The 106,532-nt window shown below is 43.4% G+C and overlaps 4 protein-coding genes and 9 non-coding genes across 15 annotated transcripts in view; all 13 read left to right on the forward strand.

Moving 5' to 3' along the window:
• Window positions 1-11,195, forward strand: part of LOC103352811 (protein sidekick-2) — a 332,816-nt gene extending 321,621 nt beyond the window's left edge. The window contains exons 44-46 of the mRNA XM_008275471.1: window positions 4,392-4,521; window positions 10,151-10,207; window positions 10,773-11,195. Coding sequence (XP_008273693.1) covers window positions 4,392-4,521; window positions 10,151-10,207; window positions 10,773-11,195 — 610 coding nt within the window. The remainder of the gene's footprint in view (window positions 1-4,391; window positions 4,522-10,150; window positions 10,208-10,772) is intronic.
• Window positions 11,196-18,891: 7,696 nt separating this feature from the next.
• On the forward strand, window positions 18,892-40,185 carry cdc42ep4b (CDC42 effector protein (Rho GTPase binding) 4b). Of its 3 annotated transcripts, XM_008275472.1 has the most exons (3): window positions 18,892-19,045; window positions 20,860-20,939; window positions 37,303-40,185. In XM_008275472.1, the coding sequence occupies exon 3, from the start codon at window positions 37,486-37,488 to the stop codon at window positions 38,488-38,490; it is 1,005 nt and encodes a 334-aa protein (XP_008273694.1). In that variant the 5' UTR covers window positions 18,892-19,045; window positions 20,860-20,939; window positions 37,303-37,485; the 3' UTR covers window positions 38,491-40,185. The 3 variants fall into 3 exon arrangements, with proteins under 3 accessions (XP_008273694.1, XP_008273696.1, XP_008273695.1); XM_008275474.1 differs by lacking the exons at window positions 18,892-19,045; window positions 20,860-20,939 and adding an exon at window positions 29,835-29,938; XM_008275473.1 differs by lacking the exons at window positions 18,892-19,045; window positions 20,860-20,939 and adding an exon at window positions 29,946-30,048.
• An 11,989-nt stretch (window positions 40,186-52,174) lies between these two features.
• On the forward strand, window positions 52,175-52,257 carry trnal-cag (transfer RNA leucine (anticodon CAG)). The gene has a single exon. It is a non-coding gene; the product is annotated as a tRNA-Leu (tRNA).
• A 637-nt stretch (window positions 52,258-52,894) lies between these two features.
• On the forward strand, window positions 52,895-52,966 carry trnaq-cug (transfer RNA glutamine (anticodon CUG)). The gene has a single exon. It is a non-coding gene; the product is annotated as a tRNA-Gln (tRNA).
• Window positions 52,967-53,267: 301 nt separating this feature from the next.
• Window positions 53,268-53,339, forward strand: trnaq-cug (transfer RNA glutamine (anticodon CUG)). The gene has a single exon. It is a non-coding gene; the product is annotated as a tRNA-Gln (tRNA).
• A 241-nt stretch (window positions 53,340-53,580) lies between these two features.
• Window positions 53,581-53,663, forward strand: trnal-cag (transfer RNA leucine (anticodon CAG)). Its single transcript has one exon. It is a non-coding gene; the product is annotated as a tRNA-Leu (tRNA).
• An 823-nt stretch (window positions 53,664-54,486) lies between these two features.
• Window positions 54,487-54,558, forward strand: trnaq-cug (transfer RNA glutamine (anticodon CUG)). Its single transcript has one exon. It is a non-coding gene; the product is annotated as a tRNA-Gln (tRNA).
• A 536-nt stretch (window positions 54,559-55,094) lies between these two features.
• On the forward strand, window positions 55,095-55,177 carry trnal-cag (transfer RNA leucine (anticodon CAG)). Its single transcript has one exon. It is a non-coding gene; the product is annotated as a tRNA-Leu (tRNA).
• Window positions 55,178-55,431: 254 nt separating this feature from the next.
• Window positions 55,432-55,514, forward strand: trnal-cag (transfer RNA leucine (anticodon CAG)). The gene has a single exon. It is a non-coding gene; the product is annotated as a tRNA-Leu (tRNA).
• Window positions 55,515-57,120: 1,606 nt separating this feature from the next.
• On the forward strand, window positions 57,121-66,982 carry ghdc (GH3 domain containing). Its single transcript, XM_008275475.1, has 11 exons — window positions 57,121-57,347; window positions 57,538-57,828; window positions 59,338-59,534; window positions 59,637-59,831; window positions 61,246-61,365; window positions 61,841-62,138; window positions 62,931-63,120; window positions 63,865-63,936; window positions 64,025-64,158; window positions 64,252-64,340; window positions 66,487-66,982. Exons 1-11 carry the CDS (start codon window positions 57,269-57,271, stop codon window positions 66,706-66,708), a joined length of 1,887 nt encoding a protein of 628 aa, XP_008273697.1. The 5' UTR covers window positions 57,121-57,268; the 3' UTR covers window positions 66,709-66,982.
• Window positions 58,594-58,676, forward strand: trnal-cag (transfer RNA leucine (anticodon CAG)). The gene has a single exon. It is a non-coding gene; the product is annotated as a tRNA-Leu (tRNA).
• Window positions 60,181-60,263, forward strand: trnal-cag (transfer RNA leucine (anticodon CAG)). Its single transcript has one exon. It is a non-coding gene; the product is annotated as a tRNA-Leu (tRNA).
• A 5,749-nt stretch (window positions 66,983-72,731) lies between the features above and the next one.
• On the forward strand, window positions 72,732-103,971 carry kcnh4b (potassium voltage-gated channel, subfamily H (eag-related), member 4b; the record flags this gene model as incomplete). Its single annotated transcript, XM_008275479.1, has 13 exons — window positions 72,732-72,807; window positions 81,475-81,708; window positions 83,699-83,830; window positions 84,322-84,455; window positions 93,331-93,571; window positions 95,759-95,916; window positions 96,163-96,364; window positions 98,733-98,927; window positions 99,423-99,622; window positions 99,918-100,167; window positions 100,249-100,463; window positions 103,530-103,573; window positions 103,780-103,971. Coding segments are annotated over exons 1-13 (2,273 nt in total), but the record flags the coding sequence as incomplete, so codon positions are not given.
• Window positions 103,972-106,532: the final 2,561 nt, after the last annotated feature.

Here is a 106,532-nt window from a genome sequence, read left to right on the forward strand (position 1 = left end):
TTGTGAGTTCGTTCACATTTCCAATTAAATGCGACTTGTATGTGATCTGCTGTGTGAACTTCATACGACCCAAACGTGTCCCGCATGCGCAGAAGAGGACACGACGACGTCACACGCAGTGAGCATGCTCAGTGTTTATGGAAGTAAACATGGATGGTAACGGTGGCGCGTATCTGTCACTCCCCTGCCGCCGTCACCGATTGTGGAAACAGAAGTATGACCGCTGTCCTAAACTAGCATCAGCAGCCAAGTACTGCTTGTGTGTTCTGGCCACTTCCACCCCATTGGACCGCTCCCCCAGGGTGGAAGTGTCCCCCGACCGCGTCAAATATTCAGATATTAATTATTAATTGGGCCTGAATATCCAGAGACCATAAAGTGCTATTGGGACCAGCCCTAGTTTGACGTGTAGGTCGGATCAGTGCGATCTAGCCGTTCAGACAGAAGTCACACGGCAAAAGATCAGATACCAGTCGGATTTAGGACCGCTTACCTTTGATGTCAACCCACGGGCCCATGAACAAGCTCACCAGTCAGTTAGGCGTGAAATCCAGCGATGCGTAGTGTTCTAACAATACACTAGTTATTATAACAACTACGAACAATAAATATTAACAACAAATGAGCCTTCAAGCATCAAGCCCTCCTTGTATCTCGACCTCCGTCTTGACAATCCGACAGCCTTGCTATCCAACATAAAAGAAGGTTTTACATTTAGTGTCAGATTATCGAGTCACGACTGTATTTTGCTCCCACCTGCACAGACACGATTTCAATTACCTGGATTCTGATGGTCATTGTTTCCACGTTTCTAATATGCTAAACCAGTTATTTCCACATCTGTATGCATGGGCTTTCCTTTAGCCTCCTGTTGTTTGTAATTATTTAATAATGACACTGAATAAGACACATGAAGAAAATTCAGATCTCGTACAAATGTCCATAACATATACTGATTATAAATGTGTTATTCTGTATGTATATAATGTACTTCTTATATTATAGTTCCCTTTTTAGCAGCAGTTAAAAATGTGTGGCAGGAATTTGCATCGATTTCTCCACATTCTCGGCAACGCTTTAATAATGCAGACAAATTGTATTTAGTATCTGTTGGGATAGTAAATAAATGAAACTTGCTGAAGCAGCTGTTTTAGGAGAACCAGTTTAAATGTCACGACCTATTTCCATTTTTATCCCGTTTGTGCTTCGCTACAGTTATTTTCAGGTTACGTTGCGTCATATAAGAACTTAATCGGAAATGATTGTGATATTTTCCCGCTTTTTAAAAGACTTTAAAGATTTAATAATCAAATAATGGATAAAAAAATAAGTAAAGGATTAAATAATGAAAGTTGGCTGCAGAACTAACGTGTTTATTATTGTGTTGTGTGCTTTCATTTTTGTGAGTATTCCATCATTTATTAGGCTGAACTATGGCTTCCTCCAGGATCTACTCTGTTTAATGAGCTTCATCCTCAGTGGGGACGACGACGACTCTCAAATTAAATTAAATTCTTAATCAAAATGAAATTCTTTATCAAAAAAAAAAAAGGAGTCATCAGCAAAGTAGGATAATACGTCTGCATAATGTGAGCTCGTTTCCAAAACCGCTGTACATTATATTGTGCACGTTTCGCTCCTGTGCTCATGTTGAGTGAATTAACTTTAATATAACTCATGGAACTTAATTAAATTACAGCTTGCTTTGTGATTTCCCTGTGGAGTTTTCCATTTCGTCCACTCAAAAAGTCACACCCCTCATAAAAAAAAAAAAAAAAGCTGCTGGAATTTACCCACAACATTTTTCAAGTGCTTTCCAAATATATTTATTTGGAAAAATGCTTATGCAAATGCAGTTTCGATGCATAAAGCAGCTGTGTGTGCAGCAGCAGCAGCAGCAGCTCCTCTGGCAGCGACTGCCGGCCGACACTGTGGCCTGGAAAGTCAACAGGAGTCAGTATGTCCCAGCAGTCTCCAGCCAAACCAGCACCAATCAGCAGAAACAGATGGGTGTTTGTTTAGCAGGACCAGGGACAGTGGAAAATATGGAGGAGCTCAGGCACCAGGATATACACTCTCATATTTGCTTAAAGAACCCCTGACAAGAGAACACACCATTTTCGGAGAGTTTCTTCCCCCTCCTTAACTATTTCATCTTCCTGCTTTACTGAACCCCTCTCCATGCTCCTACATTCACCTCTCCCCCACTTCAAAGATCCTCCCTTTGCACGTCACCGCTTTAGCTTACATCCGAGCGACGCGTTTGATCGGCGCAACACGCCACTAACACTTTAATCCGTGCCATCGTCAGCTGCGATAACATCCGTTCGAGTAAGAGCCTGAGGCTGCCATTTGTTTGATGACCCCTTGAGCACTGCGAGGCTGGGGTTTATAATTTAGTCATAAGAGCCTGGTGGTTTGACATTCCGCAGCCCACAGTGAGGACTGAATCGGGGATATTATTCATTCCAGGAGAAAGTAGCTGAAAGCAGCCATCTCATGAGTGTCCCATGATTCCCATCAAGTTGCACTCCCACGTACACGCTGGCGCAGGCAGCAAGAAGGAGATGAGCACATGTGAGCTTGAAAGGAAGCACTAAATGTCTCAGACATTAGCGAGAACGGAGGAGACTTTGAGACGCTGCGTTTGCTTGTTTATCGCCTCTGAATTCAAATGAAGCCTGAATGATTTTCAGCCGTTGCTTGTACCTGCTAACGCCGGCGAAGCGCTCATCAAAACAACCGCCGAGATCCAACATCAGTATGATCAGATGAGGAAAAAAGACGGCGGGTTGAAAGATCAAACAGGCTGTAAACAAGTCGAAATTATATTAAAGTGTGTTTTTCTGGCAGTTTGCCTCTCTGTTACAGTGATTTAAAACACCTAAACCACTTTATCTGGATGTGACGTTAACCGGAGATGTTTGTAATAAAACTGTACAAAGCTAAACAAGGAAGGCAAACCGTGATAGACTGTTTACCTCTGTGTCTACTACAGATGAGCTTCAGTCACTCTGGGCTTATTTCATCTGTATTCGATCAGTTTGTTTCGCTTCACTCACATGAAGAATACTGCTATTATCTTCAGCAATGCAGCAAAGAACTCAAGTTAAAACTGGTTTCAACCCTCCAGCGCGAAAATCCACCAGTGAGTTTAAAAGACAAAAAATCCAGTTAGAAATTCGACAAAATGACGCCATTTATCAGAGCTACGAACAGAGAAATCACCAGATTATCACATTTCCAGCAGTCCTTAAACTAATGATCTGATCATTCTCGTGGGGAAATTATCCAAACTTAGGCATAAAATTGTGATAGTTCACCAAAATCACGTTATTCTGCATGTCTCATTTAAAAAAAAAAAAACTGTCCAAGGCAAATTAGAGCACTTTGCTGATGAGCAGTGGGACAAAAATGTAGTTTTATTTAAATACTTCTGTTGAACCACAATTCAAAAGCAAATGTCATGATCCATCCATCCACCATCTCTACACCTTAATCCTCACCAGGGTTCACCTGGACAGGTAACCAGTCTATCACAGGGCTACACTTAGAGACAGACACCCAAGCACACTCACATTCACACCTACGGACAATTTAGAATCAACAATTAACCTCAACATGTTTCTGGACTGTGGGAGGAAGCCGGAGAACCAAGAGAGAACCCACGCTGCACGGGGAGAACATGGAGACTCAGAAAGATCCCGGGTGTCCTCACCGGGACGCGAACCGGCGACCTTATAGCTGTGGTGCTAACCAACGAGCCACCTGCAGCCCACCAATGTCATGATGTTCATTGAATTTTTATTTATTATTACTTTTGTCAAATTCAACCTATTTCAGTGACTGAAGCTGTTTTTTTCCTTCTTTAATGGGAGGATATGAACACATCTTAGGACGACTGTAAGACACTTTTGAGCTTCTTTATGCTTCTATCCATGCTTGTGCTGTTTCCATAGAGGTGCAGGACTTTATACTGCAGCGAAAAATGAGCCCACAGTGAGTAAAAATATGACAGACGCAAACAAAACACCCAGTAGGTCCTTGGTTCAGAGGGTTCAATGGTTATCAAACCAATGTAAGGGTCAGCTGCGTTCTTTAGTTAACCGTCCAAGTTAAACTAACTGTCTTCCTTCTTCCAGGTCCCCTCCCAGGCCCAGTCCAGGCAGCCTCCACTACTCGGACGAGGACGTCAGCACCAAGTACAACGATCTGATCCCTGCAGAGAGCAGCAGCCTGACCGAGAAACCCTCCGAAATCTCTGACTCNGCAAACAAAACACCCAGTAGGTCCTTGGTTCAGAGGGTTCAATGGTTATCAAACCAATGTAAGGGTCAGCTGAGTTCTTTAGTTAACCGTCTAAGTTAAACTAATTGTCTTCCTTCTTCCAGGTCCCCTCCCAGGCCCAGTCCAGGCAGCCTTCACTACTCGGACGAGGACGTCAGCACCAAGTACAACGATCTGATCCCTGCAGAGAGCAGCAGCCTGACCGAGAAACCCTCCGAAATCTCTGACTCACAGGTGCAGCAGCAGCAATACTCGTCTTTCTATCCCCTCTGATCTAACCGGCAGTGTTCATGTTTGTACTCGTCTGCGTGTGCACACCGTCATCCCCTTGAATTCGTCAGGAATTCAGCTTCGCATCGTCAGCTGTACTGTGTGTGTGTCTTTTTTTAATTTTTTTTATTTGTCTGTCCACCTGGTGTCCTCTCTGTGTCATTCACCTCGATGCATTTGGCCCCGCCGAGGTCATAAGATATAACCGCAGCGATGCACACGGACAGATGAGAGATTAATGACTCCGCACACTGGCGGGCAAGGCACTTTTCTCTTTTCTCCCCCGACCGGGCTGGAACCTGTGGAGAATGTCATTCAGTAAACATCCACCTGAGATCTAGGCCACTGCACTCAGCCACAGCACTTGTTATGTAAGACAGCGAAGGGAGGGCGCTCGCTGCAAAATTTATTTTAGAGCTCGTTACGTGTTGAAAGTTGCCACTCCAGCCAGACGGAATATCCAACTTTCCTTTTCAGTGAGTCAGGTCAGAGGCAGTAAAACTGATCTCTGTGGAAAACTAGAATAGTGCACTGGCTTTTTTTTTTTTTTACCCTGGCTCTTCTTCTGTGGCCTCATTATATAATCAGAAATCATAGTTTTACTTTTCTTTTGAACTTTTGAAGCCTTTAGCGTCAGGACGTGATTGATTACTGACAACTTAAGCTTCCGTGTCTGACTTGTGGTCTCCTCTATGTGCAGAGCCAAACTGCTTTTGCCTCAAAATCAATAAATAGTACCTTTTGTCTCCCTCTCTATCTTTCTATTGATCAGGCGGCGGGCCACCCTGACTTCTGTCTTTGTTTCATTGTGAGTTTTTCCCCCTCCCTCATTCTTTTATCCACATAGCTTCTTCCTGTATGTCTTCCGTGCATATATGTTGTTGCTGTTTCTGTTTATGTCGCCTCCCTCCCCGGCTCTCTGTGGTTTCGGGTGAACCGTCTCGCAGTCCGCAGTCTGGTTTTGATCCTCGTCAGATGAAAGCGTCATGGGGGGAGGCGGTGCCGAATCCCCCCTTTTTTTTTGCTTTCAAGCTTCTCTCAGTGTTTTCTTTCATCTAGGAATTCTTTACTCTCCACATTTCCCAAATTATCTTGGAGCATCTCTCAGATAAATACGTCTGGAGTGTGAATTCCGCGCAGCCAGATATCTCTCCCCACCTGGCCTTATCGGGGGGCCTAAGTCCTACTTCCAGATCAAATGAAAATCTCCCCACAATGAATCGCTACAGACAGGACCTTTTCGCAGCGCCGCAACATCCCCTCAAATGAAGCATTTCGACATTTCGCCACCTGCCTGACAGATCTACCGCTTCTGTATTGTGAGACGTGGCCCTCGTGCGGCGGCTGCGCCCTCAGCTTGAGTTTGCGGCGCGTTCGGAGAGGGTCAACGCCGGCTTTGATGGGCTGAAACAGTCCCGCCTGTAGCCCCCCGAGGCTACGCTGCCATACCCCCTGACAGGCCACCACATCAGCACCCAGATATCCAGGAATGCTCTTTGAAGTTTTATCGAGCGGATAACTCTGGGCTATCAGTGTGTCACCGTGTTGTCTGTCCTCTTTAATCCCCTGGTGCCTCCCCAGCAGGTATAAGTTGGCTATTGTCTTCCTCCTCGAGAGGGAGATTTGGAGGAAGCTAACGTTGAATTGGCAAGGTATCAAGGCCACCATTACTGCTCTGCTCTCCTGCAGGTAGAGACCTATTGACGTTTTCTTTCCTTTAGAATACAGGGCTCTCTCTCATTCCTCCAAGGTTGTATCTGTGGCGAAGTCTTTGTGTTTCACTTAAGGCCGAAACCAGCCGAAGACAGATGATCTCATCTCTGAGTCAGAGATGGATCGTAGATTATGCTCTCTCTCTCTGCAGAGTGGCATTCCGTGGGAGAGAAATGAAAATGTCTGCTTTCTCTCACATACTTTCTTGTTGTCTCTCTCTCTCTCTCTCTCTGCCTCTGTCGGTCTTTCTACACCCTCTCACTCGCTGCCTCTCCGGCTACTGTAGCTTCTTTGGCTGAGACTCAACAGAGAATGTAATGTTTGGATTGTCTCTACTGACAACGCACCGCTTTATTTGGACCGGCTCGGTTTGAAGTAGAGAGCCGTAACCCCCTGAATAGACACAAATAATGACCGCAGTTAAATTAGATTTTGCTTTAATACATTTTTGGCAAGTGAACAAAACCGATGGAGGAGGTGAGGCAGGATGTGATGGATCGCGTTTTAAAGGAAAAAAAGCTGAATAAATGCACGTGCTGCCCGTCTGGGCCAACGCTAATGCCCCACAAAATCTTAAATCCCTGTGATTATAATTGTTCTGCTGCAGCAGCATACATTACGGCGACCGGAGGAGGTTTCTGTACCTGCCTAGACGACGACGGTGAACAACTTGAGTTTGGTGCAGCAGGAATTTGCCCAAAGCATAACTTCATCGTTCCATTTTCCTACGTAGATGTTAAAAACATTGTGAATACCCCCCCTCCAGCCCCACACACATTGTTTTTTTGTCTTTGTCTCTGGGGACCCCTGCTGTGTTCACTTCATCAATGAGAGCAACATAGACAGCCCTCCCCTCGCCCCCTCCTCGTTGCCATAATCCATAACTAGAGGACAAAGGACTGACCCACTCTGTGGTATATGCATCAGTTCTGAGGGGGAAGGGGCCCCTGCTCGCCACGAGATTGTTTCAGGCTCATGTCTTTACATAAATCATAGTGAAGAATAACAACTTTATAGAAAAAAAAAAGAACAGTTAACCCTCTGAATCCCCAAACCTGCTGGTGGCTCTGCAAGATTATATTAAAAAACAAACAAACAAACAAACTGCCAGAAACTGTAAAAACTGAATGAATCCTCTGATTTTCTTTTTTTTTCTTCTTAAACTACTCATTCCATCTGAAAACTTCACCAAACTCACCTAAAAACTGTGCTATTTCATAAAATCTCTTTCTTCTAAAAGAAAAGAAAATCTCTCTCGGTTAAAAAATTGCTAAAAATCAAGAGTTTGCCTTAAACAGACGCTGTAAAAAACAAAAAATTCTGCACTCCTCGACACAACCACGAACCCATCAGTGACTCAGATGTGACCGACGTTCACCTGACAAAAAATCTTTTGTAATTCAGCTTAACCAGAGCCGATAGCAGCCTCTGTACAAATGCAAGTAGTAAACATCGTCAGTTTGAGTCGCCTTTTGGAAATGCATTACATGTTGATTCAGGTTTTTGGTGACATAAATAATCCAAAAACTTCTCTCTGCTTCGAGCCATGGTTTTGCTGTTTCAAGGTGCAGGACTGTGGAATACAAGCCGGCAGCGAGAAGAAATGTGACAGGAGCAGAGAAACACTCGGCTCGGGGTTCAGAGGGGTTAACGCTGGTAAATAAATAATGGACAGATAGACAGAAAACGGGAATAAACACAGACGCCATATGTCTGGGGTCAAAGGTGAAAGTCCTTAGAGGTCGATTTTCTCAACACCTGCCTTATTTGCTGATGTGGATCAGTTTATCTCCAACAAATACTGATTTTAACCTATACTCGATGCACATTCATCGTAATATTTTCCTCCTCTCCCCCGTCGTTCTCCCTCCTACGTTGTTACCGGTTGTAAAACAGGAACACAGGGCAGCTTTATTATACCGATGATAAAATAAACAACTGTCAAGAGGGTTCACCAGTTAATTGGATAGATTTCTTAATCTCCTTCTCTGCCTAATTTAACATCATAATGGTGAAGAAATGTTTAATAATTGACACTGGCAGGCTTGTATGTGTCTGTCTTACACTTAGCCTCGCATAAATAAGATGGCTTTTCCCTCGAGGGCCGAGATGCAATGCTGCATTTCACGCCGCAAGTCTGCTTCTTTCACAGCATTCTGCTCCAGTAATTAGCTCGTAATGACTCGAAAGAACTGAGGTGTATCACGGACCCCAGCTGCCCCAGAGGCAAACAGTCAAGCATCCTATCACCGTATAGGTTCCTCAGTTGGCTCCTTGAGTTATTTCTGCTCAAGATCGGGGACGAAACCAAGAGCGAGAGTCGGACAGATTGGAGACGCTTGTGCGCAGAATGTTTCAGGAGTCGGAACATCTGTTGCGCACACTCGGTGGCTGAGCTGGGGGTGGGCCGGAGTGGGATGCAACTCAGTGTGTCAACACTTGGTCTGGGCTCACTCTTTCCCCACTACCACACAAACACACACACACACACACACACAGCTGGAGTGATGTTTCATCTCTCAATGCAGCGTTAATTCTTTTCGAGTGAGGTAATACATCTTGAAGTGGCTCAGTGTGTCTTGTTGGTCCACCGTGAATGGATCTTGTTATTGTGTCGCCGCGTTGCTAAACACACTGGCACGACCGGAATGCTTTTCAAAAAAGAGAAACTGCTCGGCCTCAAGTGTTTACAACGGGGGTAAACCATATTACAGATGGACAACAAACACACACGACCGCTGATCCGGCTCGCACTCTGACTCCCTTTATTGAGAGGAAAAACAATATGAGGGAAAGTAAAGGAGGCTACGAGTGGCGTGGCTTGTGCAATGTCTGCCTTTGATTAATTTGCACCAGAGCGGGAGGGTAAAGCAGATCGCTTTCTTTTGCTTAGAAACAAAGAGGATCAAAAGTGTGGGGGGGGGGGGTTAATTCAACATTTTCTGTTTGGACGTTTATAAACTGCGCTGACGTCTAGAAGAGAAGGGCCTTTATGTTATATAGGGGTTTGACATAGGAGGCATGAAGCGTGTTGCGGCAGAGGGGAAATCCGAGACATGTGCCGCCATATGTATCACATATGTGCCGCGCAATATCCAGCTAGAGATCTGTGCTCTGGAGTGTGTCTTTGGGGTGCGTGCCAGCAGCCATGTTTCAGTACGAGAAAAGGGAACCTGATAATAAAAGACCTCCGAGAGCCAAGAACTTTGAAAAGGTCATGATTATCAGCGCCATCTCTGCAGCCTACTCTTATAAAAAAAAGAAAAAAAAGGCCTTTTTTTTTTAAAGCAATGAACCTAATGCACATCAAAAGCAGCCTCTTTGGGAAATTACCCAGCGACAATTTTGGCAAAGCCGACCGTGCACGAGTTCATTGTGGCCAGGTGATCAATCACATGCCGGCCGGCCAATTGGCAACTTCGCTTTCGTGGCAATTAGATGACCGCGAGCGATCCCCGCCGAGCGTTCGGTGGTCACGTTCTGCTTTGTCCGAGGCACCGAATGTGTCTCGACGTGAATACAATAGTGCTTCCAGCGCGACCTGCAGCAAGGTGGCGGGTCGGTGGCAAGAATGTGCCGAGAATTATTATTTCTTCTCCAGACGGCTTGGAATTCAAACTGAGTTAAAATAACATAATTTAAGGCCCGCTTCCGTCTCCTGAAAAAAAAAAATAAAAAATCAATTGTAGGATTTGAGAATGCACCGCACAATCAGTTTCTTTATCATCTTTTGTTAGCTTTTCTACACCATTCACACAGAATGGCACAAAGGGTCTATACATACATATGTATTATGCTATTATCATCATCATGACTCGGCCATTTTAATCATTCTGTTATGGTGATGTACTGTAAAACCCATTGTTTTGTTCACCCATAGGAGGCGCTGGTGTTTTCATATGGGACAGGTGGCCTACATACACTTCCACTGCATTTGGTGAGGTTCCTGTGGCTGCCTGCTTTGAATGTCTGTAGCCCCTTATAGGTGACTGGTTCCTACTGGTAGTCCCCATCCAATCCTTTCCCCTCCTCAGATCCACATCAGGTCTTTTTTTTCTCTTGATACACTGTACTACACAACACCAAACCCCGTCTTGCTGGCGTGGTGTGGAAGACCTTGAACATATAGTCTGACTGATTGGTTAAAGTCCCGAACATAAATTGACCTTTGCCATCTTGTGTTGATGGTCCATTTACTGTGCACGCTTCAGTAACAAAGTCATTCCTCCGTATTCATGCTTTGACCATCTTTGACCATTCTGTCCATGTGTACTCGTGCTGTGTCGTAAGTGTACATGTGTGTGTGTGTGTGCGTGTGCATGTATGTGAGTGTTGTTTCGACGGGGATGACTGTGAACTGATGACTTAGAATAACTCAATAACATCATGTTCATTTCCATTTATAGCCTCAGCATCTCTAACTGCTCCACATGGAAACACAACAGAGCCGCATTGTTCTAACTCCCTCAATCAGTGTGGCCTTCTTTATTTTTCTCTATCAGGGCAGCGACAGCGAGTACGAGGTGGATCCCAACCGGCAGAAGACCCACTCCTTCGTCAACCACTACATCAGCGACCCGACCTACTACAACTCCTGGCGTCGCCAACAGAAGGGCATATCCCGGGCGCAGGCCTACAGCTACACGGAGTCCGAGTCGGGCGACCCGGATCACTGCGCCCCGCCGCCGCTGCCTCCTCTACCTCCGCTGCCTCCCCAGCTCAGTTCACCCAGCCCCCAGCCTCAGCAGGCCCAGGGCCAGCCCCAGGGCCAGGGCAGCCTCTTTAGGCCCAAAGGTAGCCGGACTCCCACCCCTTCCCAGCAGAGCTCCAACCCCCCCAGCCAGCACAGCACCCTTTACAGGCCCCCGAGCAGTCTAGCCCCCGGCTCACGGGCTCCCATCGCTGGCTTCTCCTCCTTTGTGTGAAAAATGCTGAAAAAGGACATAGAAACTTCTGGAAATATCTACCCAACTCGTGCTGAAGGAGAACATAGCATTGCATAATGCACAGTCAGCCCAATCAAGTCGTCATCCGCATCTCTCTTTTATTTCATTACATTTCTTCCTCTTCTGTTTTTACCCGTGTTATATTCCTTTAGCCAGCCTGGATATATGCAGAACATCAGACTTTTTGGAGCACTTTTTTTTTTGTTTGTTTGTTTGTTTAACGTGTGGAAGTGTGCCAGTGTAGACTTTGATTTCTTTCTCCGGTTGATAAAGTGTTCTCCGCAACATCTATTCACTTTTTATTTTGCTTTTGAACTACGTGCATGACTTTTGCTTATCATTTATTTCCTCCTCTTTTTTTGTTTTTTTCTTTTTTTTTGATACTTGTTTCGGATCGCAGTCAGCGGTATTCTGTTTGATTCTGTACAAAGTCACAAGAATCTTTGAAAAACACACGCGCATATAAATATATACATATATATATAAATATATATATAGTAGACGTACCTAGAAGACAAAATCAATCAAATGAGTGCAGGCTCTGCACCGATGGAGACTGATATCACAATACGATGGAGCCATATAATGGAAATGAAAGGACAAGTATTCGTTCGGACTGGATGTAAAAAGAAAAACAAAAAAAAAACGAGAGGAAAAAAAAAAAGGGAAGTGATAAAAGATGGACGTGGAAGTGGAATTCATGCCAAATTGAAGAAATTTAAATGTGTTGGCCAGGAGAGGTTTTAGAAATGGACACTGGAGAAACAATCACGCATTTCCATGGAAACAACTCTCTGGCCTTCAGCACACGAATCCATAGAACAACATTTGGCCACGACGGGTCAGATGTCAGTGATTGTGCTGTGCCTGAGGGGATCCTGCAGATATATGGGATGAGTGTATATCTGTTCAAGTGAAAGTGTCTAAGTCTTTTATTTGTGAGTGTGTTACAGTGGATCAAAGATGCCTTGATAGAGAAACACTTATTTATGATATCTGGCACCGATTGTGACTGAACTGCTGATGGTGCCCTTGACTGTGGCATCGCGACGGCCCCGCAAACTACAAGAGCCTTCTTTTAAATCCCGACAGATGTGGGCTGTGAATCGATTTGCATACATAACCCATGTTTCATATTTCACCCTTTTGCTGGCTCGCATATAAACACATCAGTCTACTGAAACGCTTCGAAACCTAAGAGGTTAAACTGGCGGCGGCGGCGGCGGGAGGGGGGGGTTGTCACACGTGGGCACGGCTGCTGGTTCTGCCTAAATGTAAACGGTGTGATTTTGATAAGATTTTTTTTTCCTGTTCCCCTCTCCTGCTTGGATAACTCTTCCCTGCCACTGATCACTATCACCGGGCAGTGCTGAGCCTGCACCAAGAGATGATGTCATGGAATTGCCTCACCTCTCCCTCCCCTCTTCCTCCCCCTCCTTCTTTTGTGTAATCAACCACTCTGTACTATTCAGGTGTGACTGTCCCAGACGCCGACGCGTGCGTGCGTGCTTACACTTCTCGTGCGTAAGCTTTTACAGATCATTCACTGTGTGTCTGTTTATAAAGAGATTGTCCTGCAGCAAAAACTGTAAAACCTGCCTGGAGTAAACGCCACAGAGGGGCCCGGCGCCGTCCGGCCCACCTGCCAGGCGCGCTCATAACGCTAATAGTGAAGACTCAGTGGTGTGTTTCTAGTTTCCATAGTTCCAAAACAAAAAAAAACACAAAAAAAAAACTGCAAATGAAAAAAAAAAAAATGTCATCGACTTTTTTTTCTCTCTCTCTCTCTCTCTCTCTCTGTGGGGTGATTTCATTGTACGCAACAAAAGCTTATCATGCAGAATCTGAATGAATATATGATCACAGTACATTTCTGAAATAAATTATTTTTCAATGTTCGCGCTTCTGGTGCTCAATTGCAAGCTGTAAAAAGGGGGTCATCTGAGGAAAGGGAACACAGAATTTCATTTATATAGTGTGTAATCTGAGGGTATTATAGAGAGAAACCCAACAATTCCCCCTTAGGTGAGGATGTGGAGGACAGAATGTGGATAGAGAGACAAGGACAAAGGATAAACACTGGGCAGGTTGCTGCAGAAAGACACAAGGAGACAGAGGACGGAGAGGGAACACAAACTTAATGGCAAGTAATAGCGGCATATAAATGCATAGAGAGCGAACGAGTGGAGGAGTGCATCATGGGAGGTCCCCCAGCAGCCGGGGTGCATACGCAGCACAACTGAGGGATGCTTCAGGGTCACATGAGTCAGCTATAACCATATGCTTTATCAAAAAGAAAAGTTTTAAGTCTAATCTTGAAAGAGTTTCTTAAAACCCACAGCTAAAGATTCAGCCTCCCACTCTACGTTTAGAAAATCTAAAAAGCACAAGTAAGCCGGCGCTCTGAGAACGAAGAGTTCTGTCTGGATAATGACGGTACGATGAGGTCTTTAGGATAGGATGAGGACGGATTTTAAGTTCTGTTCTGGATTTTACAGGGAGCCAATTAAGAGGAGCGAATATGGAGGGGCGAAAGAAAATTATGCTTAAAAGAACTGGCTGGATGAAATCTCTCTCCTCGTTCGTTTCAGTGAGATTCTGCAAAATGAAAGCGGGCCCTGTCTCGACTTTTGCCACAACCCAGCGTCACATATCCACTGCCACAATAATTGTGAGTCCTCCTTTGTAAGGAGCACGCATCCAGCAAATCCATTCCCACTGCAAACCTCCTCCTGACACAATCTGCGCCGTCTCATTGCAGTAAACACACCAACATAAACACGGTGATTGCAGCAGTCTCCTGTTCGCTAATGAGACAAGGAGAAATGGAAGTTACCCAGATGTAACTCCACTTCTGTAAGTGTGTGCATAACCCAGCGCTGCTCTAATCACACAGTAAATAGAAGAATGTAAACACCATTAGCAGGAACATAGTTAAAGTGCGACTCGGCCCGATCGTGTACGATTCAGCTGCAGGTGAAGGCCGGCGCTGAGCGGGATCAAAACCTCATAGGTATGATGAACACGTGTATATAAATCTAGCTCTGGTTACCTCTCTGTGTTGGTGGTTTAAGTTCATTCTGTAAACTCAGCTTCCCTATGAAGGAGAAGACAAATTATTACCACAAAAGATGCATTTCAGAAGCTGCACAATCTTGCGTAATAACAGGATAACATCACATGATTTTACGTCATGTGATACGACGAGTCACGAAGCCTTCAGACGGGACTTTCTCATTACGTCCTCTCACTGGTTTGTGTACCAAAACACAAAAGCGATGCCCTGCAGTCTTCTGAAAAATGACTATTATGAGTCTAAACACGGCCTAAATGAGTGTTTCTGCGCCACAGTGAACATATCAAATGCTGACATGTCATGAAAACATCAAAAGAAGACATGAAACATACAGAAAAAGCGATCAGAGCCAGGAATGCTGTGTGTATAAATGATTTCTGTAGGCACATGGGAGCCTTCCATTGCTAATTATTTGATGAAATTCCACCTAACCTTAGTATTACTCAGGGCAGCAATAAATTGGATCAGTGCAGATGCTGTGAAATCCTGTTATCTGGTTACAGATGTCCCCTCCTGACTTCTTCATCTTCCTACGTGCTCCCAGATAACCACAATTCATTAGCTCATCAGTTGTTCCTCAGTTGACTGAACTGCCTGAGTTGCTCCTTTAAACTCCCTCTGACTGCACACGAAGCGATACCTAAAAATATATATATATATATTTAGGGCATAAGTAATGTGTCGGAAAATGTGTTTTTAAAAAGTAGCTCAACTGACGGAGGCATGCTTTTGAGACAGGAGCACATGTACTGTGTCAGATGGTGTTAGATGCTAATTGGATCACAGTCAGTCACTTGATCCAGCGCTAACCTACTAAACACATAGGCATGAGAAGAGAGGAGATTAGATGGGACGGGATAGAACAGGGAATTGGAATGAGGGAGTCCAGAGCGCTAATCCCTTTTTTTTCTCTCTCTCTCTCTCTCTTTTTTTTTTTTTGAGAACACATGGGAAATTTGCCTCCGACAGAAGAATCACAGACAAGAGGTATTTCACTTGCCGAAGTGTTCATTTCCCTCTGTCTCTCTTTCTTTTCCTCCCCTCAGGAAATGAATGACAGAGAAAAAAAGCGAGCTGGTGGTCCCTGTTAAAAAGGGAGCCCAAGGTACTAAATAGCCCTGATGAGCTTTGAGAACCCACAGTTGGAATATTAAAGGATTCAGACAGAAGGTGTAGTTCAAAGGAGTTTGAAACCCCTGAATTTAATTGCCTCATTTGTGAGCTTCACTGAGGGTGGTTTGGGGATTTGAAGGGGATATACTGGCAGTGGGAGAAAGGATACTAATTTGAGAAATAGGATGTCCCTTCAGTGCCGTTCATGAATGCTTTTCTAATGTACTGTTTGTTGGAAGCCTAAATTGGTTTCTGACTTAATGTGCATTATGGGAAAAGGCTCAAAAAAAAAAAAATGGCCACAGCCATTTTAATAAGTCCCTTTGCCCCAGTCAAGCTCACTCCCACTCTTTTCGCAGTTTTGACAGACGCTAGTTTCCACGAGCGAAACCTACTGAAGGATCTGAGGCAAGTGAAAAACACGGCATAAATTGCTGAAAATTCCGTATGAAGTCATATTTGGTCACAACTATTTTTATCCCAGTTGACAGGTTTCTATTTCAGAAGAGAGAAACTCTGTGTCCTCATTTATTGCTGTAGCCTCTCCAAGTCTGTGTGCAACATAAAAAAGCACAAAGCCACACGAGGAAGCAATAATTGAATAAGGGGCCCACTTCAAGGAAATGTACCATCAAAGTGTTGTGTTCCCGCCTCCTGTTAACTGAAGCAGCGATGGAGGCAGCGTATCCTATAAAACACTGCTGCACTGATTGGCTCGTCGCTCAGTGTTTATAAGGCCTAATGATATTTACAGGTGGGCGAATCGGGCTTTGACAGACAGGTGGGCGTCATCGGCGTAACAAGAGTTAAAGTTCACACCTGAGGACCAGATGACTGTCGCACAGGGCACATGCTCACAGGCTACATGGCCTCAGTGTGTTTCACATCAGAGACTGTAAATCTGCTTTGTGTGTGTGTGTGGGGAGATTAAAGGCCATTTTGAATCTGGAAATTGTCAAAAACTAACAAGAGTAAAGGGTGACATATCCACTCTAATTACCTTCATGGCGATTAGGAGCTGACGATAACATAAATCAGTATGACTGGATTTTTAGTTGTAGGAATGGGCTACTTTTCAGTGTATTTGTCCTCACGCGCCACATTATAAATGGGACAAACACTGAGCCCTGTTTAATTATATGGACCTGAACACACATTTCTGTATCCTTTAAATGTAACACCACTGTGTGTCCATGCTTACTGTGTTGTGACATAAATCAGAAGAGGCTGGTACCATAATAGTTTGACCTTTGGGGGGATATGTTTTTTTCCCTTTCTTGCCCAGCGTTAGATGATTAATTGATCTATATAGGGAAACCTTAAAGGTCGAGAGACAAACTAGCTTAGCTTAGCACAACACCTGGGAACATGGAGAAACAGCTCCTGGCTCTGTATAGATTCAACAAATCTGCCCACCAGCGCCTGTAAAGCTCCCTCGCTTAGCACGTCACTGAATCCAAACAAAATGCAAGTTGTGGTTTTATGGAGCCTGACTATTTGACTATTGGTTGCCCGGCAACCCAGCGAAGTACAAATCCTCATCCAGAAAGATGACTTGTTAAGATGTATAACAAGCTGTTTTAACATTTAATAACTGAGTTTGACTATCCAGAAATGAAACTACAGACATCAACGTCATTTTTCAAGTTGTAATGACTAGTCAGAATATTTACTCTAGATATCTACAGTCAAAATAAAAGTTGCAGATATCTCCAACATCATTATGACTTGTCTGAATCGTTGTGCACGTGGTCGCTCGTGCATGACTTCCCATTGGAAACTCACCCAGCAAAGCATTGGAACAGCGTTTGCAGAAGTAATGGCAGCTGCTCGCGGTGGACAAGAGTGTTAGAAAATGCCAATTTGTGGAGTTTGTGGAGAGCAAGAGCTTCATTCTTAAAAGACTTGTGGTCAAGACTTGCTAGAACTTTGGCCTCGGGCTGTTCTGCCATGGCAGTAACATGACCTGTCAGACAGCAAGCTGTTGTGGTTGCAGCACCATAATAGCTATGCTCGAAAAGCAAGCCGGCTCACTACCACTTTCTGTAACTCCTGATGCAACTGCAGATATGGGCGACGTCATTTTGCCGAGTCAAAACTAAATCCAAGATAAGACTGTCTGTGAATATTCTGTCTGGGCAGAATTCTAGCTCAAAGTTATTCTGACTGGTAAAAACTTAACGTAAGACAAAATAGATATCTTGAATTGAGGGGATCTGGAGTTAAGATACATCAGAATTAAACTACATAAATTTGAATCTGATACGGCTGCTCAATTTAAGATATGTAAAAAGGACAATATGGATATCTTGAATGGTGGGGGCCTAGAGTTAGGCTATGGCTAGTCAGAATTAAATTGTAAATATATGACACTGGAATTACAATTACTACTACATCGTGATTCAAGTGCAGATATCCATGATTCACATTGCAGATATTTCAAAACCTCATCCACATAAATGGTAAAAGTGACGTTATTTGTCATTGGAAGAATGACAAAGTGAAAATGTGAACTTATCTTTTTGACAGGAAGATTTTAAGTTATGGATATCAAGTCTAGCTATTAATTTTTATTTTTTTTAAAAAGACAGGTTTGTCACCAGTTCAAACTTAATTTAAGATTTCAAAAAAGGACAATGTAGATATCTAGTTGTTTTTTTTAAAAAGTAGAATTATGATTATTTAGAAATAAAATGCAGATATGTGAAACTGAAATTTCAAGTAGCCATAATTCAGCTGCAGATATCTGGAGCTGATTTGTAGTTATCTGTAATGAGAAACTCCATATACATGAATGATATAAGTGTCATTATTTGTTCCCAGTAGAAGGAATAATATTTGCTAAAATGGTTTGTAAACAGTTCAAACTTAATTCAAGATATATAAAAAAGACAAGGTGGATACGTAGCATTCCTAAGAAGTAAAGATTTCTTAAACTAGAATTACAACTAGACAGAATTAAACAGTAAATATCAGAAACTGGAATAATATTAGTAATAATTCAACTCATTAATTACCAAATATGTGTGTTTAGTCTGCCAGGAAGCAGATTTTGTTAGCATGTGGGAGCCATGTTAGCGGTTTCCTAATGCTAAGCTATGCTAAGCTAAGCTAAGCTAGCCAGCAGTTGGTGGAGGCTTTATATTTAATTTAGCCCACTGACTTAATAAATAGTAAAATAAATAAAATAATAATAATAACAATAGTAAAAGTGTTGAACTATATCTTTATTTATTTTTCTGGTGCCTGTTTGAAGCCGTTATTTCACAGCCATTACTCGGAGCTAGCTTGGAGCTCGGAGCTAACTTGGAAGCCCCCCTTGGCAGACCCGCACATAGAAGCCGGAGCCCCGCCAAGTTGAAGTTGCGTCCATTGTTAAGGAGCCGCGGATAATGGGGTCTGTCCCTTTAAACCGCAGCGGGAGGTGGTGCTCTCTCTCCGGCACATGAGAGGAGGGGGAGGGCCGCTTTGTGCGCCACACAGATGCAAAACTAAACGGACATCGAAGCACCAACACGGGGACCGTCCTGCCGCAACTCTCCTGGAGGACGCTGAAAGCTAAATCAGCCCGAGTGTTTACGGACAAAGTTGAGCGGAATACGAGCCTCTGAAACTTCTCCCGTCGACTAAAAGCACAAAGGTAACACTTCTGTCTGTTATATGTGACTGTTTCGTTGTTTTTCTGTGTGGAGAGTTAGCTGTAAATGTTGTATTTAAGCTAGTTCTCCTGACTTGTACACGTCCGGGCCGCCGCTCGGTGCGTTTAATGTAGTTTTCAAAGTGCAGGTTGAGTGAAAACAGACGCGTGGTTGAAGTTAAAGCCAACGGTGTGAAATCTGCATCTCATTTGAATGTCAAATGCGCCTGTGGACAATCACACCGAGCTGCCTGGCTCTCCCATATGGAGGCACAACAATGAGCCCTCTGGCGTCCTCTGTGTCCTCCATCAGTCCGGCCAGCAGCACAGAGGAAAAGGTTCACATGATCAAAGTCACCACTGAAGTTGAAAAAGGAGCATTTCTGGGGCCAAACACTGACTTGACCGTGAAATCTTTCTTACAAATACCTCTAAAAGTCTCTGCCTGACTCATGTGTGTGTCACTTGACTCTCAGAAATGACAGTTTTGAACTATTCACCATGAATCACGGCCGTGAAGTTGTGCAAAAACTCCTCCAACTTTTTTTTTTCTTTCTTTTCTTTAAATATCAAGGGATCTCCTAGTACATATACGTGTTAGATTACTGACCCGATTACATTTTTGGCAGAGAGCGCTCCTGCTTTTGTATAATTTAATATGGAGTTACATAATTATCTGTGTTTGAGGCAAGGCCAAGATCACAATAAGCAAGCGAAAGGGGGTCATTAAATGGGTTAAACAGCAGTGAAAGTTTCACATTAGGAGCTGCCAAGAGTCCACAAACCGCAAGACCTAGATATTTTAAGAAAACACACCTAATTTAGTCAGAACTAATGTTTGGATCTGGGTTGCAGAGTCCAAAATAAGTGTCCCAATAACTATTTTCAGCTGCAGGACAGGATATGATTTAATCATCGCGGGAGCAGATGGACTTGTGAGCATCGGTTCAGGGTTACGTAACATTATTACAGTAGAACGACGAGAAAACGCTGTAAAATCCTACAGAGAGCCTACAAGCATCCCTCAGCCGCAGGTTTGTCCACCGTCCCGCGTCATTAGCGAGTTTCTTCCCTTGTTTGTGTTTGCGGCCCCGGCGCTCGCCTCTCGCGGTCATCATGCCTGATGAACTGGGTAATTTACTCCAGAATTGCCACAGCGGCTGTATACCTGCCCGGCCTCATTCATCACGGCCTGCTCGAAGGCTTTAACTTTAACTGCGCCGACCATAAAGCGTGCAGGTCCGTTTTATCACGGCCGTTTCATTATTCCTCGCTCATCCTCAGTAATCAGCTCTTCATTCTTGTTAAACTGTCAGTCGGGACAAAAGCAGGAGGACATATTGAGTAATGAGCTTGGCTGTGGTGTTGTCTTTGTACAACTCCTGCCCTCTGACCCCCCTCTTACACACACAAATACACAACCACACCCGCAGTATTTCTCATTTTGCTTGACGAATCATTTACCCACAATTTATTGGCAACTTTGCGATAAAGAGAAATGAGGCAATTTGTGGGGGGGAGAAAAAAAACACACACTTTGCTTTATGAGTTAACTCGTCAGATCCGGGCAAAACAGGTCAGTCTGCCGTTCCACTTTTTATGGCGTCATCCTGCCTTTCTCAGTGACAGCACCAGTGCCTTGCTTGCACACACTTGAGGCCTTTCAGCTCCGCCGTCTACGGCTTCTCCAGAGCTGCCAGGCAGATATCGCTCCATCAAGATCCATTGTGTGTGCAAGCCGAGTCACAGGGGAGGGAGTGGATGCGAGCGAGTGTGTCATCTCTGACTGTGCTTTTTTTTTTTTTTTTTTTTCACAGCGCAGCCTATTTGAGTTTTGCTCTGGAGGATACTGCTGCTGCGTTGTGAGGAAGCTGGCTACTTTCCCGACTGCACCGAGGTCAGTACAGTTTTATGTCGGAAAGGAGGGTGGGGGGGCAGTCGGACTCACGTGCGCTCGTGAAAACATTAACTCGAGGCAGTTTCTCATGCAGTTAGTAAAAAGGAGCTCATTTCCTTGCGAGTTGGCGGTTTTATTTGCGTGTATGGATTCCATATCGTGGGGAGGTTTAATGTATAACTGGAGTCAGATGGGACGACTCGCAAGTATATTGCTGGTTCCTGTTGCTTCCCGTGCCTCGGGAAATGAGCGTGTAAATAGTTTGGCCGTTCACCTTCATCCCCAGCTCTGTAGGAGACCAACAGGTAATAATGGAAGAATGCCTTAACGTTTGGACATCTGTGGGACTTCGTTCCCAACTCAGTGCCAACATAGTGACATGGGGAAGCAAATGTGATTGATCTATTAGTTGACTGGCTGATTAAATGCCATTTTGAGGTCATCTGGAATTGCCAGTTACCGTTCGTCAGGGCTGCACTGGGTCGGTCTGGACAAGCTACTGGGGCCAAGCTAGCAGCCACAGCCAGGGGCGTGTTTCTACGGTGCATGTGATGTAAGACGAGTCCAGAAACAGCAAAAGAAGTTTGTTAGGAAAGGGAACTGAAACAATACCGCAATATGAGATGTTAATACTTGTACCAGACTAGATGCAGATGAATGCTGCTGCTAAGTGCACTCATTTATTTTTCATTTCATCAAAAGTTTATATTTTGCCAAGGTTGTTTTTTGTTGTTGTTGATTAGCTGTAGATGTTAATTTCGGTGTTTTTTTTTATTTCAACTGAGGGAGATCTACTTCAGCAGATGTTTATTAAGTTCAGCAATTCTGCATCTCGTTTGTTTTTGATTTTAAAAGGTTGTATTTCGTCTAATACAAACAAAACACAATGATAACATGATATTGGCTTTGAATATCGCCATCGGCATTGTGTTGAAAAACCCATATTGGTTGACCATAATAAAAAATGGATTGTGGTGTCTTCAGAATTGACACAGTGAGGGCAGTTTGCCTGGAGCAAAAGGTCATTTTTTTTAGTCATGACTATAAATAATTCATTATTAATCAGTATAAATAAACACTGGAGAGCTTGGCAACTGTGAAATCCTCCCAGTTCCTGTGAAGTATTAATCACATCACAAGTGAAGGATGTGTAGAAAAAAAAAAAAGTTCAGCTGTTGTTACTAGAAAACGCAGAGGCTGGTGTTGAACTCCCTGTGGAGAGTTGTTTTGTCTCAGACAATTACAGGATTCACCCCGCCTGCTACCAAAGCATTAAGGTCTTTGGACTTTCAAGAGAAGTCATGCTGAGGATGTTTTGAGTTCATCTTTGAACAGACTTTATATGGAAGCAAAAATCCAACATTACATCACTTTCCTCTGGTGTTTTTTTTTGCGGAATGCATTAAACTTTGAACCTCAAAAAAGAAAAACACATTAACTGGAGACCCATTAATCAGAATCTGCAAAACAGAAAGTCTGCGAGCAAAATGCAATCAATTAGACCCGTGGTTTCTGGCCTTTGCGGCTTGTGGCCTGCGAAAAAGATTTCTGCTTGAAGCCCCCCTCCTCTCGCTGTGTAAAGTATATGACCAGGTTAGCCGACGAGTGATGGGCTTTTCTTCACCTTGTGTTATTTTAAGAGGATTTAGAGCTACAAATATCCAGTAATCCGCAAGGAAAGAGCAAATATTTGCAGAAACCTGATAACAAAACAGAATTTGAAGTAGCATAAACATGTTTTACCTGAGTGGCGGAGAATAGATTTTTAAATTATTTAGACAGAAACCGGAGCTAATTCTGGCTCAGTGAAACCACAGGTCTTTTATAATCCCATTTCACAACAATACGTCGTGGCGGTTCCAGGAAAAAGAGGCCACTTTCTGTTTCTGCAGCAACCCGCATGCACCTGACGCTCGGTGGCTCAGCTTCGTACCTGTTTTGTTTACCGTCGGTGTAATGTGACCATGTGGAGGAAAATAACCAGCTCTACAGGAAACCTTTCCTGCGTTTTGTAGTAGAGCTTACCACTGACGTCGCTTCACTCCCGTCTGTAAAACATAAACACAAACGCGATAATACGTTTCCTAAACTTGTGATATAATACAATAAAAGCTTCATTGTGTGCTTGTAGCACAACGCTTCCCCTCCTGCATCACCTGCCATTGTTGATGTGCTGGACTGCATTGTCTAAAGCTGTAAAACCAGTTGGGATAACGATCATTGTCTGAGGTGAAGGCGGTTCCAGTGAAGCCGAGTGCGTCCGGCCCGGCGGGTTGATCCCACATTGCAAAACTTTCGGAACATCCTCTTCGGCTTTAAATCTGTGTATGAACACCACAGAACAACAGTATCTATCATCAGGTGGCACGCCTGGCCACCTCACATGCTCTGGAATCCGTTCTTACTGCGCTACGTGATCACACAAACATATTTTGGAACATGTGTCATAGTGTGGTTGCAGTGGTTTTGACGCCAGGACCTGGTGCTTTGCCAACACCAGTGAGTTCAGGAGAAATTCTAGTAAACCTGGAGCTTACTTTTTTCTATCTGTTTGTACTGTCTTTTGTTGAAAATTGACTTTTTAAGCCTCTCACACGTTAAATAAATAACTGGCAACACCAGCAACTGCAGGCTTCTCCAGGAGACTAGTTTCTGCTTCTTTGGTCAAACTCAAGGACAGATGTTCAAGGTGATTCCTGTGAAGTCCTTTGAAAAGCTGTAAGAAACCCGCACTTGATCAAAGTTGTTCTTTTGTGAGTCATTCTTCAAGGAGACCCAGTCTTCTGAAATCTCACCAGGGGTAATAATTATGCAAAACAACAATTTGGTTGACAAATATTGGGATTTCCCTTTTGGCATAACTAACCGCTGCTAGAAAATATTGAATCTTCACATGTAATAAAGCTCATCAGAAAGTGTCTTGCGCTGCTCTTTGTTGTGTTAAAATGCACATCAGTCACTCCAGCATCCTCATAGTCAGCTGCAGCAACACTAACACAGCCCTTTCCTGGAATACACACTTAATCATTAACCACGTATGATTGCAGCAGGTCCTCCTCCCTCCTCCCTCCACCCACAGTCACAGACACAATATTGCTTTAAACAACAGGATTTGGTTGTGTTGTGCAATATCTGTTGACTTGACTACGACCGGGTCATATATTGAAAACAGACGTAACCGGCGGTGTGCAGCTGGCAGCTCCGGTCCAGGCTTTGGCCTTTTTTACAGTCCAGTGAGCCCTCATTGTGTCGCGGCTCTGTGCAGGCTCAGAAACAGGTGGTTTCTCCCTCAAGCATACTGAAAAGACAAAGGAGCACTGTTGGCCTAACCGTGGTCACCTCTGTGCCCACTGGATGACAAATTCATGCCAGGAAAGTAGTTCAGGAGATGGGAGCAGTCACACAGACTACTGTGGGATCTTATCACGGTTGTCTTGTGAGAATTGCTGCTTTCCTCCCGAGTAAAGGGTCACACATCTTCCTGCCTCCAGAGGACGTTTTCAGGTCGGCAGCATTGTGCGGTGAAGTTACGATACCTTGATAGATTATGATCGAAGGCTTTGTCTCTTTGTATTAAATGAATCGCTATAAATAGTGGGTGTTGTTTATGTGGGTCACCTTTGAGCCTCATCTTTTGTGTGTGTGTGTGCGTGTGTGTGTGTGTGTGTGTACGTGCATTTGTCTGTTTTCCTTCATATGCATATGTGTGTGGTTTGGGTGTGCCACATGGGTTTGGTTAGCACCTTCCTCTGTACAGGTTTATTGTTCTTTCCCATCTATTGTACTTTGTGTGACACTGCAGGCCTCTCAGTTACTGAGAATTGTGTCTGCCGTTTGGGAGCCAACAGGGTGTGTGTAGTTATTTTTAAAGTGCGGGTTTGTGACTGGGCGGACAACAGAGGCCAGTTCTCCCTGATAACCCCTGAACCTATTTAGGACACTTCAAACAGACACTGTTGATGGACTTTAAACGTATTGGTCACACATATATACACACACACACTGAGTTCACAGCCACAGCAGGCCATGTGTGTTTGTGTGTGTGTGTGTGTGTGTGTGTGTGTGTTCTTCATTAATTAAAACCTCATGCTCGCAGTTTCCAGGAAATCAAAGTTGTTGCTTGATTGCCAAATCAAAGTGGCATGCCGAATGTCTTTAAGCAAACCAAATCAAAGAGCGACTGCTCGCAGTGAGATGACACTGATGGTACTTCAAAGACTCTCCCGACATCATCATAAGATGGTGATTCACAAAAGCTCTCAGGATTCGGAACTTTTCTTATCATTTATTATATAATTCAAAGATGTTCCCAAAACTCAAGGTGAAAAAAAAACAACAACAAATGCTCAACTTTGAAAAGTTAGACCCAGTGGATGTGTGGCAGTTTATCAGTCAGCAAATCAGCAGACTCCTGGTTTAAAGAGCCTGTATTGTGCATTTTGAGTTTTTCCGCTTGACTTGAGTGTTGCATAAAGTTTTGTGCATGTGAAACGTCTGCAGACTCACACAGCCCAAAGATCAGGCCAAAGGCAGCTGTAATTGACGGAATATCAATCAGCAGTCTCCTGGTTTAAAGAGCCCTTATTGTGCATTTTGGGTTTTTCCACTTTTCTTTATTGTTCTTCAGCTTTTTGGGCATTTAGAAGGTCTGCAAACTTGACAACCTCCAAAGTCCATGCCGGAAGGAGTTATGATCTCCCACAGAAAGCACTGCACCGTACCTGGCTACAAGTCCAGGCTGTCTTCCGTTTCTATCTCTGTCATCATGTGACACGTTGCATGGCTTTTTTTGGATCAGAATATGAGCGTTTAGGGGTTAATTATGTCTGTGTTTGTGTCTTACATTTGACCATTTGATAAATAAAAATGTTTATTATGCTTGAGTGAAATAAACATCACCAGTTCTTATTTTAATTTGAGCTAAAATCTCTTTACTTCAATATTTTCTTAACATTAAAGCATGTAAACATATTCGAAAAACCTGTAAACGTGCATGATACTGGCTCTTTACGCACTTACCTTACAGCTTATTTGCCCCTTAATGATGCGAACGAACTGCCGCGTCCATTTTTAGACCGTTACTGACTGACTTTTTCCTGAAGAGTCGCTTCAACAAGAACTCCAACACATGCTCCCTCACAGCGAGGCCTCCGTCCACACACACAACACAATCACAGTGGATGTAGGTAAATCAAGCAAGGATGCAATTACACTAACAATGTCCTTTTACGAGCGCAGGAGCTGTGTACGTGTTCCAGTCTTTATCTCCGTCCTGTTCTGGGATTTTTCAGCTTGTCAGCCGCTATTATCAGCTTGAAGTGGCCATGTTTGCGGGCCTGTGCGCTCTCTTTTGTCGGCGAGTGTTTTGTTGGCTGCCGTTGGTGTCATTAAAGTTAACACCATGGGGGTTTATTAACTCATCTTGTTAGTCAGGACTGTGTGCCTCAGGCCTTTATAGCCCGGGTTGTGTGCTTGACTTCAGCAGGGAGGCTGCTGATAAAAAAGAAAAAGAAAAAAGGCCAGGAGCCGTTGAGAAGTTGACACAGCGCAGAAAGCGGTCACTTATCTTCCAGCCACACTGAGAAACCTCCTGCTGGTTTTCCCAAAGTTTATGTGTGTTCATGTATTCCTTCTGTTTTCCCCACTAGCGCCGGGTTATCGTTTTAGTGATTTGGCTTATTTTTATATCCCCAAGGTGTCATTCTGAGCAACTTGTTCGTACTTCTGTCCCTCTTTTTGTTTTTTGGAGAAATCATGGCCAGTAAACTATTTGAACTTAGTAACTATAGTCCAAGCCAACTGTGACTCTGGCATCCTTGCTGCAACAGGGTATTATGTATTCCCTTTCTGTCTTTTTGTAGAACAATCCCCAGTAGAAATTCTGCTTTTGTTTCATCGACCAGCAGCTATTGGACGGTTAATTCAACCACTTGGCTCAGATCCTGACCTCTGCTACCGGGCGTGAATGCGGTCTATTTGTCAGAGACTGATGGGGAGGATTTTGGTGATTAATTAGACATGTACTCTCATGTGCGCACACGTACACACACATACAGGGTGCAGTACAATCCCTCCACTGTAGGCGTAATGAGGGTCTGGGTACATTTTATGCAGGACACGCTGAAAGAACGTCTGTCGCTGTGCTGGCATGACTGAGTGAATCCACTGTGGTCACACCCTCCACTGCCCCTTTGAGGATGCGTTTCTCTTCAGTGCCTCCATCTGGTGCTTTCCTTTTTAGAGTAAAGTCCCTGAGGTAATATTGCTTCACATGGGAAAGGTTGTGCCCCCCTCTCATTTTTACTCTGGATATTATTCATACACCGAAATGAGGAGCGTTTGCTTTCCCTCCCCCCCTCAAGCAAACTCTCAAGAGACCTGTTTTGGGCAAAGGCTTATTTTCTAATCAAGGAACATGTTCATTATCTGTTTGATTTTTCGCCAAGATGCTGCTCTTCCCCGCTCTCCCTCCCCCTGGCTGGAGAACAGCATGGCAGCCCACCCAGTTTTTGCCGCTTTGTCCGACCATGCAGGAGTAACAGCTTTATAAAAGGCCTGCTTGACTGGAAACACAGAGGAATTGCTTGGAAGCTTGTCCTCCGCTTGTGGGTATCAGGATTTGGAACGATTAAAAGACAATATCACTCAACGTAGTCACGCGGGGATCGAGGGTTTGCTGGGGTCGGAACGGGAGGCTCGCGCTACACACCGAAAGGAATATAAGATTTGTTTTTGGAGTTGTGCAGAGGGGCTGGCTGCTGGAGCTGTGGGAGGCTCGTGTTGTTTGGATGGATGGATGGATGGATGGATGGAGGTGTGGCGTTTGCTATCCCGACCTCCTGTCACACTGCCTAGAGGGCCGGCCCAGGCATGCTGATTTTATTTGCTCATGTCGAAAAACGCTGCTCTTAATCCTCCTGTGGTTTTGTTTTTGCCTGGTGGCAATGGGGCCCTGGAGGCAAATACGCTACAGTTTACACACCACACACAAAGCTTGTAGGACTTGGTCGCGCTGATGTCGGTGTATTTCCGTGGCTCAGCTGTTTGAACTCCCAGAGCTGTTTTACATGAACCTGAGCAGCGTTTGCCATATTGTCAGTCTGCTGCAGATGATCACAACAACCCGCCTCTGACCTCTTGGCATCATTGCTTTATTCGAATATTGACAACACCTTGATGTGCCGTCACACCAGTTTCTGCCTCTGTTGTTCCACTACAACCTGATTGTATGTTTGCAGGCCATAATGTGACATAACAGCGGCAGCCCCAACATTATATAAACTTCATTTTGCACCTTTTTTAATTGGTTTAAAAAATATATTTTGGATATTGTTGAGGGGAAAAACTGGTGCTTTGAAAACTTTGCTAACTTCAGAATGCTTTAGGGTGCGGAGCGTAATTTAAGAGTACGCATGTGTTGTGTGAGGACAAGCCTGTTGACATAGAACATTTTGCTAATTAATGTAATAAAGCAGGCCCCGAGGAGATTTTATTTTAATCAAACAGGGTTTTGTTTATACTCCGTGTTTTCCACCGAAACTGTTGTGTTCATCTTTGAGGTCAAACAAGCAGAATCTTGCAAAGAAAATGTTACCTTAAGATCCAGTTACTACCTTGCTTTGTTGGTGTGATGCCATAAAAACACATTTTAATAATATACTGTAGTTTGAGCAGTAAAGCTGCAATGATCGATCAGTTGCCATGTCTTCTCCCCTCTGTGACAATAAACGTATAATCTTTAGATTGTGGACAAAACAAGACATTGAAGGATATCATCTTGAATTTTTTGAAAAACATACATTTTTGTATTTAATTTAATTTATTTATTTTTAAATTTTCCGCCATTTTATAGGCCATACAACTATTCTAATAATCAAGAACATTATTTACAGATGAATTGATAATGAAAATAATCCTTAGCTGAAGCACAACTGATGAGAAACTGCTGTAGGCGGGACACCATGTTTGGAGCCTAAACTAGGATTAAAAAACTCCATAGCAAACTGTCTGTAAGTGGCTTAATTGATGATTAAACTCAATACAAAGCTTGTAATGGGGCCTTCGCAACTTCTTAGAAGAAGAGAAGCAACTGGCTAAAGTCTAAAACTTTCCTGTTAATTTTTACTGTTTTAATGTCTCCTTGCAAGTGAAAAGCCATCGTTGTGTTTTTAAGACCACCCTGTTCTTACAAAGTCAATATCTCTTGAACGCCAGGAGGGAGTTTCTTTAAATTTGGCACAAATCTTAACTTGAGGATGAACCGATTAGATTTGGGTGGACAAAGGTCACCGTGAACTCACTAAGCTCCTTTTTTGGCCATAACCCAAGAGTTTATATGCTGATTCCAGCAAATTTCGAACAAATGTTGAATTGGAAAAAACTGAATTGTTGACATTTTATATTGAAAAGGTCGAAGGTCAAATGCTAACACACACACAAACTGCAAGTTGGCTGGCGGAGACATAAAAACGGCGAGGAGCTGATTCTAGTTCTGTCAGAAATCTGCTGTGAGAGCGCTGAACATGGGAGGACAGCTCCCTCCGGCTGTGTTTACACTCGTCGGATCCGTTTACCTCGAGATCACACTTTGAAGACCCGTGTGTTAGTTATACCTGTGTGAAATGTGAAGTGTTCCTCGGCACATGGGTGGCAAAGCTTTCTCCTTCTCGACACTCGCAGCCTGTTTTTGTTCAAGAAATTTCTGCCATTTGTCATTCAGGGTTTTACCTCAGAGCGAGATATGAGGTCGAACAGGAAGAACTGGTTCCCTGTGCAGCAGCTTGGAATAAAGTACTACGAAGGAGCAGCACACTTGTTGATGACTGCATCAGTAGCTTTAGTTAGCATTTGTCACGCGTGAATCACGTCTTACGGTAGCAGTCACACGATTAAGACCTCTTTTTGATTCGATTTTTGAGGCGTTGCAGGTGCGTTGAGGGCATCGAGGCTGAGCTGGCGTGCTACGTAAACAGGGTATCTCTTCATCTATTATCTATGTGGTGAGTTAAGTAGATTTGCTCGGAGGAAACTTTGAAGCACCAGAGAAAGCGCGCTGAAGTCAGATGGAGGCTTTGCTAATGAGCTCACACCAAGGCTACGGCTACATGATGTGAGTTGGAATCAGATTCATACATAGTTGATGAGGCCTCCTAATTCCTTCAGTTTTAGCACGTTTTTAATATTTAATAACAATATTTTTGTATTCATTCTATTTATTTATATATTAGTTTTTATGATGGCCGTGGGAGTGATGAAAAAGTCTAATAATTGTAAAGTAAGACAAACATGAACCATTAGAAATAATTATGGCTTACAACTGTTTCAGCGCTCACGTTCTTCTTGCTCTTTTCAACATCCCTCCCTGTCTGTGGAGTGTTTCATAATCCTTTTCTGTTGTTTCACTGCTGTGACACCGGCAGACTCCTCTTCCCCCCGTGGGAATCAGATGTTTGAGCTGGAGGTTAGGGGGCCGACAAAATGAAACTTCCCCGTCGTCTTTTGTCAGAGTTAAGAACGTGCCATTGTTATGCGGCGCCATTGATTAATCGATTAGCAATGTCATAGATGGCGTTGGCGAACTTGTATATTCATTTGCATATCAATGCTGCCGACAATAGGACCGAACAATAGAGGAGATTGTGGGTTGTTCAAAGTTAGGCAAAAAGCAGAGATTTTCTTATTGCTCATACGGCAAAATATCTGTTGTGCTCTTTGTTGTTGCTGCTGCGTTAGAGCTTGACAAGGCAAGAGTTTGATGTACAAATGCAATTATTGTAGAGCTGAAAATGACAGTGTGACTACTACAGTTTCTTCTTGCGCCTAAACACGTTAAAATTTGCTGACTTCATGTGACGTGATTATTCTGACAATTCAAAATGTTGATTACGATTTGAGTTGGAACTCTTGTCTGGTAGCTCTGATGGTAATTTGAAGATGGGACATGCAGAGTTGGATGCTTAAACTCATCCATCGTCATTGCTAGAAAATGGAGAAGCATGTTTTTAATGATTTTCCCCTTTTGATATTCCATAGATGTGAACGCAGCCTGTCAGACGGTACTTGTGTTCCCATAGCTGTTGTGTAATTACCCTTTACCTGACTCGTCTTGACATTCGCATGGCAGCTTCCACCTTCTGAATAAATGATAAAGTATTTCTCTGTCTTGCCTTTTAAAAAATTTAAATGCAGCCAAAGATAAAAACAGAAAGCGTCGCAGTCAGTGTGCACCCATTGGTTTAACGTGACAGTAGCTTAGCTGCGATTGGCTGAGCAGCCAAAGCCTCTTTCAGCCTTCGCCGAGTGGAGAGAGAGAGAAAGTATAACAGGGACAGCTGAGGACTGTAGGGCGCTGGTGATCCTTGGGATTACAAGTGTGAGACTGAACGCTGATGAGCATGTTGGTTGTTGTGAGGTCATTCTGCCCACATCAGAGTCCGCCAGCGACACAAGATGCGCTTAATCATTCATGGCCCTGTCACCACTTGTGTCGGTTTGAGCTGGAGTCATGTGGCACTGTGAGCGCTCGGTTACATAAAGGCTTTGTCACTGGCTGGCACGGTGACTGATAAATCTGAAGTGAAACAAACTGCATAATGTTATCTCATCTTTTTTGCTCCAACGTGCTCCGCTCTATGTGTGTGGTAGCTGTGTAATGGTAGTATGGTTTGCTCTTTGGGCTGAGATAGGATTGTCCCCCCAGCTGGACTGGAGGCCATGGGCCATGCAGGTCAGACTGGATTCACTGGTCACCTTGTTGACTTCAGTACAATGTATGTGCAAATGCAGAGCTATGACAGTGCTTTTCCCTGCTCTTTAGATGCCTGCACATTGAGTAAAATAAAATAAAACACAAAACAAACATTATATCCTAAAAGAAACTGTGAAAACAATCCAGCAAGCAGCAGCCTCATTCCTTTCTCTACAAAAGCCTAAGGCTATATCCAAACTAATACATAAGTTTTGCAATGTTTACATGTAGCCTCCAGACTCGTCTTTTTTTGTTTTGAGATTCACTGTTGTGTTTTTACCACTTGTTAGTATTCAAGGAAATTGATAACCGATATTTGGAACTGATATGCGATTGTAATTAAAATGAAAATCCTGGTTTCAAAGTTTAGAATAACTCAAACTTCAAGACAACTTTGTTGCAATGCCTTTATTGAATAATTTTATACATACGTTTAATTAAAAGAAAACTTTTCAACATTTATCCCTCAGTGCTGATTGGTTATCAATCAGTCTGATAGTGCTGTGGGTGGGACGTTGGTTGAGGCCGCAGAGTGTTGATTACAGATAGAGACAGCATCAGAGACTAAGAAGCACATTTTGAAATGACTAAAATTTACTTTTTTGGTAAATAATTGGAAAAATGCTGAACATCTGATCTGATAACTGGTCAGGCTGACAATTGGTTGCCCCCTGGTTCATATTCTTTTCTCTGCACAAGTCTCAGGCTGCGTACACACTGATGTTTTTATGTATTCACAGAACTTCTGCTACGTTTACAGCCTAAGTTCATACTAGGACAGAGTGATACAGGCAAAAATATTTATCATGATATACTTGAGAAAATTATGATATAACTGACGATATAATTGACACTAGACAAAATACTTGTAAACTGCACAGCTTTATTGGTGCAATTTTATTTTATTTTTTAAAGAGCCAATATTTGGGTCTCTAAATTGCTATCCGGACTCCACCACAACGCCTGAAAATTCCCATACGGGCCAGCCTTAGTGTGTCGGTCGATGCACTGCCTTCACCCTCCTCCTCGGTCGCCGCCATGCTTCTTGCTCCATGTGCATTAGACCGGACGAGAACAACGGCACTGCACATGCACTCCAATTTTATCGCGATATTGCAATTTCATATCATCCCCTAACGTTACACCGGTGTTACCATACATGATACAGTTCATACTACTTTGCTGTTTTAGGACCCTTAAAACAGAGTGTTATGGAGTTTTGCTGTTTAATTTGGACAAGCAGAAGAGGACACTTGAAAAATAATGATGCAGACGCCCATGTTCACTTTCTGATTGGGTCTTAACCATCATACATGTTCACTGATTTGTGACGCTCGCCTTGCCTGTGATCCAATATAAACCCTCACAGATGTAACTGACCTCACCGCTGGAGTGCTTCAGTGTGAGATCGTGAGAGCCAGAAATAGTATAAAAGCAAGGAGCAGGACACACATTAGTGACGGCAGACGTTGTCGGAAACATCACTTTGCCATTTCCAAGTGTGTTTGGACTCGCTCGTCCTTTAACTGCTCAGTTGACCACCTTGTTTGTGCCGTTAGTGTTTGTACACGTCACCAGAAGTCAGGAAAACCATGAACATCTGTGAAACCTATGAAGACTTTAGACTGAACATACAAACAACTCGACAAACAAGCAATAAATAACTATAACAGAAAGTAAGCAGACGCTGTCACTTACTGATAAACTTCCTCGTGGGTTTTTCCCCCCTGCGCCATTCGTGCTTGGTTTGTGTACATTTTGTGAAGGGCAGAAAAGCCACGTTTCACCAGTTTCACTGTGCACTAGTCCCCCAGGACCGTCTGCAGACATACCAACTCTACTGAACTTGCTCTCTATGCAAGCAGATGTTGTGCAGCTAAGGAATTCCTCCGTAGTATTTTCTACAACTGAGCGACGGATCCCTTTGCTTCATGTTTACACTGGCACAAACATGCCCAGTGGACAGGAATGGTCATGTGATCGGCGTTTCCAGGCATGTCGGTCGGGATATTATTTCCGAAACGGCATTAAATGCTCGTCGGGGTGGAGGTAGTTGAAATGAAAACGTATGTAGCTTAGGAACAAAAACAAACACAACAGGAGTGAAATGCTAAGACATTAAAAAGGCTTGAGATATTAAATTATCATGTGGAAACTAAAAACCTTACAAAAACATATTCAAACTCACCCGTTCTGCAATAATATCTGCCCAGAAAATTCAACGTCCCCTCAACAGTCTACCACTGAATTTCCAAATAAGAAAGAAAAGGAGCAGCTATGATCATTGTTTTTTATAGTAATGAGAATTATGATGAACACAGGGGGACCCATTCTTTCCAGAATAACAGTAGTTTTGGTGATAGTGTGGACATATTTTTCAAAACAACAGAAGTCTTTCTTTATGTGAAAGAACATTTAACACAGAGGTTTATATGCAGAGCATTAGCGTCGTGTCTGGAAGGTTATTCTGAAACAGGAGAGTGCACGTATCACTGCCATTCTTCGTGATTTATCTTTTGTAAAGTACTGAAAAGCTAAAACTGAATATGACAGGACTGCAGGCAGGTCATACTTCATCTTTTGTCATGCCCACAATAACGGGTCTTGATGACCCTGGAGGGGGGCTGGAACTACTCCTCATCAAACACCGAGGGGCTCCCAGAGACATAAAATGGACCATTTCCTAGAATGACTTAAGGTGTGAGCTTCGCACCTTTTGATATTTGAGAACCCACTGACATCTTTTATGGCGAGGTTGAATGTCTTCTGGTGACATGGCACATCAAACGCATTCCCCTTCTGCTGCAGCGCTGTGGAGATTGTCTCAGCGGCCGGCATGTGGTCACCAGGAAGGGTTAATCCATCCCAATGAGCTGATCTCTCCATGTAGGGGATAAAACACTTTTCCTCTGTCTCCGGCCGGCTTAGGGACAGGAAGCCCACTCGGTAGCCGGCGCTCTGCGCTGATGTTGCCATAGAGAAATACAAAACTTTGGCCAGCGGGGAGGAACATGTTGCTTGATGAGTTGTCTTCAGTGGTCGCTCACACATTCAGCCGCCTTTTGTGCAGCAGATACTAATTGGCTCCTGCACAATGCATCGAGTTATACACGGTTTACCCCATGTTAGATCGTACTGTATGAGTTCCATCACTGTAGCTCTGCTCAGAGGAATTTGTTTGCTTAAAGCTGTCATCTTATAATTTGGCATCCAGTTAAAATAGTCTGTAAGCTCATTCCAGTTGTCACGTATAAGGGTGTGAACTTGAAAATAAGCTTTCCAAGGATGATTGTTAGTACATGTGCTCTTTGTTCGGCCTTATTTGAGGGGAGTACGTCTCCCCTATTAGCGCTGGAACTACTGGAGAAAACTTGAATGAAGTTGTTAGAGAAGATAAAACCATGGCAGTGGATAGAGTTCAGCTCTCTATGGGGATGATCTGTCTTTTGAAAGGGGGAGCGAACCAAAAAAGAGAACGGCACTAGCTTTTATCATCCATCAAACCCCCCTCTGTTCCTTCTGGTGCTACAGTTGCCTTTCCAGCTGAATGGGTTCTTGTCAGAGATGCAAATGTTTTCATGGGTGACGTTCTTTTGGAATATTGTTGAGTGAAGCTCCCATTCATTCATTGGGGGGGGATACGCACACAGGACCAGAGCGTGGGCTCCAGCTCCAGTTTGAAAACACTGACGATGATGGTATCACTGTCTGGATAAAACAATTGAAGCCCTTGTTAATGTCAGTAACACATGGAGCTTGCGGACTCTAGTTAGGACATAAGTGGGTGTTTAAACCTCTCTTCCACTTGATTCTATCCTGCCCGTTCTAAGGTTCTGAGCTGCTGGTGAATTAAAGGAGCGTTCCGGTTTATTTCAGCCCAGCGTGTTTCCCATTCATGTGACTAATGTGGCTCCAAGTGTCTGACTTTGCACTATTTGCCTTCATTATAGAGAATTGGGGAAATTGCTTTAATGTGGGGCCATTAGCCCGAGTTCTAAAGAAAGCTGATTTTTACATGAATCATTTTCAATATTTTGAGTCTGACTGAAAGTTGACATAGAAGTCAGCCGCCTGAAGCTGACATTTCTCTGACTGCACGAGCTTTTACTCTGAGCCTGAGCGTCTGGTCCAGTTGGTCTTGGTCGGGGAGGTGAAACATCATCTTCACAGCTGGAATTTCTCTCGTTAACGGGCACATGTAAACAAAACAGCGTGCGCAGATGACTATGCCGCCGATTAGGTCAGCCGGCAAGTATCCCCAGAGGGAGATCCCTGATGCAGTTAGCAAAAGGTCCGTTGCAGTCGGATAATTTGTGCGTTTAACTTTGGCCAGACTGAAAAACGTTTAAAATGATTCATGTAGTAATGGTCTTTCTTTGGAAAAGCTGCAGAGACCTCGGACTAATTGCCTCACTAAATTCCATTCACCAGCTATTCACGATCACTCCTTTCTTTTGGATCTCAACAAGAGGTAAGGAGTGCAAAGTTAGCCTGACCCGTGCAGCGGCAGTGGCCGCATTAATAGGGGAATTCAGCAGGTTGAAGCAAACCAGAATTCTCTTTTGAAGGACAGTTTCATTTGTGTTGTTCAAGTGTTGATTCGAGCTATTATCAGCGTAGCGAGTCAAAGGTAATCAGTGCCAGCACAGGATCAAACTTACCTGTATGAAAACATGACCAGTCTGCTCACCTCGGCATCGCCACATCACACAGAAAAATGTTCTGGAAGGTGCCCGTGGATGTGTGCGTTAATGAGACAGAACAAAATATTCAGTAGGAGGTGCTCAAATGTCAGGCTAAAGAGACAAACGGCAAAATAAAACCACAAAGAGCTGGTGGTGGAAGCAGTTCATCTATTGACGATAGGAGGGTGAGAACAGAATGCAGCCGGGCTGGACTCGGCGAGCTGTGCTGTAAGTCGATCCGTGCTGAAGAAATGCTGTCCCACTTCATTTCTTTTTTCCCTCGTTCTTTTATTCCTGCCAGCTTGAACTGCTTGGGCTCCCAGTATCCTGTGTCTTGCTGGTTATGTAACAGTCAGGGGCCTAAATGGGAACTAAAGCACAGCAGCAATAGCAGACACTGCAGCCCATGAAAAACTGAATGTGACAGAAGCCTATTAGAGACTTTTTTTTTCTCCCCCCCAGAAAAGAGCCCAAAAAATGTATCAGAAGAACTGAACGTGCCTGAATGGGGAACTTGCTTTACCATAGCAAACTTTACTGGGGGTAATAGTTCTGGTTTGAAGTTAGGTGCTGTGAACTTTGTACCAGAAAGGCTGTTTTCACCGTTACATAACCCCTCTTACAGACTTCTGCATTAAAAAAAAAAAAGCTTTTGCTCGTGTAGAACCACTCAAGTGAGCCTTCATTTTGAAGCCTTGGCAACAAAAGTTTCCGTACTTGATGGAGATCAGGACAGAGCCGGTTATTTGATAGTGGATGATGAGACGTGAATAGACACGGCTCTTTAGAGAAGCATTTAAAGTGGGATGTTACGTTTTCACCGGAATGAAACGGTGTCTGTTATTGATTGCATGTTTCCACGATTGTGCGGCTCGGTTCGATTTATAGAAGTACTGATATTGCTTTAATGCGCTCCATTTTTCTCTTTCAGAGGCCGATTCAACTGCAAGATGAAACCTGAGCAGAAGGACCAGAATGGCTGCACACATTAAACACCTGGAATTATACTTGCTTTGACAACATCTTTTAGAATCGCCAGAGAACTTTGGAAGGAACTCTCTGAACGCCCACACATCCAAGTTTTGATTTCTATCCGTGGAGCCTAACTACCATCATGCCTATTCTCAAGCAGCTGGTGAACAACTCTAACCAGTCAAAGCGGCGGTCTCGGGCTGACCTGACCGCAGAGATGATCAGCGCTCCGTTGGGGGATTTCCGGCACACCATGCACGTGGGCCGAGGGGGCGACGCCTTTGGGGACACTTCGTTTCTTAGCACCCGATCGGGGGAACCTCCGAAAGAGCCGGAGACGAAGCAGGGCTCACCGGGTCCCAAACCAGGACTCCTGTCTCGCACCTTCAGAAGCAGCAAGCGGTCTCAGTCGGTAAACCGGGGGGACAAGTACGACTACAACGTGGTGCCTTCTGCTGGCTCGTCTCAGTTTGTGAAAAACGCCATATCCCTGCCTTACCTAAACGACGAGAGTGCTCACAGGGGTCACCAACTGCCGAAGAGCGTTTCCTCGAGCCCCATGAAGAAGCTGACGGAGATCGAGAGCAAGCCGGCGAACGGAGCGGCAGCGATGGCAACGATCGACGCAGAGTTTGACGAGAGGAATTTCGGCGAGCTTACAGATTTGCCTCCGTCCATGCCCAAAGGAAGCGGGCTGAAGCACGCAGAGTCTATGATGTCCTTCCACATCGACCTGGGGCCCTCCATGCTCGGGGACATCCTGAGCGTGATGGAGAAGAAGGGCTGGGAGGACGACGACCTCGGCTACGAGGAAGGCAAAGGCAGCGAGGGCCACGGGTCGCCCTCCCTCATCCCCCACATAGATGACGACGATGCGGAGGAGCGGGCCCCCGCCAGGCCGCCCCGCAGCATGTACCAGCACAAAGCCGCGGTGGATCCCTACACCCCGGAGCTACACGCCAGGAACAACCACCACAACATGGACAGCTGCTCCGTGTCCAGCTCTGGCTCCGTCACAGAGGAGAAGCCTCAGTACCACATCCACGATGGCGACACGGACAGTGCAAAGTACAGCTCGCCACGCGGGGAGGACGACAGAGATTTCACCTTCATGGACGAGGACGACGACGACGAGATCCGGGTGTAGACTGAGATGGCATCACTGCCACGAAGGACACTAAAGGAGACGGCCAGGTTCTCGGGAGGCTTTTACAAGCAGGGGAAGGCAGGAGGGAGGTTTACAGGCAGGGCCGCATGTGGTTTAAGCTTCTGGTGGATCAATGTCATATCTGCACACTTTGTTCAGCACCATAAACAACCAATTAAGCCTTTTTCACTCTGCTGTAGCGAGGCCCGGTGAACTAAAGGCAGAGTGCAGACAGACTGGCTCCCTCCAAATGTGTGTTGATGCAGTTTTTGCAACATCAAACTCTGAGCTCATCATTATTGGTAAATTCTACACTTTCAAATATTACTGGCTCCCACGTATTGAGAAGTAAAACCAGCGCACTAGGAGTTAGGGGTGGGCGATCCGGTGAGCTTTACACAATGGACAAGAAAACCTGACTAAGTTCTGCTTAGCTTACAGACATTAAGGGTGCTGTATGCAGTTGAACTGATGGAGGCCGTCGGTTGAAGTGACGGCTTTTCTATCCACGATGTGATCACGAGTTCAGCTAATTCTGCGGGGAGAATTCAGATCAAAAGATAGTCGTGTCGTCTTTCGGCCAGATCGCCCACCCCCACCATTATCTACGATCATTACTCTCATTTTAAGAAGTAGTAAAGGCAGCAGTGGGATTAGAGATTGAATCATGTGGATGTGCAGTGCAGATTCTGAGAAAGGATGAAGGAAAGGACAAGAAGTGAAGCTCGGATAGCTGTGACACTCCAGTCAGTGGGAGCGACCACAGAGCCTAGTTGTGATATAGACACTAAGCAGATAAAGTAGGTCATACTTTTGATCATGTCTGAGTTTAAGTGGCGATTTATGCTTCTTCTTTTTTTTTTTACTCCATTGTATGTACAATATCTGGTCCACAGTAGGAGGTTGTATTTGAGCTGGGTAGTTTATTATTATTTTTGAATCTGTCTCTTTTGGGCGTTCTTTAAATTCACAGGCAGCAGTGATGTTTATTTATTCATTTTCATAAGGGATGGATTGTTCTTAATGTGCACTGCTTGGTCTTAAAAGTTTGATTTGGGATTTTTTTGTTTTATATATACATATATATATATTATCTTTCATTTCTTATGTTCTAATGGTACTACAGAGTGAATCCTCTGAGCGTACAGGTTGGCCAAATTGCACTTAAGTATTAGACTCAAGTAAACATGAAATTGGAGGAGTTTGGTGATTGGCTCATTCTATCAACTTCTTATTTTGTGTCAGAGATGGGATTTTTTAAAATTTTATTTCTGTTTCTTTGAGAATTCAACTCAGTAAATAAATAACCTGTAAATCGCAATTCAAACACTAATAGCATATCGTGCACATTCTTGTTTCTCTGGTTTGTCTTTCACAAAACGGGGAAGCGACCACCTGACAATTAAGCTGTTTTTGCTGTCCGACCGATAGGTGCTGAGAAGCAACATCAAATCAGAAATCACATTCGATAACTACACCTAAAAGTGCATGTGTGCCTTGATCACGTTATCAACACTCGTTTGTCCTATAAGCACATGATATAAGCACAGCGTCCACGAGGGAGCACTTCTCCTTTGACGGTGCACGATGTGGAGAACCAGCAAGTTCACAACTGCTCAGCACTTGTGGTCAGGTTCCCTTTGGTGACTTGAGAGGCTTGGACACCAGCTGATGTTTCCGTTCATGAGTGGATTGTTTCGTGCAGCTACTGACTGACAAACCAAATAACGTTGAACGCTGACTCCATTTTTCTGGTTTTTCTATCTCGTGTTGTTCAGCGAGTTCGGTAAAAATTCTAACTTGTAAATCTTGAAATATGTAGTTTTCTACTGTTTATAAAATAGAGCGATGTAGAGAGTGTCGGGACTGACTGACAGCATGACAGATGCTAGGTGGCTTATAGATCAGTAGTCCAAAGTAACTCACACTAATAAATATATTTACATTTATTTTTTGTTTACTTGTTATTTTGCATATTCAGATTAATAATACAAAATATAATCAGCAGCTGTAATATAGTTGTGTAGCCCAGCATGATGCCGTATTATTGTATTGCAATAAAACTTTATTGATAACTAAACTACCCAGCAATAAATACAGGCATTAACATGAGCTTTACATGTAGCAGCTGCATCGATAATGTGATGAACACATTAATGCTTCAACGATCCAGTAATCAGGGCTGGTCCGGATATTCGGCCCCAATTAATGACGAATATCCCGAATATTTACGGGTGCTGCACGGAGGTGGCAGCTGGGTATTGGTTCCAACGTGGGGGCAATATTCAGAGATCAAAATTGATATCCCGATTCCAGCACATCGCTTGAATAGTCAGCTATTCGGGTCCAGCTCTACCAATAATACACATTATTCTAACATGGGCTGCATAAGAACTAGTTTTCTTGGAGTATATTTTCATGCAAATGCTTCTGTATTTTTATTCGAGTAAAAGTGCGAGTGCAGGACTTTTATACATAGCAGAGTGTTTCTACACGGCGGTGCTGGTATTTTGAATACAAGGTATGAGTGCTTCTTGTCGGAGTAAAAGACCGAAGACTATCAAAGGAGCGGAGGCATCAGCCGCTGTCCTGCCTCCAACGCCTCAGAGTCAGCTGGTCAAGCGCAGAGTTGAAGCTTGTTGGACCACACTAGGATGGTTTTCTGCTCGTGGATGCTGTCTGTTTTTTTTTACGATGTTCTGAGACTAATCGAACGCCATCCAAGCGACATCCTCCTGTTTACTCACCTGTGCGAATATATCTGCAATCACTTGTTGCTGAAGCAGACTGTTCAATCTTAAGCCACATCATTCCTGCTTTCTGTTTTACAAAATTGTCTTCTTTTTTTTTTTTAATCTGAAAAACAATGTGAAATGTACGTGTTCTGTGTCTTGTAAGACAGAGGCGACAATTGTGGTGAAATATGTTTGTGTTCTTCATCACCGTCGAGGTCGGTGGGTGGGACTAGCAGGTCGGGTGGAAGGACGGAAGAAGAGTTTAGAGGAAGTGTGTCCATAACGCGTCTCCTCGTGCGTCCAGGCTCGTCCCCGAGGGCGGAGACCGGATGTACAAGGTGTTATTAGAGCTCCGCTACTTAATAGACGGGCATCAGGTATGTCTCGGAGAACTGAGGAATGGAATATTTCCCGAACTGGCCCCAAAGGTGATAATATTCACTTCCCCTCTACGCAACCCCAAATCACATAGTAGGAACGGATGATTAAATCAACCAATCGTATGGCCTTTCCCCAGTCTACTCATTAAACGTGTTAGATTACTGGCCCCCAGCCAGCTGGAAGTGCTCCAGGAACAGCAGGGTCAAGAACAGACAGGTGGGCTGTTGTTGTGTTTAGCTGGCTTTGCCGTACAGGTGCAAAAAAAAAAAAAAAACAGGTGTACTTTCCTTTCCTGTGTCTATGATTAATGTATTCTCACTATTATTTGGTGTTATAAAAACTAATTGCCACGTTGGATGTATGGGAAGGCGTTGGAGTCAGGATGCTGTGCTTCTGCCTCGGCTTGTTGGAATGGTTGTTGTTTTTATTCTACATAAACGGGAAGTTCTGACATTTTTAAAGGAGGGAAATTGCCAAGTAGGTGTTGACCGTCTCACCGGGTTGTCAGGATGTTTTCTACTTCACCAGTTTCATGTTTTCATGTGTATATGGGCCAAATTTGAAGACGTCGTCGGACACTCCCCTCTCACAGAAACACTCCTTATCAGCTGTTGTTTTAATCAAGCAGTGTAAATATCGTTAGTGCCATTGACGATTACCGCAAACAGTCCTCGTTATCGGCGGCGCGACTGCACGCCTCCAGCGTGGGAGCCGGAGGGAAGCTCCAAACGTTTTGTGGTCGAAATTTGCGAGTGTTCACATGTTCCCGCCGACCTGCCAACTGGGATTGGCGCAGTTTAGACGTTTAGGAGACGTAAATAGAGAATTATGGAAAAGTGTACTAAATGACGCTGAAATACTTTCTTGTAATTGTCTTAACTCTCTGGCGTTTGTTGTGTTTCTCTGTGGGAAACTCCTAAGTAGGCCAGAATAAACCATGTAAAGGAATTTGCTGTCTTCTGCCCCAGGTCTGCTTAAAAGTTTTCCCTGACAGCTGTGGTTTGGTGAGTGGCAAAAAAAGATAAGGACTGCGGAAAAAAACACAGAACAACTGGCTCAAAGTTCAGCTGTAGAATGTTTTCTCTCTCTTTTTTTTTCTATTCAGTGGCTGTAGTGTTATGCCAAGTATGTACTGTTTTCTTCCCCCTTCTTCCTTATTCTGGTTTTACAGTATATTAATATATTTACCTCCTTCACTTTCCTCTCTTTGAAATAACAGCTATATTTTTCAATAAAAGAGAAAGCTGGTAACTTTAACCACGGCTTAGCTGTGTTTTTTTTTCTCTTTTGTTTCATCTCTACGAGTCTGTCACTGCAGGCTGCCTCATTTCCAAACTGCATTTTTTGTTTTTTAATATTTACGAATTTATTCACATTCGACTTCCAAAACAGGCACGACGCTCATTGAAACCTGACCTTGAAGTCGGCCCGAGAATATTTACCGAAAGAGCCGCGTTCGGAGTTGAACAAACAGCCGCTCGCTCTGGATTATTCCACACAAGTAACCCTGAATGAGAGATAAAACCTCATTTTAGCAGATTTCACGTCGAGATGAGTCTTATGAGCTAATTAGAACCCTCCGGCCTGACGTTGATTTTAATACGATTTAGAGGTGGGTTGATTAAAAAAAAAAAAAAACCCTAAAAAAACTGGAACCTCCCTGGTTTTCCAAGAAAACCCCGGAAACCCCCAAAAAAGCCGCAAGAAGTGAAAAAAAACCAATTCAAGGGGACAAGATCAAAAGAAAGGGAACAATAACCTTCACTAGTGTGTTAATGAGTGACAGCGTTCTCTCCACCAGCCGCCTACCTGGCATGTGGCTGCCGAACCCCACCTGGTGTGTTCAGGCTTATGAAGAGGATCACGGTCTCAGGTCTGAAAACAGAAGATCAGCGGTAAAGTATCGGCTTTATTAAGGGAACAGTTTTCTTTGGATGATTTCTGAATAGTTTTCTCCACTTTGAGTCAGATTGAATAAACTTTGGTGTAACTCAGCACATTAACTCCAGTGTGGCACTTCAGGTATTTGTGCCTTACTAAAATGGACTATTTTCAATTCCTGACACTGATCAAGAATATTACCTCCCGACCTTTTGCTACACATCCTGTATGTGACTCAAGTTCAGCACTTTCCTTTCGACAGACATCCACTCAGCTAAACTACAGAGGCAAATTTGGTGCTTTCAACTTAACTACACTGATGATTTGAGTTACTTTTAGGAGTAGGACTCTCTATGTAATATCCATCCACTATCTATACACCGCTTAATCCTCACCAGGGTCGTGGGGGGCTGGAGTCTATCCCAGCTGACTCAGGGTGAAGGCAGGTTCACCTGGACAGGTAACCAGTCTATCACAGGGCTACACTTAGAGACAGACAACCAAGCACACTCACATTCACACCTACTTATCAGTTAACCTTTTTGGACTGTGTGGGAGGAAGCCGGAGAACCCGGAGGGAACCCACCCTGTACGGGGATACAAGCGAACTCCACGCAGAAAGATCCTGGGTGTCCTCACCAGGATGAGAACCGGCGACCTTCTTGCTGTGAGGTAACCGTGCTAACCACCGAGCCACCTTGCAGCCCCTTGACAGACATCCACTCGGCTAAAGTACAGAGGCAAATTTGGTGCTTTCAACTTAACTACACTGACGATTTGAGTTTCTTTTAGGAGTAGGACTTTCTATGTAAGAAGCTTTGAAAATTCAACACATTATTCAAGATTAAACCTGTGTTTTTGCACGTTTTTGGGATTTTTAAAAATCTTTAAAGTGAAGTAACTTTCTATTACTGCGTTGGAACTTTTACTTTTCTTCCACCACTGATTACTTCACACATTAAGATTTTAAAGATGATAAATTAACATAAAACATCCCACAGATGCAGCCAGCCAGCAGCATGTGTTGCGGTATTCCTCCTTGTAGCAGCAAATGATCTGAATGCTTCACTCGTCCGGTCCAGTCGCACACTTTGGTGTAAGTTAATTAAAACTGGCCGCTTTCTCTTTCTGCTTGGCAGCTCTCTGTAAAGCCGTCCTGTACAATGCAAAAAGAAAAAAAAAAGATTACCAAAGTTGTGCATTTCAATAGTTTGGAAGACAAAAAAAATACAACGAAACTTGTGGATGTTTACAGATGTGCTGCTACCGCCCTCTAGTGGCGAATTTAGGCTGATGCAAGTTAATCACGACCAACTTTTAAGTGATGATTTAGTCTTTAATTGATATCATGAATTCTGATTTGTTGGGTAACTTTTATTAACTGGCTGTAAATGAATGCACCTGCACTAGAAACTGAACTTTTTTTTTTTTCTGTGTAACCACTAGCCCAAGCTTCGTAGTTTAATATTTACTAAAAGATGCGGAGGAGTCACAGGTGAGAGTGAAACAGATTGTGAGTCTGTGGAAGTATTTGAGAGGCAGCCTTATGTAACCTTATCTCAGCTGGACAGACAAGTTTTTCTTTTTTTTTTATGAAACACTGCAGCCCAACGCACCGCTCTCTCCTCCTCTGTTCTTCAGATTGTCAGCAATCAGGGATGGAGGATTTTCAAAACCTGAGATGCCTGTATGGCTATATGTCTCCTAGCAACGCAAACAGGAGCGGCTCTGAGGCTCAGAGGCTAATTTATTATGCTTCAAACAGGAGCGCAAAGATCAAAAGGTAGGCGGCTATATCTGTAAATTAATGGCTGATCTTCTTCACTTGCGTTACCTGTGGCATTTGTTTGTATGAGCACGATAAAAACCCTTTTCATGTTGCAGATGATCACAAGGCCACGTGTAGAACTTCAGCTTCCTGCGATTGACGACAAACAGGTTGAGGTTCACCGCTCTGCAATCAGGAAGTGGCATCATATCTAAATCACGACTGGAGAAAGTGGAGTTTGTTGTTTAATTTCACACGATTAACTGGCTCATGTTCCATTACGGCTACGAGTGAAGTCGAGTCCGCTCGTCGGGGAAAGCGACAAATCCATTTCTGCAGTCGACACGCACACACGCCGGTAACTATTGTCTTTCACTGAGGTTTATATCAGGCCGCCCGCATGTTGTCGCTGGTGTTGGGGAGATGGCTGCTCTGCAAATACACACAGCTCAGAGTTATCTCTCAGACAGATCTGGAGGTAAAACTATTCATGGGTTTTCAATCCTCATCCCCACATATATATGGAAGAAAAAAAAACGCAGCCTCCGCAATCTGAAGGTGTTTCAGGAGATTTGAAAGGTTCTTTATTATGAATATGGCAGGAGTGTGAGGGAAATGTAAGCCAGCTCCATTTTCACTGCATCGTCTTAAGTTTTTCCCACTTTTCATGTGCACAGACTTAATATATCAGCAGAAACGTGCCTATTTTGTGTTAAACATCTTCCAAAAATAAAGCCACCAAAGGTTCCCTAATTGCCAATAAGGCTAATATCCCTTATGACTTGTCATTCACACAATGCAGCAAAAAAAACAAAAAAAGGTATTTGCATGCACAGCTTTAGAGGATTTCCAAAAAAACGGTGCCTTTCAGTAATGTATCTGCTTTGTTTCCGCCAGTGCCTGGAGGAGTACAAATAGCCGGATCAGAGCGGTGACTCACTGGAGCGACCACGTGGAACACACTGTTCCTGCCAGCCGCGTGAAACATCCTTCCACAAAGAAGTGTCCAAACGCTGCAGATATTTACTCTGCTGTTCCTCTGCTTTGATGGGGAGAGGCAGGCGAGACGCGCTTCTTTGTTGAGGTGTGTGTTAGTGCAGGGAGATGTTGGAAATTAGCCATAAATTGAGCTTCGACCTAAGCGGTTAGATTAGATCATCTCCCCTGAATTTTATTATTTTTCAGTTATTTAGAAATATTTTTGGAATTACTGATGATTGTGAGACATTTTTAGATTAATTTGAAACATAATCACTGTTAAATACTAGGGGGGAAACAGTGATAACGGTGTTTACCTGTAATTCATCCGTCCAATCAAAATTCACCAGTCCATCATGTGACCTATGCCTAAAATGTAATATAGAAATTTGTATCAATCAATCAATTGGACTTTTTGTGACACTTTTCATACAAACAAAATGTTTGATAGATGAAAGGAATAAAACTGCAATAAAACAACACAAACAACCCCCAACATCAAGACTCAGATGAGATAAAATGTAATAAAATAAGATAAATAAAAAAGCCTAAATAAGATAAAGATGATTAGAATACAGATAGATCGGTGAAAGGTAAAATAGAAAATTCCTAAAAAGAAAAAAAAAGAATTTAATAATTTTTTTTAAAAAAGTAATAAATGATACATTAAATAGACTAAAATATGTAAATAAGCAAATAGAAATAGCAATAAATAAAATAAGCGAATAAATAGAAACATCAAAAAATAAAATCAGTTCTAAGAAGAGTAATTAATAAATAACATCCATCAAATCAATCAAAAGCGTAAAAGACTAAAACGGTCGGTCTTGTCCTGTAGAAACATCAGTCTTGATGTGCGTCATAATAACAAGATTTTAGGTTTAATTAAAAAGCCAACAATAGAAGACCTGAGGATTCATTAAAAGATAAAAGAATAAAATATTTGCTGCACGTTGTATTGTGTGTTTATGACCAGTAGATGGAGCTGATGTTTTCTACTCGACTACAGTTTCATCAGTTCTATCAGCTGTGACTTAAACAATGACACCATCAACGTGTGATTATTCTTTATGCTACTTTCTGCAGCCGAAAGAGAGAAAATAGTAAAAACATGCAGTTTATAATCCGCCAGTATCCGGTCCTGTCTGAGGTCTCAGCCCAGAGTTCACCTCCCCGGCTGTTGATTAAGGCCCAGATGCTGATTTAAGCCCTCAGGACTCAGCAGTCCACCTGCATCTAAAGGACAAAGGACACGCATTCGAAGACAACAACATGCAGATGTTGGCCTGCAGGGAGGACAGATGGTTTGAGAGAGGAGTGAAAGAATCCATCTAACTGGAAAGAGCATCCCTCAACAGAGGTGGAGGTCTGAGGCATCACCTCTCACCTGTTTACAACTCAGTCCTAAGATCTCTCCCCAGGAAGATGAAACTACATCCACACCTAGCCACAAAAGATCCTAACGAACCTCTTTGTGGCAGGAGGAGCACTAACGACTCACATAACGAAGGGGAGGAGCAACAAACCCTCATTTGAAACCCAAACTCAGGTGTTAATGGCTCCTTTAGGATATAAGTATGTGGAACTCCCAACTAGTCAGTCAGAACTGATGAAGCCTCTTGGATGAGAAGTCCCCTCATCCAAAGAGCAGAGGAGCCACTGAGCTGGTGGCAGGCCGAGGCCTCAGTCTTCCCCCACCTGGTGGAGGTGATGGAGGGGAGACGACATCTGTTCCCTCTGAGAGAGTCTGCTCAGAAACAAGGAAGATAATAGCCGAGAGCCAAGCTGAGACATTTAATTGTTTTGAATGCAAACCTGCTCTAAGGACACACGGTTTGGTGTTTGAACTGAGTTTTGTTCTGGTTCTGTTCTGTGGGTTTGTTTGCAGTGTTTTCATGTTAAATTAGGATTAAAAGTTTGATTAAAATATTAGACAAAAGTAAGAATGCCTGCTATTGTAACATAAAAATACATAAAATTAGGTCATTAGGCTTCTCATAAAAACACTAAATTCAAAAGGGTTTATGAGCACACATTTATATTTGCCAAGTTAGGCTAAAATATGAGGCTACAGATGATGATAAATTAAGAGCCGTTTGGGAGCCGTGCCACAAGAGCCGGCTCTTAGAACAGAACCGAACTTCCCATCACCACTGTATTGTGAAGTACGGTCCTGCACTGCCACCTACTGTCACAAAGCTGCCACTGCAAGCCTCTGACTGACCCACAATCATGTTACTCTTAAACACAATAAGACGAAATTAGCATCCACTCAGATGTGACCACACATCAAGTGGGCATCACATAGGCCAGGGCTGTCCAATCCTGGTCCTCGAGGGCCACAATCCAGCATGTTTTAGATGTTTCCCTCTTCCAACACACCTGATTCAAATGATCAGCTCATCATCAAGCTCTGCAGAAGCCTGGTAACGAGGGAGACATCTNCTTAAACAATGACACCATCAACGTGTGATTATTCTTTATGCTACTTTCTGCAGCTGAAGGAGAGAAAATAGTAAAAACATGCAGTTTATAATCTGTCAGGATCTGGTCCTGTCTGAGGCCTCAGCCCAGAGTTCACCTCCCCGACTGCTGATTAAGGCCCAGATGCTGATTTAAGTCCTCAGGACTCAGCAGTCCACCTGCATCTAAAGGACAAAGAACACGCATTCAAAGACAACAGCGTACAGATGTTGGCCTGCAGGGAGGACAGATGGTTTGAGAGAGGGGTGGAAGAAGCCATCTAACTGGAAAGACCATCCCTCAACAGAGGTGGAGGTCTGAGGCATCACCTCTCACCTGTTTACAATTCAGTCCTAAGATCTCCCCCCAGGAAGATGAAACTACATCCACACCTACCCACAAAAGACCCTAACGAACCCCTTTGTGGTAGGAGGAGCACTAACGACTCACATAACGAAGGGGAGGAGCAACAAACCCCCAGTTGAAACCCAAACTCAGGTGTTAATGGCTCCTTTAGGATAAAAGTATGTGGAACTCCCAACGAGTCAGTCAGAGCTGATGAAGCCTCTTGGATGAGAAGTCCCCTCATCCAAAGAGCAGAGGAGCCACTGAGCTGGTGGCAGGCCAAGGCCTCAGTCTTCCCCCACCTGGTGAAGGTGATGGAGGGGAGACGACATCTGTTCCCTCTGAGAGAGTCTCTCAAAAACAAGGAAGATAAGAACCGAGAGCCAAGCTGAGACATTTAATTTTTTTGAATGCAAACCTGCGCTAAGGACACACGGTTTGGTGTTTGAACTGAGTTTTGTTCTGGTTCTGTTCTGTGGGTTTGTTTGCAGTGTTTTGATGTTGAATTAGGATTAAAAATTTGATTAAAATACAAAACAAAAGTAAGAATGCCTGCTGTTGTAACATAAAAATACATAAAATTAGGTCATTAGGCTTCTCATAAAACACTGAATTCAAAAGGGTTTATGAGCACACATTTATATTTGCCAAGTTAGGCTAAAATATGAGGCTACAGATGATAATAAATTAAGAGCCGTTTGGGAGCCGTGCCACAAGAGCCGGCTCTTTGAACAGAACCGAACTTCCCATCACTACTGTGGTGTGAAGTACGGTCCTGCACTGCCACCTACTGTCACAAAGCCGCCACTGCAAGCCTCTGACCCACAATCAGGTTACTCTGATACACAATAAGACGAAATTAGCATCCACACAAATGTCACCACACGTCAAGTGGGCATCACATAGGCCAGGTCCAATCCTGGTCCTCGAGGGCCACAGTCCTGCATGTTTAAGGTGTTTCCCTCTTCCAACACACCTGATTCAGATGATCAGCTCATCATCAAGCTCTGCAGAAGCCTGATAACGATCCTGATCATTTGAATCAGATGTGTTGGAAGAGGGAAACACCTTTAACATGCAGGATTGTGGCCCTCGAGGACCAGGATTGGAAGGCCTTGACATAGGCATAATGTAATAAATTCAACAATATAGTTCTGATGTTTTAAACACTGTTCTGGATTCTCATCGACAGCAGGCACATACAGGCAAGATGATAAGTTCATGTATGTACCATCATGGGGTCTCTGTTATCTATGTTTAGGAACAGTGAGCTCCGCCCCCATAGAGAAGACTGGGCACCAGCTTTTCTGCATAATTTTAAATGTATTTCTTTGTAAAAAGCAGTAAATAGTGATGACCAAATGAAGCTTTCTGAAGCTTGTATAGAGAAAGAGTTCATTACTGGAAGCTTTTCAACGCAGTCCTCTTTGGCGGCATCTGGTGGCCAAAAGTATGAAGAGCAGCTTGAATCTACAACTTGAAATGAATCGCTTCATGATGGTGGGACCTCTACAGAGCTGAGCTGACAGCTTCCGTTTATTATCATGTGACAGTTCTGTCTGAAATCAGGCAGTCGTTGTGGTGCTTTGAACATGTGTTTGTTTGGGTGAAGAAATAATGTGATGTTTATTTGATTAATAAACAATTTTGATCGTGTCTTGTTTAAACATGTCTCATGGTGTGGTTTCCCTTTGCTTGTGACTTCCTCACATTTGCAAACATAATAGATTTAAATAAAAAAACATATTAATGTACAACACAATCTTATCATAGCTTGCTTGTGCTGTGAGGTCCCTGCCTCCATGTGCTTATGAACTAGACAGTGAAAATGCTTATGAACTGGTAAAATAAACATATAATGCATATAAGGCTGTTTTATTAGGTTTTTATTCAGAAACAGGATTTGTTCTACAGTGCGAGGGCTGAGTCTGTTCCTCTTCTTGGGAGTAATTTCTCCTGCCTTTGAGAAAATCCTCTCACATAGTAATAAAGTTTTATTCTAATTCTTATTCTAATTCACTTGGGACAGAAGAGGCTGGAGTGCACAGAAACTGCAGTGCCAGGTTATACATGTGTGGGTAAACTGTCTTTCTTAGTTGCTCCAGAAGTGGAGCGGATCCTCCGTCCGGGGAATTAAAGGATTCACCATGTATCTCTGGACTTCAGCTGCAGCGTTCCTCACCTGCCTCTCCACCACATGGCTGTCCAGCAGATCCCACAGAGCATCGCCTAAAAAGAATGAACAAATACGGTTTTTAAAATAACATTTAAATGTGTGATGCCCCTGTGGGATCACCGGGGAGTGTCTTTACCGCTGTTGTCATCTTGGAGGTGTGTCCCAAACCTGTCTCTCATTCGCAGTGGCTTGATTGGAGTAACTCAGCACACCTGGGCCCAGTGTGATGAAGGTACTTGAGTCCTGCAGTTGCTCTAACTCTCTCTACCTCTACTCTGGCTCTCTCCACAGGTACACCAAGGTTGGATTTGGTTATTTAATTTGGTCATATTTGATTTAATAAAGAATTATTTGAACATTTTTCTTGTTGTGACCTCCTGAGCCAGGTCATGACAAATTTAACACATTTTAAAGACGTTTTAAGAACATGCTGGAACCCTGTCAATGTGTCATGTCACTTCTGGTCAACACAAACTGTACCTGACTGGGTTACAGGACCGGCCGCTGGCTCTGTCTGTGAGGAGGTGGATGGGACAGGAGGGACAGGCGTACTTTGGTCCGTTTCAACTCCGAGGATGGTTGCACATTCTGAGGTCAGACATTGCTTTTTATCTCCTCAGTGTTTGGTAAGAAAATCAAATTCAAAGTGTCATAATTTCTTGGACTCATTTATACAGGCTGAGACTAAAAATCTACTTTGATCAGTCAGTCAGTGGTTTTACGATTATCTTTCAAAGGTTTAGTGTCACTGTGGTATCTCCCACTATAGTCATGTCTGTGAATGCAACATTGCCACAGGGTCGGTTCTAATAAATGGGGGCCATCCTCTGGGTGTCACTGTGGTTCTCTGATGTAATGGTTTGCACGATTTTTGCATTATACTCATTGTCTGACATCCCCCAACAACAACAGTCAAAAAATACTCACCTGACGGTTAGGGTTACAGTACAGCTTACAGTCAGGATGGCCGAGCGGTCTAAGGCGCTGCGTTCAGGTCGCAGTCTCCCCTGGAGGCGTGGGTTCGAATCCCACTTCTGACAGCAAGACTTTTCACATTTGTTATGTGTGTCTTGGACTTCTGTTACACAAATCACAGCAGGAGCACCTGCTGAAGCCTCTGACAGATCCTGTGTCAGCACTGGTTTGCTCGTGAGCAAATTCTGCACTGACAAAATCCACCACAGCATCCAACTGCTGCTCTCCTGACTGTCGGGGCAAATGACCTGCTGTGATTCTAGTCATAAATGTAGAAACAACCAATTCAGCAGCCAAACACGTGATCTGTCAACGGTCATCAGTCCCCAGATTCTAAAATACTAAACCTCTGTCTTAAACTTTAGCTGTGACACTGAGCTGTTTTATTCACATTTCATGTCAAATGTAGTCACTACAGAACAACAGAAAAACAAAAACCTATTGATTATTCAAAATAATTCAAAACAACAAAACAATGAGTTGTTTTAAAATCTTTAAATTCTGGTTCTCTATTGTGAAACATGTTTATGACACAATCAGTCAGTAGTTTCAAGATCATCTTTCAAAGCTGGCTAAGTCATTGTGGCATCTCCCACTCTCACCACGTCTGTGAACGCAGCAGGATGGCAAAGATAATGACTCAGTTTGATAATAAATGATGACGTCATGCGAGACATTGGGAGCGTTGTGTTAGAGTAGTGTGGTTCCATGGTGTAATGGTTAGCACTCTGGACTCTGAATCCAGCGATCCGAGTTCAAATCTCAGTGGAACCTGACTTTGGAACACTTAGACTTGATGAGACAGTGTCTTGATGTATGCCTCTTTAAAACCCAGTGATTTCATTGACAGGGCAGCTTGATAACCAATTACTTAAATCTTTCTTCCTGTTTTTAGGCACAAATCAGAGAATCTTAATTTTAATGAACTGTTTCAGTGTGTAGACATTTAGAAATAAATGAATAATGTAAAGCAAGATGACAAATATGTGTTAGACTTTATTATAATTTTGTAGCTGGTCATGGTGGTAGGAAAGTATGATTTTTTTTTTTTTTCAGCAACTTGACATGTATGTGTGGTTCCATGGTGTAATGGTTAGCACTCTGGACTCTGAATCCAGCGATCCGAGTTCAAATCTCGGTGGGACCTGACTTTTAAGAGGATTAATTCACTGCAATGTTAAAGTTATCCTTCTCTTCTGGGTACATTGAATAATCTGCTCTCACGTAGGACTTTAACAGCGTAGTGATGCATGTTTCTTAAAAATGTCACTAGAACATAAACCCACTACTAGAGACAAATACTGTCCTGTTCTACATACACCACATCAGAACCCCAAATCATTTGCCCTCTGATATGAACAACTCCATTAAGAAACTGTGAGAAAGCAGTCAGGCTGGCCGAGCGGTCTAAGGCGCTGCGTTCAGGTTGCAGTCTCCCCTGGAGGCGTGGGTTCGAATCCCACTTCTGACAGCAAGACTTTTCAGATTTGTTATGTGTGTGTCGGACTTCTGTAACACAAATCACAGCAGGAGCAGCTGCTGAAGCCTCTGACAGATCCTGTGTCAGCACTGGTTTGCCCGTTCGCAAATTCTGCACAGACAAACTCCACCACAGCCTCCAACTGCAGCTCTACTGACTGTCGGGGCACATGACCTGCTGTGGTTCTAGTAAATAAATGTAGAAACAACCAATTTATTGATTGGAATAAAGGCAACAACCTACAGTTGGTGCTGAAGTGGTGTCAGATGTCATTGCTGGAGTAAAAATAACTGCATCTTTCCAACTTTTACACGGATCAGTGTTGTGTATTTCAATTCTGGTGACAAACTATCCTGCAGCCAAACACTGATTCTGTCAACTATTATCAGTCCCCAGATTCTAAAATACTAAACCTCTGTCTTAAACTTTAGCTGTGAGACTGAGCTGTTTGACACAGATCAGTGTTGTGTATTTTACTCCTCCTCTGTCTAAAATTAAAAATAATGGGGAATCAGTGTTGATTACTTCAGAGCAACATTAAAAAACAAACTATTTATTATTCAAAATAATTCTTAATAACAAAACAATTAATTGTTTTAAAATCTTTAAATTCTGGTTCTCTTTAGTGAAACATGCTTATGACACAATCGGTCAGTAGTTTCAAGATCATCTTTCAAAGCTGGCTAAGTCATTGTGGCATCTCCCACTCTCACCACGTCCGTGAACGCAACAATATGGCAAAGATAATGACTTACTTTTGATAAGAAATGATGACGTCTTGGGAGAAATTGGGAGCATTGAGCTTCATCAGTGTGGTTCCATGGTGTAATGGTTAGCACTCTGGACTCTGAATCCAGCGATCCGAGTTCAAATCTCGGTGGGACCTTAAAATTATGCGCTTGTTGAAAGTCACGATTCTCCTCTGATTGGTTGAAAAATGACTAACGTGCAACTGTCAGTCTATCAGAATGCAGTCTTTTGAATATTAGCTCGCTTATGTGAAAAACTGAGTCGACCTCAGCAAGTAGACATGGTTAAACAGATGAGTGTTCTAATATTAGCACACAAGGAGTATTTCACTGTTAGGATTAAATAAAGCCAACACCGTTTACAGTTTAGGACTTATTGTTGATGTTTGTTTTTTTTAAACAGATAATAATATTAATCAAGTTTTCATTGTTGTTGACTCTCCTCTGCGTTCTTCTCTTTTGACAAACATGGTGAAAAAAACAGTTTGCAAGAAACGACATCACAGAAAGGCAAGTCAAGAGCAAAACAAAGCTTTAAGAAGTGATTTTAAAGAAGACAGATTTTGCAGACCTTTGCTCCTCAGGCAGTCAGTGGTTTTACGATTATCTTTCAAAGGTTTGCTGTCACGATGGTATTTCCCACTATCTTCATGGCTGTGAATGCAACATTGCAGTCAGGATGGCCGAGCGGTCTAAGGCGCTGCGTTCAGGTCGCAGTCTCCCCTGGAGGCGTGGGTTCGAATCCCACTTCTGACAGCAAGACTTTTCAGTAATGATGGTCCGTTTGAAGCTGAATCTCCGGCGCATGTATCAACGAATATTTGGCACGTTTAACAGCGGATCTTATCTAGGAGTTTTGGTAATAAGTATGACATATGTAACCTGTGGAAGAACACCCTTCTTTCATCTATGTATAAACAGGATGCACAGCAAAGAATGTCTACAGGAGAGTCGGATTTAACCGAAGAAGCAGGTTGTGGAAAAAGTCAATGTAATTGTAGCTAATTGGAGTCAGGATGGCCGAGCGGTCTAAGGCGCTGCGTTCAGGTCGCAGTCTCCCCTGGAGGCGTGGGTTCGAATCCCACTTCTGACAGAAAACATTTTTAAATTGGTTGCAGCAGCAGTTCTTAAGTGACAAGTTGACATGTGTAACAGCTGATCAGCAGCACATACACAGATCCTGTGTCTCTGTTCATACAGTCTTACACTTGCAGCATCCAACAGAGTGCAGAAATGACAAGTGTGCAACTGAAAGTCCTACTGTCAGCTGTACACATGAACTGGTCTGGTTCTGGTGACAAATGTTAAAATAGCTAATAGACTGATTGATGAACAGGTGTGTTTAAACCTCTGTAGGAACAATATGGATGTGGAGAGGAAATAAAAATTCATAACCAGGATGAAAGTGGCTTTAGGAAATAACTTCTAATGACCTGTTTCATTTTAACATCAGAATCAGCTTTCTTGGCCAAAGATGTGAACACATAAAGCGAATTCGACTCTTTGCTTTCAAGCAGTTACATAAAACATACATATCTAAACAAGGAGATAGTGTTTAAATAAAATAGCAGGTTGAAGCAGAGTTTTAGTGCAAAATTAAAGTGAGCCAAAGTTCAGAGCAAAAATACATCCATCCATCCATTATCTGTACACCGCTTAATCCTCACTAGGGTCGCGGGGGGGCTGGAGCCTATCCCAGCCGACTTAGGGCGAAGGCAGGGGACACCCTGGACAGGTCGCCAGTCCATCGCAGGGCCAGCAAAAATACAGTTATTAATAATAAAAAAAAAATACAGTTCAACAGGTATGTGGTACACCGCAGTGGTTCAGGTTGGGATTCAGAATAAGTTGACTCAGAGTGATGCACAAAAACGTATTAAGAGCAAGGTCTTATTTTTATTTTTCCAGCTTTTACACGGATAAGTGTTTACAGCAACAAGGTACTATTTAAAGAAACTCAAAAAATGTCTTGTGCGTGCAAGTTGTGTATAAGTCCATGTAAATCACGGTAGTTGTTTTAGTCAATTTAGATTTATACTGCGTGTATATGTTGTATTTATGAGTGTGTATGTCTTTGAGGAACTTGTTTGCTCGGGTTACCTGCGCACCTGTGGGCGTAGGTAGCAATCAACCAGGCAGAGGTTTGATGAGTGAAGCACAGGTGATCAGTGTCACGAATTTGAGCCAGGGGAAGCCACACAGTTTTCCGTGCCTGTGTGTGTGACCGTCTGAATGGGTGTTATAATATTTTTTGTCTTTTTGTGTCTGAGCTCATTTTAAGTCGTTCGGCACACCGCCTTGTGTAGGTTTTTTTTTTGTTGTTTTTTTTTTTTTTAAGATTTGCAAGTTACGTTACGCACATCCATGGCGGACCTCGTTTTTACGCACCATCACGTGTTGGAAATGCCTCCAGAATCCCTCAAGTGGCATTGTTTTGTAAGTAGATTGCCGCTACAGGAGTAATGCAGTTAAAGAAGATGAAAAATCCAGTTAAAAACAAAACCATTGTTAATAGCGCAGTGAGCAGTAGATGACATGTACGGCTTTAATGAGACATTTAACTTATGAGGCTGGCTTTTTAAATTCGACTTCTGTGAATGCAGAATTTTGTTTAAACGACTAATTTTATTTTTTTTTATTTTTTCGGACGTGTGGCGTAGACTGTTGCGTCATCGTTCAGTCAGCCAATCAGCGCAACGGACTCCGACCCAAACACGGAAGCAGCACAGACGAGTGTGACAGGAAAAAGTTAATGCTCTTCTTTTTGGCGAATAAATGACTCTTAAACAATATTCCGTTTGAAAACTGTTATAACAACAGGAACGTCACATCACATAGTTTCTCTAGATGAAGTTCTCGTGGTTTCGCGTAGCAGTACCGCTTTGTTTTGCGGTTTTGTCGATCGCTGTCGCCATCAATGGAAAAGGTACGTGTGTTGAACAGGATGAAGATGAGCAGACGTGGTTTCAACTGTATCCTGCTGAGACAGTGGTGTGCAGGTTGTCTGTACTGACAGCAGATGAAACGGATAACGGTGTGATGTTGTCTAACAGCGCCCCCATCTGTCTCCTCTGTGCCTTTTGTGTTTCTTGTGTAACCCCGGCTCTTGGCTCCAGCCATGCCGTCCCCGCTGCCCACCGCCGTCGGTGTCTGCTCCTTGGCCGGGATGGCGCTCATTTGGAGGGACATGAGCTCGAAGATGAAGGGTGGGAACCGCACGTTGGGCAGCCTGTTCAGCCAGTATCTTGCCGTGAAGGCTGTGGGCTGGCTGGGCAGACGGCAGAGACGGAAACTCGAAGCCGACACGCTCAAGGTGAAGCAGGTTCAAGAAGAGACTCTGCTGAAGCGTCTGCGTAAAAACGCCAACACATGTTATGGAAGAGAGTACGACTTCAGCTCAATTAAAGGTAACGACAGAAACAGACAGTGGTCATGATCAGTAGACGTGTGCACGTTTGTAATCTGACAATCTGTGTGTGGAAAACCAGCAGATTTCACTCCTGAGAAACTGTGATGTAACGTTATGTATGGTGTACATACTGTGTACAGATGGTGACAAATTAAAGGAAAACCTGGACCACTGACCTCTACAGAGGGGATCAGGTGGATCTGTTGAACTGTAGAGATGTTTGGATCCCTTTGTCTCCTTACAGGGAATTATTTACTGCAAATCAGTACAAAGTTGTTGTGAGTGATCACCTTTATTCTCGGATGAAAAATGTCTGTCCTGATGGGAGTGGTCTCTTCTAGGATGACATCAATAGGACAAGAAGGGATTCTGAATGGAAACAATCTCCAGATTTCAACCCAGTTGAACACTTATGAGAGATGTTGGGCCAACATGTTAGACAGTGTTCTCCACCACCATCATCAAAACACTAAATGAACGAATATCTTGTGGAAGAATGTTGTTCCATCCCTTCAGTAGACTTTAAGACTTGAAAAATCAATGCCAAAATGCAATGATGGAGAGGCACAGTATTACTGTACAGTGCCATTGCAAAGAGATCTGCTTTTGTGAAGTCTGATAAAACTTGTGACCCCTGCACAAGGTTGAAATTGTCCTTATCCTCTTACAGCTAAACATTAATCAGAAAATGAATAATGTCAGTAATCAATCAATCAGACCACCTCACTTTTTGGAAAACTCTGTGTAAGGATGCTAGTGTGCAGTCAGGATGGCCGAGCGGTCTAAGGCGCTGCGTTCAGGTCGCAGTCTCCCCTGGAGGTGTGGGTTTGAATCCCACTTCTGACAGCAGATGTTTTCATCTGCATAGGCAGCATGTATCTATGAATATTTGGCACGTACAACAGCGGATCTTATCAAGGAGCTTTGGTAATGAGAATGACATGCATAACCAGTGGAAAAACACCTTTCATTCATGTATGTATGTTCAGGATAAACGGAGTGCACAGCAAAGAAATGTCTGCAGGACATCCGGATTTAGCTGAGGACGCAGGTTCAATTTGCTAGAGGAATCTTTTTCATATAATTTAGCACTTTAGCTCTTAAAATTTAGCTCTCCATGCATTTATTTTTTGCGACTGTTTAATTGTCTCTCTAAATCAACTTATTTGTTTAAAGAAATATGAAACACTGATAACTTCTTGAAGCCTGGAGTGATGTTTCGATATGATTTGTTTCGTTTAACCAAATGTCAACAATTTCCCTGAGGCACCCTACCAAAGGGATCAATAAAGTTCTATCTAATCTATCTAATGTCTGAAACCCAGACATGAGTTTACAGTCACATGGGACAAAACGTAGAAAGTCATCATAGTTGTGATGCTGGGACTGGGAACTGTTTGATCATTTTACTTCAAAGTTAATTTAAAAGATGAGGAGAAATGGTTTATAACAACAGTCCTGACTTGGTAAAAACCCTAAAAACTGTGTGTTGATTTCTATATTTCAGACAGTGATGGCTTCCGGGCGCGTCACCCCATCACCACATACGAACACTATCACGACCTCATCAGGCGAATCGCTGTCGGCGAGGAGAACGTGATTATCGCTGAGAAACCGCTGATTCTGGCCATGACCTCAGGGACGTCGGGACGGAGCTCCATGCTGCTCAGCACCAAAGACACCAACTCTGAGTTCTTCCTGCAGGTGATGCTGCTGCTTGATGATGATGATGATGATGATGTGTTTTTCCTGGTTATTGCTTTTGTCTTGTGCGTGTGAATGTTAAAACCAATGTGTTTCCATCAGGGAGTGGCCGTGTGTTTAGAAGCAATGCGGCAGGCATTCCCAGCGACCGACAGCCTTCAACGCACCACCAAGTTTTTCTACACCCCTATTTTTCGCCAGTCTGAGGCCGGCATTCCCATCGGACCAAACTCCTCCACGCCAGCCTCCTCCCGCCACATGCTCAACCTTTACACAACTCCAGCTCCTGCCTTCGAGGTATGACCAACAAGTCACTTCTTTGTTTTTGTGCAAGTCAGATTTATTTATAAAGTACATTTATTACAACAGTAGACTCCTAGAGACTTGGAAAATCAACGCCAAAATGCAATGATGGAGAGACTCAGTGTTACCGTATAGTATCATTGCAAAGACATCTACTTTTGTGAGGTCATATAAAACTCGCGACGCTTGCACAAGGATGAAATTATCCTTCTCCTCTTACAGCCAAACATTATTCATGCAAAGAAGAATTGTGTAATCATCCGTCTGTCAGTCAGATCCGCTCACTTTCCCTAATATGTGCTCCCTGGTGTGAAAAAACTCAACGTAAAAGTGGATGGTTGCAGTCAGGATGGCCGAGCGGTCTAAGGCGCTGCGTTCAGGTCGCAGTCTCCCCTGGAGGCGTGGGTTCGAATCCCACTTCTGACAGCAAGTGTTTTAATAACAGTCTAAGGATAGACTGCATGTATCTGCAAGTAACTGGCATGTACAACAGCAGAGGGTGTGCTATGAAGCAACTTTGACACAGCAAGGCTTTCTTTGTGTACGCTGCATCAACAAAACCGAAAAGCCCCAGCCAGAGATTACTGGTATCACAAAGGTGGTTTTCAATTTTCTTTGTCAATTCGAACTTGATATGATATATGTATGATCTATATTCGCCCGCAATCTACCACCAGCCTGCACACCTCCCGCTGCCGCCTCTGATGGTGGCAACAGAACTGTGACCTCCAACCTAAACTGGCATCAGCAGCCAAGTACTGCCTGTGTGGAGCGCTCCGTCTCCGTCTCCACCGACTGTGCGATATTGTAACTACACAGCTTCATTCAGTGATATTAGTGATGCACAACTCAGCATGTTTACAGATGAAACACATTCCTTCAGCTGAGAATCTGTGTCGCTCATAAATAATAGTCAGGAAACGATCTGGTTAAAGGGGACGCTCTAATTTAAATCTGAAACTCTGAACATAACCTGCTCCCGACCAGGTTAGCTCCACAGCATCTGTTACCATGGAGATGTAGCCAGGTAAAAAGAGAGCCACCTTCGTGAAAACTCTGGCTTTAAGCTCAACATACCTCGCTAACCCACTAATCTCGCTTCGTAGTGCAGCCCTCAGATCTTATCGAGGAGTTTTGGAGTGTAGTACAACATGAATCGAACCAAAGTGCTGTGCAATCAGGCATAGAAACCCATAAGACATAAAAACAATGAGTAAAATGCATATCCGAATAAAGCCACGATAAAATAACGAAAAGATTAAAGCACTGTTAAAGATGAAGTCACTCCAAGGTTTTTTTTTTTTAAGTTAAACACTTTTTACACTTGTGACACTTCGGGAGATGTAATTTTTATTTTTTTTTCTGTAGAATAATTTCCAAAGGATTACAATGTTCTCTGTCTCTTCAGGTTCCCAGTGAGAAGGACACTCTGTACCTGCACCTCCTGTTCGCTCTGAAGGATCCCAGTGTGGGAACGCTGGAGTCCAACTTTGCTTCCACCGTGTTCTACGCTTTCAGTGCCTTACAGGTACATGTCATTAAAAAAAAACATTACGCTGAGTTCCTTTTTACTCCTTTGTTATATTTTTTTTGTCGTGTCATTCTCTGTTTTATGTGATCAGCAAGATGTTGTGTGAAGTGTTACTGAAAGGAGAGATCAGTGTTTGTATTATGTGTATCCATTCAAACATTTTCATTTTTAGATTTAATGAAATTCAGGTTTATACATAAACATCATTTTAATTTCTAAAAAGTTGTCTTAAATTTTTAGGAGGTAAAATTTAATCTAGTAGCAACACTCACGTGATTTGGTGGAGCTGTACTTTACTGCAGCATCCTTCAGCGCGCCTGCTTTCTGCCTCACTGGGACATTATTGTACAAAGTGGGATGAAATCTTGAGTCCGGTGTCAAGCTCCCACTGACCAAAAAGCTTCTGTTAATTTGTTTCATGAATACAGGATTAGGAAAGCAATTTCTACCTGATGTGCTCTGCGTCCCACAGGATCGTTGGCAGGAGCTTGTTGAGGACATCGAGCGAGGGAAAGTCAGCAGCGCTCTGTCTCTGGAGCCCCAAGTGAGGACCAGGCTTGAAGCTCTAATGAAGCCAGACCCAGAGAGGGCCGCTCAGCTCCGGGCCCACTTCCAGGAGGGCTTCAGGGGGATTGCCAAGCGACTGTGGCCTCACCTTCACCTGGTGCTGGCGGTGGACTCGGGCTCCAATCAGATCTACGGGGAAATGCTGCGAGAGAATTACTGCAAAGGAGTGCCTTTCTACTCGCCCTTCTACGCTGCCACTGAAGGTAGGAACCGGTATTGATGCGACACCCACATGTCCACATTTTACAGGTCGTTTGACATCTGCAACTCAAAAGAAGAGCAGGGAAGTAAACGCATGGCATAAGCAAGCATGGCATTAATAGAAGTGCTTAATCTTCATCTCTGGGCACTGCTTAAACCCCTATAAGCTGTGTGCACCTAAATGACATATTTAGATGTTTTTTACCATGAAAAATATCCATTTATGCTTTAAAATGGCTTAGATGTAAGTCTTTGCCTGCTTTAGAATGAGCACATCTATGAATATCCTGCAGCTTAAGCATGTCTGCTGACCTACACTCTGCTCAAACACTCTAAAGCTACAAGGTTTTAATAATGGAGTAATTGAGAGCTACATGTTTAAATTGATTCTGAAAAGGAGCAGGGTCACCTACAAGTTGATGTATCAGAACGGCGATTTTGTCTGCTTTTCTACAACATTAGTAGTATGAATGTAACAGGTAGCACGAGTCTTTAGCTTGACTATATTATCAAACGTCTAATAATGTGCCTCACCCCACAAGTTAGTGGAATTTGGTTTCATAGGTTTGTTATGTGTGAAATGATGGTTGTCTGGATCCATGTGGTACACTCCAATGTGCTCAGTCAGGCTGCTTATTTCGCTCACTGTGCATCTTCCAGCATATTAAAAACACCTTTAGGACTTGTTCACAAGGTTCACTAAAGAGGCTCTTTAAAGGCACCTGTTGTGTTTACAAGCACGACCCTCATATATGTTCAGCATTTGCTCTAATCGTACATATGGGCCCCTGCAGGTCTAATCGGGGTGAACCTGTGGCCTCACGAGCTGAACAGACGGTACCTGCTGTGTCCTCGCTCGATGTTCTGCGAGTTCCTGCCAGAGAGCAGCCTGGAGGAGGAGACGCCTCAGACTCTGCTGATGGAGGAGGTGAAGGAGGGAGACAGCTATGAGCTCGTTATCACAAACGCTTCAGGACTTTTCAGGTCTGATTTCATTCGCAAAGGGAAAAGTTAACTGTACTTTTATACGACATGCCAGCTGAATGTGAAGTATAGAGCAGATAAACAGAAATATGATTGGAATATGTTGTAAAATACTACTTTTTTTTTTTAGATTGAGACTGTTTTGTACATCATGTTGTGATCTGATTTGAAGCTTTTTTGGCTTATGTTTGGAACATTTAGGTGACATTTTAACACCGAAAGCAAACAGTTTTTCCAACAAATGTTTAAAAAAAACTGTACAGATTAGTCATATAGTTAGAATACGTCCTCTTGGCTGGGCATGCTGACCCCTGAAATGTTTTAAATTTAGTTAAGCATTAATATGATTGATCTTTTTCTATATAATCTATTTTTAAATTGCCGTCTATTAGTCAAAGACCTGCACAAACTTTTTCTCTGGTTGTTCGTGGCCTTCATGGTCAAAAGGGTTGTTCGGTCTGATATAAAGGGTAATTGCAAATTTAGTGAACCTCTGTCAACAAAAAGTTTTACGAGCAAAATTATGCAGCGTAATTGCTTCGTGTCATTGGTGCTGTGATGTGGTTTCACTTGACTGCACTCTATCAAGAATGAGCTGCATCTCACAGAATGATAATCAAGATTTGTGCTCCGGCTCCATCCGACAGGGTGACACGCCATTAAGACCTAACGTTATAACTCACTAATGTGCACAGAATGTGTGCTAGAGTTGCACAAATGACACTGGTATTCGCTGTGTTACAGATATCGCATCGGAGACATTGTGAAAGTCGTTGGATTCCACAACCAGTGTCCCGTTGTGGAGTTCCAGTACAGGTACTGTGTAGCACCGTGTGTACAGCAGGGATCATGTTTAGTGTGATGTAAATGCACAACATGCTATTTCCTCCTTGCTTCCTGTCAGACGGGGTCAGATGCTGAGCGTTCGAGGGGAGAAAGTGTCGGAGGCCTTGTTTCTTGACGCTTTGAAGAAAGCAGTTGCTCAGTGGCCGGGTGCTCAGCTGGTCGACTACTGCTGTGCTGAGAGCGGCATCTTGGGTGAGATGTCCTCGCTTATACCTTTTTTGTCACAGCAGAGTTTGGATGCCGTAACTGCGTTTAAGAACTCCTATTTTTATTGTGCTGTTGCAGGAGATTCAATCGGTGGATCAGACCCTCATTACCAGGTGTTTTTAGAGCTGAAAGGTGTGAGGAGACTGACAGAGGAACAAAGATATAAGGTAAGTCAAACCACGAGGAAGAAACTAACAAGACGTTAGACTTTTATTTGTCACATGCACCATGCAACACATGCATACACTCTAAAAGGTAATACCTAGGCTAGCTTGAATCACATTCGTGTACTTTACTTATTTCTTCATTTAACTCATGGACTGTGCGTTTGAACTCATTTTTCCTTAAAGAGTTATAAAACTAAGTACACTTGAGAAAACTGGACTTGAAACGTTCTGTTCCTGGACTGAACACAGAGCTCAGCAGTGCACATGTGCAGTAGAGGAGTGCAGGAGAAGTTTCCAGAAACTTTACGGGGTGGCTGTGGCTCAGGTGGTAGAGCGAGTTGGTCAATGATCGGAAGGTCGGTGGTTTGATTCTGCCCTGTACCCTGTGTCATGGTCGTTGTGTCCTTGGGCGAGACCCTTCACCCACCTTGCCTGCGTATGAATGGATTGTTGGAGGGGCAGAATGGCAGCCACGCCTCTGTCAGCTGTAGCTACCACCACCGGGATGACTGTGAATGAACAACTGACTGTGTAAAGCGACTTTGAGTGTCTAGAAAAGTGCTATATAAATCTGATCAGTTATTATTTACGTTTCTAACACTTGGAAAGATCAAATTCATGATACTGTTGTGCTATTTTTAAGTTCACAAAATTAAGTAAATACAGCTAAATTTTAATTAAACTTTGCAGGTAGATATGAAGTCAACTGAATTTAAGACTAATGGTTACATTTACTTACCTTTTTTGAATGCAACCGGTTTCCTAGATTCGTTTAAGATCAACTTTTCACATCTTACAGTGCAGCTGTACATGTTTTGTCCTGATGATATCCGGCTGTGCTTTAAAAACTGCCAAAAGAAGACTCATACATCAACATATGTACACTACACTACATTAACATAAAAAAACAGCACAAATCAGAGCATAAAGTGCAACCAGAAATGTACAAATAAACAACTAAAATACTGCAATAAGTATGTAAACATATGGTAAGCAAGAAATACTTTATCTTTCAGTAGTGTTGTCTGTTTAACAGTGTGATTGAGTGCAGGTTAAAAACTTTTACATAGTCTACATAAGCTCAGCAGCTTAAGCAGTTTATTATTGGTGTTGTTGGCATTGGATGAGATTCTGAGACTGTCACTACATCTGAACTCTAAAATATAATGTTTTGGCTCAACAAACAAAAATAGCTCAACAGTTTGCATCCATCTTTTTGAGTAGAAACAACTTCTAATGAAATTATGTTCAACCAACTCACTACACTGAGTTAGATGAATGAGCTATTCCTCTACAATCAAAGATAATTATAATTGCTTAGAGATTAGCATCATAAACACAAACTTTAAAGTTGATTACTTGTAGTTCCAACTAGCATTTCCACATTATTTTAAATGAACTTTTAAGCTTAATAAGCACAAGTTTGGCGAGTGTAAAAACTTATTCCAATGTTTAGTCGGTAGAGGTAAGGAGCTTGAAATCTTGACCTCAAGGTGAAAGAAATAAGTCATCAAGACAATTTTATTAAGTTACCTCAACTTGAATTTAGTTTTAAATCAACTACTGCAGACTTTTGAGTTTCTATTACACACAACATTAAGCTGAGGCAATTACAAACATTATTATGTCAAACCAACCCATCTAAGATGTGTTTGCAACTTAAAAGGTTTATCTAAATCAGTAAATTAGACAAGACTCAGGTATCGGGTCCAAATGCAGAATTTATTCACAGTCAGAATGCAGAACACAACACAAAAACTCTGTCGAGCAAGAAAACGTCTCTTTAGGTTGCTGGACAACAAAAAAAAACACGCAAGGGACGGTACGTGAACATGACACACTGGTACAGGACAAAGGGAGACTCAAACATTAAATGCACATGTGAGGTGATGGGGATCAGGTGGACAGAGCTAACGATCAAGACAACAGGAAGTAGAGCTCACAAACACAACATGAAGACGAGACAACAAAATAAAGGCGTCCAACAGAAACAGGAAGATGATGAAAACAAAAGTCTAACTTGACCCCAGTGTGAACCAAAATTAGATTTTTTTATTCATTTATTTTTATTCTGGTACCATGTATTCATCATTAAATCACTCTTCATTGTCTTTCTCTGGTTGCCGTCTCCTCTCCATCCGTCCAGCTGGACATTTGTCTCCAGCAGGACTCGGCCGTCTACAAATCCTTCCGCATCAAAGGCAGCATCGGACCAATGAGGGTGCAGCTGGTGGCGGACGGTGCGTTCAAGGAACTTCGTAAGCAGATGATGGCCTTCTCCAACACCTCGCCCAACACTTTCAAAATGCACCGCGTGCTGCGCAGGAAAGAATACGCCGATTTCCTCCTGGGAAAAACCGTTTCCTGAAAAAGCTTATGGACTCTGTGGTGAGCGCTGACGAAGCGAAACGTCTCCGGTCTTATCAACTACTCAGGAATGAGTTGATGAATTGTGCCTTTGGGAGCAACACAAAAAAAACACACCATCATTCATTTTTGATGATTAAAATTGTACATTTTACTGTTTTTATTTTTGAGAATATTTATACAATTATCTATAAAAAGCTGCTGTTTTGTTTACTAAAATTTTTCAGAACCTCATCTGGGTATCATAAAAATAAACCGTTTTAGTTTCCAGCACATACAAACAACAGTCAGTGTGTTTTTATCTAAGCAGGGTTTCATTTCATTGCCTCGTTTCAACTTGGGTGATATTCAGGAGGAAAAAAAAAGTGGTTCATATGAATGTTTTGGTTTTTTTTTTTGACCCACTAAAGAAAAAGCAAAAGAATATCTTAGCGCTGATGTTCGTTGTGCTTGTAAAACATTCACATTGCTACTTAGTATTAAAATATTACCCTTTCAATTGATACCATCTGGCATTAGTGAAGGTCACACCAACACCACACTCTCATTATCCCATAAGTGCAATCTCCAGTGATGATTAAAATGACATTTGGCAAGATTTATGTCTAAAAATAACTCCAATGAGGTGCCAGTCTAACAGGAAAAAAAAAAAAACTCTCTAAACCTTCTTATTTAGAAATGTACAGTTTTCACATAATCCTCAACTTATCAAAATGTACACTTTAAAGTATGTTTTGCCTCTTTAGTGCCTTTTGGTTGACAGCAGTCACACTATGAGTTCGCTTGTTGGTGCTGAAATTCAGATTTTTTTCCAAATTGCTCGTGACATTTGTCTCCACAACTGTTTTTATCTCAGCGAGCTCTCCTTCCTGAATTGTCATATTCAGATTGTGCAGCTTTCCTTCAGAGCCTCCTGCAGAGAGCTTTGAACGCAGTGGGACGATTCAGACCAGAAGACGTGATTACTGGTAAGATTCATCACACAGTAGACGGTGTAGACTGTACTGGATGATTCCTGTGAATGCAGGCGGTGTACATGAGGTCAGCTTTTTTTTTTTTGTAATTTTTTGGCCTTTTGTGCCTTTTGTGAAAGTGTAGTGAAGAGGGACAGGAAAGTTGGGGAGAAGAATGGGGGAAGGACCTGCAGCAAAGTGTCATGAGCCGGATTCGAACTCACGACCACTGCGTCGGGGACTTTAGCCCCTGTACATGGGACGCCAGCTCAACCAAGTGAGCTATCGTGATGCCCCAGGAGGTCAACTTTTAGTGTCTACCTGCTTTAACTCCTCACAAATGTCTCTTATCAGCTGGTTTCACACGATTCCAGGAGCAGGAATTTGTGAAGCACCACCAGGGGGAGCTAGTCTTATGTCTAAGACTTGAGCAGTAGCTTTTATTCAGGCTGCAGGTCAGCAGTTAACTACCTTCTTGTTTTAACTACAACAGTGGATTCTTGAGGCCTTCAGCTGAGTTAGTGGCCTCTCATTGTACATCATTAAACATCATCACAGGCAAATGGGAGTTTTAAAGTCATTTTATAGAGTATGGACAAGGGGTGTCCAATCCTGGTCCTCAAGGGCAACAATCCTGCATGTTTTAGATGTTTCCTTCTTCCAACACACCTGATTCAAATGATCAGGATCGTTATCAGGCTTCTGCAGAGCTTGATGATGAGCTGATCATTTTGGACACCAGGATTGGACACTGATAAACCCCAACATCCTTATTGAATTCTCCATCCATCCATTATCTATCCACCGCTTAATCCTCACTAGGGTCGTGGGGGGCTGGAGTCTATCCCAGCTGACTCAGGATGAAGGCAGGTTCACCTGGACAGGTAACCAGTCTATCACAGGGCTACACTTAGAGACAGACAACCAAGCACACTCACATTCACACCTACGGACAATTTAGAATCACCAATTAACCTCAACATGTTTCTGGACTGTGGGAGGAAGCCGGAGAACCCAGAGAGAACCCACGGGGGAAAGGTCCCAGGTGTCCTCACCGGGATGCGAACCGGCGACCTTCTACCTGCGAGGCAACGGTGCTAACCACCGAGCCACCTTGCAGCCCCCTTATTGAATTCTGTGATATAGACACCACTATTATTATGAATACACATTAAAAAAAAGTTACCCTGAGGCTAACTTGTACCTGCAGGTCCCTGGCAGGTGGCAAAGCTATAATGCTAACAATGCTAAACCAAACACAAGCACCATGAGTAGGTTTGACAAATTACGAACGAGGATATTTGGATCTTGACCAAGCAAAACTAATATATTACAGCCGATCAAAACACACAGAATGTATAGCCAGTGCTTACAAAATGGAGTAGATTTTGTCAATTTGACTTTAAAGCTTCTGATACGGAGTTGTGTGTGTTTCACAGAGAAATCTGACCGAACTCTTAAGCTGAAGAAAACAAGCATCCAAAGCCTGAACAAGCCCTTGTTAGAAACTCTGTGTTACTCTTCGGTGTTGTTGCTTCTCTCCTACAGGTCCCTCTGTTCACAAAGTGGGCTAATATTTTTAGCAGCGTCCCATTTCAGCAGAGCTTTGACACTGTTCTTGCTTTATTTTGGCTTCATAAGGTGATAACCACATAAGTGATGATTTGCGTGTTTTGAGTTACTGGATGGAACTTGCAGGAAGAAAGCCGTTGGGAGACACGTTAGGAGGGAGGCCTTTCTTCACAAGTTCTATCCAAATGATGGGCAGATGATTCGCTTGTCGGTGATATTTTTAGCTTTAGTTTAATTAGTGGGGTTTCACAGTGCGACATGTTGGTAACTCGTGCTTCCCCCTGTGTTTGTTCATTCATTACAGCGTGTCTTATTTTTCTGGTTTAGTGTTTAGTAAGATGGCGTCTGTCTCCGTCACGTGCCTGCCGGATTTACAGAAACACCCGGAGCTTGTGGGTCCACATCTGCTCGCTCACAAGTTAATTCACTGTAAACAGCCAAGATTTGAGAATGACAGACCTGATTTCTCAATGGGTTGGCTGAGGCGAGGAGGATGCGTTTAACCGAGCGAAGGGCCGTTGCGTGCCGAGTGAACGATGCCGGACGTGGAGCTTATCTATCTTGGAGTTTAAGTCCGGATTAAGGCAGCGGATTTTCATTGAAGATGGTTAAATGAGAGTCCTTTTTGTCAATATTAATAAACATTTAATTTAAATCTTCACCTCCCCCCCAAAAAATAGACAGTTTTCCTCTTATCATGATGCCTGCCCCTTCATAGAGCTGAGAATTGTGGGAATTGTAGTTGGGATAATGTTTCACCTGGCCATCTGTGCGTCACTCTGTCATATTAGACTGCCGAGTAGATAGTGAGCATGTTTAATGGATTAGCCTCTTTATTAGTGACAAGCAGAGATGGATGAACTACAAGAAGAAAGGACAATGAGAGGCCATTAAAAATAGAAAGCCGTGAATGGCTGCCAGGACTTGAATAGGATCCGAGAGGGGGAACAATACTCCGTTACTGTCTGCGAGCCTGTCTTTTACTTTCACTCACTTTTTTTTCTTCCCTCTCTCTCTCTTCTCTTTTCTTTCTCCAAATTCAGCTCACCTCTGCAACCCACTCGACGCTTTAATTGTGCATTTTAACCACATTTTCTCTCCTAACTGACAGTGTGTTAATGATGATTCTTTGTCCCCTATTCAGACACAGAATAGATCAGAATCAGCACTTTCGGTTTTCCTAATTTTACAAACAGCTTCTTTCATATGTGTTTGTCCCCTAAAATGTCAGCCTCCAGAATATAAAGCAGGAGTCATTATCATTCAGTGCATCTTTGACCTGGTTATTCTCTCGACTTAGAGGTCCGCCGTCGCTGCCAGAGCTGTCAGATCACAACTGATATTCTACTTATTTTTCCCCATAAAGATCTTTTTTTTTTTTTCTTTTTCTTCCATTTCTGACTTGCAAAACGCCCACACGGCTGCTGAATCTGCTCAACTTTTCCAAGATTACCAACACCCCCACAAGAAACTTGTACATTTCCATTTATTTTCTCATCATTTTTTTTTTTGTTGTTTACTTGACTCCCAGTTTGCATGAAGTTACATCCGATGCATAGTCTTGAAAATGAAGATTAGACTCTTTGCAGGGACAGAAACAGATATTTCATTTTATTACTGCGTCTGTTTTTTGAGTTATTCGAAAACACCGCTGCTAAAATAGTCCGGACTGCTAATTGGAATCTGGGCGTATAAACCATTTCAGAATGATGTATTGTTGTTGCAGGATCCTCGCCTGTGTTTTCTTCTCGCTTCTGGGCGAATCTATACAGCTGCTGGTTTCATCCTTCAGCACTATATAAATCACAGTGACAAAACAAAAAAAAAGGAGCAATTGTGCTTCACAGTGGAGTAAAACTTAGACCCTGAATGCTGCTCAATACTGCTCCACAGAATCAACTCCCTGTTTCCTCACACTTCTTCCAAAACACTGAAGATATGTTAAATTTTTACTAAATATAGAAATGCGACGCTTCCTGCCAGCCGTCATACAGACCTAATTTGCTGATATACAAAGGCGCAGAACAGATTGCCCCCAAAATAACCCCTAATCATCAGGTTTCTTGATGTAGTTCACAACAGTTAATATTTAATGACAATCACATTAATTAAATTAATAGCCAAGGGTCATCTTTCCCTAATTACTGGAACTCTAATGAGATTGATATTGAATAAAAAAATTGCTTTTGAAAATAGAAAAGGAGACTCGTTGCTGAGGAGTTCGTTTACTCTCTAGAGGTATTTCCCTCGTTGGCTTAAGCTGTGTAGTTTTGCTCGGGTCAAAGGGAGTTACGTTTGGTGTGTTTAGCATCAAGTTCTCATGAAAAACATCTCCAGGCTTATCCTTTTAATCCGCTCTTAGCGGCTTTTATCCCAGAACCTTAATTCTCTGACGAGGATACTGTAGGGGTTGACAGCGACCAGATCCAACTAGAACCAACAAGTCTGACCCAACAGTACTCGAGGAATGAGGTGTTTTTTTGTTTTTTTTTAGGGCTGCGGTGTTTATACCCTTCGCTTAGCAACATAGAGATGTAAGTAAAAATAAATGTGAATATTTTTTTTCCCCCACCACCTCTAAAATTTTTGACAATGTCCCCCTGAGCTAGACTCCTGTGACAAAGCACCGCGACGGCACACAGTCCGGCTGAATACAATAGGCTTCATTGACCGACATGCAGGTAATCCATCTTTCCTTGATTTGCAGACGTGCACACAAAAGCCATGTGCTGATAGTAGCTTTGTGGGGTGTAATGGTGCTGTCAGACGCTCCAAAAGCATCCCTCCCTTCCTCCCTCTTTCCTCCACCTCTCCCTCTCTGTCTATATACCCCCACCACAGATGAAAACAGGTCCCCACAGAGGATGCAGGCATCTCATTGGCTGGGATATCACAGGAGTGGATGGGAGCCGGAGAGAGAGAGAGAGACAGTGAGAGAGAGAGAGAGTAGCGAGGAGGGGAGAAAGCTCAAGAAGATGCAACTACTCTGCCACAGCATCCTGACAGATCACTGAGCTTAGGGATGCCAGAGGTATCGACACGCGCTCTGTCACCGTTTGTCACGCAGATTTGTGGTCCTCTTATAAACGGGACTTACAGGATAACTTCCTCGCAGCTCTGTGAGTCAAAGGTGCGTACAAAGCAACAGCTGGGCGGACGGATCTGAAGCTCTGTGGATCTCAGAGTCACCTGGACTTGAACTCCTTCCTCGCTTGACAGAGCAGCTGCTTTGGGATTGCAACTCTTTAATTTCTGCTGCACCTCTGCGTTGCTGGAGGGAGCTATTTTAATCACCCCAGCCTGCACTATTGTGTTACAGAGAGGCGTCGCTCGGGGAAAGGTGGCTGCTCCTACTGTAAATGTGCGTCCCAGCGAGCGGCACTGGACTGTCACCCTCAAAGTCTCCCGCACCCGCTGAGGCCCCCTGGAAGCCACCTGCCGTGCCTCTGGGATGGTGTGACCTCCAGCCCGCTGTTGGCCGTCCCACATCGGAGTCAAGATGCCGGTGATGAAGGGCCTCCTGGCCCCGCAGAACACCTTTCTGGACACCATTGCTACACGCTTCGATGGCACCCGTAAGTACAATGGAAACACGGGGAGGCTGGGGAGTTTGAGTCCATTGTCCCTTCATTTCTCATCAACTCTTCTGATACTTAAAATGTTATTAAAAAGCTAAATTAGTAAAGATTGTCATCACAGAACATACAGACTTGCTGCTTTGTGTTTTCTCTGTGAGAGCCACTACCTGAGTCAAAATGTCATTGTTTTCATCACCTGCTTGAGCAACACACATCTGTTCTCTGGTCACCACAAACATCACAGCTAAAGCCACGTCTGCTGCTGCTGGTTCCCCCGGTAGACAAAAGTTTGTTTGCACTTTCACGAGCATAAAAATTGACCTTCACAAATCATTCACGTTTGTCTCACACGCTTAGCTTCAACGCTGCAGCCATTTGAAAACACTGCCTGTGTCTCTGCTCGGGTTGACTCTCTTGTTTTGTACCTGGTTCCCCCTCAGGGGAGGTTGTGGCTCGTTGTAAACAAATGCCCCGGGGATGTCTGTGTTTGTTCGCTTGTCGATTCAGTCTGTCCTCCCTCAGCTAGTTGCAGCGCGAGCGGCTGACTCGCAGTGATTCTCGGTGCCACTCGGGGTGAAATAAACACAGCGGACTGGGCGACATTATTGTGCGGCTGGTGTTTAGTGTGTGCAGCTTTGACTTTTGAGCCAGGGTTTTCAAGCGCAGCGTCTCTCAAGATCTTAAGGCGCACTGACACGTCGCTTATCGGGAATTGTTTGAACACTAACTGGAGTTGAAAATAGAAATCCAGAGATCTGAGAGATGAGAAGACGCGCACTGAATCCACAGATGATGCGGGTGCTGCACAGTTCAGCCTGGAAGCTCAGGGGTTATGCCCCCGTGTTGCATCTGCTCTGCTGAAGAGTCCTTGAGCTAAACATGGACTACTTGCCATCACCAGAGGGGTTGAACCTTCTCTCTGACCTCCCAGTGCAGAGGGAGCAGGAGGAGGAAAAACACTTTGCTTCCAGGCTCAGTGAATAATGGCGGCATTTGTTCATCAATGTCCTTAGATACAAATAATTCCTTTCTGATGTGAATATTTTCGCCCAAAACTTGCTTCTGTTGGTTTGAAATCTCTTGAATGCCTGGAAAGAGTTTGGCACCAGCATTCACTTGGACTCGAGGATGGACTGATTAGATTTTGGTGGTCGAAGGTCAAAGTCACTGTGACCTCGTGAAACACATTTTTGGTTATAAAACGGAGAATTTATGAGCCAATTCCAACCAGATTTCACACAAATGTCTCATCTCTAAAGATGAAATGATGACATTTTATATCCAAAAGGGTCAAAAGGTCAAACGGGCATGGATGTGTGAAGGAATACGACCATGAAGCGGTAACTTTAGGCTTAGTCGGTGTTTACAGTAACATCTAGAAACATGTAGTGATCTTCTGCATGACTCCTCCTCGTTCACATGTTGTGGTATTTCAGTCCTGCTGCTCATTTACGCTACTACAAACTCCACCCGCTGTATGTCAGCGTTCATAGCGAGTGCATATTCTTTCTCCTGCGTTTTTGTGATGGAATAATTCAAATAATGTCGATTTCCAGCAACAGTCAAGACAGATAAAAGCATGTTGGAAGCAGCAGGACACACATCTTTGCAAATACATGCCAGTTCTTGAAATTTCCAAGCCATTCTCGAAGCCACCATAAGGCTGTGGTGCCTGGAGGAGTGGCAGAGTGCCCACAGCTCAAAATAGCTTCCTTCCTGTTGCCCGGGTGACAGGGTCCCGCCACTTGACATAGATGATGCTCCAACACTTTGAGAAAAAGATGGTTTAAAAGAAAACACTTGAACTTGCGTTGCAATCAAGGACTTTTTATTAAGCAGCTGGTCTCTTGTGTCTTAAAACAAGCGGCGTTGTGGGTCGAGCAGCTGCAGCCCTCAGTCACCTCAGACCGCCTTCAACCTGCTGCTGCGGCTAGAAGTGCTTTTCCACGTTCGCCTGAAAACAATTTGGCTCTAAAGTGTTTGTTTTGCTCGGTGTTCTTGTTGCTTTGCTTGGATGCTTTAGCTCTGCTGGCCAGAGTTGGACACAAGAAGGCTGTTTTTATATTTTAAAGATGCACAAACATTACATGTGACATCATCACTCACCTTAAAGTCAACACAAATGTAGTTTCTGCAGAAAGTATTACCAGGAGTATTTACATGTCTTAAACATGTCTGAAGGAGGCTTTGAAACACTTAATAAAATCGTATTTTAAGGTTTATTTGATCAACATTTATGGATTTAAAGTGTCAGTATATCACTCTTGTCCCGTGCAGCTGATAACGTAGCTGCAGCTCGAAGCTAAAATATCGTTTCCTGCCAGGTATGATTTAGCAGATTTTTAAAAGATAAATTCCTCATACGAGATAGTTTCTGTAAAAACATTTTTTAATATAAGCTTAACGTTAAACCCTTAATCAAAATTTAATTACGTGAAAAACGATCCACTGATGTCACGTAACGTGTTGATGGAAAATGTTTTATTTTTTATTCCAAATCTGCAAACGCATCACAAGATAAGATCAGATAAGACGGACTTTATTCTCCCAAAGGAAATTTGTCTTGGAAACAATAGTGTCTGCTGTTAAAACACAAATACCAAAAGTGCAGACAGACATTAGATTGGACAACGTTGCATCACATCAAAGTGTACGTACTCTTTTTTTGTAGATCAAATATGACGCCTGTGACATATTTTAGCAATTATACGTCGTGGAATATGAAGTCAAAATGTGCTTTTAGATCAGCAAAACAGAAGAAAGTGGAGCCACAAAGTCACAATTATAGTCTGATGTGTGCTTTCTTGCAATAATCACCATCGAGAGCAGCATCTTATTCATGTAAGCACCGCTATTTGCATGTCCCCGTATAAGAATACCACCGTTCACTTTGACAAGCTGATAAATATCATTTGATGCCGCGTTACGTAAACTTAATAACACTACATCAAATCTTTGAATTCTGCTTTTCTCAAATCTGCCAACATGTCAAAATCTAATTTGCAGACAGCACAATACGCTTAGAGGCAACAAGCTTTATGCTGAGGAATAAAAAAAAATAATATGTAAAGTGATGATGTCACATGTTTTCTGTACAATATAGATTATTTAGTCCATCAGTCTGAGTGAAGAAGGAATTCAGATCAGCAAAACCAAAGAAAGCACCGCCGCTGACTGAGCGAACTCTGTCCAAAAACGTTATTAAACGTGTCACTCCAGCTCAGCTCTCGTGCCTCGACAGCCCCTTTAAAGTACATTTATGTAAACATCATTACGATCCGGCCTGCTCAGATAATTACTCAGATTACTTCCCCACTATGCAAAACAATCCTTCACTGTGCCTTTGTGCAGAGCATGACTGTCTGTGTACTCTGAGGGTTCGTATCATCATTTTTAAAGCATAAAAGCTGTCTCACCGTCATTATCTACTGTGAAGCTTCACATTCCTCATTTTCCTGTCATCGGGGGGTTTCAGGGTAATTTGTTCCTGTTCATAACTATCGATTGGACTCTGCTTGACCTTAGGAATAACATTTAAAAGCAATTTTAGCTAGAATTTGATTTAACAGTTCCTGGACGGAGAAAATGACGTCTGTAGTTCATACAGGCTTCCCCCCGCCCCTCACTGTAAGCAGAATGTCAGAACAGGTTAAATCAGTAACCTTTGACACACACAACGTTTGGCTCGTGGCAATGTCAGCGTTCCTGTTTCCCCAAAGGAAGCGTGTGCATGTGTGCGTACTTATCGAAGCGCCGCGGCTTTGTGTTCTGTCACGTGATGATTTTCTATTATGTGACAATCGCCTTTGGATCTCTGTGGGGAAGTTATCAGAGGTCAGAGTTCAGGTAACGCAGCATCACTTCTGTATTTGTGCACCAGGTTTTTTTTTTTGTTTTTTTTTTGGAGTCACGCAGCCTGAACACCAGACCTTCCAGCGTTTTACTGTTACACTATACATTCCTGTCCCTTCCCAGCCACCCCCCACCTCCCCCAGCTCCTTTACACGACCTCCCCGGCAGCGTTTCCACATTGACAGCAGCGGTCGCCCTGTGGGGCAGCGTAACCACAGGGCAGCTGCAGGCAAAGATAAGAAGCGGGTTTATTTTCTCCCTAAACACTTTCCCGTTAAAAGGCGGCCGAGGAACCAAAGGAGAGACAGGGATGACTGTCAGCCTGAACCTTACGGAGCTCATTGTTACCCAGCTGATGAGCGGGTCCTAATAGGCAGCTGAGGAGACCAAAACACTTCAGACAGAAGCCAGAGAATAGCCGAAGCTCTTTTGTGGTTGCCGCCTTTTGAAGCCACTTGGTTTCAGTTTCGCAAGTTCAATCTGAGCATTTGTGGAGAGGAAAAAAAAGTGCTCCGATGGTACTGTGATTGTTCAGTAATCGCAAAGGTTGGCGGTTAGATCCCCAGGTGCTCCAGGCATGGTGGTGTTTTTGAGCAAGACACTGAAATAAATCTGCTTCTAATGTGCAGGTCTGCACCTTACATGGCAGCTCCGCCTCCATCAGTGTGTGAATTTAGGTGTGAGTGGGTGTGAAGCGTTGTAAAGCACTTTGTACCATTCTCAGGATAAAGGCGCTACATAACTGCAGGGAATCGGATCACAACAGCACAGATGGTTTTGTTAAAAACAAACTCAAAATGAGCTTCTTTTTTTTTTTTTGTCTGGTGCTACATGTGGTCTAAGAGTGTCACTCAAAAGTGCAGAAAATGAAATTACTAATCAGTGACCTTTTCCCCTGCAAGTCCACTCCTCTCACCCATCTGCCCAAATCCGTAATTACATGCTACTGCGTGCTAATTAGCTGCTAAGGAAGTGGCCAAGCCTCAGGGGCTTCAGCTTGTCTTTTATATACACAGAAGAACCCGTGTGACATGGACACGATGCAGGCTGCTCGTTGCTAGCAGTAGCATGTAGCGTCATCATGTCAGATTACAGTTGTAGCGAGTCAGCACAGATGTGTAATTAAGGAAGCTGGTGCGGCTGAGCGGCCACTCGAAGCAATATCCCTCAGAGGATTAGAGCCTAAGAATTGAGGCATTGTCACAGACACACACACAATCACACACACACACACACACACACAAACACAAACAGTTTATAAAGTGGTTCATGTGGCTGCCGGATTGGTCGCGTACAAAATGATTAGATAAGAAGTAAATATGCAACTGAGGAAAATAAAGTGGAAGCCTTGAGTGTTTTTAAAATACCACATTACGGTTAAAGACCTTCTTTCCAAGATATAAAATCATCCACTTGGAAACAGAGCGTGCATCAGTATCTAATATTAATAGGCTGACATTTTGGAAAATGCGTTTTTTTTCTATGAGAAAACTGATACAACTCTGTAGATACTCATGACGGTGGAACTTACAAGAAGTGGATGGCAAGAAATAAAAAATGAAATGTGTCCACCAGCACCAGTTGCATTATTGCTGGAGTTGCTGGATCTGTACAAAAAACGGTGCAAAAATAACCACATTTACTGCATAGGCGTCCCAACAAATTTCCCAAAATGTTCCTTCAGCTGCATTTTTCTCAAGCTCAAAACTAAATGGCACGCGGTTTAATTCACCTGACAAAGCCCTGGGGAGTCCAGACATCCCAACTTGAGTAGAACGCTCTGAATCACGCAGGTAACTTCAGTGACTAATCTAATCCGCAGTGTAAAGCGGCAAACTTCAAACGCAGCATAAAAGTTTCTCCTTCGTGGCTCGTTGGTTTTAATGCATCCTCACCAGGTGATTTATGGCTAACACCTGCCCTTGACCTATTTAAAGGGCCGATTTAAGGATGCTGAGTAGAGACGTACCTATTCTTAGGTAAACATTACATAAACCAGAGATGAATGCAGTCGCTCTCCGACACTTGCTGGCTCACTGAGTGTTGGGAATTTATAGAACATGAAAAAGAGGGCATGTTGTTTTTTTTCTTTCGTCCAACAGGATAGGCGATCTTGTTCAGCCATTGTTTCTAGGGCAAACTTTTATTTTAGATGTGAGAAAGCGCTCTGTCTTCAGATTTTGCCTTTGAAAAAAAAGCCTTCATGTATGATTAAAAACAACAGAGCCTCTCTTTTATTAAACACAAAGATCTCCAACAGACCGTGGAACCGAAATATTACAGTTTCTCCACGTCGACGTCTGGGGAGCGAGAACAGTAGCGAGCCATAGCGCGGTTACGAAACCTCCTCTGCCTGTTGATGGATCAGACTAATGCCTGTCTCTTTCCATAATTCCGCTGTGACAGTTTAGTTGCTGCTCGCTGCAAACCCAAGAAAGGTTGTCACCGCTCAGAAAAGACATCCCCTACGGACTGCTTTCCGCTCAGTCTGGCCAATTAAAGTGCTAGATTGTGGAAAGCACGGCAGCAGCTGTTTAATACTCCTCCTTCTTAGGCTCGCTCTCTGTGGAATCGGGAGAATTCAGACCGGCCTGTCTGTCAGCGGGCTGCCTCTCTTGCTTGGCATTCAGAAAATCTGCAGTCTGATGTTTTCGGTTAAACAACAGAGAGATGTCAGTGGTTTTTGCTGAGGCCTCAATAGTGACTTCAGCGAGCAAACATGCATAAATATTGCCTCAATTACACCAACGTATAGATAAATACGAGTCAATGCGTCTTCTCTGCCGTGCAAACAACCTGCAGTCTGCGATCCACGTCTGCAGTAAACAGATCTCGTACCTGAGCTGGATTCTCATGAGACTCGCAGGATCACATGAGAATCCACCTCGCCAGGCTCCAGGCCACGTGGCCGATCCACAGTTTGTCAGCGTCCTGTAAGGAACTACTGGCAGCTCCGGCTGTGTTTTCAATGCGAGCTGGTCCACGATAGACGGTGATAGACAGATGGCTCGTCCACTCACCTGCCAAATATTTTTTGAAAGTGCTCTGCCCTTTTCCCGAACAGTTTCCAAGACAAACTCTCAGATGGTTCTGTGTAACAAACCATCTGGCCCTCAGCTCGGCTTACTTGAAAGAAAAAAAAAAGACAGAGAGAGAAATTATGTTTTGATAAATTGGTAATATTTAGAGATTTTCATTTGAGAAGAGGATGAATCCCAAATGCAAATTAGTGCGATGATCTTAATCACAGTAATTGTCAGAACAACCCTTCAGCTGTAATGTGCTGAAAGCAATATGAGCAAATGATTATTTAGCAGGAAGGATGAGCTAGATGGCAAAAAGTGATGGATCAATGCAGTAATGTGGCCAAACGTGCTGAAATTAACGATAATAAAGAAGCAAAAACTAACGAGAGTCACATGTGAAGCCACAGATCCTGATGCTCTGTGGTGGTTCACCTACAATATCCGCTAATACTGCGATCGAGGCTCTTTTTCCTTCACCAAATATTGCAAAAATACAAAAATGGAAGTCACTGGAAGTCCCTCGGTTAGCATTAATCTTGTTTTAGCACCACACAGTGTGCTGCTGTATGATATTCAGAAATGTCAGAGAGATGAACAGGCTGTGCTTACGCTGTGTTGCATTTCAAAGCTCTCTCTGCTAGCAGACGTGGCAGACAGATACCTAAATTGTTTGCCTAACAAAGAAGCAACGCCGCAGCAAGAATCTGCTTTGGCTCATCAAGGTCACTCGCTTTAAGCAACCGAGGGAACACGTGACGTCAAACTCTGCCTATCACAAAAATTAATACGTGTAGGTATGCAGAACAAAAGGTGCGGTCTGCGAGAGCTGCAAGCCTGGAGTTACTGGGATGAGATCCCAGAACAGGGAGCTGGTGCTGAGTGTTTGTGTCCTGTCAGACAGAACTAAACAAGATACAGCGAGAAGGCGGCAGAGGGGAGAGAACTGTCCGTGGTGCTTAAGGCATGAAGAGAAAAGAGGCAGAGCAGGTGCTGAATGAAAGCAAATCTTACATGGAAAAGCCCCAGATTTAATATTCCTCCGCTTTAATTTGACATTTACACGTATGGATCTCCTGCATCTCTGTCAGTTTATGGAAGCAGATTGAATTTTCCCACATTCACATAAACTCATCACGACATCAGCACCTTAATGCACAATGAACAGGTGAGGAGCATCGTTTTATGAAAATGAACCCGAGTGTGGCCTCAGATCAATCCTCCTCAAGGCTTCTGCGTCATGACTTTTCATTCATATTTCGTGTTTATGTTTGCTTTCCACTGACTCATTTTCCATTTTCCTGGACTTCTCTGCAGTCCAATCAGCTATTAAATGTAAGGGTCAAGTCCTTTCTGGGTTCACATCATCCAATTATGTAGAGCCGTGTGGGAATCAATCGGTCACCTCTGTGCTCTTTTCATACCCCAGTCAGCTTTTTTTTTTTTATATCTTCTTTCAACTGCCCCCAACAGTCCAGACCACCGCCAGCCAACGTAGCCGAGTTCACAAACCCGACGCTGATGGCCCGGGGAAATTAATTTCGCTCGAAACTGAGTCATGTTTTCTTTTAATGTGCAAGCTTTGACATAAGTTCAAACGGCTAAACAGACTTTGATTCTAGTGCAGGAACAGATTGTGTACCAAATGTCAGGCTACGGCGTGATGCACCCAGCTAGGCCTTATTTACTGCTGCCATTTGGAGAGGTTTGAGTTTTAAAAAAAATGTAAAGTTTGTTGCTACAATCTTCCTACACCTCTAACGCCTCTTTACCTTCTCCCCCCCTGCAGACAGTAACTTCCTGCTGGGTAACGCCCAGGGCCACCGGGGCTACCCCATCGTCTACTGCTCGGACGGCTTCTGTGAGCTGACGGGCTTCACCAGAACCGAGGTGATGCAGAAGAACTGCAGCTGCCGCTTCCTGTACGGAGCCGACACCAGCGAGCACGTGGCCCAGCAGATGGAGAAGGCTCTGGAGGGCCGAGAGGAGTACCAGGCCGAGGTCCACTTCTACAAGAAGAACGGTGGGTGCATAGCAACGAAGCATGCAGCACCTGTGGACACATTTCACCGCTTTTAAAATTCAAAAAGTTGTGCAGCAGGTAACCTTTCTGTCACGGTACAGTGGGTCCCAACTGCAGCCGTACCCAGTTCGTTCAGAGATGACATTGACATTTTTTTTGTTCTCAACATCATGAAGAGCACGTTTATTTTTAGACGAGAGCCGACCGTTCTGGTGGAATTACACATGCATAACTCCAACAGTTCAGCGGTGCCATGCGTGCTCTTTTTGCTCCTCCGCCTTCATTATACCTACAGTAACAAGCCGTCAACTCATAAGCCAATCATATTTTTATTAATGCGGGAAGTATAGTGTCTTAAATTTAACTCCTTCTCTCAAACTTCTGGCTAATCCTCCTGTCAAAGTGTTGCGCTAAAAATATGATGTCATGCACGAGAGGAGACCATACAAGGCGGTGTAAGCCTCTCTGATTGGCACGCAGGATTATGTTTATTCAACAGAAACCTGCAGCTGCAGAGTGTGTGACTAATTATGTAGATGGATTGACAAATCTGCACTGTGGCTAAATGCATTTGCTTCTAATCTTGTTTTTTTTTTTCTTTACAGTACAGTAAGCAACAGTGTGGCACTAATAAGCCTGAATCACTTTTAATATGCCACAAAAAAATAACATAAAGCCACCATAAAAGAGCCACATAAGAGGAAAAAGAAAGTGAAACTGTTAAAGCCGGAGTCTAAATGGCATCTGTTTATGACTGGTGTGTTATGATGGGATCCAGTGCACACACACACACACACACACACAGTCCTCTGGAGTGTGTGCAGCTTGCAAGCACAAACATACAAATTGCTTGTTTCATGTTGTGCTAAAACACCAGCGTCTGCCTTGTTTTCTTCCCCTCTCTCCTCGACTGTGCCCAACACACACACACACACACACACACACACACACACACACACACACACTGGGGACACTATAGGAGATGTGAAACATCTGTTTGGTGGCTGAGCGCTGTTTCTCCAGAGTTGCTAATGAGCATACTGGGTTATGGTGAGGTCTTGGATCTATGGTGCGCCTTCCCTCTCTGACTTGTTATACCCAACCCCCTGACTTGCTCTTTCACTTTGTGCACAATCCCCCAGAACATGATCCACATCTAATTTGAGGTGTATTTTTAGAACGGCTATGACAAGCAGCCGCGGTTCAGACGTGGAGAGAGCTGACGCGACGTGTGAAATCACAGATCGTGACATGAAAAAAAAAAAAAAAACAAAGTCGTTAAGGGGGATTCGTTTACAGAGGTGGGGCCGGAGGGGGCAGCCAGGGGTGGCACAAGTCCCCACTGGCATGTGATTTCCTACTGAAGGACAGTTTTGACTTTACAGCATCTCCTACTGGAAGGTCAATCAAACATCAGACAGAGACAAACAATGCGCCCGAAGGCACGCGAGCTGACCGAAGAGCTATAAAACAATCGCAAAGAGATGTGAAATGACTACAGCAAGACAAGAAATGACCTCAGAGACTAAAAGTCAACCATAAAGACACAAAGAATGGCTGCAAAGGGACTAAAAACAAACATACAGTGACAGAAAAAAGACCACAAAAACAATGAACATGCAAACGATTACAAAGATGAACTACAACAATGTAGCATCATCTGCATCGAGCCTGGATGTCTGTCTCCGATGTAGAAAGCATGGAGACCTTTTCCATGACACACTGTTCCATAATCCGTCCATAGATGGAGGCTATTTCGAGTTAAAAACAGAAACTATTTATCGTCATGGTTTCATATTAAAATATTCAAAGCAGCTTGTTTGGCATTCACGCATTGGAGTTAATAAACAAACAACCAGTGTTATGTATTATTTATAAGTTCTTTTCAAATGTGCCCCATTCTTTAACAAAAAATGTGCTCCCCAACTGAAAAGTTTCTCAACAGGATTGAAAACCTGCACTAAATGAACATTTCCGGTTTGGTTCACAGGCGCGGCCTTCTGGTGTCTGTTGGACATCGTGCCCATAAAGAACGAGAAGGGCGAAATGGTTCTCTTCCTCTTCTCATTCAAGGACATCACCGACACCCACGGAAAGAGCCACCACAACAGCAGGAAGGAGGGTAAGCCACAAGCCTGGTGATGAAAACAATAAAAAAAAAAAACTCCCGTTATTTGCTTACTCTGAACATGATGTACGAGCGGGTCATTGTCTGGCCCCCAGCTTTCATTTTCTCCGTTTGCTCTTGTTCATCACTGTCACATCCTACCCGCCAGTTTTGTTTGGGCTGGCGTTCGTTTGGCTGAGCTCAGACAATGTTTTCCGATGGGGAGTTTGATTTGGGCAGCGGTGCGTCTTCAGGTGGAACCTGAACAGCCTGCCGCGAATGCCAAACACTAAGCCGGGGGAAATAGGCTGTCATATTGGTGTGATGCAATCAAATGGTCGACTACGTGTCAGCGGTTGTGTTCTTGTGTCTTACACGTGTAACTGCGCTCTGTCAGGCTTCAGTGCAGCAGAATATTCTCCTCAGGTGTTCTTTATCTCCGTCGCCCACCAAATTAGAACCCAACCTTGTGGTATGACTGACTGATCTGAGTTACTGTGATGCAGTTTCAGAGGACAAGAGGCGCAGGAGGAAGAGCAGCTCCCACTTCAGCGAGGCCAGGAAGCGTGGACGCACCATGTTGTACCAGCTGACCAGCCAGTTCTCCAGAGGAGGCAAAGGAGAGGTCAACCTGGGCGGAGTGAGTACACGTCTACCGCTCTGATCAATCAGCCGCCGTGTGTTCCCGATCCAGGAAAACAAACAGTCGGGAGATACTCAGACATGCTCTCATTCCTCAGTTTAAATTATTAATGCTGCTATCTGCAAGATAAGTTTTTAGAAAGACAATACGGGGGAAGTCTTGACCCAGATTTCCCAGAGTGCAGCTTATCTCAGTAAAAGAAGCAGAATTTTGCTATTTTAAGTCTCTTGAACGATTCTAATCTCACTTCTGCAGCACGCAAGCGTTTGGTTGTTGGATTTAAACAATAGCAAGGTCACTGTGACAGCGGCGGTCGCTTGGAGGCACAAGATGGTTGTCAGTTCTGGTGCAGAAGCTGGATGTATCGACATCATCGCTTTCTTTGTCTTGTTTTTTCTTTTTGGAGGCTGTCTGGACATGCCAACGCCTCGCCAGCAGGAGGTCCCAGTAATGGGCCATTATGTCAGCAGCATGTTGCCACAAATTACCTGAGGTCCACATAAGGATGCTGCGTCTAACATACAACCTGCTGGATGAGCTGAAGAGTAGCAGGAGATAGTTGCATGTACATTTTTATTGCGTGTCAAACAGCTAGGAGCGTAATTATTGCATGCAAGTGCCCTCACCTGGCTTTCAGGTGGTTTTGTACCGACCATTTGTTGCAGTGAAATAGACCCCAGCTACGTTTATTTTCTATAGTGTCTTATTTTTACATAACAAAAGCTTTTGTAGGTTTTGAATCATAAAGCCAGGCTTCACTCCAAGCAACGGTTATTCATTAAAACAAGTTTCTCTTCTGCCCTTCGGATACAAATGGGAGCAGTTTTTGTAGCGGAGCTCCATTTTGGGATAATCCTGCTCCTTCCCTGCAGAGGCTCAGCTACCAGCTGAGTCTGTACTCAAACCTGTCCTTCATAATGTGGCGCTTCATCCCCAAAGGGCTAAAAGCAATTCAGAACTTTTTCAGGGGTAAAAGCTTAATTATTTAAAAAGTTGACAACCTGTGGGACGTGTGTGTGTGTGTGTGACTGATTCAGGCGGCATTTAAAAATGAAAAGCTAACCCTGAGAAGAAGGTAAAAAACCAGTCTGGTGTGTTTTTAGAGGGATTCATTCGCCTATTAAGTGCCTGAAATGAAGCACTTGTTCATTTGAAAGAGTAGCTCGGTAACGTTTTTACAACAGAGTAGCTCTGTTCATCAAGTGCCTCTACTATTTTAACAGTAAGCCTCTTCACCTGACACTGAATTCTGAGCTCTGGCAGCACCGATTCATGCACCGCTAAAACCTGCAAAAGCATAATGAGAATCCGACGGGAACGTTTCCTGTTGGGAGCTTCACTCTTATCATTCAAACATGCTTTAAAGGACCTATATTGTGCCTCTTGTCGGCAAATTAATGGAAGGTTCACGTGTTCAAAGAATGTGTCTTTCAATTTTTCAGCTCGAAATCCTACAAAGATAATTCATTTTACTATGACTGTACAACCCCAGCTTCAGTGTTTGTGGCTTTAAATGTCGCTGAGCTGCTAATGCCCCCGCCTCCTGCAGGAAGAAGACGATCTCTGCATCTGTAAATAGTCACCTGCACATGAACCTGTCTTATACCAGGACTTTCTGACGCTTCTAACTTCCCCTATGAGTGATTATTTAACATGGAAATCTCCCTTAATTCGCAGCACAGCCGTTATTTTTACCTGTGTAGTGAGAGTGGTGAGCAGCTTGGAAACGGCTCTGAAGAAAGTAAATAAACCCGGTGGACTGTGAGGCAGCCGTTCATCGTGAGTAGCTCACCTTGGAAGCAGTCGGGGGGTAAAATTATGCAAATGTTTAGCGGGACGACTATTAGTTGCTCAGTTTCTACCTGCAACTGGCTAGAATTCTTACTAGCTGGTCAAACTGGGAGGCTGTCTAGTTGTAGGGGGGCTTGAGGAATGGCAACATCTGATCTTATTTGACACCTCCTGACACAGTCAAATAGATTGTCACCATATAGGAGCTTTAGTTTTCCAGCTCAAATGTGACTTCCAACTCTAGACTTGTTATACACGACTAACAATTTGTAACGCAAAACATGGAGTGAAAGTCAGAGTAGCATCATGTTCAAGAAGTGAAAAAAAGAATTAATTCCATTTTCCTACAACTGCGCATTCATAATAATAAATAAACCACCGACTTCGCTTTTATTTATGGCCCCGAAGGACATGAAATCGACTTAATACTGTCGATACAAGTACATGATTAGTTGTGTTTTCACGCCGTGGACTGACTTGCGAACAGTTCTGATGATCCGTTGTTTAAATAACTGAATCCCGCGAGGTCAAACACTTGTTAGTGGCCTCGCTTTTGTCTGTTTTCTATCTTTGCAACATGAAAACTTTGGATCTTAAAAGGTTAATCAGACAAATCGAGCAAAAAAGGTCACGTAAACGTTTAACAGAACGTATTTGCATTCATTTCAGTTTTTAAAAAAGCACCAAAACTGCACAAAAAGAAGTAAAAACAAACAAAAAAACAACATCTCTGCTCCGTGTAGCTGACCTGCATCCTGTTAACTCTTCCAGAATCAAAAAGCTCTGCTGCTGCTGCTGCTGCTGCTTTCAGATCCGACCCGCAGGTGCCTTCATTGGAATCATTGCGCCTCCTCCCCCCCGTCAGCCGAGCCTCCTGCTGCCCTGCTTCACAATCCCACCTACTTACAGATGGCAGCGTTCACTGGCACCGTGCGCGCTCAGACCACACACACATCTGCTTCAACACACACATATGCCCTTTCGCAAAAACATTCACACATGCATCAGGACAGACAGTAAGTGACGGCTTGCCCTCTGTGGAGAGGAAACATATGGCCAAACATCAACACACCCAGAATTAGATGCACAGTATTTATCATTCAGATCTTATGCCAGCGCTCTCGGCATGAGGCTGCATTTTTTTTTTTTAACACCGGTTCTCTTCCCCTCTCGCGCTAGATGTAGGAATATGAAATTCAACAACGGTGGTTAATGTTTTCACAGCCTGCTCACCGTCTCTCGGTGGCTCTCTGCAGTTTCACACCGGTCCACAACCTCCATTATCCCTCCGTTCCACCTCTACAACCAGAATAACCACCGTAAAGCGTTTAATAAATTCCCGCTGAGATTAGAATTTCCCTTTCCAAGCTGGATCATGCCAAGAGCGTCTTCACAAGGGATGAAATAGTTGCCGAGAGAGAATCAATACCTCACGATTTGACATAAAAATCACACAGCGGGAAAGTGAAAATAGGTGGGTATGAAAATAAGCAGGCCGCTGAACACAGCCGGCTCAAAATCCACAACACAGATAAGGTACTGCGTTTTAGTTTGGACTTTTTTTTTTAACATTTGAGCCTCTTTTGAAAGAATTCAATGCACAATAAATAAAGGAGCCTAGTTTATTTGTAACCTAAGGGAATGAAAACAGCATAAAATACGACCATAAGCAGCGATTTGCAGCAGCGTAGTTCCAGAGCAAGCATGAGGCGGTGTATCCTGTTAAAAAATGGAGGCAACCGGTGTGTTTTTGATGCAAAACAAAAATCAAAGATGTTACTTTAGGGTGTTGTTTTGTTTTCCTCTGCCTGTGACAGCTCATTGCGCCGCGTCTTGTGATTCTATCAGTGACTCCGGAAAGCTGTTATCCTGCAGACAAGTCAGCAGTGTTAAACAGATACAATGCACTTTGCATGAAGATGACATTCAGAGCAAGAATAATATGCGACTCACTCGAGATAAAATGCGTTTGCATGCCGAGGCTTTACCCCCCTCCACACACACATCTTACCCTCAGTTCAAGCTTTGTTTATTTCAAATTTATACATTTGCAGCAAATCAAACATATCAGTGAGTGTTAATTAGAAGCAAAAACTCATAAAGTGCTACATGATGATCTGATTGCACAAACAGCAGTCAGTTATCCTCCAGCTTTTGTGTGTTTTTCGGGCGTCGGTGTTGTACGAGGCAGCGCTCCGTGGGCTGTTTCTTCTCTCATATTACCGATGATCAATTTGAAGTGAAGTTTCTTCTGTAAATTGTGAGAATATAAGATTTAAAAAGTGGGAGGACAGCACATGTTGCTGTACTTTATCTTGTGCCCTGAGGTGACCTGTGTTGTGAATCGGTGCTTTATAATTAAAACTGAGCTGAAGAGAAAATGTAGGTTTTTAATTTTATTATTTTTTTCTTGGTTTGGCCCTGGCTTGTTACTTTGTTATGCATTGTGGTGCTTTCAGGCTGAATTAGGCTCAAAGCTGACAAGTGTTACGTGATTTTGTAGCTTGAGAAATTTGTCTGTAAAGATCCATCCATCCATTATCTATTCACCGCTTAATCCTCATGAGGGTCGTGGGGGGCTGGAGTCTATCCCAACAGGGTGAATGCAGGGTACAGATTGTTAGTCTATCACAGGGCTACACTTAGAGACATGTCTGTAAACATGCACGACTAAATTGCAGTTTTATTCATGTTATATGCTTTCCAGCTAAAGACGAGATTTTTTTTTTGTACTTGCATGATACATCTTCCTTTAAAAACTGATTAAATGTGTTAACTCTGAGGGGGTGACAGGTCAGCATACATTTTGCCGCTGGGCTGGCTTTACTGAGCCAATTATATTTACATAATAAAAACCCCCCTCAGGTGAAAATCAGTTTATTTTATACCTCGTTAACATGTTCACATGGTGTCTTTTTAAATGCTAGAAGAAGAGACACCTCATTAGCAAAATAAGCACCATGGACTGAGCGTGTATGGCTGAATTAGTCTAATATCACAGCATGTCATTGTGTAGTTTAGAGCATTGTGGGTGAGCCGGTGTGCTCGAGCTGCAGTGAGTGAGGAGGGTTGGCTATGAGAGCTAGGCAGCAACAAAAAATGTGTGACTTTGCTGCACAGAGATGAGCTTTTAGGGGTTAAATGGATGATTGAGAAGAGACCTCGCAACAGTGTGAAACGTCCATCCATCATCTACACAACGCTTAATCCTCACTAGGGTCATGGGGGGCTGGAGTCTATCCCAGCTGACTCAGGGTGAAGGCAGGTTCACCTGGACAGGTAACCAGTCTATCACAGGGCTACACTCAGAGACAGACAACCAAGCACACTCACATTCACACCTACGGACAATTTAGAATCACCAATTCACCTCCATCCATTTTTGGACTTGTTGGAGGAAGCCAGAGAACCCGTAGAGAACCCACACTACATGGAGACTCCACGCAGAAAGATCCCGGTGGGGGCACCGAACCGCGAACCGGCGACCTTCTTGCTGCGAGGCAACAGTGCTACCAACTGCGCCACCTTGCCGCCCCAGTGTGAAACAATAGAGACAAAATCGACATGTATGGGGGGCAAGCAGGAAATAAAAGACCAAAAAAATGTTAACCGCTGTTTGGTCATGTTTAAAATCAGCTACGTTACATTAAACTGTAGGGGAAAACATTTGGGTAACAGAAGTAAAGGCATCAGAGCTTACGGTAGAACAGCGCAACAGTGATCGTGAGCTAGTTAGTTAGTGCAACTCTAATCGTTTAAAATCACTGTAATAACTCTTTACAACATAAAATATCAGAAAAACTGGCTGACCGTTTTAGACTTCGGTTGCAGGCAAATAAGCCGATATTAGACTGTAGCTAAGCTCTTAAATATCGAATTAAATGACATTGGCTTGACAGAACACTACAGCCTACCGTAACAACTGAAAATGCATCCAAATGACTAGAATGTGTAATTTACAGTCCTTAAAAGAAACCTTACAGCTAAGCAAGGTCCCGTCTCCATCCCTCATCCTGAGTTTTTCAGACTCCAACCACAATTTTCTTTCTCTGCTGCGTTCACGACGTTCTCTCTCCCCCCTCTCTCCATCTGTCACTCTAACCTCATCTCTTTTTCGGCTTCATCCCTCTGGATCCTGCTGTCTCTCCCCGTACTGTCACTCTTCCCCCCCCGTTTTCCTTCTACTTAAATTATCACCCCTCCTGCTTCTTCTCTCTCTTCCAATACCGCAGCCCTCCATCCTCTCCAAACCTCCATACTGAATTTTTCACAAGCACTTGTTTTTTAAGTGCTCGTGCTTAACTCAAGGACTTCCATTTTCTGTAAGTTTATCCTTGCACTTAGCCACAATTTGAATGCTGTACTTTTTGACTCCTCTCACATTCACACAATCGTCTGATTTATAACAATACGACTGTGAGGACTTTTACTCTCGATACGGTGTTTTGATTGCAGGCCTTTAGCTTTGGCAGTGTTACGTAGCGCCGCTTTCTTCTTAAGTAAAGAATCAATAAGCTTCTTCCACCGCTGCCGTACGCTATTATTAAATTTTTCCCATTCTATCTTCCACCTTCGCTGTCTGTGTCTTAGCAGCTGTTAGCTAACAAACGTGGTCCTCTGCCTCCACACCAAGACGGCCATATCTATTCTGGCGTGATCTCTATTTGTAGGCAGGCGAAAGGAAGAAAGGCGGGGAGCGGGACCTTTTGCTTTAAAATCATACTATAGACACATGAATAGATCTTTAAATAGGAGTCAAAGAAAAACATGAACAGGACGGAGAAGCAGAGGTGGCGAGTATAGCTCCTTAAAGTTTCAATAATTTATAACACAGTGCTTACAAATGGAAGCCGGCTGCACATTTGCAGACTGCAGAGGTTGCATACTTTTGAAATAATCTACCACTCACTACATCACCTCTTCAAAAACATGTTTTTTTTCCTCTGGCTGAAGGTTCCTTACCAAAGCACAAACACTCTGACTGAGTTGTTGTTTGTGTCTGTTCTGCCAGTTTTGATGCTGTCAGCCCATCAGCTACTGTAACCGACCCAAGGCGCGCTGACAAGTGACTCCGACTTGATTTCATGCTCCTTCATTTCCCAGGGGAGAGCCACTTTTCACATAAAGAGGAAGGGGAGGGGAAAAAAAAGAGTGCCGTTTTTAAGTTATGATCCAAATACTGCTTTGTCTGACTGTGAAATGCAGAACGTACAGCTTGTGCAGATGGCTGTAATTTAGTTTATTTTTCCCTCTTATTGTTTTTGCTCTCTCTCTCTCTTTTTATCTTTAGTGTCTTGATGTAATACAGTATAGTGTAGGAGAAAAACTGCTAAAATTGGGAGATCATATTGCAAAGTAATGCTGCGGAAATGCAATAAACACTCTGAAAGTCAGGATAACGAGTCCAGATTTGAAATAGTCTGAATTGTACTCGCTGTTCCTGCTGCTCAGAGGAAGCTCTCGACTTTGTGGTTGAAGATTTAAAGGGAGTCACATGGTACACCATGTGTATCCCTTCCCCATCAAGGACTGTCTTTTCCCAGCCTAGAGCATGCTGGGAGATGTAGTTGGAACAGTAGCTCTGGGCTCCGGCTTGAGTTAATGATGTGTGAAGACCAGCTGTAGCTGTGTGACATGCGTTCCCATGTGTCCCCCGCAGTGCGAGGCTTTTCTTTTCCAATCACTGGGATGCGCTGGGTCGCCCCGCCTCGAGTGCCAAAGGTCGAGTGGACGTGGTGACCTCAGTGATGTAAGGCAAATTAAAAAAAGGAAGAAAAAAAAAAACAACAGTCAAGCTTCTGCTGACATTGCCTGAACTGTCATTAAAGTGGCCACAGCTGTTGATTCCACTGCTGTCTCGAAAATGTCTCCGAGCTGTGGAAACTCTGTGATCGAGGCACACTTTTGACCAGAAAATTGTCAAGTAGCCATAATCAGTCCGCTTTTGAGAGTTGTTTCACCGGGAACAATTTCAACACCCTTCCCTCCTCGCATTCAAACCGTGGAGTGTGTCATCCCTCTTGTACGTTTTCTCCTTTTGAAGCACAAGAAAAGGTTGTCCGTTGTCTCCCAATTACTGAAACGGTGCCAGTCAATTTTCCTCCGGGTCCGCCTGGCGGCTTCAGGGCCGCACACAAGGAAATCTCAGGTTAAGACTTCATTATCCAGCTTCTTGTTTCTGGCCTCACCTGTTTGTGAAGTGGCCACATTGTTTCTGGATGGATTACTGCTCATTTATCGCTCCCCTCTCAGCACCGTCAAAGGTAATAGCTTCTCCTCCTGTCTCCCAAACATGGTTAAGGCTATTATGTGGGAAGTGCACAGCCCCGATTCGGAGAGCCACCGTCTCATTAAGTGTGGAATGGACTCCTCACCTCATCAGCAATGGCAATTCATACTTTTTGTAATTGGATTTTCTCAATAAAAATGAACAGAGCACAATGAGTAAGCATAAATTTAAAAAAAAATATATATAACAGCAGTGGATAGTCAGTGTTGGGGTTTCTCTTGTTTCCTTATAATAGCACAAGTACCATTACACTGTACCACCCAGGACTTATAATGGCATTTAGAGGGGGTGAAGCCAAGCCATGTATGAAATTGTCAGGCGTCATTTTTGGTAATAAATTTCCCCGCTCGCTGACCGCGGGTCTATCTCTGTCACTGGGTATTGTTATTGCACAGCCATTTAAAAGCCTTATCGCAGCCTATAGGAGGCTGTCAAGACGAGATAACCAGCAGCTTCGCCATCTCTGTTTCACTCGAGTTGCCCACTGTAGTGAATCAGGCAGCGGTCAGCGCACAAGAGAGGCCGCTGACATTTATATCGTGTGTTTCTGTAAAATCTTGGCACTGCCACGTCCATCTGATTATCATTTATTTTCACAGCGCTCCACCTCGTGACCATCTGGTTGTCGAGTTATTCATTTATGCAGCTTCTCTTGTAGATTCTTTTGTATGTTTATCTGCTTAAGCTTGGACTTCTCTGGAATTTCACTTCTAACAGACAAAACCACTATCAGCACAAATATTAAAGCTTGTATTGGTTATTTTTACACTTTATCCACCTGCTCTCTTGCAGAACATGATGGACAAACCCACGATACCCGAGTACAAGGTGGCAGCGGTGCAGAAGTCCCGCTTCATCCTGCTCCACTACAGCGTGTCCAAAGCCCTGTGGGACTGGCTCATTCTCCTGGCGACCTTCTACGTGGCGGTCACGGTGCCCTACAACGTCAGCTTCACGCCGCACGACGACGCCGTCACGGCCGCTCGCTCCACCATCGTCAGCGACATCGCCGTGGAAATGCTTTTTATTATAGGTGAGTCCTGAAAGGAGAAAATTGAGAACGAAATGACTTGAATTGACCGTTACAAAACTGTTCCAATGGAGAAGTCACACATTCTTTATATTATCTAGATATATACTGACAGTGTTGTGGTGGTAATTTGATGACATTTTCCTTCAACATCTGTCCGTTTTTTGACACCAATCACAATCTGAGCATCTTTTTTTCCCCTGAAAGTTCCCCTCGTTGCTCTTTGGAGTTCTTCTAGGCTGTCCGGAGTCTATCAGAGGGACTCTTTCCAGGTCACAATCCTCCAAAAGAAAGCACCCAAGGGATGAATTGAGGTGGTTGAACTTCAATGTGCTCCTCTAAGTGAACAAAATACAATAATAAAAGTGAGACCACCCCTGTGCAAACGTCAAATTATCTGAAATTATTCCACCTTGCAGTAATTGCATTACTTCAGGGTTAAACAGTAGGATGTTTGTTCTTATGGCAAAATAAATTATATCTATACACCACTTAATCCTCACTAGGGTCGTGGGGGGCTGGAGTCTATCCCAGCTGACTCAAGTAACCAGTCTATCACAGGGCTACACTTAGAGACAGACAACCAAGCACACTCACATTCACACCTACGGACAATTTACAATCACCAATTAACCTCAGCATGTTTTTGGACCTTGTGGGAGGAAGCTAGAGAACCCGGAGAGAACCCACGCTGCACGGGGAGAACATGCAAACTCCACACAGAAAGATCCTGGGTGTCCTCACCGGGACGCGAACCGGCGATCTTCTAGCTGCGAGGCAACAGTGCTAACCACCGCTTCACCTTGCAGCCCCAAATTGAACCACATATTCATTATAAATATGAATTTCTTTTTTTCACCACACTCTTCACATGTTCATCTTTATTTTTAATGGCAGACTCAGAGTCCTCTGCAGCGTGTAGGATGCCAAATTTCCAGATAGATGATCTGTCATTCTTCAGAGAGGTTTTTTTTCAGCTTCTCTTTCCTGGAGGGGTTGGGTTGCTCTACCTTTTTCTTTAAAATACCTCAAAGGTGTTCTGTTGGATTCAATTCAGGCAGCATACTTGTCCAGGTCCATAGTTCACTTTCTTCCTCTTTAGAAACTCCTGTGTGATTTTGGCAGAGTGCTTCGGATCGTTATCATGCTGAAATATTCCTCTCCAGTCGTGCCTCTGCAGAACGGGAGTCCAATTGTCAGCCAGTGTTTTGGTATATTCACAGTGCCATCTGTAAATATCATCTACTCAACACTGTTTGCGTTCATGCATCCCGATCTCATCACACTCCCACCACCGTGCCTCACTGTCAGGACTGTGCATTCACTGTCGTCATCCTGGCAATTTCATCAGAATCAGAATCAGCTTTAATGGCCAAGTACGTACACAACATACAAGGAATTTGGTTACGGCTGTTGGTGTTGCCCTAGGAATTAGCACGAATAATAGAAATAGGAAAATTTAAAAAATAAAATAAAGTAAAATAACTACAGAAGAAAAAGAATAAAATACAATAAATATTAATTTAAAAAAATAAACAAGATAATAAGACAAATATATACAAGAATTTACACATCCAGCTGATCAAAGAATGTGCTCCCAGTATCCGTCAGGCTGCTTTTCTCTATTTTTAGCTTCACCGTGCAGTTTTGTGGAAAATTATAGGAAGATTTTCAGTATTCTTCACACTGTCTGAACTGTCACAGAAACTCCCATTTCTGAGGCTCTTGTCCGTCTATTTTTCAGAGGTGGATTGTGTCCACAGTGTCATTTTGGGAAGACGCCACTACAGCTCTTATTTGTGATAAGTCATTCAGTATTTTCTGATTTCTGCTGCATCTATTCATCTGAGAACCACTGTAAATACTGGCAGCTTGCATGAGGATTTGCAACATCAAACAACAACACACACACAAATGTCTGATGGCGATGTGTTTCCTGCACTCTGACAGCGAGGTTAGATGATCTGTCTGGCACGTCTCCTCATCCATATGGATGCATTTAAACTATGACATAATCCCTCTATTTGATGTTTTCTTTATTTGCTGGGCCAAGCTTAATGCTCCTGTTGTTTACAAAAGTGTGGATGGCACTTCGTGTGTTGCTAGAATCTAAAGTACACATCACAATTCCCACCAGTTTGCCCTTAAATGCCTTTCAGTCAAACATTTATCATTTCTTTGTGCTTGCAGACATTATCCTGAACTTCCGCACCACCTATGTGAGCCAGTCAGGCCAGGTGGTGTACGAGGCGCGCTCCATTTGCATTCACTACGCCACCACTTGGTTCTTTGTGGACCTGGTGGCCGCCCTGCCCTTCGACCTGCTGTATGCCTTCAACATCACAGTGGTGAGTACTGTTGGACCAACTCCTTCTTTCCATCACCCTCTGTGGCTGTTGGCAAACTGGTGGCTTGCCATAATGGTCCACTAATGTACCAATTTACCCAGAAATATATTACCTGCGCCATCCAAGCTGGGATATTGAGCTTTGTACGTTCACAGCTGAGCATATGGCCGATTAAAGTGTATAACAAAGCAGAGAAGCTGACTTTGTCTCCTTTTCTGTGTCGCTCTGTCCCCCATTCCTCTGCAGACGTCCTTGGTCCACCTGCTTAAGACCGTTCGCCTCCTGCGCCTCCTTCGTCTGCTTCAGAAGCTTGACCGCTACTCTCAGTACAGCGCCATGGTGCTGACCTTACTAATGTCAGTGTTCGCCCTGTTGGCACACTGGATGGCTTGCATCTGGTACATGATTGGGCGCAGGGAGATAGAGACCAATGAGACCTGGGACATAGGTGAGTCACGCTGAGGCTTTGCTGAAGTGGAATCTGTTAACCTTCTGAACTCGGAGCAGTTTTCGCTCCTGTGACATTTTTTACTCATTGAGGCCTAATTTTTCCATTGAAATGTAAATTATGGCACTTCTATTGAAACAGCAGGAGAGGACTCAGTAATGCTTTCTGGGCAGCACGAGGCAATTAAAACGCCATAAATCATTTAAAAAAATAAAAGGAAAAACAAAAGTTTAATGCTACAAAAACTGAGAAACATGGAATCTACAACATTTTGATGTTACCAAAAATCTACCTGCTCTTCGTAAACACAGCCTCCTATTCAGATCAGTGTAGCTGAAGGGTCACTAATTGCTTCACCGGCGCTGACTCTTTTTAGTTTTTTGCAGAATCTGACAGTTTATTTTTGGATGTTTTTTGAAACGAGACATGTAGAATAAAGTGAGTTTGATGACCTGCTGTGATTTTAAGCTTAGACTAGGTTATTTTTTTTCAGATAAAATGGCACATCACAGACGAGAAGTTCAGAAAGTTGAATATGCAATGATTCTCTCTGTTTGTCGCGTCAAATTTTGGCAATTTTTTAAAGGTAATACGCCTTTTAAACTTGTAAGTGGGTTCATAGAGTTAATGTAAATCAAAAAAAAAGAAAAGAAGTCGGTTCTTTCGTCATGCAAAGTCAGGATAACAGAAGTTCCTCTTTCTCTAAATGGAGTTTATTTACACCATGTGCCATTATTTATTGCACGTGCATACTACTCACCTTTTGACAACAATCCCATGTGAATCAAGTAGAAAACATCACAGGTTTTGGTAAATTGGGTCAAAAAGTGACAAAACAGCATTTGGATTAACTTCTAAATAACTTATAGAAACACTGCATGCTAAGCTCAGCTGTGATCATGAGTTCTTCATCAGAGAGTGTAGGTCTCCCTTTGCCATGACTGTCAATGATCTGCATTACCTAATCGTGAATAGTTTCTACTGTAGATGCCTAACCTGTGAGCAGAGCAGGTGGCTGTGACTGGGGAAGTTTACCTGAACTGACCCCATTGCATCAGCTGCTGTGATGTAACTTAAAATGGCCCTGCGTGTAGTGTAATGTGAGAAAACGCTGTCTGAATGAACGCAGGCTGCTGCTGAAGATGTCAAGGTATGTTTACACCAGAGATAGAAATGTGTCTCTTTTAACGTATAAATAAATCTCATTGTATTCTCATCTCAAAACACTGCATAAGGTTCAATTTTTTAATTAAATCAAATTAAATTAGATGTCTTGAACCCTCCACCTGATTTTAGTTTCGTAACTTTTTCATCCTTCTATAGTGTCTGATGAATTCATTTTGCCTTTTTCTCGTGATAAAGCCTAATATTTTATTAAACAACTCATTTCACAAGTTAACTACAGTGCCGACTATCCAGACTTGACTCTGTTATTGTAGGTGCTCTGTAAGTCACTCGCTTCCTGCAAAAAACTCCAGCAAACACCACAGACTACATTTTACCGACAGAGCGAGTAGACGTTTGTTTTTGTCCCCACTCAGCTATAAATAGTGATAGCTCACCTATCGGGTGTCTGGCTTTGCTCAGAGATGAGATGGTGGCGAACACCGTACTCTGCTGCTCTAATGAGGACTGTCTGAAAAGCAGATCAAAAGCTGATGTGGAAAAAAAAATAAGTAGCTGGTAGCGAGCGGTGCGCTAATGTTTTCTTTGTGTCACTGTTTTTAAAAAAACGGGACACCGGTAAAAACCCACAATCAAAAAACTGACAGGATTTTCTGTTCCGTGAATTATCTCGGTAATATCTGAGAGCTCTTCTTATTATTTCCACAGCCGCCTGTGTCGGATCAAAGAACGTGAGCGTGTTGAGATTTTAATTACCGCCAAAATGACTGCAAACAGGAGTTTTAACAGCCACATACAGCAACCAGATTACTGTGACATACTGTATGTGCAGCAGACTAAACATCTAGTCCAGTCAGCTGTGCAGAGAGTGTGTGTGTGTGTGTGTCCCTGAATGTGTGCATGATTGTGCATACCTCAGTGTGTATATTTTGTCTGTTGGGAGGTTAGGTCATACCTGCTAATTAAGACTTGGCCTTATTTTTCCTGGAGGAGCCAATCTAATTTAGCCCGGTCACACACCAACATGCCAGCCTCCTGACACTGCTGACGGTCTCTTTCAGACACACACAAACACACACACACACACACACCCAAACATACACTTTTGTGTCTCCCAGACAAGATCCAGCGGTACATTCCTGCCACTGCCAGCGAGCTCTGAGCTGACAGAAGACAAACAGACCTAAAGATAACAAGAACCATAACTTTTTGGACATTGTTCTGCTCTTCCTCCTCTATCAAGGGTGGCTCCATGAGCTGGGCAAACGTCTGGATTCGCCCTACGTTAACAGCACGGTGGGCGGCCCGACGGTACGCAGCTCCTACATCGCTGCTCTCTACTTTACCCTCAGCAGCCTGACCAGTGTGGGCTTTGGAAATGTCTGTGCCAACACCGATGCTGAGAAGATCTTCTCCATCTGCACAATGCTCATTGGCGGTACGTCTGACACCGGGGTACACTCTCCCTCTGGCGTCCTGGCGTAGCGGTGCCTCTGTTTGGCATGCCAGCGCAAAAGAATTCAGCAGGAAGTGGATCGAATGGTTTTGGCTGGCCTTTGAGACGCAGCTTGCTGCTGTCTTCATATCCCAAAAAGATATTTGAGCTGAGGTGGCAGTTATTGGTGCAGCAACCCAGAAGATAAGATTTTACCACTTGTCAGAACAAGTGATGGAAGCAGAGCTGTAGTTTACTGTGGCCTCTTTCTGGATCAATAAGCAAATAAACAGCCCCGAGTGTAGCGATCAATATAAGATTATATTTTATATTAAAGCTTGTCAGGTGTTTGAAAAGAATGAAAAGTAAAAGTCACCTTTGAGATGGATGTTCTGTCTTGTTTAAAGCCAGAGAAACAGCTTTTAGAACAAAGTTTTATTTTACATACGTTTTCAGCTTTTATATTATCGTTACTCTTTGTTGTCGTCTCTCATGCAGCACTGATGCACGCCGTCGTCTTCGGTAACGTGACGGCGATCATCCAGCGGATGTACTCAAGACGGTCCCTCTACCACACACGTATGAAGGACCTGAAGGACTTCATCCGTGTCCACCGTCTGCCACAGCAGCTTAAACAACGCATGCTGGAGTACTTCCAGACCACATGGTCTGTCAACAATGGTATAGATGCCAACGAGGTAGGAGTCCCTGCCATTGTTGCTGTCATGTAATACCTTTGTACATGCAGCTATCTACCCTCAAGTAACTTTAAGGCAATGTTTTGATGGCATCTGAACAAAGAAATCTGTTGTAAAATTTATTCCCGGCCCTTTGAGGCTGTTATCGTCCATGATTTTGCACAACACATGGCTGCCTGTCCGCCATCAATTGATATCCTATTGAAATTCAAAAGAGGGTAACTGGTAGCAACACAGTCTATTCCCTAATTAACAATCAGTGTCACACCTCATTACATCTGTCACACACCCACAGCTCCTGCACGACTTCCCTGATGAGCTGCGGGCTGACATCGCCATGCATCTGAATAAGGACATCCTCCAGCTGCCGGTCTTTAAGGGGGCCAGTCGAGGCTGCCTGCGCTCACTCTCCCTTCACATAAAAACCTCCTTTTGTGTCCCTGGGGAGTACCTGATCCGTCAGGGTGATGCACTGCATGCCAACTACTTCGTCTGCTCCGGCTCACTGGAGGTGCTGAAAGATAGCATGGTGCTGGCAATATTAGGTCTGTATACGTTTTTAGTATCTGTTTTGAGGTGCTATAAAGTAGAGCAAGCGAGTGATTGTTTGTCTTCTGGACTTTTAGGGAAAGGGGACTTGATTGGGTCTGACCTGCCTGGATCAGACCAGGTGATCAAGACCAACGCTGACGTGAAGGCGCTCACCTACTGCGACCTCCAGTACATCAGTGTTCGTGGCCTCAGAGAGGTGCTGGAGCTCTACCCTGAGTATGCCAGCGTGTTTGCCTCCGACATCCACAACAACCTCACCTATAACCTGCGTGAAGGCAGCCAGGACGAGGTACGAGTTACACAGAACACGCAGAAAGCTGGTGTTGATTAAACGTATCATGTTCCTGTTTTTATTTAACTCATTACCTAACCCCTGATTAGCATAACTTTGGTTCACCTGAGCCTACCAGCCTGAAAACCATCACCCAACTTCTCACCCACTATTGCACATGTAGTTTCTCCCAGGCCTTCAGTGGTGTCCTACCTGAATCAAACCACCTCTTAACACCAACATTATGACACCACAGCTATAAAAACCATCAGTACTATGCAGAGAGGCAGCATAACAGGACGTTGCACTGCAGACAGGTATCTCATGTAGCAAGAATGAATGCCATCAGTAAATCAAGAAACCCCTTAAAACAATTCAACCAGTCTCCTTTCACTGCAGCCACAGCTACACCAATTACATCACATCCAACAGGAGCATCAATATCAACCCAGCACAATGACAAAAATATATATCTGTGATTATTTGAACACAAACTCCATCCTCCTTTCTTTCATCATAAACAGTTCAGTCACTCTATTGAGCAGATAATCCATGTGTTTCACTTCCAACAATGAGTCCTGTTCTATCATGGAGGCTAATGCTGAAGTCAGGTCTGTCCAGTCGTGTTTCTGGCATAAGTTTTAATTCGCTTTAAGGCTGAGAATGTCCGCTTGCTTAACTTAAAAAGAACAAAACAATACTTTTATAGTTATAGCTTGTGCAGATCGCCTCAGGTATGAATCACTAGCTTTGGCTAAGCTCTCTGACCGTCCAATCAGAGGACGTGAAAGTGCTGACGTCATCGTAGGCCAACCAGCTGGCTCTGAGACCACCAACTCTAGATCTGATTGGTCAAAGCAACAGTTTCATTGCAATGCATTTTAAGCTACAGGCGCCTGCACTTTTGATTCTGAAGGTGTCAGGGCAGATTTCTTAGACCACGGCAACACATGGTGGCTGAAATATGATTGGCTAAAAGCTCTAGTATAAACATATGCTGCTGGAAGCGCCACAGCCCAGCTAGTTAAAAGAATAATGGGAAGATATTACAACATAAGTCAGTGATTCTGATAGTTTAGGCCAGCAGAGAAGGCACTCCACTGGTTAAAGGTTCTGTTTATAATCACTTTACAACCAACAAAGTCCTCCAAAGAGCTTCATTGGAATTCAACAGGACTTCTCACCCAAGAGGCTTCTTTAGTTCCAACTGACTGATGGCGAATCCCGGATAAATATTATCATCCCCAAAAGCCACAGCTAATGGCCCATTACCAACAAAAGACTTGGAGGCCTCAGGATGTGGATGGTTGTGGAGCTGCCAGGTTGCCAATCAAGGTTGTAAAAATGCCAGGTCAGGGAGGAATCAAGGAAGAAATCTCACGGCTGCATTACAAGTGACTGATAGCTGATTGTCACAGATCCCCTCCTCTGTTCAGAGATTTCTTATAATGCAGCCTTGAGAGTCTTGGGTCAGTTTTAAAGATGATGATGATACATATCTGGGATTCCCCATCAGTCACTTAAAGCAAAAGAAGCCCCTTCAAGGACCAACAAGAGAAATAACGTTTGTCTTTGAGGGTACAGGCTTGATGCTGGACTGCACTTTTGCTTTCACGATGCAGTGTGGAAGGTCACTAAGTGTGCTTATAAGTGCGCAGAGGGCCAACAGTTTCAAAGGGAGGGACTCACGTGCACTAGCATGCATGCACGACTGAACCAACGTAGAGCAGACAAGCTCAGATTACAACACACAAAGAGGCAGTGTGGCTTCATTCTCCTTCATTACTCCATTGAGTCTTCACACACCATGTCGTTGTTTGTAATCATGCTGTTAATGTTAAAAATATTGCACCTTTAAGGCCAGCAGCGATAACAAATGAGTTTAAACTTTCTGTTCTTGAGGCTGCTGTTGGTGCAGACGGACATATTTGACTCATATGTGTGTACTCTGTTACATGGCAGATTGAACATATAAAAAGTGGCCATGTTTGAAATTGAGCTACAGCTCAACAAACTCTACAGCGTCACTGTCCCCTCTTACATTTGTCAGACAGCCGAATACAGCACAGGACATATTAAACAACACATTTATGCCCCCCTGAGGTGCCTTTGTCTCTCTCCTTGACACTTGTTCTACCGCAGCGGCCAAAGGGCTGTTTGTGGCTTGATTGTCACACCAATTACTATGCGTGGGTGCCACTGTCAGGCAGCCATATCACTTCCCTGTTACCACCCCAAAGCGCAGCGGGATGACATTACACCCCGACACTGACCTCCTCTCAGTGCAGCGTGTTACCCTGAACAGTTATTTAAGAAAGCGTTGCGCAAGTCAGAGATGCTATCGAAAAAGTCGCATATTGTGTGATTGTGACGGATGACGCAAGAGCCGAGAGCCACCAGACGCCAACACGTGCCAACAAAAACCATCCAACAACAACAATAACAATAGTAATAAACTTTATTCCTATGGCATCTTTTAATGCTGGAGGTTCTTTGACAAAAAAGAGCAACAATAACACATTAGAAAACATATAAAAATATATTACAAATGTCAGTCTGTACACTATCTGAGCTGTAGAGGGGAACTTAAACAGCAAAAGCACGGTCAAGCCAAGTCAACATGATTGTCATCGTAGCTCCACACACAATACAGTGCAATGAAACCGCATTCTTACCTGAGACAGAAGCTATGACAGGACAAGATAAAAATATCATTAAGACAGATGAAAGAACCACATATCAGGGGAAAAAGGAGAGCGAGTGGCTTTGTGCAATATAAATATGTAATGAGTAATATGTTGTGTATCGGAGCCACAAGGTCTAAGCTATATGGCAATAAAATGCATCATAAAACAAGCAGGCACCACCACGTGTAAAAAAAAAAAATAATAATAATGAGCAAAGTATCCTTGTGCTATTGAAAAAATAAGTAATGAATATAGGTATGAACTGTTGCTCATCGCTGCTTGTGCTTCCCCTTTGTTTCCAATAAAATGTAAGAATCGATATGTAATCAAACTAAAATTATCAGCTGTTAATTTGCACCTGTTGCTGCTTATTACGAACTCGCTTTTCTATTTCAAGCGTCAGTTCTTGACCCTAAGAGTTTCTGTGATGGGTGTTGCTAGGCAACATCTGGCTAAACAGGAAGGGGTTCGTGAAGCCCGTTATATAATCCTGACAAGTTTTAATGCTGGGAAACAGACTTCTTTTTTTTCACTGATTGCTGTCAATTTCCAGAGTAAAGACTTTGCGATGCATGCTGCTACATGATAGTATTAAAACTATCTGTCCTGCAGAGATAAGGTTACATAGCGCTCTCTCACATTCACAGACCGCCGCCGTCGTCTCCCCCTCGTCTGCTGCAGACGCTCAGACAAGTTGTATCCTCGCTGTCTCTTTCTCACTTTCTCACTCTTACCTCCTCATCTCTTTTTTTTTTTCTTTTTTTCTGCGGGGTTTTGGTTGCATCTCCTCTTGGGCTCTCCAATTTACCCTGCAGCTACTGTATGTCTCACACTCGCAGGTAATTGTTCAGGTGCACCATTTCTCTTCGTCCTCTTATTTAATTTGGACTTTCAGATTTGCTCAAATATGATACACATTTAAAAGTGCATTTGCATTTTAGTTGTTATTGGTAGCTGCACCAAAACAAAACCCTAGCTCCAAGCTCTTTTCACAAACACTCAGCTGTCAGTGCCTGCAGTTTGAGGCTTCCAGAATTTTTACTGTAAGGCAAGTCAGTCCTCCATATGTGGACAAAATAAACCTGTTGCTGTTCTACATGTAGCCGTGTTTTCAGACATCGTAACAGAATCTGTTAAAAGCTGCATCTTGAAACCCCCCAAAAATTAATGAGTTCATGAATTACAGTAAAAGCACAGCGAAGTTCAATAGCTGTTTTGCATGACAGTTTGTTAAATCGTACGATCAAAACAAATTAATGGCAAGATGTCTTTGATGTGTGACTGACAGAAGTGACAAAGCTCTCCAAGGGCTTTTCACAATCTCACTCTCATCCTTGTTAGTCTCGAGCATTGTGTGCCTGCTTCAAGCACTCCTCTTGGTTCCCAATGGCCTTTCCCATTGTTTGAAGGTTTTGTTGCTCATTAGCTTAATTATTTCTCTTTTCTCCTTTTTGGATTTGTGTAGTTTGGTACATGAAGGACAAGGCATCTGTGGTGATCGTGTTAGTTACCAGATGTCTTTTTTTTTTCTCCTCTCTGTCAGGCTTTAACTCTATTAACAAGGGATTCAAAAGCACAATTATCATGTTCGTAGTTTCCTTCCATGAAGACGGATCAAAAACAAAATGTGGCTCCTTACAGAACTGTGCATATGGAACAGAGAAATTAATTACTGAAGAAAAGTTTACTATCATCACATCTTTATGAGCAGAGAACGTACAAAGCCTATAGAAAGTATTCACCTTCCATCAAAGTTGTCTCCTTTTATTGCGTTTTAATATTGAATCATGAGAATTTTAAGTAGGTTTTTTGACAATAATTTACCAAAAAAAGACAAATTAATGTCAAAACAGATTTCTACAGTAAGGTCAATTAATTGAAATGCTAAAATGTAAAACATTGCATAAGTCTTCCCCCCGTTTAGGTCACAACTGAACACATTTGCAGCCAACTGGTTCTAGAAGTCACACATTTAGTGAACTGGAGATCGTCTCAGTGCGGCGAATGTGTCTCAGGTGATTGTAGTATAAAGACACCTGCATGTGGAAACTCCTGTCACTGGTGAATTCTGGCTGTAACTGCAGCATTAGGACAAAAGAACACTTCAAGCAACCTCGTAAAAAGGTTACTGAAAAGCATAATTTAGGGCAGGGACACATGGAAATTTCCACGTCACTGAATGTCCCTTTGAGCACAGCTAAAGCCATCATTAGGAAATGGAAGGAATGTAGCACATGTGTAAATCAGCACGCAAACCCCAAAGACTGAGGGACTCTGCAAGAAAGATATGTAAAATATACATTTAGTCAGGAAGGCCACTAAGACACCAATGACTCGTCTGAAGGAATTACAAGCTTTAGCAGCTGAGATGGGAGCGACTGTGTAAATATCGACTGTTGCCCGTTCGTCACCGATCAAAGCTTCGCGGGAAGCTGGCAAAGAGAAACCAACTGTTGAAAACAACTTATTATAGGAGACTTTGAAGCCAGCTGGAAGAAGCTTTGATCTGACGAGACCAAAACTGAGCTTTTTGGCCGTCAGACTAGACAGCATGTATGACACCAAACATCATCACAAACAGGCCTACTGGGAAGCACGGTGGTGGCAGCATCATGCTGTGGGCAGGCTTCTCTGCAGCAGGCCCTGGAAGACTTGTAAAGGCAAAGAGTAAAATACATACAGCAAACTACAGGGAAGCTCTGAGGGACAAGCTGCGACTTTGGAATCATACAGCCGAAGTTACACAGAAATGGTTTAAAGACAAAAAGGTGAACGTTCTGGAGTCCAGACCTCATCCCAATTAAGAATTTGGCTGGACTTGAAAGAGGCTTTTCGCTCACAATCCCCAATGCAACCTGACAGTTTTGCAGGGAAATTAGGTAAATTGCAGTGTCCAGATGTGCAAGGCTGATTGAGCCCTGTCCACACAGGCTTAATGCTGTAACTACAGCCAAAGGGGCATCTACTAAATAGTGACTTTAAGGGGGTGAGGACTGATGCAGTCACACATTTTACATTTAATATATTCATTCTATTGACAGTATTTGTAAAAATCTGTTTACAGTCTTTTTTTTTTTGTAAATTGTTGCAACAAATGTCGAATTGCATTGACGATTATTCAATGTTGAAAAGCAGTTAAAGGGGAAAACGTCTATGGCGGGGGGGTGAATGAGAGCTGTATATTTGCCCCATATGTACAAACATTACCAGGATTACTATTAATTCTGATTCAGGCAGGCTTCTTTGGGGCGTGCCTACGAGCACTAGTGCTGCTCTCACACCATCTGCTCGGGGTTTATGCACAAGCACCAAGCCGGGGCTCCACCAGCCCTCTGACACGATGAAGGAATGATCAGATACCTGGCTGCCAGGCTCCACAGTCTGCCGACACACACACACA

Source organism: Stegastes partitus, unplaced genomic scaffold (genome assembly GCF_000690725.1).
Source record: "Stegastes partitus isolate 25-593 unplaced genomic scaffold, Stegastes_partitus-1.0.2 Scaffold52, whole genome shotgun sequence".
In the NCBI taxonomy this organism is placed as follows: Eukaryota; Metazoa; Chordata; class Actinopteri; family Pomacentridae; genus Stegastes; species Stegastes partitus.

What these genes read in the sequence shown, in the direction of transcription:
- cdc42ep4b (XM_008275472.1), top strand. Translation starts at nt 37,486, where the DNA reads ATGCCTATTCTCAAGCAGCTGGTGAACAACTCTAACCAGTCAAAGCGG.
- ghdc (XM_008275475.1), top strand. Translation starts at nt 57,269, where the DNA reads ATGAAGTTCTCGTGGTTTCGCGTAGCAGTACCGCTTTGTTTTGCGGTT. An exon ending in CTCCAGCTCCTGCCTTCGAG is followed by an intron (nt 59,832 to 61,245) that starts GTATGACCAACA and finishes CTGTCTCTTCAG; the next exon opens with GTTCCCAGTGAGAAGGACAC. An exon ending in GTTGTGGAGTTCCAGTACAG is followed by an intron (nt 63,937 to 64,024) that starts GTACTGTGTAGC and finishes GCTTCCTGTCAG; the next exon opens with ACGGGGTCAGATGCTGAGCG.